The sequence below is a fragment of the Cibotium barometz genome, chromosome 16 (genome assembly GCF_041138505.1).
Source record: "Cibotium barometz isolate CiBa-2024 chromosome 16, ASM4113850v1, whole genome shotgun sequence".
NCBI lineage: Eukaryota > Viridiplantae > Streptophyta > Polypodiopsida > Cyatheales > Cibotiaceae > Cibotium > Cibotium barometz.
In genome coordinates, this window is record NC_141061.1 from 32,049,841 (window position 1) to 32,194,019 (window position 144,179).

The window sequence follows — 144,179 nt, forward strand, 5'->3', positions numbered from 1 at the left end:
TGCCAAACTTGGTGTTTGTGTTGCACTTAAGAGATGTATATCTTGATTTTGGTATGCATAAAAGCACCCAATCACCCACATTGAACTCCATGAATCTCCTATGGACATCAACATATTGCTTCATACTACCTTGAGAATTCTTAAAATTATCCTTGAATTGTTGTAGGAGAGTTTACATCCTCTCAACCTCTTCTTTTACATTTTGATTTACAATCTCCTCTTTGTTTATCACCATTGGCACATTCATCTTATATCCATAAGTAGCCTCAAAAGGTGGCATTCCAATGCTTACATGATTTGTGCTATTGTAAGCGAATTCCGCCAAAGGTAACCATTCATTCCATGAATAATGAGTATCATGGAAAAAGAGTCTCAAGTATGTCTCCACCCACTTGTTGACTCTCCATTTTCCCATCCATTTCCGAATGATAGGCGGGTACTAGGAGTCAATTTGGTACCCATAAGCACAAATAGTGTTCTCTAAAATAAGCCCATGAACTTGGCATCTCTATCACTTACAGTTTGTTAAGGCATTCCATGCAACTTGAATATAAACTCCGCAAATTGTCTTGCAACATACCGTTTAAGTGACCTTAGGAATGAAGTATGCCATTTTTGTCAATCAATCCACCACTACAAACAAGCTATCCTAACCCTTCTTAGTGCAAGGAAGTCCCATAATAAAATCCATAGATATATGTGTCCACTTTCCCTCGGGAATAGGTAAGGGTTGAAGACATCCTCCTGGCTTACATGTTGGATATTTATTTAATTGACAAAGCAAACACTTTGTAACATATGCATGCACATAGAGCTCTCCACATCCCTTTCCCAAAAAAACTTTTGTAGAGACCCAATGGCCCGCCAACAACAGGGCTGCATACATTTCCTCCGTCACCTTAGCCTTGTATAATGAACTAAATAGAAGATAGATTTTGTCTTTGTAGTACAAGAGACCATTCTTGAGCTCATAATGAGGCAATTCTTCATGGGTGCTTATAAATTCTGCACCATTTGCGACATCTCCTCATCCAAGAGATATTCCTCTAAATGTCCATGACTCAATCTTTATGTACCTCCGAGGTTGCATTCAAGGAACGAGCCCACATTCATGAAAGACCATAATCCACTACATTATCTTTCCCTTTTGTGTAAGTGATCTCAAAATCATAATTTTGCAAAGTGACCACCCATATTCTTTTCTTTGGAGATAGATTTGGTTGTGATAAAAAATATTTAATTACCCTATGATTACTTCTCACATAGAAATGGCTCCCATAGAGATAATGGTGCCACTTCTTGATTACATGCAAGACGAAAATCATTTCTTGATCTCATAGACATGCAACTCCATCTCCTTGTCATCCAATTTATGGATCTCAAATGTAATAACCCTGTGATCTCGATACAAAACGGCACCAGCCTCTTCCACATGCATCTGCCCTTATGGTGAGTAGATTTGAAAAGTTGGGGCACACTAAAATAGAGGCTGATGTAAGCATTCTCTTTAGCTCTTCAAAGCTCTTATTTATAATTACATCCCAAAATAATGGTTTCTTCTTGAGCTTGTTCGTCAAAGGTATGGCTATGTGCACATACCTCTTAATGAACCTCCTATAAAATGAAACAAGTCACAAGAAACCTCTCTCTTGAGTTATATTAGTTGGAATAGGCCACTTTTGCATGCGCTCCACCTTCTTGGTATCCACTCTTATACAATCTTTACCAATAATATGACCAAGGTAATCCACTTCTACTAGCCTTGAATATACATTTTCTTTCATTGTTGGCATACAATCATTTGGCACACAAAGCATCAAAAACCATGTGCACATTCTCCAAGTGCTCTTCTTTACCCTTACTATACACCAAAATTTCATCACAGAAGACCAATACAAATTTGTAGAGAAAGGGTTGAAGTACTTTGTTCAACAAGGCTTGAAAAGTGGCAGGTGCATTGCATAGCATAAATGGCATAACCATAGATTGATAAAGACCCATGTCAACCCTAAATACCATCTTATACTCATCACCAATCTTCATCGCTGACTTGAGGTCCCAAATGGTAACCGGACCTCAAGTCAATCTTTGTGAAGAAATGGGCACCCTTAAAAAGATCATCTATGCGAGGTATGGGATACCTATTCTTGATATAAATCTTATTCACATCATGGTAATCCACACACATCCAAAAGGTACCATCCTTCTTCTTCACAAGAAGCACTGGAGATGCAAAAAGAGATTGACTTAGCTCCACCCATACCATATCCATCAATTCTTGCACTTGTTTCATCACCTCATCTCTCTCCACTTTGGACAATCTATATGGCAGCTTAGCATTAGGCTCAAGCTCTATCCCATGATCAATTTCTCTTTTTGGTGGTAAACATTTGGGAATGTTGAATACTTATACTCATCCAACAACTTTTGCATTCCCTTGTGCATTCCCTCTTACCCGAATCATTACTTTCATCCTTGCAAAGCTATAATACATATACATAACCCAACTTCTTGATCTTTCTCTTTAGTTGAGTCACGTTGATCAAAGTAATCTTTGATGCATTCACTCCAACCAATGTAATACTCTGTTCACCATGCATGACCTGCATAAAACCTTGCTTTTCAAATTCATAGTGAAGGATCCAAGATTTGAGAGCCAATCGTATCCAAGAACCATGTCGATGGGCCCTATATCAAGAACAAGCAAAAAAACTTTGCATGTGTATTCTTTTGAAAGCTCCAAACATAAATCCTAACACATCATTGTGCAATTCATTGTAGCCCCATTTGCCACTTGAACTTCACCAAAAGTTGTCAAAGGTATAGGCTGTAATTTAAGACTGCATAATGACTTTGCATTCACAAAGCTATGTGTACTTCCACTATATCGACCAAGACATGAGCCACTCTACCATTGACATTGACCTTGAGTCTCAAGGTTTTTACACCCTTACATCCCACATAAGAGTCATGAGATAAAGTGCACAAAGTTGGCTTCACATTTGCTCTATCAACAGTACACATAGGCATTCCATCATCATACTCTTGCAAATTCTCTTACAAAGTACCACCAGGATCAAAAGGAAACTTCCCATCTAGTTCATGGTCATCTCATCACTTTCCATGAATTCATTGCCAATCACCAAAGGACTCATTGCCTTCTTTATGTTCATCATCAATGACTTCGGATAAGACCATATCAATAGTGACATTTCTAGACTTGCATGTCTTATAATGTTCCTTATGCCACTTCTCGCTACATTTATAGCAAAGGACCTTGTTTCTCAACTCATTGATTCGGACTTCCTTCATAAACTTAGGTTTGTTAACACCTCCATTGGTTGGCTTTCCACCCCCACTCAAAGCTTTAGAAGGATTTGATCCAAACCTGAAATTTTGTTTTGAACCACCACCATAGACGATAGGATACCTAGGAATGGTGGGAGTCGATGAAGCACTTTCCAAAAGTTAAGGCATTCGAATCAACCTTACCTCCACTCTTTTCCGGCCATCTATATGCATATTTATCTTCATAAATATTGGCATACATAATTTCTTCTTGGAGAGCAGAAGGCCTACTCTTAAATCCACCCCAATGTTTGGTTTAAGACCCTTGTTGTACTTGATCATCTTGAATTTCTTGCTAAATCCATCCACATGGAGAATGAGTTTTAGCAACTTTTGTGTGTAGTCCTTAACCTTTCCGCCGAAACCTTGCTCCAAGTCATCCCACTCACCACAATCAACTTGTCATTTCTCAACTTTTGTGTGTAGTCCTTAACCTTTCTGAAACCTTGCTCCAAGTCATCCCACTCACCACAATCAACTTGTCATTTCTCAACTTGGAAGTTTCTAGCCTTAAAAGCACCCCATGTGGTAATTTTATAACCACTATCGTGTGAATATCGCCACCGTGTGTGATATCCCTCCATGTGGAGAGGCACAAAGTACACCTTAGCGCGCGATCACTTCTTGGGTTCATTTAAAAATATATATCCAATTTGTCAACCCATTCATCATAATCTTCATTGCTTGGTCATTCCCCTTTAAACTTTGAGAAAATCACTTTGTCTTTAATGCCCTTGAAGTCATCTTCATTTTCTTTGGCATTACCCATGTGTATTCTCATGAGTGGATCATCATAATTCCATGAACCATCTACATGTGTAAAGTCAAAAGCTACACGCTTTCCTTTGGCATCACCTTGTGATGTTGAGGGAACGTTTGTAGGAAAACTCCCAAAAGAAAATGAACTTGGTGGCAAGTTTTCCTTGTTTCCTGCTTGCACATGCACATTACCATTTGAATGCCTGTGTTGACTCATGAAGTCTTCGAGTTGTTGAGAGGGACTCAAGACTTTTCCACGATTAACCAGATTTGTAACTCTTTGCATAAGAACTTTGTCCAATGGAGCTTATTGCTTGTGAAATGATCCCCCTTTGAAGGCTTCTAGCAAAGATAAATGGTTCTGATTCATGCTCTCAACCAAAATAGCTTGGTACTTGTTCGTTCTTTCCACCATGCTTCCCTAACAAACTACTTTGTTAAGATTGCACAAACTAGCTTGACTTTTATTGATGACGGTTTCAAGCATTGAACACATCATTTCCACCATAGTTTGCATCTCATTATTCACAGGTGCCACTTGTTTGACAGAACCAGCATGTACTTTGCATTTAAATCAGTATGCAAAAGTTTGCATTCCACTAGAGTTTGCATCTCATTAATCACTGGTGCCACTTGTATGACCGGACTAGCATGTACTTTTGCATGCAAATGGGAATTTTTGGATGGCCTCGCATGAGTATGCATCAGTCCTTCATCAACATTAGTAAACTCTTCCGGCGTAGGTACATTTCCATCATTTTCCACATCTTCCATTTCCTCAAGCATTGCCTCTTTTCCTTTGCGGGGTCTTCCCTTTGTCATTTTTGCAATCAGTAATGGAATTGAGTGATCTCAGGCTTTTTAGAAAGGTATCGAGGTGTACAAGCCACACATAAAGTCACCTTTGATTAGGTCAAAGCTATACTATATTCTATTTTGACTTTTTCGCCAAAAGGTCAACCAAATAAACTTTTGATGTTTGATTGGTACCAAGACAAAATCCAAATGTGATGCTCTTTAGCTTGTCGCGTCCCAATTTCTACAAGTGCTATATCACTCTATTTTGGGTTCTGTGCCGCATGCCCAGTTTTTGGAACTCTATTTAAATGGACTCCGATTTATACATTCTTTACACTGACGCTTAGGCCTTGATGAGTAGCTTAAGGATCTTCAAAAAAAGGTTTTAAAAAAATCAACCCCTATTGTTGAATGGTTGACTTTTGGGAAAGCCAGCCACTAAGGTTTGACCAAGTTCCCGACCTCCAATTTGAATGCTTGATGGCTTGATAGGTACCTCTAAGGGTGAGGAACAAGATTCTAAACTTAGTTTCAAATCAAGAAAATCAAGGTTTTTGACTGAATTAGGGTTTACTCAAAAAACAGTCAACGAAGAATGAGGGTTTTTGATGAATTAGGATTTACTAAAAAACAATCAAAGGAGAATTTGGTCAAATATCTACCATGGCCTTTGCATCTGAATGACCAATCTCATGCCCAATGCCTTTTGCAATTTGATCTCAATTTGTAGAAATTTTGCCCCATGAACTTGAGCCATTTTCAATACAATCTCAATCCCAAAAAAAATCTAGCTCAACATTGCATCCCTTGTGCAATCCATTACATCATTCACTGCACCACATGAACTTGAGGCATTTGCAATACAATCTCAATCCCAAAAAATATCTAGCTCAACATTGCATCCCTTGTGCAATCCATTGCATCATTCACTACACCACAATCAATAGGCAACCAAATGTAACCAAAAGTGTCTCTACATTGCCATTTGCATGACCTTTGTCTTGCCCAATTCTCCCTTGCCAATCAACCAACACAATGTATCCAACTTAAACTTCCATTAGTGTTAGGTCTTCATAAGTATCAATGTGAATCCAATGCATTCCATATGCAATCAAACCCATTCTCATTGCTACCAATTCATTCCCAAGCCCTTCATTCCATATGCAATCAAACCCATTCTCATTGCTACCAATTCATTCCCAAGCCCTTCATTGATAATCTTGTCATTTCCATGGCTTCAACAAAGAGTTTCCAAGCTAAATGACCGTGCCAAGGTTTCCACTTCTCATGGAAGATGTTGCCATATATATAGGCAGTGATGTGTGTGAACACACTTAGGACCGCCGGGGCACTTTTTCCCTCTTTAGGAGGTTTTTTCCCTCGGCTTGTATATAAGCCCATCATTCTAGAGCTAACTTATCTTTTGTACATTGACACAATCTAATACTTTGTGTTGTGTGCATTCTTGCTCCTTCTTCTCCAAGCTTTGTGTGCTTTCCTGCAACCCTAATTCCAACAATTGGTATCAGAGCAGGCATCGGCTCCCAGGGCTACGCCGCCAGCACCCTCCGACTCACGTTCTCCGATTGAGGTGAGCTTTCACGAGCGCTTGCAGGTCCCAATACTCTACAATCGCATCTGAGGTCGTTTCGGGCTCCGTTTTTGCATTTCAAGTTCTGCACAGGTGTTTTCGTCATTTTTTGCAGAAATTTCGACAGTGCACTGCGTAAAGAGCTAGAATTGAAGATTATGCAAGAAGATGATGACATGAATGTTTTTCTTGCTGAGATTAAAGATCTCAAAGAACAGTTGATTTCTGCAGGTGAGATTATTCCTGATCATTCTCTTGTGCAGACTGTTCTTGATGCTTTACCTGAGACATATCAGACTTTTGCTTCCACGTGGAGACTTCTTAATGAGGACAGACCTGATGCTGTCAAGTATGATACTTTAGTCAACAAACTCTTGCAAGAAGCGCAGTCCACGAAAAACAGGGCCAGGCAGCGTGCAGTTGATCAAGCATTTATTGCTGCCCAGTAGAGCAGAGAAGAAGTGGTAAGGCAGCGTGCAGTTGATCAAGCATTTATTGCTGCCCAGCAGAGCAGAGAAGAAGTGGTAAGGCAGCCCCTTCCACTGTTTCTTCTTCTATTAGTAGGTCTGCAACTTCTTCTCCTTCCACCACAGGTAGCAACAATAAGTCTAAGAAGGCTCTTGATAAAGGCAAGAAAAAGACCAGGTGCAACTATTGTAAGGCAAATGATCATGTCATTAAGAATTGCCCTAAGCTAAAGGCTAAAGAGGCAAAGAAGAAAGAGTCAAATGCAGCCACAATAGCGGATGCTTCTACAAATGCAGATTCTGCAAATGTTGTGCAGGATACAGAATGGGCGTTTAGCGTGTATTGCCAGTATGACCCATCTGTACATGATGCATGTTTGGCAGTTTCTGTTGACTCTAATGTATGGTATTTTGACAGTGGTGCTACAAAGCACATTACCTCGCATCGTGATATGTTCACTTGTCTTGAGGCTGTCTCTAATGGGAATACTGTCACATGTGCCAATAATGCTTCTTACACAGTGAAGGGCGTTGGTAAAATTATGCTTACTGCTGCAAATGGCAGCGCTTTCACACTTTCAGATGCTTTGTATGTGCCAGGGATAAAGAAGAATCTAATGTCTGTCTCTGCGCTTGCTAGACTTGGATTTGTAGTCAAATTTGTGGATGACAGATGTACTATTCATGATTTGACTTCTAGTGATACAATTATTGCATCTAGCACCTTGTTTCGTGGGCTGTATAGGCTCAATTCTTATGACAAGTGTGTGGAAGATTCAGTAAATACAGTTTCTGATGAAAAGGCAGTTTCAGATGCAAAACTATGGCATGCTCGTTTTGGTCATCTGAACTTTGCTAGTTTGCTGCGTTTGTAAAAATTTGATATGGTTGCTTCATTGCGTCCTCTTGAGGCACCATTGAAACATGTTTGTGAAGGCTGTATTTTGGGCAAAATGCAGCGTTCTGCGTTTCCAAAGGATGGTTCTGTGCGGGCCACTCGCAAATTGCAGCTTGTACATAGTGATGTATGTGGGCCTATGCAAACTCCGTCATTTGGTAAACACTTGTACTTCATGACTTTCATTGATGATTACTCAAGGCATGCATGGGTATATCCACTGAAGGCAAAGTCCGAAGTGTTTTTGTGCTTCAAACAGTTTATGCTTATGGTTGAAAATGTATCCAATTGTACTGTGGGCACCCTCCGTTCTGATCGAGGGGAGGAGTACATGTCTAAAGAGTTTGATGCATTTCTGGCTAGTCATGGGATAAAACACCAATGTACAGTGCCGTATACCCCTCAGCAAAATGGTGTTGCTGAGAGGAAGAACAGGTCACTTATGGAGATGGCACGATGTATGGTCAAGAGCCAAGCTTTACCACATGCGTTTTGGCTTGAGGCTGTCATGTGTGCTGCATATGTACTCAACAGGTGTCCCACTAAGGCCTTGCAGTCTATTACTCCATACAAAGCTTGGCATGGCAGGAAGCCTTCTATTGGTCACTTGCGTGTCTTTGGTTGCTTGGCCTATGCTTTAGTGCCTGTGCAACAACGCAAAAAATTGGATGATAAGGCTGTCAAATGCATTTTTGTTGGTTATAGTGCTGAGAGCAAGGGTTACAGATTGTATCATCCGCAGTCAAAGCGTATCTTGATTAGTCGAGATGTTGTTTTTGTGGAAGAGGCTGTGCAGCCTTTGTTATCATGTACCAAAGAGACAGGTGTGAGCTCACGGGATGTATTTGATACGTTATTGCCTCTATTTACAGGTGTGTGGGAATTCAAATGTAAGTCCTAATGAGGTAAATATTCAGCCTATGCAGATTTCAAACGACATCATAGATCAACCTATTTCTGATGCAGATTTACAGGGTATAATTCATGAGGATAGGGCTGAAAATGAGTAGGCTAGAGGTATGCCTAAATGGCTGGTGCAAACCTTGCGTGACTGTAAAATTGATGCACCTATGTCTAGTCGTACTCGTTCAGGTTTTCAGCATGCCTCTTATGCATCAGATTGTTATGCTTTGGCTGTGTCTAGTATATGTGAAGAGGAAGAACCTCTGTCATTTGATGAGGCACAAAATTCAGAAAATTGGTTGGCTGCAATGCAAAGTGAATATGATGCTATAATGAAGAATGGTACATGGTCTTTGTGTGATTTGCCTATTGGTAAAAAGACCATTGGATGTAAGTGGGTTTTTAAATTGAAACAAAAGCTAGATGGCAGTGTTGATCGCTATAAGGCTAGACTTGTTGCAAAGGGTTATGCTCAAGAAAAGGGCATTGATTTTGATGAGACCTTTGCTCCCACTTGTCGTATGACTACCATTCATAGCATTTGTGCATTGGCAGCTCATAATGGTTGGAATGTACATCAGTTGGACATAAAGACTGCGTTCTTGAGTGGAGATTTGCATGAGGAGGTGTATGTATCGCAGGCTCGTGGTTTTGTTCAAAGAGGGCAGGAAAACAAAGTGTGCAGGTTGAAAAAGGCTTTATATGGTTTAAAGCAAGCTCCACGAGCTTGGTATGAAAAAATACATGCATATTTGACTGCACATGGTTTTCAGAATAGTCCAACAGAAAGCACTTTGTATGTTAAACATGTGGATGATGTACATCTAATCATTGCTCTCTATGTCGATGACATGCTGCTCACAGGACTAAATGAGAGTCATATTCCTGATTTTAAGGCTGATTTGAATGCCTCTTTTGAGATGTCAGATTTGGGGCATTTGCATCATTATTTGGGGATACAATTTAAGCAGTGTGATGGAGGTATTGCTTTGTGTGTCAGACAAAGTATATTGAGACATTGTTGCGGAGATTTGGCCTTGAAGACTGCAAGCCTATTGCTACTCCAATGGAGACAGGTTTCAAGTTGAGTCTTCATGATGCTGGAGATCACTTTGATGTCACACTCTATCAAACAGCTGTTGGTTGTCTCATTTATGTATGCATTACGAGGCCGGACATTCAGTTTGCAGTCTCACAGGTGAGCAGGTTTATGCATAGCCCAGGGTCTCAGCATTGGAAGGCAGTTAAACGTATCTTTCGCTACTTGAGTGGCACCATACATCTTGGGTTGTTTGATCCCAAGGGGGGGATCATTGCCGCCAGATTTACATGCTTTTTCGGACTCAGATTGGGCTGGTTGCTATGACACAAGAGTGTCCACAAGTGGTTTTTGTTTCATGCTCGGTAGCTCATGCATATCTTGGTTGAGCAAGAAGCAACCTACTGTGGCCACTTCTAGTTGTGAAGCTGAGTACAAGGCAGCTTTCACAGCTACGGTTGAGTGTGTGTGGCTCAGACGGCTTATTGGCTGACTTGGGTGTTGGACAGGAGTCTGCCACCTCTATCTTCACGGACAGTCAGAGCGCATTAGCAATTGCGAGAAACCCAGTTTTTCATGCTCGCACAAAGCACATTGAGGTGCATTATCACTATGTCAGGGAGAGACTCTCAGCAGGAGAGATCAGCTTGACCTATATGCCAACATAGGACAACCTCGCCGATCTTTTCACAAAGGCGCTTCCTCGTGATGAGAAGTTCGAAGCTTTCCGCAAAGCTTTGGGCTTGCTCCCCTTTGTGGATTGATCTACTTCGGGCATGGCACTCCCCTATACATGAGTGCCAGGTCTCGTTCACACCATCACTCCCAGGGGGGATTTGTTGCCATATATATAGGCAGTGATGTGTGTGAACACACTTAGGACCGCCGGGGCACTTTTTCCCTCTTTAGGAGGTTTTTTTCCCCGACTTGTATATATGCCCATCATTCTAGGGCTAACTTATCTTTTGTACATTGACACAATCTAATACTTTGTGTTGTGTGCATTCTTGCTCCTTCTTCTCCAAGCTTTGTGTGCTTTCCTGCAACCCTAATTCCAATAGAAGATGCATGGAATGAGAGAAAATAGGATCAAAATGAAAAGACTGATTATATTCGTGATACATGGTAACTAAGCTTGACCAAGTTTAGTGCATTGATAAGATCTAAAGTATGCATGAATGATGAAAACTTGCAAGAAACCTTAGATTTTCATTAATGCAATCAAGAAAGCACATATGGCAACCATTCCAATGAAGATTTTTACAAAAAGGTTGAGATAAGACATGATCAAGGCTTCAATTCCCTAATTTAAAGGAAATGCCTCATGCATTTTTGGTAAGAAATGATATAAGGCAAGCATGAAATGTATCATTAACAAGTAATATTATATGAAGAGGTTTTTTAATGCAACCTTGGAAGAATTTTTTAATGACTAGCATGGGATTAATTGGTATTAATCATAAAATTCAACCTATCTTGGTCCAAGAGCAAGAAATTCATTAAATTTTGAAGAAGAGAGTCCATCATTTGTTGTATGAGGCATCAACAAAGAAGAAGTAACAGACACCTTTAGGCTTGATGTATGAGGCATTGAGGACAAAAAAGAGGTAATGGAGACCTTTAGGCTTGATGTATGAGAGGCATTAAGCATAAAAGTGGAATAATGAAGACCTTCAAGTTTGTTCCACGATGGCGACAACCGTCTCAGCAGCGCAAGTAGATTTTGTAATGAACACCATTTTCTTGCTTGCTTCATGAAGAGCATGTCACCTGCTTTTTCTACCTCTTACTTCATCATCATATGGCCGCAATGCTCGATAAAGAAACTCCAAACGCCATCCAAAAACCCCAATAAGTTCATAGAGAGTAGGTAGTAGGTTTCAATGCTTCCTTCATCAAAAAAAAAATGGGGCTTATTTTCACATCCACTTGGCCAAAACAAATCCACACCCATTTTATTCCCCATGTCTAAGGTGCCCACATGATGAGAATTTTCCAATTTTACTCAATTTTGGCTCAAATTTTAACCTAACTTGTTTGATGCTTAGTTTGTTTCCAAGATCCTCATGGCCATGAATGCCAACTAATTTAGGGTTTCTACAGGCCCTAGCAACTCAACTTGAAATGTTTCCATGCTTGAATAAAGATTTTTCAAGAAACTATGAGTAAATTTCAATAAAATCGAGAAACTTCGCATGACATGAAGAAAATACTCAATTTTTCTAAAATCAAAGCAAGGTTCTGATACCAATGAAAGGAAGGGAGGGAGAGGAGACTCATTACAGGGAGTCTATAGACATGTAGACATCATTTACATGGAGTTTAAGACTTGGGAGTAGGTGTCCATGGATCTTGCAAAGCAAGGCATGATTAGTATTGATCAAGAAGTGATTATGAGTTATTTTCAATTAGGGCTTATAGTTGTCTTATATACCTATGCCCCATGTTCACACTCATTTATGCCTTGGCCTCCACATTGGACCATGCCCATGGCCTCTTCATTGGCCATTGCCTTTTACAAACCCTTTATCCATGATCCCATTAGGCCAATTAATGGTTTAGTCTTAGCACTTTCTCAACTGTTGGAGGGGTGAAAAGGACCCACTAAAATAATTGCAAAGTATTAATCACCAAGCATAGAATAGGAATTGCACATGACACAAGATTGGGTCTAATTTGCTTCCCCCAAAAGAATGAGCCCACGATTTCCTCTTGGTTTATTTAAATATATTGCTTGAAATAACTTGTGGGGCTCAAAATAGTATCCTCTTACAAATATATCGACTTATTCAAAAATAGCTTGCTTTATTGGATGTGTCTACTTAAAAATAGTCGTGAACCTAAAATCATATAAATGTGTACATCTCTTGTAAAATCAAATATGCACAAGGGAGCTTTCACATGTCCCAATACATATATATACATTGACAATCAATATGGACAATTCCCAAAATAAAATAATGGCTCGCATTGTCATAAAATCAAATAATATTCACTAACACCGAAAACCAAGTGTCTCAAAATCTTCATGGGCCACCAGCAGCTCACCTCCATTATCCAATCCAAGGATCTGCACTTACATCAACTATGCCAATAAATTAATAAATTAATTGATTACAAGTATAAATAATTGATTAAAAATATAAATAACCATACCAAAATCATTGTATCAAGACGATGCAACTAATATTCCCATGCATGTACCAAATCACCCACGTACGCATAAAGTAAATTACGATTGCTCAAATTTAGAAAGGCATCCTAAACCCATCTAGAGGAATTCATAAATAATGAAAAATGTGGAAATATAAAATTCCATGAATCAAATCCTCAAATTAATTATTCTCCTTTTGGATTACTTTAGGTCTCCTTTAAGCTCCTTTAAGCCTTATTCATGGATTACTTTAGGTCTCCTTTAAGCTCCTTTAAGCCTTATTCATGTTATACTTTGCAATATTTTGTTTATTTTGTTGTTGCAACTTTACTTCAGTATAGAACACTGTGTTGAACTATCATTTTATCATACTTGCCATCTCATATTATTTAAGTAGGGATAAAGCAACTAAAGTTAAAGGAGGAATTGGAACAAGACTAAGGATGACATTAGAGAAGGAGAAAATTCACGAGTGGAAAGAGCGAGGGTTCATATCAAAATTGGAATAAAAGTAAGGATGACATTAGAATCGGAGGAAATTTAGGAGTGGAAAGAGTGAGGTTTCATATCAAAATTGGAACAAGAGTAAGGATGACATTAGAGTAGAAGGAAATTGGAACAAGATTAAGGATGGCATTAGAGCAGGATAAAATTTAGGAGTGGAAAGAGCAAGGTTTTATATCAAAATTGTGGATGGTGGATTAGTAAAGCACATATAAAAGTGAATCAATGTTGCAACAGTTTCACTACTCACACTAAGTGGAGTGCTTTTTGGTCACAAGGAACCATAATCTAAAGTGTGTTTCAGTTGTCTAGGGAGGTTGCATACGTGCCTTAATTATGAATAAGTAACATCTTGTACATGTTAAAGATTTGTGTATTTTGTACTAATAGGTTAAGAATTAAGTGCATCATGATAAACACATGAAAGGTTAGCCATCAACATCTAAAGTACAAAGAGCATAACAAAGAATTGCATGGGATTTCTTTATCAAACAAAGTGGCATCATGTTGTGATAACAATATACCGCCATGTCATTTTGATAAAACTATCAAGAGCTGGATTTCTTTTAGCATTTACAAGAGGATAAACATGGAGATTTAGTGGTTTGTAATTTATCCATTTATATTATTATCCTAACGCCTATAAATATCAATTTTAAATTCTATAGTTACATATATGCTTTGATAATCATAGTGTGAATTATTTCCAAAACTTTTAAGGAGATGCTACACATATATTTTTAAGGAGATGCTACACATAGTGTGAATTATTTCCAAAACTTTAAGGAGATGCTACACATATATTTTTAAGGAGATGCTACACATATATTTTTAACTCTTGTGCAATTAATTTGAAGGTCTAGATGAGTGAATGTGATAGAAGTCATGGCAAACACTATGCATATCCATGCTTACCACTACATGTCAACACTTATATAAATGAGCGAATGTGATAGCAATTGTGGGGGCAAACACTACTTATATCCATCCTTACCACATATTAGTGCAAAGCACTGTGTATATCCATCCTTACCACTGTGTAAACACTTATATAAACGAGCGAATGTGATAGAGATTGTGGAAAACACTACTATATTCATCCTTACCACTTATTGTTGCAAAAAGCTATATATAAGCAAGCAAAAAATGATATAAAAAAAAACATCTATGTGATTGATATCGATTAGTTAACAAATAATGTAGTACATAACTTTGAAAGAATGTCATAAGATTAGGGCCACAAGTTAGCACGCCATTTTCTTTGTATTTAAGTGAAATTTCATGTTAAAAAAGTAGACAATTCATTACAAATCACAACATATGGCCCCTTAATCATTGTCTTCTCTAGCAATAATTCATCATAAAAATCCTTGTCAAATGTGTTCTTCACATGGACACGAAAAACCCCTAAAAAAGAAGTAAATAAATAAATAATGACTTTTCAACAATCTCTCCAAATGTCTTTTTCTTTAATTATTAGTGAAAAGGCTCGAAAGAATAAGGAAGTTGTGACGAGATATTTGAGCATAGAAGAAGACAATCAAAAGGATGATCTCAAAGTTTTTGATGTGAACAAATTTGTTTTCAAAAAGCTTTGCATCATATTTACGAGCCTAGTCCTTGCATAACCACTTGAAATTATCAAGAGATAATTTCAAGTTCAACCCCTCCTAAAAGGCCAATTCTTTGTTGGTGGCTTTTAAGCACACGTTGTAGTCTAAACCCAAGTGCTTTATGCATGTCTAATAAGAGATGAAGAAGATGCCTTCACTTGTGTAATTAATGATAAAACCATTAATCATGGCTCCAAATTCAAGTGCTTGATGCATCAAAGTGTGGAACAAGATGTCGCCACACTTTAAGCAAGCTTTTGTTGAATGTTCCAAATTTATTATCCCTTTTGCTAATATTTGCCTTCACTTGACAAGGGCATGTAATCTAGTGCAAATTTCACATAATTTACCCCCTCATGCTTATGTATGAAAAGGAAATGCAATCTAAAATTATATAACTCCTTTAGCCCTCTTACGCATGGCAAGGTGGTCCAAGTCTTCTTGTTCACATCCCCTCTTGTGTTTTCTAAAGGATCATAAGGGGAAGGTTGTGTGCAATGGATAAGGAGGGGGTGGGGGTAGGAGATACTCCTCTCCTTGCACAAGCGTATCCTCACATCTAAAAGGAAAAAAGTGATGGGTGGTAGGGTAAGCAAATATCTTTAGAAGCATGGCGTGATATACCATAGACTTCGTAATGTGATGTTGATTGTGGCAAATGAACTTGAAGATGCAAGATATCATTTTCAAGAGTTATCTATGAATTACCAAACTCATCTTGACACTTTTGGACATCATGGGGATGTTTTTTTCCCCCTTTTCCAATGGTAGGTCCTTCAAAACTTACATAATTGCCGCCTCGAGGGCAAGATGATACATCACGGGGATGACAGATGGGTTTGAATGTGTTCTTATTGCTCTTAGGGCCAAGATCAAGGGGACTATGAGGAATCAAGGTTCACATGCTATTAAGCACTATTCTGAGTGACTGATGGGCATTTTTTTTGTCAATCACAGAGAGGAAGCAAGTTGGGGAGTAGAGAAGGTGCTCACATGGTCGGCAATATGCTTATGTGTGTGTATGGGTACGAGTTGTATCGTGTTCGCCTTTCTTGATGTCCTCCTCCACATGTGATGTCCTCCCCCACGTGTGTATAGAGAGAGACACACAACGGGGCATGTAGTGTAATCCCATGCCCGGGCTTGAGCTATTATGCTTGTTTTTAAAATTTGGATCCCCTCATGGGCTTTTTCACTGATTGGCACCATTGTGTGTGAGGGCGAGGGAGAGAGATTCTTACTACCAGAGCAAAGACGCGGCAACCCTCTTCTACGACCCGCATCCCTTTTTCTATCACCACCAAGATCCAACAATAAAGGTGCACTCTCTCTCTTTCTCTCTCATCGCCCAAATTAGTGGAACCCAAAATAATTTCATCCTCGTTTTTATCTTCAATCTTGTCCCTTTGCTTTTCCTGCATTCGCCGCAAACACATTTTTTGCTTGTTGGGTTTGATTTGTGGGATCTCTCAAGACAAGACCCACTTCTGCTCTAACCGCTCACAGGCTTCCGTTTGCCTGCTGCGAACTCCATTTCTGTCAAACAATTCTGTTGATCTATCTTAAAAGATGGCGTTTTTCTTGCCCCAAATCCATCCTAGTGGTGCAACAAAACGCAATTATTGTTCCACAGCCACTGTACAGACACATGGGTCTGTACGGCTTACAGGGAACCCACAGCTGCAGTCATACACGGCATGATGCAGAGCTTGGATGCCATGTAGTTAATTCAGTATTTGCTGAAGCCAGTTGATGCGCCGCTGGATTTGTTACCCCTGTTTGTACTTCCCTCACATGTACATCACCTTTCATAAGGGTCATACATGTACATCATCTTTCATATGGTCATACATGTACATCATCTTTCACATGGCCATGTTCTTTCTAAATCGGGACAGCGGCAGTTGCTTGTTGCAATCACAGGGTGAATAAGGCAGTTGCTTGTTGCAAACACAGGGTGAATAAGGCAGTTGCTTGTTGCAAACACAGGGTGAATAAAGCAGCAAAGATTCATTGTTTTTTCAAGCCAACACAGGTTTTTGTGTAAAGGAGTTGGGCCTTTTCTCGTGTAAGCCATGAAAGTTGGCACCGAGGGGTGGTGCGACAACGGGCTGATTTGTTGGCTTTGGCATAAGGACTCCAGGTGCTTTTGCAAGGTTTTATGACCAGGTGCCGGCACATTTGAGGACATTCGTTTGGCTAAGAGCCCAGGGACCAACTCAAAAAAGTCATAATTTACTTTGATGATCATCAGAAAACGCTTGTTTCTAGATGTTTGGAAGTGATGCTGTTTTAGTGTATTAGGCAGCTACATAAGGCATATCACAGTGTGTGCAGCTGGAGATTAGTATTGAAGCATGGCCTCCTCCTCAACAGTCCATGCACCACAGAGATCCAAAGTAGAACAAATAGTTGTGGAATTTTTTGCAAAAATTTTGCACATTATTTTAGAATCAAGAATACCTGCTCTTCGTGGAGAAGGTGATTGTTTAAGGTCTTCTACTTCCTCATCGTCCTCTGGACCAAAAACCAGAGATCGATGGTTCAACCTTGCTCTTGGTGACTGTACAGCCGCTTTGGAGAACTTCGAGCCATGGCGCAGGAGCTTCTCTGACCCCATGGTTGTAGATATAGTACTTGATCAGCTTAAATCTGCTGAAAGGAACCCATCCTTGCCAGGAGTTGCACCATTAAATCATCAACATTGGGCAAAGGGAGGCTCATCATCGAAGGGAACTGCTGAAATTACTTCGTATAATGCAGGTGAGGGAATTGTCCTAGAGAGGTGGACGGTGCAGTTTGAGCAACGCAAGAAAGGCAGTTCGTTCAGTTGTAGTCCGACGGGTTCCAAGGGCGCATCTGGTGCAAATGCAGGAGCTGGACTGGATGTGAAAAGGGTAGGCAGCATAGGAGCAGGTGAAGCACAAGAAGTGACAATAGATAGCAAGGAAGCATGGTCAGGATCGGGGTCAGGATCGAGGTCGCAGAAGACCAGGATTGAAATAGGTGAAGGTGCAGCAAGGGGAGGAGGAAGTATATTCCCCACACATGTAACAGAAGTGCCTGCAGTGTACAAAAGGACGGTGGTAATGCTTCGCTCTCTGTATAGCAAATGCAGGCTTTTGCCGGCATACCGTCTGTTTAGGTTATCAAACTCACCATTGAACTGCTGCAACTTCTCTCTCAGCTATAGAGTGTTATCATCAGCTGCTCTTTTCTCTGAGCATGAGAAAAGGGATATGTCAGTGTACAGTTTCACTCCAGTAGAGACTGCATATGGGAGAATGTGCTTGTCTGTGGCATATCGTCGTACCACGGCTGTGATTGCTTTGGAAGTTGTTACTTCTATACTTCCTCGCATTATACCAGATTATGTAGGCAGCCCAACTACTGATCCCTTGAAAAGATTCACAGGAGAGCCTCACTCTTTGCCCTCAAGTGGTATGACCATCAACCGAGGTATACACATGGTCTCTGTCCCCTCATCACTACAGAATTCACCTCCGGGCCTAGGTCTTGGGAGACGGCATAGTTGGAGTGGAAGAATAAACCAAATGCAACCAGCACTTCAGCCACCATCTTCACCCTGTTACCGCATAAGTAGGTCACCCTCCCCTTCTAATCCGTTTCACCCCTCGCCCCCTTACATGCCTTCACCTTATTCTCCCTTTTCTCAGAAACGCCCATCATCAGATTTATCTCTTTCACCTCTTAGTTCTCCCGTCTCTTCTGCAGATCGTCTTTTGGGCGTCCACCCAACAATCTTTACCAAACACGGATCACAGCCAATCAGTATCGACAACCGTTGCTCTCCACCTTTCTCACCTTCTCCTTCACCTTCACCCCCTACATTGTATCCAGGAAGTGATCCAGTAAGTATACCAAAGCCTTCTCATTCACGGGGGTCAAAATTTATCACAGGGGATGTTCATCAACGCAGCCGAAATTTGCTTCCTCCTCTTTCACCAAGTGCCAGGAAAACTGGAGCTTTTCTCAGAAGCTCCTCAGACAGTCCCAGATATTCAGCACAGTTGCTATCTCATGTACATCAATCAAGTTCATTCGAGTCACCTCTGCAGTTGAACGTGCTGCATGATGATCATGCTCAACAGGTTTTTAAACGTTCCCTTTTTGCTTCTCATTGCCACATTCATGAGAGAGAGAGAGAGAGAGAGAGAGAGAGAGAGAGTTGTATTAGTGTCTTCAAATGACCCAATGGGTCTGTGAGACTAAAAGTCGTACGGTAAATCCATAAATATTGAGTCCTGAAAAGGACTAGCTACTCATTGATCTCATCATCATAGTGATCATGTGGATACATGTGAGTACAACATGAGAGTTCAAAATACAATGTGGGGCTCTTATGAGTGAGTACAAGATACAACTTAATCTCAGACTGATGTGGGATAGTAGTGGGGGTGGAAAGGGGGGACATTCTCTATCCGTCCAGAGTAGGTGAGTCCATGCGGGTCACCATGTCCACTGGTTGTGGAGAGGCATCCTTGTGTTGCTGAAGAATCTCCGGGATTTGAAGCTGCTGCATAAAAGACTGCTGTGGGCCAGAAGACTGGGCGTCAAGTGTGCTGTAGCTGGTGGGCTCTGTCCAGGGTGACTGGGCAGTTGTGACTGCCTGTGTATCGGCTCGGTATGCCATCTGGTTCTCCTGGGGGGTCTGTTGGGCTCCAATGCCTCTCGGGGTCATCATTTGGTGCTGCCCCCCTACGTACCTGGAAGGAGCTCGTGATGGACAGCTGTGAAGTGTCTTTGTCCAGCCTTACTGGTTTTGTGTGTGTGCGCACGTGCGTGTGCACTGGTGTGTACACGGGCATGTGGTGAATGCACGTGCGTGTGCTGTGTGCTGTGTGTGTGTGTGTGAGAGAGAGAGAGAGAGAGAGAGAGAGAGAGAGAGAGAACTCAAATAAAACTGCTATTATCATATGGCCATTGAAATTGAATTCCACCAAAAAAGGGGGAACATGAAAAGGTAGTGAGATGCAAAAGGAGGGAAAGTAAAAAGTTGAACATAAAAAATGAAAAAAAAATGAAATTCGGTTTTCAATCTTCCATGTGCTGACCACAAGGTACATCTGACATGAAAGAATAGTTTATGACATGAAATTTGACATTTCTCTATTTTTTAAAGATATGGACTCTATTATTTTATTGTCTTAAGAGATTTGGGCAAAGATATGACAAAAAGATCCATGTTACATGGATCTAGAATCCCAGCTCTCATTGGTCAGGCCAATATTTTTTTATTCACTCTTAAGGGGAAAAATGGAGAGTCCATAGTCCGGAGCTGGGCTCTGTTCTTTGAAGGAGAGTGTCTCTGTATCTTCTGAGCTCCATTAGGTAAAGTCCGAGGCAACGCTGATGAGGAAAGTCAATGACCTAGACTAGACAGTGGGCCGAAAATTTCCCATGGACCTTATATAGTACACTGGGCATCACCAAATGTAATGCTCCTTTGTCTCAACCTATTTAGAGCAAAGTCTACAAATCTTGTCCTCCCTGTCAATGCCTTTTGCTTGTCACGTACGTTCCGCACTTGGGTGCCGTGGATATGATTTTACAAGAAAAGTGCAAGACCCTATGGTCGGTGAAACCGATCCCGTCAAGTGGGAAAGACTCCGTTGGACACCCACACGCTTAATAGCACAACTTTAAAACCAGAAATTTGAAATGGACAATTTAATACAACTTGAAATTGAAATGAAATGAAATGGAAAGATGGCTACCAGCACTGGGGCCGGAACGGGCCGACCCCCCCTCAATATATGATATATTTATTGGGAGTATTTATTAAATACAATGCTCTAAAAGAAATTGAATGTTTATGAAACGTTGCTCTTGCGCTCGCTGAAGCTCCCGTCGCCCCTGCCAGTGGTTCTGCATCGCGCTTGTCGCCCCCTCCTTTCTGCTCGCCCTCCCGCTTGCCCATCGTTCCTTCCCCCCCTCCGCCTCCATTGCCCGCCGCGGGGTTTTCTTTAGCCCCCCTCGCCTGCTTCCGCTGTTGCGCCCCCCCCCCCCCTTGTTTTTTTTTCAGCTCCGCCTCGCTTCCTCTCCTCGCGCATTCCCCTTGTCTTCGTGCCCCCACTCTGCTGCGCCTCATCCTCCCCCATCCGCTCGCTTCCTCCATTTCCCAGTTGCGCGCAACTCCCGCCGTCCCCTTTGTTGGGGTTTTTTTTTTCGCTTTTTATCATTCGCCTTCTCCTTCTTGCTTCCGCCCCCCCTCCTTCTTTTTTCTTTTTTATCATTCGCCTTCTCCTTCTTGCTTCCGCCCCTCCCTTGGGGTTTTGTTTCGTTTTTTCGCTCCGTATCCCGCCTCTCTGTGTGCAGTTCGTTTCCAGCAGGTTTCCGCCTTCGCCTCGCCTTCGCCGCAGCTTCAGACTCTGATGGAGGCTCCTCCCGCCCCGCCTCAGAGGGACTCATCCGCAGCCCCCTCGCCCGCCCCCGAGGTCACCCCCATCAGGCTTTCTCTTTCGCCGGAAGAGGAAGCGAGCCTCACCGCAGAGGTGGAACGCCTCCAGGCTCATTCCACCATCTGCCGTATAGTCGGCACTCGCCCCAGCAGAGGGGAGATCAGGGATCTTCTTCAGGCCCGCCTTCTTGCAGATGTGGGCAAGATCCTGGATGTACAGCTTCTGGGCCGGGGACATTATCAGATCGAGTTCGAGGCCGCCTAGAGCGTTGCCAAGGTCCTTGCCATGAGTCCCCTTGACATCAGGGGTGCTCGGGCTTTCTTCAGACCTTGGCAGCATGGATTTGACCCAGCAGCGGCGGAGCAGGGAGAGCGCCTCTTCCATGTTACAGTTTGTTTCCCTGGTCTCCGCCGGGAGTATCTTCCGCTCCTCTCCAGGCTCGGAGCATTGGTGGGCTCGGTACTAGAGACGGGCCCCTCAGCTGCTTCAGTGGTGGCCAGAGCAGCGGGGCTACCTTCGGTCAGAGTGTTGGTGTCTGACATCTCCTCCCTTCCTAAGGTCATTCAGCTACCTAGGATAGGGGGGGGGTGGATAGATCAGAGAGTGGAGTTCTCGGGGCTCCCGAACCAGTGCTTCATTTGCAGGCAGGTCGGTCATCTGGCCAAGGCCTGCCCTCGCAGGAGACCTCGACCCGCACCACAGCAGCAGGCTACTGATGGCCCGCCCACAGATTCGGCTCGGCAGGCTGCCTCCGGGACACCTGCTCAGGCCCCAGAGACCTCGGAGTGGCAGCCTGGACAGGGGCGCCGCCGAGGGAGACAGCCACAGCAGCACGCCCAGAGACCGCTGCAGCAGCAGCCACAGTCTCAGCCTCACTGGGTTCCCGTGAGGAACAGCTTCGCTCCCCTTCAGGAGGAGACCCCTGCAGCGACTGAGGACCAGGAGATGCCAGCTCCCCCTTCTTCACCCCCCCCTCCCCCGTCCCCTTCCTCCGCCTCGCTTCCACCATCGCCTCCTCCCGCCTCCGCTCCGGCTTCGGCAGCGGCTCCCTCTCCACCTCCCTCGCCTCCCCCTCCTCCCCCTCCGCCCGCTCACCTTCCCGGGAGGCCCTGGCAGTTCCCTGGCGCTCACCTGCAGTCCGGAGAGCGCTGAGCACTGACCTCGCTCGAGCATCACAGAGGAGACCTATGCCGATTAGGGCCTCACGGATTTCATCTATCCGCAGTCGGCTGAGTCGTCTTGGCATTAGACAGCGCTCGGAGGCTTTTGATTATACTTTCACACGGCTTTTTGGAGCAGAGGGCCCCCATGAGCCAGCACCCATTCGCGTTCATGTAGTGATACCTCCGGCCCGCGGGGAGGAGGCACTAGACTCAGCGGTGGCCTTCTCGTTCCCTCTTTGTGGACCTTGTGACCGGGAGTGGACTCTAGAGCTCGCTCTCAGCACTTTGAAGACTCAGGCAGTTGAGTTTTCGCACCACATGAGCGATCTGGAGGTGACAGATGTGATAGGCCGACTTTGGGAGTTGGCTCATTTTTTCTTGGATCCCGGGAGTGTGGATACCTCAGGGATTCGTCATTTGGTCGTGCGCATAGTGGCAGACTTGGCACGCGACCCTGGATATGTTAGTATACACGAGGTTGCTCTGTCAGAGCAGGAGGCAGTTGCCATGGGCCACAGCCACTGGCGCCTGATCCGGGATTCTTGCAGTACACCGGGTGGGCAGATTCGCAGCCGTTCAGATGGGGACTACTCTCCATCCAAGCCGCTTGCGAAGGCCCGCCGTACGGCTGAGACAGCATCCACCTCAGCAGGGCATCCATGAGGATCATCTCATGGAATGCACAGGGCCTTGGCGGAGCACACTTTATACGCTATCGAGGCTGCTTGAGGCAGGAGCTTCAGAGATGCCTGGTTGGTGGCAGCATTGATATTTTGATGATGCAGGAGCACCACTTGGGTGAGAGCAGGATCCGGAGATATGGTTCGGTGATGCCTGGTAGATGGGACACTTTTTGGTCTGCAGGGTTTGGTCCTTTGGGTGGACAGGGAGGAGTATGCATGGTTATTGCAGATGTATGGCGGCAGGCCATTGTGGATCGAGGGATCATTGTGCCTGGTAGAGCACAGTATGTCATTCTGAGGATGCATGATGAGCTATTGGGTGTGCTCAACATCTATGCGCCCAATCATGCTAGTGCCAGAGCAGAGTTCTGGACTCAGGTTACAGATGCATTGCCAGAGGCCGCACATTGGTGTGTTGGGGGAGACTTCAACATGCTTGAGGACCCGGCAGATAGGGTGGGAGGCAGTCATGTTACAGTGCACGGCACGGAGCTTGCAGCTTGGGACCGGTTTTGCATGTCACTGAGGATCACTGATGCATGGCAGCATGGGGCTTTCTCCCGGTCTCAGGACAGTCTTAGTTTCTCTTGGTCGGATCGCCGACAGGGAGGGACTAATCTATCACGGATTGATCGCTTTTATGTGGGCGACTGGTTAGGGGAGCGAGGGGGCTCCGTCGGCATTCTCGCTGGCACCTCATTTTCAGATCATGCACCACTTATATTGGCATTGGAGGAGGGGACCCGGGAGCCTAGCTTGCAGTTGAGGATCCCAGAGAGGGTACTTACAGATCCCAGTCTCGCTGAGGACATTGAGAGGATCTGGCATGATAGTCAGTGCTCTGACCAGGATGTAGCGGGCCAGTGTGCCCAGGGACTCATTGATCTTAGCTCTTTTCTACACGCTGCAGCTTTGACACGACTGGGAGAGATTCGCGAGCGGGAGCAACGGTTGAGACGCAGCCTTGCTTCGCTACAGCGCCTTCAGGTGGTGATAGAGTGACTGGAGAGTTTTTTGAGATCACTAGACCCCGTCATGCGCGAGCAGGAGTCCGCCAGCTGGGTAGACCGGATGGATCGGTAGCTACTGAGCTCGGGGAGATCAGAGCCATTGCTACTGCATTTTATAGTGACCTGCTTTCAGCGGAGCCAGCCACTGAGGATCGAGATGTTTGCAGACAGACTGTGTGGGCCCATGTGCAGAGGAGGGTCACAGACCATATGCGTACAGTTTTAGGTGCGCCTCTGTCAGAGATTGAGCTTGCCGAGGCCTTGAGGGTCCTGCCGCGACATAGTTGCCCAGGGGAGGACGGATTGACGCCGGCCTTTTTTATGCGCTATTGGGACCTTTTGGGGCCAGGCCTCCGCAAGGGCTTTCAGCATGTTTTGGACACTGGGGTGATGCCGCAGAGCTTTTCAGAGGGCTTGATCTATCTTATCCCCAAGGGGGAGGGAGTATCAGATGACATTCGGCATTGGAGGCCTATTACGATCCTCAACACTGTCTACAAGGTCTTGGCAAAGGCCTTGAGTTTGAGGATCCAGCCCTTCTTGGGGGAGTTGATTCATGCTACTCAGACAGGATTTGTCAAGGAGCGCAGTATCCTTGACAACATCTTTACTTTCTGGGAGGCGACGGCCCGAGCTAGATTTCTTGGCGAGGACTTGGTCGTGATGCTTCTCGATTTTGAGAAGGCATACGATAGAGTTGATTGGGGGTTCTTAGAGGGCACTATGCTTCGCCTGGGCTTTGAGCCAGGTTGGATCAGAGGGGTGGCAGCTCTGTATTCCACAGCTCGCAGCCAGGTGCTGATTGCAGGAGGACGGGGGCCGAGTTTTGAGCTGACCAGATCAGTCCGTCAGGGGTGTCCTCTCGCCCCTTTCCTTTTTCTCTTCTTTGCGGAGGCTATGAGTATGTATTTGACGGCAGAAGAGGTTGGTTTGAGAGGACTGCAGCTCCCAGTCCGGGGGGAGGACCTGCTTGATGCTGAGTTTGCAGACGACACGGGCTTATTTTTGCATGGCCATGAGGCCAATCTTATTCGGGCTGAGCAGTCGCTCCAGGTTTTTAGTGCAGCTTCGGGAGCACTGATCAATTGGCGCAAGACAGTGGCCTTTTGGATCAGTAGTGCTCCCACTCCGGCATGGAGCCCGGACCCCGGTTTTAGATGGATTCCTCCAGGCACAGCAGTGCGGTATTTGGGATGCCAGATTGGCCTTGATTTGTCACCTGAGCAGCAGATTGCTCCGCTTCTTCTGAGCATTCGGAAGAAGCTATTGTATTGGAGTACAGCTCGACTATCCTTGGCTGGGAGGGTGGTGGTGGCAAATCAGGTGCTATTAGCGACCATGTGGTACATTACGTCTTGCTGGATTTTCTCGAGCTCTTGCATCAGCCAGGTACAGAGGCTGATCAGGAACTTTCTGTGGTCCGGGAGGGACGGTCAGCCAGCTCGGGCAAAGGTTGCATGGGCAGTTATTACACTTCCGCTGGCTCAGGGCGGTTTGGGCATTATAGATCCAGTCGATCAGAGTAGAGCCTTATTGGGGAAGCTTATTGTTCGGGGGTTGCTTCCAGGCGCTGAGCCTTGGAAAGAGCTTCTCTTGCAGCGACTACAGGCTCGGGCGCCCCCAGCAGGGGGTACTTGGGCACCAGAGATTCGCTGGATCTTCATAGAGATGAGGAGGACAGGCCTCAGTAGAGGATGGGAGGACAGATTTGCTTTGAGCATCCTGAGAGCTTGGGAGCTGCTGAGACCGGGGCTCTCTCAGCGGCCTCCTTCTTGTGTTGAGGAGCGGGCCCGACAGCCGCTCATCTGGAGCCCAGCGGTTCGCACGGAGCAGGGTCATATGCTGGGTTCTCGGCCTCGTCTAGCCTGGGGACCTTTAGCGGCAGGCCCAGCTCGATGTTTTGGAGACTGGCAGGCTTTCTGCAGTCTACCAGAGGAGATCCAGGTGGAGAGGCTGAGTCACTTCAGAGGGGGTTTGATTATGAGGGATGATATACAGGAGGCACTCACAGAGGAGTGGTTCACGCCTCTCGAGCCAGTGGCCCCACGGTGGATGGGAGCCTTTACACAGTTGGAGATCCTGATTGCTGTCAGAGCTAGCACTGAGGATGGCAGATGCTTCTACTATGAGATTCAGGATGAGGGCAGACTCCAGAGAGTGGAGGTGGAGTCGCCTTTGGTTGCAGAGTGCACCTTTCAGAGGATTCGGGTAGTGGCCGCCGCTTCTCGGAAGTGGCATATTGACCCCGACCCTGCTGATGTGCTCCCGGATTGGCGCATATGGGCATATGCAGCGCGCCCCTTGGCCCGGCTACAGTGGGACCCCGGGGAGTACGAGTGGCATGATCCTTATGCATCCCTTGAGGCCACAGAGATCACCTTTTTCCAGTATACTGTTCGGCTGGGGCAGCATATTTTGACGGCGAGGAGGACGGTTTCTCCAGCGGCAGCAGCGGGGCATTGGCAGCTACAGGGACTCTCACAGGAGTTCCTTGAGGATTTCTGGGCTCGGCTCTGGGCTAGTCGGCAGGCCCGCAGGATCTCGGCTTTTCAGTGGCTGGTCGCCCACAAGGGCTCAGCAGTTGACACTTGGCTTGTTTACAGCGGTCTTCCGGTGGCCTGCGTCCGATGCGGCCACCCTATGGAGACACAGAGACATTGCCTTTGGGACTGCCCTCAGGCACAACAGATTTGGCTGCGGATGCTGCGTATTCTGGCCCCCCTCTCTCCAGAGGGTATGTTTACGTGGGGTGCCGCTGCTTGGTCGACTTCGTCAGGGCCTGCTATGGGCTATGAGATGGAGCAGGGCAGTCAGGCCATCAGATTTATTAGGGGCCAGCCTCGCCTGGTTCCAGCACCGGATTTCTCGTTCGCCAGCTGGACACAGGAGAGGGATTTACGATGGGAGCTCCTCAGCAGCCTCACCATCTGGTTCACCTGGAGGGCCCTGTGCTTTACGGCCTTTGAGGGGAGATTGGAGCCACCAGCAGAGACTGTACGGGGGATTTGGCAGGAGTTGATTCACACCCTGCGAGGACAGTACGACCGCATCCCGGATGAGGCGATCCTACGGCGCCAGGCCTTTCACACCACTTGGCGCTGTGGCCCTTTCTACACCTTACACACGGGATCCCCCCGCTGGCACTACAGGCCACCTGTTTGGCTTTCCCCCCCCCCCTATTGTATGATTTAGCCGCTCAGTTCTTTGTACAGATGCTTGTATTCTGCAGCACCTAGGGAGAGTCTCCCAGGCTGCCATGATGTATTCGCTGCTCTATCTCTCTTAGGAGCAGGAGAGATCTTTTGTAGCCCTACGGGCGTTTTTATATAACTAATGAAAGGATCTTTTCTCGGAAAAAAAAATAAATACAATGCTCCATGGGTTCCAAGACCCAGATGATGTCCATGTACATATGAAAACAGTACCAAACAAGTAGGCTCGAAGTCGAATTTCGATGTAGAAGCTCGAAGCAGAACGACCACTAGTGTGGTCCAATCTCTACGGTCCTGTGCTTTCACTGGACTCCGCGGAGAGCGCCTCACTGGTGTTCCGAGACCACGCACAAACAGGCGCTCTCGTACTAACGCCTGGCTCTCCCGATCTCAGCACCTTTGGACCGAGGTTCGCCAATATAGCTTGGACAACCCGGCACCGAACGGGTGTGGCCGTAGAGGGAGTCGGGAATCCCTTATCAGATTTAAACACCAAAATACTTTACTTAAATCTGAAATTCACTTACTTGTGGATGGCTGATAGAAAACCAATACTCGTGGTGTTTGTGTAGAAGATGAAGCCACCCAGGGGATGTGAAGTCTTCTTGTAGTCGCCGGTGGAGAAGATGAGCAACCTCTTTCAAAGTAGAAAACAGAGAGGTAGCCTTGGAAGATATAACACCTTGATGAAGACACAATCACCTCCAAGACAAGTACCACTGCAAGAGACCACAGCCGCCTGCTGTGAAAGGAGGAGCACCCACTTGCAAGGGAGAGCTTACCCGATTGCAGTGTGGAAAGAAGGTGGTGTGGAGGAGCAGCCGGTTATGAAGAGAGTGTACACACACAGCTGCCTGCAAGAGAAAAAGGGCAGCCAACTAAGAAGATAGTGGGCAGCCTTGCAGGTAAAACAGGCGCAGCCTGTAGTGGGTGGGCAGCCTGCATTTAACACCAGCGCAGAGGAGAGGACAACGCAGCTTGCTGGTATTCAGTCCCCTGTGGGAGCAGCCGCATCAGTTCAGAGTCGCCTGGAAGGGAGTACGCCTGGCTGCTGTACACAGGCGCAGCCCATCTGTAGGAGGGTAGAAGCAGCCGCCTGTAGGAAGTAGAAACAGCCGCCGGTAGGAGGTGAAAGCAACCACCTGCAATCAGCGCTAGCCGCCTGTAGAAGAGGAGGCGCAGCCAGCAGCAGAGGGAACAGAAGCAGTCGCCTTCATGAAAACATGCGCTAGAGAGGTAAAGTCGCCGGTTATCTCACGTAAGAAGGTTGATTGCCGGGTGATGTCCACGCTTGAAGGAGGGAGCTTTTTCTTTATAAAATTAAAGTGTAGTTTACTCTACGCTTGCATGTGGGTGGGGAGTACGGGTAGGTGACCATGCCCACCCCCACACTCACTTAAGTGGGGCTCCCCACCTTGGTCCCTAAGTGGGTGCCCAAAGGGGGGTGCCCACATTTAAGTGAATGGGAACACTTAACCTTATAAAACTAAAGGTTAGAAATAAAATAATAAAAACAACATGTGCAACATACTTACCACCTGTTCACATGCACCAAAACTCGTCAGAATACAAAGCAGACTTCACGACTCACTGGCAGGCGTCCCCGCTCAATAAGTAACACGTCAAGCAGGCAAACACAAAAATACATGTCATGCGAAAACAGTTTCAAACATGCAAATCATGTGTGCATGTGCAAATAGTAACATGGACATATCTCCCGTTCATGGAACAAGTAAAAAATATCTGTCGGCACAAAACTGGCACGACATAAAAACATAAAAACATAAAAACCTGGTCTTCCTATGGAGTGACAGTCCCATAGGTAAGACACAGTTCCAGGCACGAGTTTCCCTATGGTGTGACAGTCCCATAGGCAAAACACGGCACGAATACTGGCTCTTTCATGGCGTGACAATCCCATGGGTCGAACACAGTCCAGTTCATACACGGGTGGCACCAGTCTGGCTCCCGTCCATACGACACCATCCTGCTAACACACGGGTGGCACCAGTCTGGCTCCCGTCCATGTCAGCAAAAATACTGGCCTCTTCACATGAGACACCGGCAAGTGAACGACACGCAAAAACTGGAGATGGACCAAATGGTCGGCCAATTGGTGACATCCCCCCGGGCTTCTAAAGAGTTGACCTCAATTGAAAAGCCTCAAGATATGCTTGCAACAACTGCGGGTAATCAACAAAATAATCCTCATTTACCCACTTGGCATCAAAAGACAAATAATTCTTAAACTTCACAAGGTATCTCCTGGAAAGCTTTTCTGCAGGTAGCTTTCTCTCCTTGTGAAAAACAATCTGTTCTGGTTGGAGGATCTCCTGAAGCTCTTCAATCTCTGGTGGATCTTCTGTGACAGGCTCTTCAGGATTTGGCTCTACATATTTCCGAAATAGACTCACATGAAAAGCATTGTGAATCTTCCAGTGATAGGTAAAGCAAGCCTGTAGGACACTTCATTGATCTTCTGAATCACCTTGAAGGGTCCATAATAGCGAGGAGAAAGCTTAGGATATGATCCTTCTCGTCCTGGTCTCTTCCGAAGCCTAGCCTTCTCAAATTTCAGCAATACCCAATCACCTTCTTTGACTTCCATGTCCCTTCTATGCTTGTCAGCAGCCATTTTATGCTTATCCCGAGATCTTGCAATGGCTGTCCGCACCTGACCAGAGGCAACATCCAAGTCACGAACATATTCATCAGCTGCAAAAATCTCATCCTTGGTACGAAGGATGGGTAGCAATACCACTCTGCCATAGATAATCTCAAATGGAGCCTTTCCCGTGGAAGCATGGATTGTATTGTTGTAGGCAAACTCAACAAGTGGAAGATACTTCTCCCATGCAGTCTTTTGATCTGCCACATAACATTTCAATAAATCCAACACGGCTGAATTTGCAGCTTCACTTTGGCCATCCGTTTGGGGATGATAAGCTGATGAAAACTCAAGTTTAGTACCCATATTATCAAACAAAGCCCTCCAAAATAGGCTTGTAGTCCTGGGATCTCTATCCCCAACAATGGATTTAGGCATACCATGATGCTTGAAAATATTAGCAAGAAAAAGCTTTACCATATGATCAGCTTTAATGGTTTTCTTAACGGGCAAGAAATGAGCTTGCTTGCTAAACTTGTCCACAATAGTCCAAATAGCATCATTCCCATGCTGGGATCTAGGCAAATCCATAATAAAATCCATCGTGATACTTTCCCAAGGTTGCGAGGGAATAGGCAATGGCTGAAGCAAACCAAGAGGCTTTTGCCTGTCAAATTTCACCTTTTGGCAAGTAATACATGCACGCACATAAGCCTCAATGTCTTTACGCATGCTCGGCCAAAAGAAATACCTCTGAATCATGCGTGTAGTAGGCATAATACCTCTATGACCAGCATAAGGTGGAGCGTGACATTCGTCCATAACCTTTGGACGCAAATCCTTTACCACACATAGGCAATTATCCTTCATGAGATAACCCTCGTTGATAACATAAGAGGCATGTGAATGACCAGCCATCAAATCAGTCCATATATGGCAAAAATCAGCATCCAAATGATACAAATCTCTCATAGCAGATAGGTCTCCATGAGAGGCCACTGAGACTGCAGCAACATAAGGCCTCCTAGATAGTGCATCGGCCACCACATTTTTCTTTCCTGGAGTATGCACAATCTGAAAATGAAACATGGAAAGAAAGTTTGCCATTCTCATCTGCTTCTCTGAAAGCTTTGTTTGAGATAGAAAGTATCTCAAGCTTTGATGATCGTCCCAAGAAGGTAATGTTTCCATATCTTTAAGGCATGAATTACAGCCAAGAGCTCTTTCTCATAGATATCCATATGAAGCTCAGCATCATGCAAACGACGGCTTTCGTATGTACTATGCAACTGCATGTCCTTCTTGATTTAGGACAGCTCCTATGCAATCACCACAAGCATCACATTCAACCACGAATGACTTGTGCAAGTCAGGAACAATCAATTTTTGGACCACATATGATCGCATGCTTGAGCTGCAAGAAAGCATCCTGTTCCTTTGAAGTCCATTTGAAAGCAGTTTTCTTCTTCGTGAGATCATGTAGAGGAGTGGCAATCATGGCGAAATGCCTTATGAAACGCCTGTAATACGAACATAATCCCAGAAAACTACGTACTTGATGTACGTTTTGCAATTCGGGCCAATTCTGAATAGTCTCTATCTTTGTAGGATCCATTGTAACTCCATCCTTGGATACAATATGTCCCAGATAATGAATTTCTGAAAGGAAGAACTCACTTTTCTTGGCATTGACAAAAAGTTTATGCTTCCGCAACTCTTCGAACACTGTGACCAAATGAGTTTTGTGTTCCTGCTCATTCTTGGAGAAAACCAAGATATCATCAAAGAAGACTCCTGTAAACTTGCGATGGGATCGGAATATCCTATCCATCATACGATTAAAAGTAGCAGGAGCATTGGTGAGACCAAAAGGCATTACCAAGAATTCATATAATCCGAAGGCTGTCCTGAATGCAGTCTTGTGGACGTCTTGTGGCACCACGCGTATCTGGTGATAACCACTCTTCAAATCAAGTCTGCTAAAGCAAGCTGAACCATCAAGCTTATCCAAGATATCATCAATACGTGGATTTGGGAATCTGTTCTTGATGGTAAGCTTGTTCAAAGCTCTATAGTCCACACACATACGGAATGATCCGTCCTTCTTTTGAACAAGAAGCACAGGAGAGCAGTAAGGTGAGGAACTGGGCTGAACCAAACCTTTCTCTAAAAGCTCGTTTACCTGCTTCATGATTTCTTCTTGTTGTGCAGCACTCACTCGGTATGCGGGTTTGTTAGGTGGAGAACTACCTGGCACAAGATCTATGCGGTGATCTTCGGGCCTTTGGGGAGGTAATTCACCTGGCAACGAGTCAGCAAAACAGTCGTTGAATGCATTAAGAAAATTCAGCCTATCATTAGACATGGCATCCACATTTTGATGATTTGGCACAAGACTATCACGCACAAAAACCAAGTACGCTGAAAGACTCTTTTTCATTGCTTTATTAATTTGGATGTGTGATACAAGTGGGATGGAATCCCCTTCTTTGCCAGCATCAATAAAATGCATGCGGCCTTTATGCATAAAAGAAATCATATTGGACTTGTAGTCTTTGCGGGGCTCAAGCCTATGATGCCACGGCTTGCCCAACAATACATCACATCCATTCAGTGGAGCAACTAGGAAATGCTCATTATCAAGGTAGCCCTGGATATGGATGCGCAACTTCCCTATCAAAGGGGTAACCTGCACCTCTTCACCAATAAATGCAGCTTCGGCTTCAATCTGAGGTCCCATGTTTTCAACCTCAATACCCAATGCAGCTGCCATTTGCATAGAGATGAAATTGTCAGTTGCACAGTCATCAAACATGAAGAGTGCGGGCTGATCCTTGATTTGCCCCCAAGCCTTGCAAACCATTCGCTCTTTTGCATCATGACCTGTATTTCCTTGCACATCAGGAACTGCATGTACATTAGCTTTGGTGTGCTTGTCATCGTGCTTTGGTTTGCGATCTGGGCATTGTCGAAACATGTGGTCTTTGCTACCACAAGAAAAGCATTTTCCATCCTTGGCATATTGCTCTCTTTGCTCCGGGGTTAAGCCGAATTTGTTCTTCCTTGGGCCCTGTTCTTTAGATGTGTTATTTTCAGCTTTACCACCCTTGTAGGACTCCCGGAAGTTCTTTTTAGGTGGCTGTCTACCCTTTTGCTGATTTGGGACAGCCTTGTCCTTCCCTTTGGAACCTCCTTGATCCTGCTTAATCTTGAGCACCAATTGCTCCGTAGCAAGAGCAGAAGCTGTGAGTTGTTGCAACGTATGTTTCGGGTGCAATTCAATGCCCGATCGATATGCTAATTGCAGTCCAGAACGAAACTTCCTCTTTCTTTCATCCTCAGTAATTAGCATAAAGGGAGTCACTTCCAGCAACACTTTCCAGAATTTGTTAACATACTGTTGCACGCTTTCATTGTCTCTTTGCTCCAACCTGTCCCACTTTTGAGTGAGAGTTTGCTCTGCATTGGGTGGCAAGAACTGAGCATAAAATCTATCCTTGAATTCCTTCCAAGTAGAAATGGGATCCTTGGTGATCTTTTCAGTGATCCACCAATGAGCAGCAGTCCCTTTCAAAAACATGCTAGCATGGCGCACCTTTGACTTTTCTGTCTCATCGCTAAAAGCAATGTTGAACTGTGCCACAAATGCTAACACCTTAGAGGCATCATGTTCACCATGAAAAGCATCAAATTTAACGGATTTGTCACCTGCTTTGAATTCCTTGAGCTTCCTGGCATGAGGCTCATGGTCTTCTCTTTTTCTTTTCCCCTTATCCAATGGGGTAGCCCTATCTGCATGGGCTCCATGGGCCGTCATAGAAGTTTCATGGGGCACGGTGGCATGTGCTCCACGAACTCGAAACTCAGATGCATGTGACTTACCTGCATATGGCATTGTCTCTCCATGAGACAACTCAGAAGGCAAAATTTTTCTAGAAGTAGACCTGTCACCATGAGATACATGTCTTGCATGCATGTGACTTTCATGCCCTCCATGAGCACTGGCATACATATATCTATCAGGCTTTGTGCCTTGTGGAGAGGATGCATGTCGAGAGGTGACTGTCACCTCTTCCTTTTGCATAAAAGATTTCAGCCTTTGAGATGCGGGATCTCCATGCTTCAAACGAGGTGGATTTCTGAATTTCAGCTCTCCGTCATCCCCCTCTTTGATATCACCTTTGCGGAGGAGGTAGGCAAGTGCCAACTCCCTTGGTTTCTTGCCCACTTCACAAGCCATTGATTCAAAAGTTACATCTACCATAGCATCAACCTTCCTGGCTTCAATAGCACTTTGCAGATGGGGATCTTCATGCAAAAACTTTAACTCTTGCTCTTGAGCCTGCAAAAGTTTTCTCATATGTTCCATTTCAGCCCTCATAGCATCAGGCTCTTGTTCAAGCATAACTGTCTTTCCTGGAGACAGTTGACCCTTTGATTCACTATCAATAACCCTTTCAAGAGGCTTGTGTCTACCTCGCAGGGCATCAGACCCACGAGAGGCACTAGATGGACCCCTCGAATTTGGCACTTCCAAAGGGTTGCCTTGGCTGTCCATTGTGTTTTAAGTTTGCTAAAAGCGGGATGTCCAGTACACAGGTTCGTTTCCCCACTAGGAAGAGGGAAACAACCGTGCTCTGATACCAATGAAACCGATCCCGTCAAGTGGGAAAGACTCCGTTGGACACCCACACGCTTAATAGCACAACTTTAAAACCAGAAATTTGAAATGGACAATTTAATACAACTTGAAATTGAAATGAAATGAAATGGAAAGATGGACACTAGCACTGGGGCTGGAACGGGCCGACCCCCCCTCAATATATGATATATTTATTGGGAGTATTTAATAAATACAATGCTCCATGGGTTCCAAGACCCAGATGATGTCCATGTACATATGAAAACAGCACCAAACAAGTAGGCTCGAAGTTGAATTTCGATGTAGAAGCTCGAAGCAGAACGACCACTAGTGTGGTCCAATCTCTACGGTCCTGTGCTTTCACTGGACTCCGTGGAGAGCGCCTCACTGGTGTTCCGAGACCACGCACAAACAGGCGCTCTCGTACTAACGCCTGGCTCTCCCGATCTCAGCACCTTTGGACCGAGGTTCGCCAATATAGCTTGGACAACCCGGCACCGAACGGGTGTGGCCGTAGAGGGAGTCGGGAATCCCTTATCAGATTTAAACACCAAAATACTTTACTTAAATCTGAAATTCACTTACTTGTGGATGGCTGATAGAAAACCAATACTCGTGGTGTTTGTGTAGAAGATGAAGCCACCCAGGGGATGTGAAGTCTTCTTGTAGTCGCCGGTGGAGAAGATGAGCAACCTCTTTCAAAGTAGAAAACAGAGAGGTAGCCTTGGAAGATATAACACCTTGATGAAGACACAATCACCTCCAAGACAAGTACCACTGCAAGAGACCACAGCCGCCTGCTGTGAAAGGAGGAGCACCCACTTGCAAGGGAGAGCTTACCCGATTGCAGTGTGGAAAGAAGGTGGTGTGGAGGAGCAGCCGGTTATGAAGAGAGTGTACACACACAGCTGCCTGCAAGAGAAAAAGGGCAGCCAACTAAGAAGATAGTGGGCAGCCTTGCAGGTAAAACAGGCGCAGCCTGTAGTGGGTGGGCAGCCTGCATTTAACACCAGCGCAGAGGAGAGGACAACGCAGCTTGCTGGTATTCAGTCCCCTGTGGGAGCAGCCGCAACAGTTCAGAGTCGCCTGGAAGGGAGTACGCCTGGCTGCTGTACACAGGCGCAGCCCATCTGTAGGAGGGTAGAAGCAGCCGCCTGTAGGAAGTAGAAACAGCCGCCGGTAGGGAGGTGAAAGCAACCACCTGCAATCAGCGCTAGCCGCCTGTAGAAGAGGAGGCGCAGCCAGCAGCAAAGGGAACAGAAGCAGTCGCCTTCATGAAAACATGCGCTAGAGAGAGGGAAAGTCGCCGGTTATCTCACGTAAGAAGGTTGATTGCCGGGTGATGTCCACGCTTGAAGGAGGGAGCTTTTTTTTTATAAAATTAAAGTGTAGTTTACTCTACGCTTGCATGTGTGTGGGGAGTACGGGTAGGTGACCATGCCCACCCCCACACTCACTTAAGTGGGGCTCCCCACCTTGGCCCCTAAGTGGGTGCCCAAAGGGGGGTGCCCACATTTAAGTGAATGTGAACACTTAACCTTATAAAACTAAAGGTTAGAAATAAAATAATAAAAACAACATGTGCAACATACTTACCACCTGTTCACATGCACCAAAACTCGTCAGAATACAGAGCAGACTTCACGACTCACTGGCAGGTGTCCCCGCTCAGTAAGTAACACGTCAAGCAGGCAAACACAAAAATACATGTCATGCGAAAACAGTTTCAAACATGCAAATCATGTGTGCATGTGCAAATAGTAACATGGACATATCTCCCGTTCATGGAACAAGTAAAAAATATCTGTCGGCACAAAACTGGCACGACATAAAAACATAAAAACATAAAAACCTGGTCTTCCTATGGAGTGACAGTCCCATAGGTAAGACACAGTTCCAGGCACGAGTTTCCCTATGGTGTGACAGTCCCATAGGCAAAACACGGCACGAATACTGGCTCTTCCATGGCGTGACAATCCCATGGGTCGAACACAGTCCAGGTCATACACGGGTGGCACCAGTCTGGCTCCCGTCCATACGACACCATCCTGCTAACACACGGGTGGCACTAGTCTGGCTCCCGTCCATGTCAGCAAAAATACTGGCCTCTTCACATGAGACACCGGCCTGGCCTCAAGTGAACGACACGCAAAAACTGGAGATGGACCAAATGGTCGGCCAATTGGTGATAGTCGGACAGTTCACAATTCTTTCCCAAGGCCTATATAAGGCAAGTGCTAGACTCATTGTTGATTCATTCAATCCTTTATGGGTTGGATCTTTTGAGTCAAGATCACCTTTTATGGGGCAGCCTAGGGCTTGCCAAGATTGTACCCTTTTTGTACATCATGAATATACTGAAAACTCAGCTCTCTCTCTCTTCTCTCCATCTTCTGGTTGTGTTTTGCATCAGGTTGTTCCTAAAAGGTGTTTAGGGCTGAAAGAAGACACTGAGCTTCCGCGCATGTGACATTGGTATCAGAGCCTTGTTCTTCAAGTGTGAAGATTTAGCCAGAAAACCACATTTTCTTTTTCGCTTGTGTGGTTGGTTTCTAGACGTCGGAGGATGTTCCAGACTATGATGCGAGCATCCACTTCTTTGTTGAGTCATCCTCCCGAGAAGATGAATTTCAGTAAGTATAATGGTAAACTCGATCCCACAACTGTTTATTCTTGGATGCATCAATTCAAATCTTATTTTGCTACTGTTAAGAAGAATGATACTGACAGAGTGTGTCATGGCCCTGTGAAAATGGAACAGCACAAGTGTGGGCATGGTGGTTGCTGAGTTAGAATATTGAATGATTCACATGGGGGGTGCCCGGACAGAGTTAAAGATGTGTGGACATCCCTAGGTGTGTAGGGGGGAACTAGAACATTAAACTTTTAATGTTTATTAAAGTTGCCCCTAGGCCTTAGTGGCTCCTAGGGACTTTTAAAGTTTGGGGCCCTAGGATTATTATGGGGAGGAGGCCACTCCACTTTTGGAGTGTGTGCTTCTCTCTCCTCCCCCTCTCTCTAGCTTTTGGGAAAAAGAGTCGTGGAGCACTCTTGTTGGTTCTCATGCGTGGAAAAGCTGAGGAGAAGCTCTGGTCGACTGCTGAGAGGTGCTGTTGCTGAAATCTGTGTGCTGGAGCAGGCCGTACAGCAGCCGTACAGTGCTGTACGACAGCAGGTACTGCTGTGGACAGAGACGGCGTAGATAGCCAGAGAGGGTACAGAGGCTGTGGGCTCTGACAGGGGCTGTACAGCAGGTACAGACACCTGTACGACTGCTGCCAGGTGGCCGTACAGTCAGGTACAGGTGGTGTCTGCTGTACAACAGCAAGTACAGGTGCTGGGCGTCATCTTTTGAAGGCAGCGCAGGCGACCAACAACAAATTAGCAGGCGGCTACTTCTGGTTTTCTGCAGGAACAGCCCGTACAGTCAAGTACAAACAAGTACAGTGCTGTTTTTCAGATCTGTACAGTCAAGTACAGCATATAGTGAACACAAGGAGGAGGGTACAGACAAGTACATACTCAGGTGTGAAGCAGGGTTGTGGAAACAAGTGCCTGCAAGTACAGATTGGTACCGTTGCTTCCTCCAGTGCTGATTCACGAGCTGATTTTGGTAAGCTCTGCATCTGTTCATCTATCTCTCTTTCTACTGCTTGATGTCTGTTGCAGATTGGAGTTATCTGGCCCCTTGTGAGAGGAGGGGTATGGCAGATTGACAAGGGTTGAGACAGAGTTTGGACAGTACATGTATGTATGAGCTGAGATGTTGAATCATGTACTTGAGTTATGCCAGATGTATGCTCATGGCTGCCCTGCTTAGTGGTCTTGGCTGATCAGAGGGAGGCACAGTGTGTTATTTTGAGACACAGATCTGTGTGCATAGATCCTCTGTGCTAAGACGGATTGTGGGCCGTCAGATTGGACATACAGGTGTAATCTCTTGGCTGATTTTTGTTGTACTCAGCCATTCATATTTTTGGAATTGAATAAAGAAATACCGCAAGGGGCGCCAAGCTTTGGGGCCAACAGGTGTCGCCTTGTTTTCAGATTTGGGCACTCTAGTCCCAATCTTTTCTGTTTTCATATCTAGACTACAAGTGGACGGGTGACTGCTAGTCTACCGCACTCTGGTTTCTATTAGAGGCCGGTTTCAAGGTTCCGTCGCCGGGACCAATCATCAACTTTCTGAAGGGGGTGAGCTCGTGGTTGCTTTGAAGAAAGCCATCGCTGAAAATTCAGCAAACATGTCTGATACAGAGGATGAGTACTTCTATCATGAAGAGGAAGAGCAAGAGACCTCTCCTGAGAGAGATGTATCTGAGGATACTCATGCAGGAGAACAGGCTGCAGATATTGAGCAATATGAGGATGTAACACAGCCAGAAGATGTGCTTGGTAAAGAGGATGATGATGCTCGGTTCAAAGATCGTTTGGCTGGTGTTATGGATGTATTTATGCAGCTCACACAGAGTGAGAGATTTGCTAAATTTATGAGATTCCGCACAGAGCCCGAGAAAAAGAAGAAGAAGGTTCGATCTAAGAATCTTCCACAAGGTCATAGTGGTGCCATCCCACAGGATCCATCTTTTGGCTAGTTTCCGAACATGCAGCATGCTTATGGTGCAAACTCTCAGAGTTCCTTCTATGGACAGCCACCTATTCCTCAGCAGAATATGCATCCAGGTTATTTTGGTGGTGGCTCGGTGTTCCAATCTATGACTGGGGGTTACCCTCAGGGAGGCATGGGTATGCACGGGCCTTTTGGAGCTAATTTTCAGTCTGGTATGCAGGGGATATGTATGGTGGTATGCAGTCCGGTATGGCTGGAAATATGTTTGGAGGCATGCAACCTGGGATGCAAGGCAATATGTTTGGTGGTATGCAGCCAGGTATGCATAATGGAATGTTTGGAAACATGGCTGGGATGTATGGTATGCCTGGTGTGGGAATGGGAAATGTTGACCCAATGATGGGTATGAATGTTGGGGGCAGCAATCTTGCGAAACCACTTCCATATGATAATCTAACGCCTATGGGAAAGGCGAAGGATTACAAGGAAGGGGGACCTACAGTGAAGTTTGATACATTCAGTGGGGCCAAAGATAAATTGAAAGCACTTACCTTTTTACAGCAGTTTGATGCTGCTTTTTCTGGTGGGAATTACACAGAGTCCTCTAAGGTGAGGAAAGCTGCCACTTTTCTCAAGGGCAATGCTTTGCAGTGGTGGTCTACTCTTCTTTTGCAGGGCATAGCACCCACTACATGGGTCCAATTTAAATAGGTTTTCTCTTCCGTATGGCTCACATCTACATTTGAGGTGGATGTTATGACCGCATGGCACAAGTTGGATGCTTCAAAGTGTGATAATTTGGAGGATTATAACAAGAAGTTTTGGGAAGCTTTACTTACAGTGACTTCTTATCGTGCAGTGCCATTGTCTGAGTAGGTAGAGAAGTATTGTTGTGGGCTACCCAAAGAGGTACGAGATTATTGTATAAAGACAAGAGTAACGAATATGTCATAGATGATTGAAAATGCTATGACAGCTAATGCGTTACTCACTGGTGGTTCATTTGGGTTTAAAGGCAGTAAGAAATTGAGCAAGAAAGCTGAAAAATTTGGGCATGCTTCTCGTGATGCTAAAGGGTCTTCAGAGACAAAGTATAAGAAGTTGCCAATGCCCAAGAGGACTTCTGAGGAAAGACAGGCTTTGAGAGATGCTCATAAGTGTTTTTACTGTACTGAAGAGGGGCATATGTCATTCAATTGTCCCAAAAGAAAGTCCCAAAAGGACTCTGACAATAAAGGAGAGCCCAAGCCAAAGAAACAAAAGCCTTCTGCAGGCTTAGTTCCTGATCTTGTGGGGGAACAGCCAGGTGGTGAAGCTACAGAGTTGTGCAGGGCATGGGGCAAAGTGAGAGATCAGAATGCCTTGATCTTCTTTGATACAGGTGCTAGAGCCAACTTCATTTCACCAGATTTGGCTGGCCGATTGGGGATTCGGGCAGAGGAGATGGGGCCATTACATGAGGCTAATATGGCTTGTCCAGGATATGCAGAACCTGTTACTCCTATCATTGGGAAGCTTCGGCTTCATTTGCAGGGTTATGTGGACAGCGAAGAGTTCTTTGTCATGCCACTTGATGGCTGTGATGTTTTGTTGGGGATGCCATGGTGCCACAGAGTACATGCGGTGGTGGATACTTACAATAGGAAAATCACTCTGACTCATAGAGGGAAAGAACATGTATTGGATGTAAAACTCAAAGGAGAATCTGTTCCTATTGTATCCGCTTCGGCGATTTCATCAGTAATGAAAAAGCATCTTTCTGCGTACTTGATTTATGTAAAGGATGCATAGGATGATGAGTCTAAGTCTAATTTGTCTATGTTAGATAAGGACAGGACTGATTTCTTATGTGGGTTTCAAGACTGTTTTTCCGAGTCATTGCCAGGAGAACTTCCTCCTGAGAGGCCAGAAGATCATGCCATTGATCTGATTCCTGGTAGTACTCCACCGAATAGACCGCCGTACCGTGTTAGTGCAGCCCAACAGGAAGAGATTATGAGTCAGGTGCAGGAGCTTTTGAATAAAGGGTTGATACAGCCTAGCTCATCACCCTTTTGCTCACCTGTGCTCTTAGTGCAGAAGAAGGATGGTTCTTGGCGCATGTGTATTGACTACAGGGCGCTGAACAAGAATACCATCAAGAATCGATTCCCCATACCGAGGATTGATGACATTTTGGACCGCTTACAGGGCTCCACAGTTTTTAGTCGTATTGACTTGAAAAGCGGGTATCATCAGATACGCATTAGACCCGAGGATGTGCATAAGACAGCATTCCGAACCACGTTTGGGTTGTATGAGTTCTTGGTTATGCCCTTTGGTTTGACAAATGCGCCTGCCACATTTAACAGAATGATGGACAGGATTTTCAGGCCTCGTAGAGAGTTTGTGGGCACATTCTTTGATGATATGATTGTGCATTCACAAACTGAGGAAGAGCATAGAAGGCATTTGGCCATTGTGTTTGCAGAACTCAGAAACCATAGGTTGGTGGTTAATGGCAAGAAGAGTGAGTTCTTTTTGCAAGAGATACATTTCTTGGGGCATATTGTGTCTGCGCATGGAGTCCGTATGGATCCAGCAAAGGTGGAAGCAATACTTAATTGGCCAGCTTTGAGGACCGTGCATGATGTACGTAGTTTTCTAGGATTGTGTTCCTATTACAGGCGGTACATACGGCACTTTGCTGAAATTGCTTCGCCTCTTCATGCTTTGACGAAGAAGGCAACTCCGTTTAGATGGGCTGATCGGGAAATTACAGCATTCAAAAAGCTCAAAGAAAAGCTTACTTCGGACCCAGTATTGGTGTTACCGGACCTCCGAAAGGCTTTTGTTGTCCAGTGTGATGCATGTGGAAGTAGCATTGGTGCAGTTCTCATGCAAGAGGGACATGTAATAGCCTATGAGAGTAGAGTATTGCAAGATGCTGAGAAGCATTTACAGGTTTATGAGAAAGAGATGTTGGCTGTAATTCACGCGCTTTCTACATGGAAACACTACTTGCTTGGGGCTGATTTTACTGTACAGACAGATCATCAAACCTTGCGTTATTTCCTCATGCAAACTAAGCTTTCAGAGAAGCATATGCGTTGGGCAAACTTTTTGTCAATGTTTCACTTCCAGATTGTGCATGTGGAAGGCAAAAAGAATGTAGTGGCAGATGCTTTGTCACGCAAGCCACAGGTCTCTGCAGTTTCACTTGCTTATCATCATGAGCTTGATGAAATGAAAGAGCAGTATGTCCATGATGAGGACTTTGAAAGGTTGTATGATCAGATGTTTGAGGGTCAGCGGCATGAGCACTATACTCTCAGAGATGGGTTTTTTTTGATGCATGGCAGACTGTGTGTTACCAGGCCATTGCGACTCAAGGTTATGATTGAAAGTCATGCTCCACCGTATGCAGGTCATAGAGGTATTGACGCCACGGTCAAAGCAGTGGAGACTTTCTTTTATTGGCCAACCTTGAGAAGAGATGTTGATGCCTTTGTGAGGCAATGCATCGTATGTCAGAAGGTAAAGTTTGACCGTCAGAAGACACCAGGGTTATTACAGCCTTTACCTATTCCAGATAGACCTTGGGAGAGCATTGCCATGGATTTTGTATTTGATCTACAAACGGGAAATGATGGCATTTGGACTATCATATGCAGGTCCGGCTCATTTCATTTCCGTGCGTAAGACGATCAAAGTGGATCATATGGTGAAGTTGTTCATGGCGAACATCTTCAAGTATCATGGATTGCCTACGTCTATCATTAGTGACCGTGATCCACGGATGACAAGTTTGTTCTGGAGAGAGTTGTTTGACAACATGGGTACAACTCTCAAGTTTTCATCGTCATTTCATCCACATACAGATGGTCAGTCAGAAGAGGCTAACTCTACAGTGTTGGATCTTCTCAAGTGTTATGTGTCAGAGCACAAGCAACAATGGGAAAAAGTATCTTCCTTTGGTGGAGTTTGCATATAACAACACTGTACATACCTCGACAGGCAAGGCGCCTTTTGAGATTGTAGAAGGGGGGAAGAAGATACCACCCATTTTGCATACAAAGGATAAGATATTTGAGGCTGATCAGTATGTGGAGAGTTTGGATGAAGCTTATCGGAGGGTTAAGTTGGCACTCCAGAAAACTCAGCAGAAGCAAAAGAAAGCCGTAGACCGTCACAGATGTGATTTACAGTTTGCATTGGGTGATTGGGTTCTTTTGCGCTTTGAAAAGGCTAGACTCAAGAAGATGAAGGGTAAAGATTTTCACGTGAGTCTCCTTAGACCTTTCCGTGGGGATGTGCCTGAGGATATATCGGATGAGGCTCAGCCGGAAGTTGAGGAACTTGATGAGGTTCTGATTCCAGAGCAGATACTGGCACATAAAGAAAGGAAGGTACGAGGTAAAGTTTCCCGTCGCTATCTTGTGAAGTTCAAGAACTATTCACCGATGGATGCGAAGTGGATGGAGGAAGGTGACTTAACAGATTCACCTCAGGTTTTGCAGCTTTATCTCGATGCCTTTGAGTTAGAGCCGACTCTTGTTGTGGCTCATTCAGGTTCAGCAGAGCATGGGTCTGGAGCATTACCTGATGCTCAAGAGGGGGGTAGCACCTCCACTCCCTTGATACAGACAGGCTCAGATGACATCTAGAGGTCGCTTGGTGCAGTTTTTTATCTCACCCGAAGGTACTGAGGCTGACAGTACATCTGTTTATGGGACTTCTATGATATATGTGTACTAGTCACATGAGATTTTGTGGATCTGTATGGTTCACAGTGGTATACAACTTGGACTATTACTACGCCATTGTTTTGCAGTGAATGATGTTGATACATGTGCATGGCTTAGAGAGATGCCAGGTGAATTACCTCCCCAAAGGCCCGAAGATCATCGCATAGATCTTGTGCCAGGTAGTTCTTCACCCAACAAACCCGCATACCGAGTGAGTGCTGCACAACAAGAAGAAATCATGAAGCAGGTAAACGAGCTTTTAGAGAAAGGTTTGGTTCAGCCCAGTTCCTCACCTTACTGCTCTCCTGTGCTTCTTGTTCAAAAGAAGGACGGATCATTCCGTATGTGTGTGGACTACAGAGCTTTAAACAAGCTTACCATCAAGAACAGATTCCCAATTCCGCGTATTGATGATATCTTGGATAAGCTTGATGGTTCGGCTTGCTTCAGCCGACTTGACTTGAAGAGTGGTTATCACCAAATACGAGTGGTTCCACAAGATGTCCATAAGACTGCATTCAGGACAGCCTTTGGATTATATGAATTTTTGGTAATGCCTTTTGGTCTTACCAATGCTCCTGCTACGTTTAATCGTATGATGGATAGGATATTCCGACCCCATTGTAAATTTATAGGAGTATTCTTTGATGATATCTTGGTTTTCTCCAAGAATGAGCAGGAACACAGAACTCATTTGGTCACAGTGTTCGAAGAGTTGCGGAAGCATAAACTTTTCATTAATGCCAAGAAAAGTGAGTTCTTCCTTTCAGAGATTCATTATCTGGGTCATATTGTATCCAAAGAAGGAGTAACAATGGATCCTGCAAAGATATGAGACCATTCGGAATTGGCCCGAATTGCAAAACGTACATCAAGTACGTAGTTTTCTGGGATTATGTTCGTATTATAGGCGATTCATAAGGCATTTTGCTATGATTGCCACTCCTCTACATGATCTCACAAAGAAGAAAACTGCTTTCAAATGGACTTCAAAGGAACAGGATGCTTTCTTGCAGCTCAAGCATGCTATCATATGTGGACCCGTATTGATTGTTCCTAACTTGCACAAGTCATTCGTAGTTGAATGTGATGCTTGTGGTGATTGCATAGGAGTTGTCCTAAATCAAGAAGGGCATGCAGTTGCATACGAGAGCCGTCGTTTGCATGATGCTGAGCTTCATATGGATATCTATGAGAAAGAGCTCTTGGCTGTAATTCACGCCTTAAAGATATGGAAACATTATCTTCTTGGGGCTGAATTTGTAGTCAAGACAGATCATCAAAGCTTGAGATATTTTCTATCTCAAACAAAGCTTTCAGAGAAGCAGATGAGAATGGCAAACTTTCTTTCCATGTTTCATTTTGAGATTGTGCATACTCCAAGAAAGAAAAATGTGGTGGCCGATGCACTATCCAGGAGGCCTTATGTAGCTGCAGTCTCAGTGGCCTCTCATGGAGACTTATCAGCTATGCGAGATTTGTATCATTTGGATGCTGATTTTTGCCATATATGGACTGATTTGATGGCTGGTCATTCACATGCCTCGTATGTTATCAACGAGGGTTATCTTATGAAGGATAATTGCCTATGTGTGGTGAAGGATTTGCGTCCAAAGGTTATGGACGAATGTCACGCTCCACCTTATGTTGGTCATAGAGGTATTAACTCGCATGATTCAGAGATATTTCTTTTGGCCAAGCATGCGTAAAGACATTGAGGCTTATGTACGTGCATGTATCACTTGCCAAAAGGTGAAATTTGATAGGCAAAAATCTCCAGGTTTGCTTCAGCCATTGCCTATTCCCTCGCAACCTTGGGAAAGTATTACTATGGATTTTATTATGGACTTGCCTAGATCCCAGCATGGCAATGATGCTATTTGGACCATTGTGGACAGGTTTAGCAAGCAAGCTCATTTCTTGCCCGTTAAGAAAACCATTAAAGCTGATCATATGGTAAAGCTTTTTCTTGCTAATATTTTCAAGCATCATGGTATGCCTAAATCCATTGTTGGGGATAGAGATCTCAGGACTACAAGTCTCTTTTAGAGGGCTTTATTTGATAATATGGGTACTAAACTTGAGTTTTCATCAGCTTATCATCCCCAAACGGATGGCCAAAGTGAAGCTGCAAATTCAGCCGTATTGGATTTGTTGAAATATTATGTGGCAGATCAAAAGACTGCATGGGAGAAGTATCTTCCACTTGTTGAGTTTGCCTACAACAATACGATCCATGCCTCCACGGGAAAGGCTCCGTTTGAGATTATCTATGGCAGAGTGGTATTGCCACCCATCCTTCGTACGAAGGATGAGATTTTTGCAGCTGATGAATATGTTCGTGATTTGGATGTTGCCTTTGGTCAGGTGCGGACAGCCATTGCAAGGTCACAAGATAAGCATAAAATGGCTGCTGACAAGCATAGAAGGGACATGGAAGTCAAAGAAGGTGATTGGGTTTTGCTGAAATTTAGGCTAGGCTTCGGAAGAGGCCAAGACGAGAAGGATCATATCCTAAGCTTTCTCCTCGCTATTATGGACCCTTCAAGGTGATTCAGAAGATCAATGAAGTGTCCTACAGGCTTGCTTTACCTATCACTGGAAGATTCACAATGCTTTTCATGTGAGTCTATTTCGGAAATATGTGGGGCCAGATCCTGATCAGCCTGTCTCATCACAGAAGATCCGCCAGAGATTGATGAGCTTGAGGAGATCCTCCAGCTAGAACAGATTGTTTTTCACAAGGAGAGAAAGCTACTTGCAGGAAAGCTTTCCAGGAGATATCTTGTGAAGTTTAAAAATTATTTGCCTATTGATGCAAAATGGGTAAATGAGGACTATTTTGTTGATTACCCACAGTTGTTGCAGGCATATCTTGAGGCTTTTCAGTTGAGGACAACTCTTTAGAAGCCCGGGGGGAAAGATGTCACCAATTGGCCGACCATTTGGTCCATCTCCAGTTTTTGTGTCTCGTTCACTTGAGGCCAGGCCAGTGTCTCATGTGAAGAGGCCAGTATTTTGCTGACATGCACAGGAGCCAGATTGGTGCCACCCGTGTGTTAGCAGGATGGTGTCGTATGGACGGGAGCCAGACTGGTGCCACCCGTGTATGACCTGGATTGTGTTCGACCCATGGGATTGTCACGCCATGGAAGAGCCAGTATTCGTGCCGTGTCTTGCCTATGGGACTGTCACTCCATAGGGAGGCTCGTGCTTGGAACTGTGTCTTACCTATGGGACTGTCACTCCATAGGAAGACCAGGTTTTTATGTTCTACGTCGTGCACATTTTTGTGCTGACAGATATTTTGTACTTGTTCCATGAACGGGAGATATGTCCATGATACTATTTGATTATGCACACATGTTTTGCATGTTTGAAACTGTTTTCGCATGACTTGTATTTTTGTGTTACTTACTGAGCGGGGACGCCTGCCAGTGAGTCGTGAAGTTTGCTCTGTCTTCTGACGAGTTTTGGTGCATGTGAACAGGTGGTAAGTATATTGCACATGTTGGTTTAATATTTCATATTTTAACCCTTTGTTTTATAAGGTTATTTGTTCACACTCACTTAAAAGCGGGCACCCCCTTTGGGCACCCACCTAGGGGCCAAGGTGGGGTGCCCCACTTAAGTGTGTGTGTGGGGGTGGGTCACCTACCCACACCCCTTTGGAACTGGCCACCCACATGCAAGCGTGGGGAGCTGGCCAACACTAAGGTTCTAACTCCACTCAAATTTTTATAAAAAAAATAATAAGCCACCACCTCCATCGAACAGAACCAGCGATCGTTTCTTCAAGCTGCGCGTGTTCACCAGCAGGCTGTGTTGAATCACCAGCAGGCTGCCTTCCCTTTGCCAAGCGACCTAGAAGGCGGCTGTGTGTTTGTGCGCCTCCAGACAGGCAGCCAAACAGGCTGCGCTGCCTATCACAACAAGCGCCTGTGCGTTATCTTCAGAGGCGGCATTTACCATCTCTTGCAGGCTGAGCGCTGCCTCCTGCAGGCGCCAGTGTCTTCTCCTCCTTCTCTACAGCCAGGCGCTTCTTCCTACCCAACAGGCGACTGTTTCCCATCCTCTCAGGCGGCGGTGCCAGCCTGCTGACCACTCTTGCCGGCGGCCGTGTGCCACCCTCCAGGAGGCGGTTACCTGCTCAGCATAGCGGTTGCGCGCTCCATCACCAACAAGGCTGTTCCTCTTCTCCATACAGGTGGCTGTACCGACTTCAAGGTAGTTGCACTTGCTCGGTGGCCAGGTGGTTGTACCTATAGACGGCATTTTCCCTCTTCAAGTGGCTACATCTGGTGTCCCACTCAAGCAGCTACAGATACCCCGGGTATTGGACTTCCATCTGCCATCTCAAGTAAGTGAATTTCAGATTTTAGTAAAGCACTTCGTGATAAATCTGATAAGGGACTCTCTCCACGGCAACACCCGTTCGGTGCCGGGTAGTCCAAGCTATTGGAGAACCTCGGTCCAAAGGTGCTGAGATTGGGAGAGCCAGGCGTTAGTACGAGAGCGCCTGTTTGTGCGTGGTCTTGGAACACCAGTTGGGCGCTCTCCGCGGAGTCCAGTGAAAGCACAGGACCGTAGAGATTGAACCACGGTAGTGGTCGTTCTGCCTCAAATATCTACTTCGAACCTATTTGTTTGGTACTGTATTCATCTTGTACATGGACATCATCTGGTTCTTGGAACCCATGGAGCATTGTATTTGTTAAATACTCCCAATAAATATATCATATATTGAGGGGGGGGGTCGGCCCGTTCCGGCCCCAGTGGTGTCCATTTATCTCATTTTATTTCATTTCAATTTCAAGTTGTATTAAGTTGTCCGTTTCAAATTGTGGTTTTAAAGTTGTGCTATTACGCTTGTGGGTGTCCAACGGAGTCTTTCCCGGATCGGTTTCATTGTGCCTATGTCTCACGCTTTCTGTTGCGCACTTTTGACATGGTATCAGAGCACCGGGTTGAGGCTCTTCTACAGAAGGTGTTCTGGCTTTTTTAGAGAAGGATTTTTGCGTTTTTGATACTGCTGGTTCCAGAGGAGTAGGGAGCGTTGTGGCCTTGTTTGAGGCGGCCAGAGGAGGTACCCGGAACTGTGATGGTTGCGTTTTCTGCAGCTTGGGGGCGGCCAGAGGAGGTACTGACATGCTGGCTGCGTTTTTCTCTGGAGAAGGCGCTGTCGGCAGCCCCTAAAGCTAAGTGATGGGACCTTGTGAAGAGGTGGAGGGCAGCCCCCTAGTACTGCATTTTCTGCAGATATGGGGCAGCGAGTAAGGAAGATACACGTGCTGCGTTTTCTGCAGATATGGGCAGCAGGTAGGGGACATACACGTGCTGCGTTTTCTGCAGATCTGGGGCAGCCAGAGGTGCTGAAGGTGCTGTGTTTTCCTCTTCCCTCTCTTCTTCTTGGTGCACGTGCTGCCGGCTGTTTACAGCAGCGTTTTTTGCATTATCTCATGTGTTCTTTTCAGGAATGGTGCCTTCCCACATGGCTTTGAGCCCTTGCTCGGCCAAATCTTTGCTTTGTCAGAGTTTTCAGACTCATGGGTGCACAGTTCGATTCACATCCTCGAGGTGTGTGTGGAAGACAGTTAGTCCTTTCTCGACAGCTGAGGGGGTCTATGAGTTTGTGCCAGTTCAGCATAGTTTTCTGGTGTACAGGTGTTTCCTTTAGGTTCTCAGGGTGTTCACTTTGAGAGGGGGATGTGGTTACTTGGCAAGGTAAGCCACTCCTATTCCCCAGGCAGATGGCCTTCTGAATTACAGGGTACAGGCACAGGAGTCTTCATCCCTAGGATGAGCATTGATTTGGGAGCTTGGTGTACAAGTTGATATTGGCATTCATGCAGAGGCAGGCTAGGTCACTTGGTGACGAGAGCTGTTGTCGAGCTTCACAGGTACTTGCTCAGTTGCAGGATGGGAACAGGATGCATGGCAGGTGTACAGTTTCATTGGGTACAGGTAGGTACCAGTGGAGGAGTAGTTTGGAGCAGATGATTGACATCAGATTGTGCTTTGGGATGATGAGTTGTGGATGGTTGGTTCCACATGGACACGTGATTGGTTGGGTGGGAGCTTGCCAGCTGGGGGTGACAGGTTTTGGCAGGAGAGCTTTCTTGAGCTCAGTGCCATAGTTAACACCAAAGAGGTCAGGGGGTGTTGCCATGTGATGAGTGGCTCATAGGGGTATGTGAGGAGTAGTCCCATCACGCGACGGCGAGTTATGGATACAGGTTTTAAAGGTCAGGTGCCGGCAGGGTTGTCAGGTACAGTGCTGGAGGTATGTTTCTTCCACTTGGAGTGTTAGCAGGACAGAGAGGCATTCATGGACCGAGGGATACATGGAGATATGGAGATTGGTGCTCAACAAGCTTAGAGTTGGAGGCTTGAGTACGAGGACTGATGTAGACATTGTGAGCCTCTAGGGTGTCTAGAAGGGGTGCCAACAGGGAGACAGTTTGGCGGTGTTCTCTAAGGAGCAGATTTTTTCTTTGAGGTAGAGAGTTAGACGACATCCTTTCTTGGGCTGAAGAGGGAGCACATTGTGTGGACTGGTGTGATACAGATTGGGTTGGAGATATGGACATCTGGTGGTTCATTTTTGGATTTTGCTGGACTTCTGGATCGGGAGAAGTTTCTTGGAGTACGTGGCAGAGGCGGGAGCAGATCAACTTCTCGACTTGCTTTGGAGGTTTCCTTTTCCAGCTCCTTGGACCGGTTTCTCTCCAAGGATCTAAGAGGGGGTGTTAGCATTATTCATCTCCTGGTAGTGTGCCCAAGTTGTGTATCAGGGGTGCCCAGATTTATCCCGGGTAGCACCATATTGTTTCCTCATGTTCAAGCCCTTGGTTGTAGGGTTTGCCACCCATTTCTCACATATTTATTTTGTTCAGTCGTGGGTCTTTTTCTAGAGCCAGTCGGCCAGCTCCAGTAGGAGCTATAGAAGGCCAGGCTCTTTCTCACTTGTAGACACCTTGACAGGGGCTTCCAGGCCTGGGTCCTCCCTCCTTCCTCAGGGGAGTTGCTCATCATGCCCTCACTTACGGGGACCACCCCTTGCACAGGGCTGATTGTATCATTGCTGCTTCATCATTATGCAGATTCGTTTTCGCTCTCTCTGTGCCTATGTCTCATGCTTTCCACTGCGCACTTTTGACAGCCAGATATAGAAGAATGTCTCTAAGAATCCTCAAACCACCGGAACCTCTGAGCAGGATTCGAGGCATAAACGAAAGTTTACGTCTAAGAAGGCTCCACAAGACCAAACCCAGTCTTTGGATGAACCCAGTCCAAAGAAAGATCAGAAGCGTTAGCATATCCTCCAGAACATTAGGGAGGGCACGTGTTTCTCTTGCGGTCAGAAGGGCCACATGAAGGCGAGTTGCCCGAAGGTAAAAACCAAGGCACCTCATTTGACCCAAGTCATTGGTAACCCTCAAGTTCTTCCGTAGATATTATGGTTTTAGGTTAGTGTCCTTGCATGGAATGTGTTTTCTGCATGGCAGTCTTCAGTCGTAAACGACTTCATATGTATGTATGAGTGGGTGTTATGGAAGAGTGCACTTCTTTTTTTGACCTTGGTAGCACTCACAACTTGGTTAATACCAAATTTGTGTAGAAGCTAGGAGTTGAAGATGCAACCGAGTGATCATGTGTATCGTGTGAATAGGACAGTAGATCAGATTGATATCTCCTGCCTGGAGTCTCTCCCGAACAAAATGATAGTGAATCTCAATGTGTTTCGTGCGAGCATGAAACACAGGATTCCTGGCCACAGCAATGGCACTCTGACTATCAGTATAGATAGGTGTAGGCTCCTCCATTGAAATATCCATATCAGTCATGAGACGACGCAGCCAAACACACTCAACAGTAGTAGTGTAGGCTGCTCTGTACTCTGCCTCACAAGATGAAGTGGCCACTGTGGTCTGTTTCTTGCTTAGCCAAGAAATGCATGAAGAGCCAAGAAAGAAACAATTTCCACTAGTGAATGTCTGGTATCAAAATCACCAGCCCAATCTGAATCACTGTAAGCGTATAACTGCATGTCACCCCCCTGAGGATAAAGCAATCCAAGAGACAAGGTACCCTGCAAATACCGGAATACACGCTTCACAGCTTGCCAATGTGACAACCGTGGGCTGTGCATGAATCTGCTCAACTGAGAAACTGCATACTGAATATCTGGCCGTGTAGTACACAAGTAAATAAGGCACCCAACAGCCTGAGCATATGTAGTGGCATCAAAGGAAATACTGTCATCTTGTAGTGGCAGTTTCATCCCAGGCTCCATAGGAGTACTAATAGGCTTGCAATCCTGAAATTTAAACTTCTCCAGAAGTTTAGCAACATACCGAGATTGCAACAACCCAATGCCTCTGTTATCCTGCACAAACTGTATGCCCAAATAGTAGTGTACAAGCCCCAAGTCAGACATGTCAAATGTCTGTTGCAGTATCTCTTTAAAAGCTGCAATTTTGTCATCATTTGATCCCATGAGCAAGAGATCATCTACATAAAGACTGATGACCAGCAGATCTGTCTCTTCTTTCTTTACATACAGAGTGGCTTCTGATGGACTGTTCACAAATCCCTGAGTGAGTAGGAAAGCATCTATTTTTGCATACCAAGCTCGTGGAGCTTGTTTCAAACCATACAAGGCCTTTTTCAGCCTGCATACTTTCCCCTCATGACCATGTTCTGCAAAACCCATGGGCTGATATACATAAACTTCCTCCTCGAGGTCCTGATGTAGGAATGCAGTCTTTATGTCCAACTGGTGAACAACCCAACCACGATGTGCAGTCTTTATGTCCAACTGGTGAACAACCCAACCACGATGTGCAGCCAATGCAATGACACACCTAAGTGTCGACATACGGGATGTAGGAGCAAATGTCTCCTCATAATCAATGCCCTTCTTCTGTGCATAGCCCTTTGCAACTAGACGGGCTTTGTACCTGTCAATGGATCCATATGCATGTCTTTTCAACTTATAGACCCATTTAGTACCAATTGCTTTCTTGCCTTTGGGCAGATCAACCAAATCCCATGTTTGATTCCTTTTAATAGAATCAAGCTCATCCTGCATGGCTTTGTTCCAATGCACATTATCTCGTGCATCCACAAATGAATCAGGCTCATCATCATCCTGTAAACTGGCTGCCATAACCAGATTCAAATCCATGATGTGTGCATGCTCATTGGTCCGTGTCTCCCTACGAGTACGACGAGCAAGAGGACCCTCTAAATGGCTGTCCTGTAATGTCCTCAAATATACCATCTAGGTATGTGTCTAACCTGTGGTGCCTGCTGGCCCATATTTGGTTCAGCTTCTGGCTCAATTTGCTGCTGAATTTCTGCACCACCTTCATCATTTGCTGGCTGTCCTGTACCCTCATGAGTTGGATCACCAACTGTGGAATGAAACTCCATAGGTAGTAGACCTTCAAACACATCATTTTCAGCCTGATTTGCATCATAACCAGCCATGGATATTTCTGATTTTTCATCAAAAATCACATCCCGACTAGTGAATATCTTCCTGGATAGTGGGTCATATAACCGGTAGCCCTTGCTCTCACGGCTATACCCAACAAAAATGCATTTTGTGGCTTTATCATCCAACTTCCTCCTCAACTCTTTGGGTATGTGTGCATATGCAAGACACCCAAAGATACGAAAATGTGATACAGAAGGCTTGCGGCCATGCCAAGCCTCAAAAGGAGTAATGGAAACCAATGCCTTTGTGGGACATCGATTCAAAATATGACAAGCACACATGACAGCTTCCACCCAAAAGATATGTGGTAGCCTCTTTGCCTTTAGCATACATCTGGCCATCTCCATGAGTGACCGATTCTTCCTTTCTGCAACCCCATTCTGCTGTGGAGTATAAGGAGTAGTATACTGATGTTTTATACCTCTACTCCCAAGAAAGGAATTCAGCATGTGTGACATATATTCCCCCCCTCGGTCAGAACGGAGAGTCTTAACCTTGCATCCTGACTCTGTCTCAGCAAGTGCTACAAAGGCCAAAAATGCATCATATACCTGTGATTTCTGTGTCAAAGGATAGACCCAGCATATACGAGAGAAGTCATCAATAAATGTTGCAAAATAGAAGCAACCACCTAATGCCTTCGTCTGCATGGGACCACAAAGATCACTGTGTATAAGCTGCAACTTTGCAGTTGCTCTTAGAGCCTGATCACGTGGGAAGGAAAACCTATGCATTTTTCCCAAAATACATCCTTCACAAATGTGATCTGGAGGCTTCTCCATGAGAGGTAGATCTGTAAACATGTTATGTCGCTGCATAAGCATAAGACTACCAAAATTTACATGCCCCATGCGAGCATGCCATAACTCCGCATCAACCATAGCTGGAGTAAGAGTGAATGCATTATAAGCAGACTGATCCACTGGCTGAAATGCATCCAACTGATAAAGTCCATGACATAATGTACCAGTAAGCATCAAGGTCAAAGCATTAGCTTTGTCTCTGACCATGCATTTATCATCATCAAAGTGGACTTGCATACCACAATGTGCTAAAGAAGAAATGGACAACAAATTCTTCTTTATCCTTGGTACATATAAGGCATCTGTCAGGTGGAGAATGGAGCCATCAATGGGGCTGTGAGCTGAATCTCCCCAATGCCACGAACTGGATATGAAGCATTGTTGGCACACTGAACAGTTTTGCCAACAGGGGCAAGGCCAACTGTCACGTGCACACCAGTCAGGTGTACAGTGACATGGCATCATCATATTAGCATCTCAGATATCATTAGGCATTTAATCAGCATTTTACAGGCATTTTTAGGCATTTATGAGGCAGCCGACTGGGATTTGATGGGAATATGTACTGGCCGACTGCAGCCCATCTGGCCGACCAGCCCCTCTCACCCATATAAATACAGGCGCCTCTCCATTCAGCATAGCAAGCTCACCCATTCAGCCAGACAAGGCTCATCAGAGTGAAGCGCATCATCCTTTGGATCATCTGGCGTTTCAGCATATCAGCCTCAGCACCATAATCAGCAAACGCAGCCTCCTCTGGAGCATCATGCGTTTCAGCATATCATCATCAGCAGCATTCAGTTAACGCATCATCAGTTCAGCCATCATCTTCAGCAAAACGCAGCAGCATACAGTCCAGAATCAGCCATTCAGGTCTGCGTTTTCATCATTCATCAGTATTCAGCCTCTGTTCCCAAAGCTCCCTTCAGCGTTTCCCTCCAGGAGACAAGGGAAAGAGTGGACAGCAGTTCAGCCCGCATTTACAGCATATAGGCAGCATATTCAGCATTACAGATCCATTTGGATCATCATTGTAACATCTTTCATTCATCTAATATAGCTGCATTGCATTGACACATATCTGTTTGTCTCTTAAACATCATTAAGTGCAGTTAAGTGTAGACTAAGGTTGTGATTACTATGGTCTCATCCCTCACATGTCACATTGGTATCAGAGCGTTACAGGGTAACCAGCCTTAGAGCATGTTCATTCCAGCAGTCATTCAGTCAGTCATCCTTTTTATCGCTTCCGCACAGTTAAACCCAGTTCTGAAAATTTTGCAAGCCACCCTTAGGGATTTTCCCTTAGGTCTGCATCAGTAACCCATCCATCTGCATTCTTGCACAGCATATAGGGTTGCACATGGCTTGCATAGTCATCATCATAGCAGTCAGTCCTGCATACATGTTACCCATGAACTCTCAGGGAAGAATGACATCCATCATCAAAGGAGCACATAAGTTTTGGCTTCAACTGGCAGCAGGGGGTTTCTCTTCCACAGAAGACGGAAGTTTGCTCCAACATCGCCTCAGGAGGTTCAGAGCTTCAGGTACGACGGAGATGGTAGGTGAAAGGTTTCCAAGGACAGGTCAGGGGTGACTTAGGTATTTGCCATTCAGTTCCCGCAGTACATAGCATCTTGGCTCAAGGATTTCACTCCTGCAGACGGCCTCAGTCCCAGCAGAAGACAGAAGGGGGCAGTGGTTCGGAGGAGAAGGATCGCAGAAGAGTCGAAGGTTGCCAGGTATCCACCCAGCAACAATTTAGCAGCGGGGAATGTCACGTGCACACCAGTCAGGTGTACAGTGACATGGCATCATCATATTAGCATCTCAGATATCATTAGGCATTTAATCAGCATTTTACAGGCATTTTTAGGCATTTATGAGGCAGCCGACTGGGATTTGATGGGAATATGTACTGGCCGACTGCAGCCCATCTGGCCGACCAGCCCCTCTCACCCATATAAATACAGGCGCCTCTCCATTCAGCATAGCAAGCTCACCCATTCAGCCAGACAAGGCTCATCAGAGTGAAGCGCATCATCCTTTGGATCATCTGGCGTTTCAGCATATCAGCCTCAGCACCATAATCAGCAAACGCAGCCTCCTCTGGAGCATCATGCGTTTCAGCATATCATCATCAGCAGCATTCAGTTAACGCATCATCAGTTCAGCCATCATCTTCAGCAAAACGCAGCAGCATACAGTCCAGAATCAGCCATTCAGGTCTGCGTTTTCATCATTCATCAGTATTCAGCCTCTGTTCCCAAAGCTCCCTTCAGCGTTTCCCTCCAGGAGACAAGGGAAAGAGTGGACAGCAGTTCAGCCCGCATTTACAGCATATAGGCAGCATATTCAGCATTACAGATCCATTTGGATCATCATTGTAACATCTTTCATTCATCTAATATAGCTGCATTGCATTGACACATATCTGTTTGTCTCTTAAACATCATTAAGTGCAGTTAAGTGTAGACTAAGGTTGTGATTACTATGGTCTCATCCCTCACATGTCACATTGGTATCAGAGCGTTACAGGGTAACCAGCCTTAGAGCATGTTCATTCCAGCAGTCATTCAGTCAGTCATCCTTTTTATCGCTTCCGCACAGTTAAACCCAGTTCTGAAAATTTTGCAAGCCACCCTTAGGGATTTTCCCTTAGGTCTGCATCAGTAACCCATCCATCTGCATTCTTGCACAGCATATAGGGTTGCACATGGCTTGCATAGTCATCATCATAGCAGTCAGTCCTGCATACATGTTACCCATGAACTCTCAGGGAAGAATGACATCCATCATCAAAGGAGCACATAAGTTTTGGCTTCAACTGGCAGCAGGGGGTTTCTCTTCCACAGAAGACGGAAGTTTGCTCCAACATCGCCTCAGGAGGTTCAGAGCTTCAGGTACGACGGAGATGGTAGGTGAAAGGTTTCCAAGGACAGGTCAGGGGTGACTTAGGTATTTGCCATTCAGTTCCCGCAGTACATAGCATCTTGGCTCAAGGATTTCACTCCTGCAGACGGCCTCAGTCCCAGCAGAAGACAGAAGGGGGCAGTGGTTCGGAGGAGAAGGATCGCAGAAGAGTCGAAGGTTGCCAGGTATCCACCCAGCAACAGTTTAGCAGCGGGGAATGTCACGTGCACACCAGTCAGGTGTACAGTGACATGGCATCATCATATTAGCATCTCAGATATCATTAGGCATTTAATCAGCATTTTACAGGCATTTTTAGGCATTTATGAGGCAGCCGACTGGGATTTGATGGGAATATGTACTGGCCGACTGCAGCCCATCTGGCCGACCAGCCCCTCTCACCCATATAAATACAGGCGCCTCTCCATTCAGCATAGCAAGCTCACCCATTCAGCCAGACAAGGCTCATCAGAGTGAAGCGCATCATCCTTTGGATCATCTGGCGTTTCAGCATATCAGCCTCAGCACCATAATCAGCAAACGCAGCCTCCTCTGGAGCATCATGCGTTTCAGCATATCATCATCAGCAGCATTCAGTTAACGCATCATCAGTTCAGCCATCATCTTCAGCAAAACGCAGCAGCATACAGTCCAGAATCAGCCATTCAGGTCTGCGTTTTCATCATTCATCAGTATTCAGCCTCTGTTCCCAAAGCTCCCTTCAGCGTTTCCCTCCAGGAGACAAGGGAAAGAGTGGACAGCAGTTCAGCCCGCATTTACAGCATATAGGCAGCATATTCAGCATTACAGATCCATTTGGATCATCATTGTAACATCTTTCATTCATCTAATATAGCTGCATTGCATTGACACATATCTGTTTGTCTCTTAAACATCATTAAGTGCAGTTAAGTGTAGACTAAGGTTGTGATTACTATGGTCTCATCCCTCACATGTCACACCAACATGACAAAACAAATCCCTGCGAGATGTGATATGCTTTGAGGCACCACTATCAAAATACCAAGTACATGCATGCTCTGTCATACTGAGTGCCTGTGAAGACCAAGAGGCATCATAGCTGCATGTATAAAAACAGTAATCCCTGTCCTCAACAAAAGAAGCAGTCTCTGGAGGAGCTTTAGAAGCATCATTAACAGACATCCTAGCTTCCTTTGCCTTCTCTTTGGCAATCCTCTTCCTACATTCAGTGATGTAGTGACCTGATTCTTACAGTAATGACATTTGCCCTTCTTCTTGGGCTGTCCATCACCTTTCTTGGTATCCTGAGATGAACCACCATCACCTGAATTCTGATTTGAACTCTTTGGCTGAGTTTTTCCTTTCCCCTTTTGACCTGTAGTAAAGGCTTGTTGAGCACTTGTGTTCATATTCATATTCTTCCTCATTTGCTCTTCTTGTAGCAAGAGAGCAACAAGTTCCTGATACTTAAGGGGTTCAACAGCATTCCTCATGCTGAGGTTCAAAGAGGTATGAAAAGCCAAGTAAGATCTTGGCAAAGAGTGCAAGATGGTGGACACAAGCTGTGTCTCAGGAATAATCTCATCCACATTGATGAGTTGCTCTCTCAAATCCTGCAGCTTGTTTAAGTGGCTAGACATTTCATCTCCTTCATTCATTTTCTGATTTTCCAGCTCTCTTTTCAAAAATGAGATCGGAGCCTCATTACGAGCAGCATACATCTGCTCCAAAGTCACCCATGCATTCTGTGAAGAGCCAGCTGAACGAATATGAGGTATAATAGACCTCTGTACTGACAATGCAATGAGTGACAAAGCTTGTGCATCCCTGGCATCCCATGTCTTCTGAGCATTTGTTCTTTGAACAGGCAATGGCTGCCCTGGAGCCTGTACATGTTGTCCTCGTCCACGAGCACCCCCTTGGGGAGGAGTCTCTGGAGCCAATGGACCTGGACGTGGTTCATCACCACTAACAAAATCCCAAAGACCTTTTGCCACAAGCACATTTTTCAGCATAAAACTCCACAAGGAGTAGTTCGTGCCGTCCAATTTGTCTTCCTTAGACAAATACGTGAATACATCACTCTGCTGTTGATTTGCCATTATGCCTATGCACAATGTTGTACCTGTGTATCAAAAAACCAATAGCAAGAACCCTGAAAACAACTGTACTCCACTGAATACAGTTCACCCAAATATGCCTGCACTCTCAATCCTCTGAATGTGTAGATCAATGCACCAATGACTGAGTAGAGCAGCAAAAATGGCTTACACAGTGCCAAAATTCCCCAAAAATGCCCAAATTTACTGCACCCAAAACTGTGCAAAAAGCCTGTAGACTTCTTTGCAAGAAAGTCTGCCTGTAGTGCCTGTAGATTTTCACAGAGAAAATAGAAATGCCCAAAAATCAAAATTTGTAATGCTTACCACAGTTGAGATTTCAACAGGTACAAGTTGACTGCAGTGTGAATGACTTGACTGTTGTACTGTGCAGGTACAGTTTACTGTACGGAGTAGATTGCAGGTACAGTTGAAGTACGGCGGATGTACTCAGACGGAGCACTGTACTGAACAGTGCGAACAGGTACACTGCAGGTAGGTACAGTACGGGTACAGAAACAGTCGAGTGTAGGCAGGTACTGGTCAGGTACGGAACACTGTGCGCAGGTGTGTACATAGGACTGTACGGAGCAGGGCGACCACAGTACCGTACTGAAAGAGTCGACCAGTGCTGTGTCGACTGTATTCAGGTACAGTCGGCGCTGACTTGTACAGTACGATGCCAGGTGACGGGCGCTGACAGGTGCAGTCGGCGCTGACAGGTACAGTCGGCGCAGATGTACGGAACAGCAGGTACTGTCGGCGAACAGGTACCTGGTACGGAAAGCTGCAGTACACCTGCTGACGGCGGCGAACTGGTGCGGAAGCTGCAGGCGAAGCTGTTGCTGGCGAGGCTGTACGGTCAGTGCAGTACGGACAGAACCTGAAGGCGGCTGTGTACGGGCTGGGCAAAGGCAGGCCTACTTGGCTCTGATACCAAATGAAGGCCTATGCACTGTTAGGGTTTTTTTTTTTTTCCGAGAAAAGATCCTTTCATTAGTTATATAAAAACGCCCGAAGGGCTACAAAAGATCTCTCCTGCTCCTAAGAGAGAGAAGAGCAGTGAATACATCATGGCAGCCCGGGAGACTCTCCCTAGGTGCTGCAAAATACAAGCATCAATATAAAAAACTGAGCGGCTAGATCATACAATAGGGGGGGGGAAGAGCCAAACAGGTGGCCTGTAGTGCCAATGGGGGCATCCCGTGTGTAAGGTGTAGAACGAGCCACATCGCCAAGTGGTGTGAAAGGCCTGGCGCCGTAAGATCGCCTCATCCGAGTCTCCCCGGATGCGGTCGTACTGTCCTCGCAGGGTGTGGATCAACTCCTGCCAAATCCCCCGAACAGTCTCTGCTGGTGGCTCTAATCTCCCCTCAAAGGCCGTAAAGCACCGGGCCCTCCAGGTGAACCAGATGGTGAGGCTGCTGAGGAGCTCCCATCGTAAATCCCTCTCCTGTGTCCAGCTGGCGGACGAGAAATCCGGTGCCGGAACCAGGCGAGGCTGGCCCCTAATAAATCTGATGGCCTGATTGCCCTGCTCCATCTCATAGCCCATAGCAGGCCCTGACGAAGTCGACCAAGCAGCGGCACCCCACGTAAACATACCCTCTGGAGAGAGGGGGGCCAGAATACGCAGTATCCGCAGCCAAATCTGCTGTGCCTGAGGGCAGTCCCAAAGGCAATGTCTCTGTGTCTCCATAGGGTGGCCGCATCGGACGCAGGCCGCCGGAAGACCGCTGTAAACAAGCCAAGTGCCAACTGCTGAGCCCCTGTGGGCGACCAGCCACTGAAAAGCCGAGATCCTGCGGGCCTGCCGACTAGCCCAGAGCCGAGCCCAGAAATCCTCCAGGAACTCCTGTGAGAGTCCCTGTAGACGCCAATGCCCCGCTGCCGCTGGAGAAACCGTCCTCCTCGCCGTCAAAATATGCCGTCCCAGCCGAACAGTATACTGGAAAAAGGTGATCTCTGTGGCCTCAAGGGATGCATAAGGATCATGCCACTCGTACTCCCCGGGGTCCCACTGTAGCCAGGCCAAGGGGCGCGCTGCATATGCCCATATGCGCCAATCCGGGAGCACATCAGCAAGGTCGGGGTCAATATGCCACTTCCGAGAAGCGGCAGCCACTACCCGAATCCTCTGGAAGGTGCACTCTGCAACCAAAGGCGACTCCACCTCCACTCTCTGTAGTCTGCCCTCATCCTGAATCTCATAGTAGAGGCATCTGCCATCCTCAGTGCTAGCTCTGACAGCAATCAGGATCTCCAACTGCGTAAAGGCTCCCATCCACCGTGGGGCCACTGGCTCGAGAGGTGTGAACCACTCCTCTGTAAGTGCCTCCTGAATATCATCCCTCATAATCAACCCCCCTCTGAAGTGACTCAGCCTCTCCACCTGGATCTCCTCTGCTAGACTGCAGAAAGCCTGCCAGTCTCCAAAACTACGAGCTGGGCCTGCCGCTAAAGGTCCCCAGGCTAGACGAGGCCGAGAACCCAGCATATGACCCTGCTCCGTACGAACCGCTGGGCTCCAGATGAGCGGCTGCCTGGCCCGCTCCTCAACACAAGAAGGAGGCCGCTGAGAGAGCCCCGGTCTCAGCAGCTCCCAAGCTCTCAGGATACTCAAAGCAAATCTGTCCTCCCATCCTCTACTGAGGCCTGTCCTCCTCATCTCTATGAAGATCCAGCGAATCTCTGGTGCCCAAGTACCCCCTGCAGGGGGCGCCCGAGCCTGCAGTCGCTGCAAGAGGAGCTCTTTCCAAGGCTCAGCGCCTGGAAGCAACCCCCGAACAATAAGCTTCCCCAATAAGGCTCTACTTTGATCGACTGGATCTATAATACCCAAACCGCCCTGAGCCAGCGGAAGTGTCATAACTGCCCATGCAACCTTTGCCCGAGCTGGCTGACCGTCCCGCCCAGACCACAGAAAGTTCCTGATCAGCCTCTGTACCTGGCTGATGCAAGAGCTCGAGAAAATCCAGCAAGACGTAATGTACCACATGGTCGCTAACAGCACCTGATTTGCCACCACCACCCTCCCAGCCAAGGATAGTCGAGCTGTACTCCAATACAATAGCTTCTTCCGAATGCTCAGAAGAAGCGGGGCAATCTGCTGCTCAGGTGACAAATCGAGGCCAATCTGGCATCCCAAATACCGCACTGCTGTGCCTGGAGGAATCCATCTAAAACCGGGGTCCGGGCTCCATGCCGGAGTGGGAGCACTACTGATCCAAAAGGCCACTGTCTTGCGCCAATTGATCAATGCTCCCGAAGCTGCACTAAAAACCTGGAGCGACTGCTCAGCCCGCATAAGATTGGCCTCTTGGCCATGCAAAAATAAGCCCGTGTCGTCTGCAAACTCAGCATCAAGCAGGTCCTCCCCCCGGACTGGGAGCTGAAGTCCTCTCAAACCAACCTCCTCTGCCGTCAAATACATACTCATAGCCTCCGCAAAGAAGAGAAAAAGGAAAGGGGCGAGAGGACACCCCTGACGGACTGATCTGGTCAGCTCAAAACTCGGCCCCCGTCCTCCTGCAATCAGCACCTGGCTGCGAGCTGTGGAATACAAAGCTGCCACCCCTCCGATCCATCCTGGCTCAAAGCCCAGGCGAAGCATAGTGCCCTCTAAGAATCTTCAATCAACTCTATCGTATGCCTTCTCAAAATCGAGAAGCATCACGACCAAGTCCTCGCCAAGAAATCTAGCTCGGGCCGTCGCCTCCCAGAAAGTAAAGATGTTGTCAAGGATACTGCGCTCCTTGACAAATCCTGTCTGAGTAGCATGAATCAACTCCCCCAGAAAGGGCTGGATCCTCAAACTCAAGGCCTTTGCTAAGACCTTGTAGACAGTATTGAGGATCGTAATAGGCCTCCAATGCCGAATGTCATCTGATACTCCCTCCCCCTTGGGGATAAGATAGATCAAGCCCTCTGAAAAGCTCTGCGGCATCACCCCAGTGTCCAAAACATGCTGAAAGCCCCTGCGGAGGCCTGGCCCCAAAAGGTCCCAATAGCGCATAAAAAAGGCCGGCGTCAGTCCGTCCTCCTCTGGGCAACTATGTCGCGGCAGGACCCTCAAGGCCTCGGCAAGCTCAATCTCTGACAGAGGCGCACCTAGAACTGTACGCATATGGTCTGTGACCCTCCTCTGCACATGGGCCCACACAGTCTGTCTGCAAACATCTCGATCCTGAGTGGCTGGCTCCGCTGAAAGCAGGTCACTATAAAAAGCAGTGGCAATGGCTCTGATCTCCCCGAGCTCAGTAGCTACCGATCCATCCGGTCTACCAAGCTGGCGGACTCCTGCTCGCGCATGACGGGGTCCAGTGATCTCAAAAAACTCCCCAGTCACTCTATCACCAAGCTGCGTCCATTGAGAGGCCTGACGACGATAGTAAAACTCATGTCTCTGCTCCTCTACCTCTCTAACCTCCTGGCGTGCCTGGCTCAACTGGGACGCCACCCACTCACATGCAGGCTGCTGCTCCTGAAGGCGCTGTAGCGAAGCAAGGCTGCGTCTCAGCCGTTGCTCCCGCTCGCGAATCTCTCCCAGACGTGTCAAAGCTGCAGCGTGCAGAAAAGAGCTAAGATCAATGAGTCCCTGGGCACACTGGCCCGCTGCATCCTGGTCAGAGCACTGACTATCATGCCAGATCCTCTCAATATCCTCAGCGAGACTGGGATCTGCAAGTACCCTCTCTGGGATCCTCAACTGCAAGCTGGGCTCTCGTGTCCCCTCCTCCAATGTCAATATAACTGGCGCATGATCTGAAAATGAGGTGCCAGCGAGAATGCCGACGGAGCCCCCTCGCTCCCCTAACCAATCGCCCACATAAAAGCCATCAATCCGTGATAGATTAGTCCCTCCCTGCCGGCGATCCGACGGAGAGAAACTAAGACTGTCCTGAGACCGGGAGAAAGCCCCATGCTGCCATGCATCAGTGATCCTCAGTGACATGCAAAACCGGTCCCAAGCTGCAAGATCCGTGCCGTGCACTGTAACATGACTGCCTCCCACCCTATCTGCCGGGTCCTCAAGCATGTTGAAGTCTCCCCCAACACACCAATGTGCGGCCTCTGGCAATGCATCTGTAACCTGAGTCCAGAACGCTGCTCTGGCACTAGCATGATTGGGCGCATAGATGTTGAGCACACCCAATAGCTCACCATGCATCCTCAGAATGACATACTGTGCTCTACCAGGCACAATGATCCCTCGATCCACAATGGCCTGCCGCCATACATCTGCAATAACCATGCATACTCCTCCCTGTCCACCCAAAGGACCAAACCCTGCAGACCAAAAAGTGTCCCATCTACCAGGCATCACCGAACCGTATCTCCGGATCCTGCTCTCACCCAAGTGGTGCTCCTGCATCATCAAAATGTCAATGCTGCCACCAACCAGGCATCTCTGAAGCTCCTGCCTCAAGCAACCTCGATAGCGTATAAAGTGTGCTCCGCCAAGGCCCTGTACATTCCATGAGATGATCCTCATGGATGCCCTGCTGAGGTGGATGCTGTCTCAGCCGTGCGGCGGGCCTTCGCAAGCGGCTTGGATGGAGAGTAGTCCCCATCCGAACGGCTGCGAATCTGCCCACCCGGTGTACTGCAAGAATCCCGGATCAGGCGCCAGTGGCTGTGGCCCATGGCGACTGCCTCCTGCTCTGATAGAGAAACCTCGTGTATACTCACATATCCAGGGTCGCGTGCCAAGTCTGCCACTATGCGCACGACCAGATGCCGAATCCCTGAGGTATCCACACTCCCGGGATCCAAGAAAAAATGAGCCCAACTCCCAAAGTCGGCCTATCACATTTGTCACCTCTAGATCGCTCATGTGGTGAGAAAACTCAACTGCCTGAGTCTTCAAAGTGCTGAGAGCGAGCTCTAGAGTCCACTCCCGATCACAAGGTCCACATAGAGGGAACGAGAAGGCCACCGCTGAGTCTAGTGCCTCCTCCCCCCGGGCCGGAGGTATCACTACATGGACTCGAATGGGTGCTGGCTCATGGGGGCCCTCTGCTCCAAAAAAGCCGTGTAAAGGTATAATCAAAGGCCTCCGAGCGCTGTCTAATGCCAAGGCGACTCAGCCGACTGCGGATAGATGAAATCCGTGAGCCTAATCGGCATAGGTCTCCTCTGTGATGCTCGAGCGAGGTCAGTGCTCAGCGCTCTCCGGACTGCAGGTGAGCGCCAGGGAACTGCCAGGGTCTCCCGGGAAGGTGAGGCGGGCGGAGGGGGAGAAGGGGGAGGTGAAGGAGGTGGAGAGGGAGCCGCAGCCGAAACCGGAGCGGGGGCGGGAGGAGGCAAAGGTGGAAACGAGGCGGTGGGAGGGGACTGGGGTGGGGGGGGTGAAGGAGGGGGAGCTGGCATCTCCTGGTCCTCGGTCGCTGCAGGGGTCTCCTCCTGAAGGGGAGCAAAGCTGTTCCTCACGGGAACCCAGTGAGGCTGAGACTGTGGCTGCTGCTGCAGCGGTCTCTGGGCGTGCTGCTGTGGCTGTCTCCCTCGGCGGCGCCCCTGTCCAGGCTGCCACTCCGAGGTCTCTGTGGCCTGAGCAGGCATCCCTGAGGCAGCCTGCCGAGCCGAATCTGTGGGCGGGCCATCAGTAGCGTGCTGCTGTGGTGAGGGTCGAGGTCTCCTGCGAGGGCAGGCCTTGGCCAGATGACCGACCTGCCTGCAAATGAAGCACTGGTTCGGGAGCCCCGAGAACTCCACTCTCTGATCTATCCACCCCCCCCCTATCCTAGGTAGCTGAATGACCTTAGGAAGGGAGGAGATGTCAGACACCAACACTCTGACCGAAGGTAGCCCAGCTGCTCTGGCCACTACTGAAGCTGCTGAGGGGCCCGTCTCTAGTACCGAGCCCACCAATGCTCCGAGCCTGGAGAGGAGCGGAAGATACTCCCGGCGGAGCCCAGGGAAACAAACTGTAATATGGAAGAGGCGCTCTCCCTGCTCCGCCGCTGCTGGGTCAAATCCATGCTGCCAAGGTCTGAAGAAAGCCCGAGCACCCCTGATGTCCAGAGGACTCATGGCAAGGACCTTGGCAACGCTCTGGGCGGCCTCGAACTCGATCTGATAATGGCCCCGGCCCAGGAGCTGTACATCCAGGATCTTGCCCACATCTGCAAGAAGGCGAGCCTGAAGAAGATCCCTGATCTCCCCTCTGCTGGGGCGAGTGCCGACTATACGGCAGATGGTGGAATGAGCCTGGAGGCATTCCACCTCTGCGGTGAGGCTCGCTTCCTCTTCCGGCGAAAGAGAAAGCCTGATGGGGGTGTCCTCGGGGGCGGGCGAGGGGGCTGCGGATGAGTCCCTCTGAGGCGAGGCGGGAGGAGTCTCCATCAGAGTCTGAAGCTCAGGCGTAGGTGAGGCGAAAGCGGAAATCCTGCAAGAAGCGGGCTGCACACAGAGAGGCGGAAGACCGGAGGAAAAAAGGGGAAAGCAAAACCCCCTGGGGGGCGGAAAACAGCACGAGAGGGAGGGGGGGTTAAAAAAAAAAGTTAAAAAAAAAATAAAAAAAAGAAGGGGGGGGGGGGGGGGGGGGGGCGGCAGCTGCGCAATGAGGCGGGGAGGAGATGGCTGCGCGAATGAGGCGGGGAGGATAGCGAATGAGGCAAGGAGGAGATAGGCGAATGAGGCGGGGAGGAGAACGAATGAGGCGAGGAGAAAGCTGCGCGAAAGAGGCGAATGCTGGCGGAGGGGGGTCAGGGCGAAGCAGAGAAGAGATGGGCGCGAAGCAGGGGATGGGGCGAGAAGACGAGGAGGCGAGGAGGGAAGGGGCGAGGAGGGAGCGCAGCAGCGAGGGATGGGGCGCAGCAGCGAAGCAGGCGAAGGGGGGAGGAGAGACGGGCGGCGGGCAGAGCAACAAGGGGAGGGGCGCAGGAACTACAGCAGGCGGGGGGGGGGGGCAAGAGCAGGCGTAAAGGCGGGGGGGGGGGGGGGGGGGGGGCTGGTGTGCAGGTCGCGCAGGCAGGGATGGGGCGTAGCTTCATGCACTGTTAGGGTTAGGGTTTGGAGATGCTACAAACACAGGCGTGGAGAGCAACAGAGAGAGAACACGACTACTTGTATTCAGATGATAGAAATGTGAAGTACAATAGCCACATAATAAGTGACCTAAAGAGATGTGTTCACATGTCCGGCCATAAAATGTGCCGGGTGGACCAAAACACTTATAAACTGCTTATAAGTGAAACTAAGCTAAACTGGGGGAAAAAACCTCCACTAATTGAAGTAAAAAGTGCCCCAGTAATCTACTGATGATCACTAGCACTCCTCTGGGTGCATACACAGCATAAAACCCAACAACCCATGTGTGGACAACCCCATGTGGGGGGGAGGGGACAAAAGATTTTAAAAGCCTTTAAAAACTTGATAATACCTTTTATGATAGTAAATGTGGCCCATATGCTATTATTGGGGCCACGTGTTTGCTTTTTCAAAAAAGAGGGGCTGGCGGGCAGAAAGGAGGTGCCTCTCTATTGGTACACAGGCGCTTGGGTTTTTTATTGGTCACGGTGGTGGGGACAGGGTAAACATCTCAGGTACCACAGTCCACATTATGCTATATGCAGATGATATTATTCTGGTCTCTGAGTCGTGGATGGGACTACAACACCATCTCCATGCACTCGATGACTTCTGCACACAGAGGGGGCTTACAGTGAACCTTGGGAAAACCAAGGCCATGATTTTCCATACCTCAGGGCCGGTTCGACGACAGGCCATCTTCACACTAGCAAGAGGACAGGTAGAGGTGGTAGACTCATATGTGTACGTGGGGATTACATTTACATAGGAGATCTTGGTATTCACAGATGATACAGTGGCTCACTCAGCATGGTCTTGACATAGATCACGTGCCACCTTTCCAGTATGATATACATGCACCACACGTCCAGCTCTCTCACAGTGAGAGGAACAGAGTCCTTCGGCAGGATTTATGTTTTCTCTACTTCTGAAGATCCAGCCACGTACAGTGATGCTATATGTTCTCCACAAAAGGATCAATGGCAGTCAGCCTCTACCGCCGAAGATGCTATACTACAGAGATCAGTTTATGCGTATCTCAGCGGATGGATTCATACAGAGACCTGGATACATGGATGTGTACATGCCTCACAGTGCTCGAGTGGTGATTGGCCAGCTCAGAGTGTCATCACACCAGCTTGAGGGTGAGGTAGGTAGGGCAGCACGGATCCCCAGAGCAGAGAGGATATGCAGACTATGCCAGGAGGAGGTTGAGAGTGAGGAACATTATGTATGCAGATGCAGAGCATATAGTGTCATTAGAGAGAGATACACCACCATCTTCAGTTGACATCCCACTCCGCTAGATCATGGAGTCCGCAGACCAACGCAGATTTGGCCAGTTCTTGCTAGAGACACAGCGCCACAGAGAGACACTGCTATGGACTCATACCATAGGGAGAGGTGGGCGACAGCTCCAGCTCCAGCTCAGTGATTTCTTCTAGAGATCTATCCCAGTGCCTACCCTGACACAGGAGGGGGTTACACTTCAGCGCGCTTCAGACCTCCGAGCCAGACGGAGACCGAGAGCACCAGGCTACCAAACTCCTAGACTACATCAGAGGGAGTCACAGAGATACGGGCTTGACATCAGCACCATATCCAGGAGCGGCTAGCTCACTTACACTCACACCCACAGATCATGCTCCGAGGTATTTTTGCCTCGCCATCGCCTATGTATCACATATTACACCCCCATTATGGAACTGGTTGGAGCTAGATAGATCTGCATTGCATTCTTGTATACCCTGCGCATATAGGTTGCATACTGAGCCTCTAGCAGTAGTGCTCCATCCATCACACCCCCCCACTAGCTCAGTACTTTCATAGTTTATTTCATGTTCGTTTTGTCCTTTTTTTTTTCTGGACATCCAGAAGACATTGACAGTTGTACATTGATTTGTCTCATAGGTCGAGTTCGGCCTCTAGTAGACGTTAATACAGCTTTCTTTCTTTCTTTCTTTCTTTCTCACTTGGAGAAGGGCAAGCAGATGGCATGGCAGCTAGGCGCCTTTTGATTGGTGAAAAGCAGAGCGCTGGACTGCAGAAAACAGAGCGCCTCTTGATGGTTGGACAGCACTTACACGCGGGCTGGCTGGACTGCAGAAAGCAGAGGGCTGGATGCGCTTCTCTACTGGCTGAACAGCACGAGTCGGGCTGAAGCAGAGAAGTGTGTGTGTGTTCTTCCTGGTCGGGCTGAGGCAGCCAGGAGGATGTACTTTCTCTTTCCCTCTCTTGGTGCTTTTTGGAGGAGGCGTGTTTTTGCAGGCGGCCAGGGGGCTGGTTTCTTTGGACATACAGGCGGCCAGGGGCTGGTTTCTCATGAACACAGACATCATGTCGATGGTGTTCAACTGATGGAACTTTCAGCTTCTTTTTGCTTTGGTTTGGGACTGTTTTGGAAAGGGTTTATGGACTGTTTCGTGGCAGTGCATGTGGCTACGAACATGAGCAATTCTGGGACTACTGTTTATGGGCTGTTTTTGGTTGGCTGCAAATTCAGCTATGTGCTTGGGTTTCCGGCTGCAAGTACAGGTCACTTGAATGTGTTTCTTGGCATGGTAGTGATGCAACCTCGCATGGCTGCATGCTCATGGACCAGATTGTTTTCTTCTTGTTGGAAAGGAACAAAGGGACCTACAGTTATGGGCATCTCTATGTTTCCAGATGTTTCATGAGGGAACATGTAACTAGATGTATGCCGATGTTGGCACTGTTGCTGAATGGTGTTGTGAATGGTTCTGTATGAAAACAGAACAAAGGTTTCAAAGGGAAACATGCCTAAGGATTTCATGTGGAAATAGGTTGTAAGTTTCTTGAGGAAACATTTTTATGGTTCTCTAGGAGATAGGCCACATGTAGGCAGAAGGCCACCATGCTGCTCACCACTGAAGGAGAACGAGAGGGATGGCACACCACGCAAACTCGCAAGGGCGCGACCAGTGTCTCGAACGGGCCAGCATCCAGCTGGAGGCACCTGAAAAAACCGTAATCCACTGGGAGCCCCATCACTCGCGGGGGCCCCCCAGGGGAGGCTGGAGAGAACTCTGTGGCGGGCGAAGCTAGGATCGCCATCTCCACCGGCCCGGAGTGGCGGTGGAACAGCTGCTGGACTGAACTCTGGCCTACCCAGCTGCGCTGCCCCGGGGCAGTGGGTGGTCTGGCGGAGTATCCTGGAGAGGCCGAGGGAGGGATGGTGGCTCGCGGAGAGGAGGGGGGAGAGCGAGGAGAGGATGGAGAGGCATCTGCCAGAGGATAGGTGTCAGGGGGGGCCGCCGGGGGAGGCGGGAGGGGGGGGGCTGGGGGGGGGAGGGGGGGGGGGTGGAAGGAGTGCTCTCCGAGTGAGGGGAGGAGGAGCTGGGGGCCGCAGAGTACGGCCCGGGATCCTCAGGAATCTGCTCCATGGAGGGGGCGGGGCCCCCCGCGGGGGGAGGCGGGAGTGGGGTCTCCACGTGGGGGGCTCCACCGGCGGCCTCAACGGGCACTGAGTCTGAATCCTCGTCCATCGGGGTGGGACGTGCTAGCCGCCTATCCCTGACTGGAGCATAAGTGCGGGTAGGTGCCTGGACGCCAGCCGGAGTCGCGTGTCCGCCAGCCTGTGCTGCCTGCTCTGGCGTCTGCGACGGTCCCTGCGGGCCGGGCGTTTCCGCCGGCGAACCTCCTGCCATCCGCCAGCCTCCTGGGTCTGCGCGGCATCCTCCGCCGGGGCCTGCTCGTCAGATGATGGCGCCTGCTGAGACGAGCCAGGGATGTCCGGTCTCTGAGGTGGATGGCCACCCCTCGGGTCTCCTGCAGGGGGTCCAGAGGCGGCAGAGCGTGAAGGATGAGCCCCCTTGCGGGGACAGGCGCGTGCGAGATGGCCCATCTCGCGACAGGTGTAGCACTGGTCGGGGAGGCCCGAATACTCCACGCGCTGTATCAGATGTCCTCTAGAAAGACAAGGGAGGAGGATCGTCTTCGGGAGGGACTCCGGTGACGGAACCACAACACGAATGGCCGGGAGTCCTGCTGCCCGAGCTATCACTGAAGCCGCTGTCTGAGGCGTCTCCACCACCTGCCCGAACGCCTTGCCAATGGATGACAAGAGGGGCAAGTACTCCCTACGGAGTCCAGGAAAGCAGATAGTGATGGGAAAACCTGTCGCGCCTGCTAGCGGGTCAGAAGCGGGGTCGAAACCATGAGTCCATCGCGCCAGGAACGCCCGGGATGAGCGGAGGGCAATGGGGCTCTGAGCCAGCACCATCTGAGCTGCCTGGGGGGACTCGAAATCCACTTGGTAGTAGCCACGTCCCAAAAAATCGACGCTGACGATCTTGGCAGGCACGCCAACGAGGCTGCCTTGCAGAAGGTCGCGAAGCTCTCTCCGCATCGGACAGCTACCCACTATCTTGCAGACCAAGGAGGAGGCCTCAAGAGCGGATACTGTGGAAACAAACAACTGATGATCTGCAGCTGTGAACTCCAGACGGAGACCGGAATCGGCAGGGGTAGTCGGAGCGGCTTCCATGGAGTCCTCCAGAGGGAAAAGGCCAGAAACCGGGGTCACCAACGGGAGGGACACAGCCCTATGAGGAAACGGAGAGGCGGAAGGTTAGAGGATAGCGGGGGCGGAGCGGGGGGGGGGGGGGGGGGGCTGAGGCGGGGGAGCTAGCGGTGGGGGGAGGGGCGAGACGGAAGGGGAGGAGAGGGAGAAGGCGGGGGAGAGAAGCGAGGCGGAGGAGAAGGTGGGGGGGTAGAGATGGCGGGGGAAGAGATGGCGGGGGAAGGAAGCGAGGAAGGAGGCGGGGGGGGGGGGGGGGGGAGATGGCGAGGAAGGATGCGAGGAAGGAGGCGGGGGAGAGGACAGAGGAGAAGGCGGGGGACAGGCGGGGGGGAGAGGGGGGGGCGCGACGGCGAGAAGCAGCGGGAGGGGGAGGAGGCGGAGCTCGTAGGCGGCGCAGATCCGTGGAGTTGCCGACAGAGAGGCATTCTTGGACCGAGGGATACATGGAGATCCGGAAACCTTCTATCGGGAGATTGGTGCTCAACAAGCTCAGAGTTGGAGGCTTGATACCAGGGCTGATGTAGACATTGTGGCCCTCTAGGGTGTCTAGAGGGGGTGCCAACAGGGAGACAGTTTGGTGTTCTCTAAGGAGCAGATTTTTTTCTTGGAGGTAGAGAGTCAGACGACATCCTTTCTTGGGCTGAAGAGGGAGCACATTGTGTGGACTGGTGTGATACAGATTGGGTTGGAGATATGGACATCTGGTGGTTCATTTTTGGATTTTGCTGGACTTCTGGATCGGGAGAAGTTTCTTGGAGTACGTGGCAGAGGCGGAGCAGATCGACTTCTCGACGTGCTTTGGAGGTTTCCTTTTCCAGCTCCTTGGACCGGTTTCTCTCCCAGGATCTAAGAGGGGTTGTTAGCATTATTCATCTCCTGGTAGTGTGCCCAAGTTGTGTATCAGGGGTGCCCAGATTTATCCCGGGCAGCACCATATTTTTCCCTCTGTTCAAGGCCCTTGGTTGTAGGGTTGGTCACCCATTTTTCACATGTTTATTTTTTTCCAGTCGTGGGTCTTTTTCTAGAGCCAGTCGGCCAGCTCCTGTAAGGGCTATATAAGGCCAGGCTCTTACTCATTTGTAGATACCTTGATAGGGGCTTCCAAGCCCGGGTCCTCCCTCAGGGGAGTTGCTCATCATGCCCTCACTTACGGGACCACCCGTTGCATAGGGCTGTTTGTATCATTGCTTCTTCATCATTATGCAGATTCGTTTTCTCTCTCTCTGTGCCTTTGTCTCACGTGCACTTTTGACAGAGGGATCATTCCACTTGTTAGGGTGGAAGGTAGTCATTACCATATTCGGAATCGGTTGTTGTTCCATGATGATTGAGTCTGTGTGTCGGGTTGTGTTGAGATTAGGAGAGAAATTTCTTATGTCACGACACTCCTATAGCAGGTCATCCGGAGATTCGACGGACTTTGTGTTTTTTTGATCATCCTCAGTTTGATGGGGAGATGGAGAGGGAAGAATCAGGTTTTGGAGGTTATGCTTTGTGCATACGGCTCCAGGCGACCATTTTACTTGGAGAGGTACATCCCTATGGTTATGGTACTGCTGAGCATATGGTGCAATAGCTAGAATATGTTTGGTAGGAGTTGGGTCAAAACCCAGATTCCCTTAGACTTAAATAGCTTGAAGGAGACACAGTTGTGATGCCTGATAGTTAGGAGTCTTTGAGAGGGAGGTATGATATGCCCTAGGTACGAGGGTTTACCAGATTCTGGAAAGGACGGGTATTATGTTACATCTAGCAGATAACTACGTCACACTCTTACCTTCCGTAGATGCATTTGGCCCTCATTCTTGACCTACATTTTGTCCCATCCCGTACTAAAAAGTTATAACCCCAAGATCATTAGATTGTTATTTCATGCTTCATCTTCAATGGGCTTTTTAGTTGAAACATGTACAATTATAAAGAGTACTGCACCTAACGTACTTATCCTAGGTTGATATTTTAAGGTCTGTACTAGCTGGTCTGTAAAGGAGGTGGATCGAGTCTCTTTTTGGTGTGATCTTTGAAAATCAGGAACTATGCAGGTTTGGAGGAACGATGGGAGTGGACCTTTTTCAGCTGAAAACCTTTGCTCTGAGCAATCACAAGGAACCTTATCAAGATCATCAAGCAAAACTGCCCTTGGAGATGATGGGGAAGACGAGGATTTTTCATGTCCATTTGCTGTGGACGACATGGATGCTGAAGAAAAACGAAGCAGGTAATCTCTTTAGCATATCTATAGCTCCACAATGTGAGAAAGAGACAAAGGGGGTCTCTAAGTGCATGCATTTAGTACTAGTAGTGGCAAGCATGTAGTTTGGTTTGACCTTGGAAGGGATTTGTTTGTTTTGGGCAGCAAAACAGACAATTTTGGATTCAAAGGGGAGGTTTCAGAGTCCTCAAATTTGGGGACTCAACAGCAAAGGTCGCAAGATGCTGCAGTGGGTGCCTTGATCCGAATGCTCAAGTCTGCTCCACCTCTGAGGCATTTGTTTTATCCAGCCATGGAGATACCTGACTTATCACTGGCCTTTGGGGGTAACGAAAGGGAGTTCATCAGTAGATGTTTGGTTCCGGAAAGCATGACAGGAAGATTGCAAGCTGCATTGTTAGAGCCCCTCTCGAGTATGCAAACAATAAAGACGGCAGCAGATGCTTTAGAGGAGCTCCAGCTTTACAAGAGTATGAGGGATCTCATGCACACGCACAGAGGAGAAGAAGAGGTGGGGCACACCTTGAGTGGAAGCAGCATGTTGCCTGGATGATTGTACAGGTGCTTAATATCTTAAGTTGTTCTTGATGAGAAAAAAATTCCATGTGTTTTTTCTACAGGAGGTTTGGAACTTTTTATGCAACATAGCATTTGTACAGTCTTAGTTATCATCCTAACAGTGGGGTTGGGTCAGTGGCAACTTAGCATAGGTAAAGCTACAGGTTGACAAAATATATCACTTTCCATTGATGTAACAAGGGAGTGAAGAAAAAGCTCCTGTTTTGTTACCATAAAATCAAATTGCTTTATCTGGATATTTCATAAAATTGGAACTTAAACTTCTCTGTAAAGAGGCACCCAAACATTACCACGCTAAAGGTGTGTTACTGATTGATAGGCTTCTGTTAGTATGTTTTTTGAATGGTGACATTCTTTTCTCGTTCTCAGTTTTGAGATGTCAAATGGATGAAGTGGCAAATCGCTGTCCGCCTGCCATCCCCAGCAGGAATGCGAGGTGGCAGGACACACAATGGTGTGATTAGTTTCAATCTCCCTTGATGAGGATATATGTACAGAGTCTGCTAGCTAACTCAAGTAGACGAGCATTGTAGAGTATAATACATCTTTGGTGAACCAAAGTGAGATGTGGTTGCAATGTGGATGTTGCTATGTGTTGACAAACATGGTTGATTTACTCTTTCTAGGAAGCTTTGTTGATGTTGATGTTGATGTTGATGTGAAGCTGCTCGTGGTTATGGAAGGTTCTTACTTTTAGGCAAAGGGTTCTTGTGGCTTTTATTGGTTGTTTTCCCTCCATGAGAGCAACAAGGTTTGTGTCTACGCCTTGTTTTTGGGAGCGCAGGTGCTTGCATCTGCTGTTGAGCTAACTTGTGAATGGTTATGACCATGGGAGGGCCACCTTAATGATTGGACTTATTGTGGGGCATAAAGAGATGTCATAGCCGTAGTATTTTAGCAATGGAGTCTCTGATTGTTATGTAGCAATGCTGATGCTTTAGCTGCAAACCCTTGATTTCCTTCATTGGTTGCTTAGATAAGCAAATGAATCCTTGCAAGCCACTTTTTTGATTCCATCATTGCTGTACTTGTTCAGTTTTGGGTTGCAAGATCATGGGGGAAGCTAAAGCGTTGCTCTCGTGTAAGACAAATTCTTGTGGGGTTCTTGTAGTTCCATTTAGGACGAGATATTGAGGCTTTTCGTAGATGGGTACTTTACTTTTAGGAATAGTAGAAAGATCTAGCTTTTTCTTGCCCTTATCATAGGCCTTGTAAGTAGGTTTTTGTGTCTACTTGCATCTTCTAAGACTGCAACACCATCCAAGTTGAAGAAAATTCATGTGAGGTTTGTGGCTATAGTAGCGGGCTTGGTCTTGAGATCTTTGGTGAAGTCAAAGCCTTGCCCTTGTGAGAGAAGTTCTTGTGGTTCTACCTCTTTTTGGGGGACCCGTTTTTGTGGTTCTATCTGCATGCTTGAGGTCGGGGCTAGTTGTAGTAGACATGTAGAAGTACCTAAGCTTTCTTAGTCAAATTTTGTTTGGGTGTGCCCCTTTTGTAAGTAGGTTGTGTATTTTACCATTTTTTTTGGCAAAGATTCTTGTGGTTCTACTAAGGTCTAGGGCTAGTTGTAGACATGTATAAGTACCTAAACTTTCTCAATCAATTTTTCTTTGGGTGTGTCTCTCTTGTAAGTTGGTTCTTGTGTATCTTAACGTTTTTTGGCAAAGATTCTTGTGGTTCTACTTATTGGCAAGGGCAAAGGTAGGTTCTTGTCACACGTGCTACCATTTTTTTGGGATAGATTCTTCTTTAGGTATTCATGTTCCTCTTTCCCTTTTACTTGTTGGTAACTAGTTCTTCCGTTAGTTGATATACGTTCTTGCATTAGTTGATATACGTTCTTGCATTCCACTTGCACCTTCTTGGGTTGCCAGACGGATTGAACTATTGGAAAAGCTTTGTTGTTGCTTGAAGGCAATGGTGATGATATGTGTGCATTATGTTTGGGAGCCCACATGATTGAGTTGCCATCGTAGAAGCCTTGAACTTCTAATAGGCAATTAGGCAACCGATACTTTTGAGCATTGGCAATTCTTGTTGACGAGGTGTTTGTCTTGTTTTGGCTTCTTGTTGGCTCCTTGGTGGAATGTCATTTTCGGAGCCACAATTGGGCATTTGCCATCATGGCGGCTTCTAGTAGACGCTTGGAAATCCAAAATCATTGACTTTTATGAGCATGAGGCCACCTTATCGTTGACGTTTGTGGCCTTTGTTTGTTCTCCATGAGGGTTTGTTTGGAGAGAGTGCATGCAACATTCCTTGGTATCTAAATGAGGGTGTTGCCCTTGTAGTACCCTTGGCCTAGTGCACTTTTGTCAAACATAAACCATTGTTGAGTGGTAGGTTGCCTGCACGTTTTCCTCCCGGACTGAGGAGTGTCAGCAGGCTTAGGATGAATGGAAGAGGGCATTAGCTAGTGTGCATATCTTAAGACCACCAAATTGGAATCTCATATTCCGTGTGCATATATCGATGCATCAAACTTCATAATTGGGTGTGTTTTGGCATAGCCAGGGAAGCATCAATTGGATTACCCAATCTGCTTTGCGAGTTGATAGCTTAATGAAGTTGAGTTGAATTATACCACAACAGAGAGGTTTCAAAGTACTAGCCATAGTGTATGAAGTTGAGTTGAAAATTATACCACAACCGAGAGGCTTCAAAGTACTAGCCATGGTGTATGAAGTGAAAAAGTAGAGAAATTATTTGTTGGCTAATAAGTTCATTTTCTTTGTGGACCATCAAGTATCTTGTCACAGTAAACCTTGCATGACTGGGAAAATTACGCCGCTGGTTGTTGCTATTGATGGAGTTCGACTTTATTGTCAATGTAAGGAAAGGTTCACAACATGTATTGGTAGACCACATGTCGTGAATGCCTAATGGAGAACCTGCCACCCCACTGGTGTTGATGAACTACTAGATGCTACTCTATTCAAATTATAACTGGTATACTTGAGTGGAGTGAAGAAATATCAGAGTATATTACCTATGGATTTCCACAGGACAAACTATTGAACAAGGATAGAATGTGGCAACTTATTAAGGTGGCAACACCTTATCAGTTATTAGCTCAATTAAATAAGCTAGGCAAAAATCAGTGCTGCCAACTGCCAATGTGACTCGACAGCCCCACAAGAACCTAAACAAAAGCCACAAGAACCTTCCCAACTTAATTTCAGAAAGGATGCCTGTAAACTGGGATAAAACGGGTGAATTAACCAATTCCCTACCCCAAGGGCAAAGCTATCATAACAAACACACAAGGACACATGTCTAAATAAGACAAGTTCACACAACAAGAACCTGCTATACAGATTCTATGGATTGGCTAATTTAATGGATGGATCAAGAGTTGTTGTGTTTCATAGAAGAACTGCAAAGGTTACACAAAACTCACCCCTTTTACGTCAAGAGCTTCATCCATATATGCATGGGCCTATCCCATACAACATCAAGTCATTACATCACGATGATCCTACCAAACATGCAGTGAAGGAATAACTTGCTCACAATCTAATAGTACTAACGAACCTTTGGAAAGCCTCAGATTCTCCACCATGGTTGAACAATACTGGGAGTATTCAACATTGGGCGCTTAAGTCACATGCTACATTGTTCCCTGTGAACACTGCATCTCAGGAGAGATAATGCCAACCTCTTCCATTGTTGAATTAACCAAATTAGCAAGCTTTTTACCAGAGGTTAGGACAACCTCAATACTTGTCTCATACGCCCTCAAGTTGCAGACCAGTTCCCAAGTGCTTTCCTGTAAGGAATGCATTGTAGTTTAAGCTTTGCAAAACTGCCAAGGACAAGTCTGCACCAGCAGCTTCATACAAGGAAATGTGATTTTTCCCACACTTGCTCTCATACTAGAATGCTTTGCCTCAACCAAATTTGTTGTTGGCACAAATAAACCGTCCTCATTTTGTATAAGAAACCACAACCCCCAATGGAAGGCCCTAACGGTTTATTTGTTGTTGGCACAAATAAACCGTCCTCATTTTGTATAAGAAACCACAACCCCCAATGGAAGGCCCTAACATCCCACCATGCTAGCCAAGTTTCCAAGTAAGGAATCTCTCCCTTCACGGCATGATTATTTATCCAAAAAATTTGCAACTCTTTCTTGCACTATTTGGCGGCTACATATGTGGGAGCTTCTTCCATTTTTTGCACAAAATCTTGTGTTCCTCCTAAGAGGATGCACAGATACATTTCTTTGTAGGATTGAGCCTGCTCTCTTCCTAGTGGAAAACACAAGATCTCTCCTTTTTTTTAGCACCACTATTGTACACATACGAGACACAACTAACCAATTAGCACTAGCCTCCTTAGCCATGAATCCTCCAAAGCCACACTTCTTCACTATAGCATTCAACATTTTCCAAAACTCAATCTAGGCATACCTATCCTCCACCTTGAACTCAGATGTGGCTATTGTCAACAACTCACAAATAAAAGGGTCATACACATGGGTAGACCAGCCTTGAACTCGATGTACATGGTCAAAGTGAATCCACATCTCTTGTAGATTGCCACTAGGGCACATTCTATTGACAAGGTCCAAGCCACTCCCTGGTCCAATAGTGGACATTTTAAATACATGCGGTTGGTGTGTGGTGTCTAGTTATTAGGAAATAGAATGTTGTGAATAAATGGATATCTACATCTATTTTTTAGATCTAACATTGCATCTAATCCCTTTGCACAAACCGAACTTGCCCTTTTTGCATCCTCTTCACACTTTTGAATCCTCCTCTTATCAAGAAGTGGAGTCACTACATCCACGAGCTCTTTAAGGTCTCTGTCTCAAAACTCTGCATTATTTACAATGTCTTGGGCCACAACAACCCCTAATTGTTTTGGAGTGATGAAAGGATTGAATTGTGCATATAGCAATCTTCTCCTCCACACTTTTTATTTTTTGCCTAGATAAACCCTCTTCGTAAGGGTGTTCATGAAAACCTAAATGGATAGCACATCTTGTGGTAGAGAAATGGTCACTAGGTATGCAGTAGTAGATAATATCTGGACAAGTCCCTATACACTTTGAAATTTGACCGCAATATTTATTAGCGAGGCTTCCATGTTTGGGACCAACAATTCCTATTGAGCACATTCTTTTAAGTTTTCCTTTCCATTGTATCAAGTTAGGGCTCATCGTTCTTGCTAATAAGGCAATCAAGATTCAAGCATCGCAGAGATGACCACCACACCTGCTAAGCCCAATGGCACCAACAAAACAATCAGATGTGCAAGTAATTTATTCTATCCAAACATTCCCATCATCCATTTGATCCATACCAATCATTATAGAACCTGCTCCACATGGAGGAAGCTCAAAGGCAATATATCCATCATATGCAATGGGCAACTCTTCCACTTGCAACACTTCTTTTGCACTACACAACACAACATGCAAGCTACTATAAAACGGTAGGTTCCCTATAAAAACCAAGACACTTTGAATAGTAATATTTTGTGCATGTCCTATAGAAACACAATCATCATCATGAACAATTGGAGCTCTCCTTGTGTCGTGATCAATAAACACTTTATAGAATGAGCATCTGCATCAAGAATGAAACCATCTTCTCCATTTGCAAGTGTGGCCATTTCTATCATCATCTTCCAACTACCCAAAAGATAATGGCTAAAGTGTGACAAAGCATCCCACCAACTCAAAGTGTAGAAGAATATCGACAAGATTTAGATGATAATATCTTGCCTCATTCATAGCAACAAGCTTTTGTCCAGGCACACAACTGTAAATAGTTATATGCCTAGCCATTCAAAATCCTTCAGTTTGCAAGAACCACAAGAAATCACTTGTTGCAAAAAGATACTATTAAAAACTCGACCGTTCATTTTTTTATTTTAAACCACCATAATAAACTTTATTAATTATTTAGAGTAAAGATGATGATTCCACTTTACTTCAGTTCATGGGCTTTAAAGTGTAATAATTGATATTTCATTTATGCTCATCCATTAATGATTGTACCGAATATTTGTTTTTTTTTTGTTATGATTGTCAGGAGAAATAAATCCTTGCAAAAATTAGCTTTACTTTAGTACGTGGGCTTTTAAGGTAGGCATAGAAGAGAAACCACCATCGGGACTCAAATGAGATAGGAGAAGATCTTGCCAAGGAAGAGGATCTTGCCAAGGAAGTAACAAAACTACGAAATTCCACTAAGGTGTCAGGTCAACAAATTGGGTCAATACTTTGAGAGTGACAATATGAATGCATGAAATATAAGGACTGACAAGTCTTAGATGGAGGTGGTGTAGGTGACTTACCCTCGGCTTTTAGTTGATCTCCCTTCTGCTTTCTTTGCTTATGGGAGAAGAGGCTTTTGACAAAACGAGGTGAATGCCAAAGAAAGCAGCAAAGAGTCAAAGTAAGCAAAAGGACTAGTGTGATTGAGGAAAGCAATAATAGGAGAAAGCAGAGTGTGGGAGTGTCCAAAAGGGTTAGTGTGATTGGGGAAAGAAATAATAGAAGAAAGCAGAGTGAGAAAATGTCAAAGAAAGCAACAAAGAGTCGAAGCAACCAAAAGGGATAGTGTGATTGAGGAAAGCAATAATATAAGAAAGCAGAGTGAGGGAGTGTCCACAAGGTAGCATCTCTTAAAAAAGTGGTACCTTTATTTTTAGCCTTCTAGGTACATACTTGGATAAAGGGGCCATCACCTAGAAAAAGTTACTGGTGGTGGTGGATGACCATAACCTTTATGTTTTCACTTTCGCTACCCTACACCACACCTTCCACTGGGCCAACGGGGACGGTGGACCAGTGTGATCTCGCCTTGACGTTGGCGGTCCGGCTGTGTGATCATATGAGAGATTTGCACAACAATCTTAATATTGCACACTCGAGCACCCTTTGCACTAATACACCTTTTTTTTTTTTCCTTGAGCACATTCTTATAACCCTCTTTTACTCATGGTTGAAAATCTATGAAGTCTTGAATGATGCTTCCTCCTTCAACCCCAAACCGCGTGTTATTCCTCACTGAGATCCCAAATCGCGTGCCATAAAGAATTGCGTGAAAATCCTCTCGGCTGCAAATATGCCAAACCACGTCTCTAATGTTGAGAGTGGCCTTTAATCACTATATGTTCCCATGACTTCTGTCAGTTGATGCTTCTCTGTATACGAGAAATATCTTGGGTGGACAGAGGGATTCTTGACTCAATCAATGGCTAGATAATCCACTCAACAGTAAGCAACACTAACCTAAAACTAACTTATAAAGCCACCTACTACACTTCTAACTATAATGCCCTCGCAATCATCATCAAGGAAGACTTCAATCATCAGTGGGCTGGGACTCCTCCTAATTTTCCCACCTTAGGGAATAGATTTGCCCAAACGGGCTTAGTTCATCACCTCCTTTAACACCCAGAACAAGGAAAGCACTAGGGCCCAACAATAGTGAGCCCTAAACCTACACCCCATAAATAGTATAGTAGGACCACAAGGAACCACCTCCAAGGCATATTATACCCTACAAAAATCGATACTGAGATGGAGTGGACATGAGGCCAAACCTTGAGCTCTTGCTCAAGTCATCACACTCTACACACATTTGAAGTGGCCCCAACAAGGTACAACAAATGTGTAGTCAGCACACTGGCCAAGCTGGTGGACTCCAAGGTCACCAACTGGGAGGGCTACTTCCATAAAGAAAAATACTCTTTTTTACAACTTCCCCATTCATCCCACCCCCTAGCAATGAGCTCCATTTCACTGAAGTCTAGATGATCCAAACCACGAACCGCTTTATCGAAACTTACGATTAGGTTTTGAATCCTACCATCATCTATTATGGCTTATTCTCAACCTCACAAGAGCTCTACCATTCTAGTAATCTATGGAATAAACAACAACCATCGTGGGGAACGTGCCTCACTTCCGGCTCAGGATCTCCTTGACCTGCAAGCACCATGAGTGGTTGCTACCTCCAAGCTCCCGAATTCTCCTCCTTGTTGTCACCACTAAGAACTTACTTCACCACCTTGCAAAAGGACACACTCCCTCTTGGTCACTCTCACAACAAACAAGAGGCACATGCACCAAGATTCATGCACTCAACTCTCAACTCTCACAAGATGAGCAAGTAGACAAGCGGCACGAAGGGGGATTATGTTTTTTTCATTATGAGACAGTCACTTATATACAATTGGCTCACACTTGGGCACCCAAACTTAACCCTAATCTATTAAGCTTGGTCATTTTCCAACATTTCTATAATATATACAATGTTTATAGTGTCGTTTACATAACACTTATTCTACTACTCCCATGTGTAGTAGGGAGTGCCTTTGTTAAGCCCAAAATGGGGTTAACATCTCCCCTTACTTGATGCATGTTTTTGTCCTTGAAACATTGTCAAAGCCTAAAAGCTGTGTCACTAAGCTTGAATCCATAATGGTTTCTTCGTTGAAGCTTGCATAAAGTATGTGAAAAACTAAGCTTGAATCTATATTGGTTTCTTCGTGAGATTTAAGCCTGCGTACAGTACGTTGAAAATAAGGATAAGGCATCCAAAATGATGTATTAGTCATGTCTTCAAAGGTGATATGCATGTAGCCTAGTAAACACCTTAGATGATGATAATAATATAGAATCACCTGCTCCTTTGGACCCCTGTTCATGTCAAAGCATAGCACTTCTTTGTCATAGTTCTTTGCTGCTTCCCTTTTTTGATCTAGTAAAACTATAATGAGCCTCAAGAAGCAAAGGCAACTACCACAATTGGATCGGGAATCCTCTTTCATGATCTGATCCATAATTAAAGCCCCTTCCTTTGACTCTCTTTGTAGTCAAACTGTGTTGGCCCAAACGCTGGAAAATTGAAGCAAGCATGGGAATCCCTATTCTATTCTATTACAAATGCTACTGGGATGAAACTCCTTTTTATTGACATGTACATGGACTAATAACCACATATTCGGACTAATAACCACATGAATATGCTCCCATATTATGGTGATCTCAAGAACTCCACTAAATGAAGCAAGCATGGGAACTCCTCTCCTCTTCTACTACAAATGCTCCTAGGATGAACCTCCTTTTGATTGGCATGTATAGGGGTCCACCCGTCGTTGTGTTGGTAATGACCACATGCATATGCTCCCATATTCTAGTATTCTTAAGAACTCATTTTTCCACACTTTAGTTGAATGCCAAAGTCTTTAACCTTGGGCTTAGCTTTGAGGACAAAATATATGTCACGTAAGGGTGGATGTTAACCCCATTTTTTGCTTAACAAAGGTACTCCCTACTACACACGAGAGTAGCGCAATAAGTGTTATGTAAGAAAAGTTGGTAAATAACCAAGCTTAATAGATTAGGATTAAGTTTGGGTGCCTAAGTGTGAATAAGGGCCAATTGTATATAAGTGAGTTTCTTTGCTTTTGATTGTCAAAATAAAAAGTAATGAAAATAAAACAAAAACACAAAAAGCAAGAACTCACAAAAAGAAAAATATGTAATCACTCATAGAGGCTCCCATCCAAGGATGAACACACTCCGAGCAACCAAAACCAATTAGGAAACATCTCCAAGCGAGTGCAGAAAACCCAGTAACCGGATTTTCCAATGATAATATTAAAACATACATTTTTCGTGTTAAAATAAAGAAGCCAGTGAAGCACAACTTTCTCATCAAGCTAGCATAAAAAGAATGCCATCTTTTTGCCTTCTTCAAATATATCTCAGGCGCATAAGACAAAGATGTGAAGCACGATCACCATAAAACAAAGGCTCATTTATCCTCAATACACTCTTTGTATAAGTAGTCTATGATAGTTTCAAATGACCAAAAATGTTCCAACCCAAAACTTTCTTCTGTCCACCAACACCACAAAACAACAAATCCTTTTCTACAAGGGATTATGATGTACCATCCAACATCATGACATATTGTCAAGGCACAGTGTGAGACCTACATCCTGATAGGGTCTCGAATAGTTCCACCTTAGATAGAACAGCTTGATGCATGAAAGAATGAGTATGTGTATCCAAGTTGAGCACTTGCAAGAACACAAGTACATATGTTTACAAGGCACATAAGTAAGGTGTTTGCTCTCCTGCTTTTGAAAGTCCTTGTAAGTGCAATGAGGGAGCTCCAAAATCATGACCGAATAGTTCATACCCTTGGCATGCAATCCCTCTGTGCTAACATAAAATATGTGTGATTAATTACATAAGATGATTGCTTCCTTAACCACTTTAGTTGAGAGATTTTTTCCCTTTTCAAAATTTTCATCGAACTCTTTAGTTAACTTCTCCCTTCATTAAACTACCTTGCCGTCTCTATATTTAGGATGCACACTGCTAACTAAACTTTGAGTGGTGTGGTGATCTCTCTAGTTATTGGAGGTTAAGCTTCCTCTTTCCAAAACAAAACCACTTTCACGAAGATCTTCAATCTCAACATTAGTGAGACTTGTCCCGGTGGCAATTGGTTACACATTGGGAGCGGGAGACCTGGTGGCCCCAGGACCTGGGATGTATCCACTACCCATGTATTGGTGGTTGTAGAACCATATAAAACTCTCTGTTGTACCACCGATGACCCCAAAAACTAGGTGCATGAACACCCTCATCTGTCAACTTCCCCACAGGTTTGATCAATTTCCCACACCTCACCTTGCTCTCTGGCAATAATCCAAAACACGTGACCATGCTATGCAGTTCCGTTCTCTCTGAATAGCCCACAAGGTCTTGTTGGCATCTTCCTCCACAACATCCATACTAAATTGCCTTTCTGGTACACGTGGACCCACTTGCCAATTCATTGTAATGGAATGTACTCTAGCCTATGACTATCATTCTCAAGAACAATACCAGAAGTATTCAACACTGGGTGCTTACGTCACTCACTACATTGTTCCCCATGAACACTGCATCTCAGGAGAGTTTATGCCAACCTCTTCCATTTTTGAATTAGCCAAATTAGCAAGCTTTTTACCAGAGGTTACGACAACCTCCCCACTACAAAATTTGTCTCATATGCCCTCAAGTTGCAGACCAATTCCCAAGTGCTTTTGTGTAAGGAATGCATTGTAGTTTAATCTTTGAAAAAGTGCCAACAAGGACAAGTCTACACTAGCAGCTTCATACAAAGAAATGTGATTTTTAAATCCCACACGAGATCTCTCCTTGCCATGCATGACCTTCTAAGCACCACCATTATACACAGACCACACAGCTAACCAATTAGCACTAGCCTCGTTAGCCATGAATCCTCAAAATTTTGGAGTTCCAAAGCCACAGATCTTCACCACAGCATTCAACATTTTCCAAAACTCAATCTGGGCATACCTATCCTCCACCTTGAACTCACATGTGGCTATTGTCAACAACAACTCACAAATGAAAGAGTCATACACATGGGCATTTGTAAACTAATGTAACTTTATAGCAAATTGAATAGGATGACAAATAACCTAATTTCTGATCTGACAAAAGACTCTAACTTCCACATTCTCTCTAAGACAAACAAAGATGAACAACATTGTACAGAGTACTATAAAGAGAAAAACACCTTCCATTAATGAGACTGATAAACATTACTGTCAAAGCTTCAAAAACATAAACATAAATTGGAAAATTGACAAACTTTCTGACTTCTTCATTGACCCAAAAACCACAGTTATGTTTGCATCCGTCTACATCCTCCTTGCCCAAAAAAACATAACTGCCGATTTCTATCCAACGCCAAAAGACATTCCAACTTCCCCTAAGATCCCAAAAGTCACTTTTAATTTCCCTAAGGTTACATATCATATGACAAAATAATAATCCTCCTAAGTTCATCCTTTAAACACCTGCTCTGCTTCTGCTCTGCTGGCACAGCCCGGTGGCTTGAGCCAGAGGTTGACTTCGGACTCACAATCCCTTGATCCGCCAAACCTTCTGCCTAATCTACTGGTTTGCCAACACTTTTGGCCACTGCACCCAATCTGACTTCCGCTTCCTTGCCTTTTGCTGCATCTAGCTCTGTATCATCTTGAACCTTTAAAACAACAGTTTTCACCAAAGACTCACATTGCTTGCCTTTTGCAGTATCATCTTGTTTATCAGGTGTCTCATCTCGTAATATTGCCATCTGGTCCATTGCTGCACTCCCTTTTGCCTCTAATTGCTTCTTCAACTCCGCAACAGTACTCCTCAGCTATCGATTCTCTTTCCTCAGCGCTTCCTCACCTGCTGCTTTCGAACCAAGACTTGAACTTGTCTATTGGCACTGACAGATGCTCCTGAAAAATGGTAGTCGCCTGCCTCCATAACTCTTGAGTGTAATTAAACACCTCTTTCTTCAACAGATCCGCATCTGCTTCCGCAACCAGGACTCCAGTAACTGCCTGCCTATCTAAGGCTGCCTTTTCCATCTCCACCAAGGGCGTCAATTGATTTAGCAAAAAGTTATTGTCTGTGAGATCAATTGAGTGATCCTCTCCTCCATTTCGTGAAATTGAGACTCTGTGGCTACTTTTAGACCATCCGCCCACACTTCGAAATCTTGTGCAGCACTTAGAAGCTCTACATATTAGGCCTACATCACAGCTCCTACACGCTCCACTTCCTCTCCTGCAAGCTTTTCTTCTCCTCTATCGCTTCTTCCAACTTCTCCTGTAGCTTCTGCACTTCTCTCTCCAACACATCAACTTGCTTAGTATCTAATTTTTGAGCTTCCAGTGTTGAGAGCATAGCCTCCTGGTAATTGATGAACCGATTCAAATCAGATAGGCCTTGAATTGTATCTTGCACTGAAAAAATCCATGGCAAACTCGAACTCGCACCTATGACAAATGGTGTTATCGACATTGACTCAGATACTATCCCTCAGGATTGGGTGACTCCTATGCCAAACCCAACCCCCCCAGTGTGGTTAAGTGTGTTTACTAGACAAGATATTACGTGGTCACTTCTTGGGAGGCCTTGAGAGAACTTCACTTCTACACTTCAAAAGGGCAAGCTCATATGTGAATGGGATGATGTGATTGGATGAGAATGAGTACACATATGAATGGAATGTGGAATAAGTAATGTTGATCTATGTGCCACTCCCGTGTCCAACCCTCACTCTTTGCAAGGTGCAGCCCCTGAAGTCCTCCATGGGGATCTTGGATCTCTCTAGCTTGCCATGGGATCTAATACAAAAAGTGAGCATAGCACTATCCTTATATTTGCTCCAGGGAGGACCGCCATGATAATATCTTGTCCATGCATGGAGCATGGAGCATGGAAAAATAAACAGAACCCTAAACTATTCAAAGTGCAATCATGTGCAATGTTCGTAACACCTTGGCACTTGTAAAGCAGCCAAGCTGTAATGAGGAGTTGTATTTGAAGCATATAGCATTGTCCATGATGTTGAATTCAAAGGAGAACATGTAAATGTCAAAAGTCTCGAGACTCCTTAAAGTTCCGCATCGCTCCTTGTACAAGGCTAAATTGCGGGTGTCATCGAATGTTGACGGTGGAATGTTTTCACTGCATGTCAAAAACATGCCCGTCGTATCACAATCTCACAGATGAAATGAAAGTGCTGGTTTACACATTTTGGAGGGATGAGACACGTGTATCCCCTAACAAAAAAGATGTTTGTCGAAAGAGGATGGGGAGAAAAAATTACATAAAGCACCCTGTACACCTCCTTGATGAACCTCAGGTAATTGATCTAACCAAAGCACCATTATTCGAGTACACTAAAAAGCATGTGAAACTTTACAGTTAGCATACTGGTTTGTTATTTACACTGTGGTTGTTTATGGTTGCTATACTGTATATGCTAGTTCAAATCTTCAATATGTTGATCACCTTACAGAGTGTGTTATTTATCATATTAGTAATGCTAATTAGTATACAAGCCATACTTGGAGGCACACTATAAATGCTAGTTAGCAGTCTGTGTATGCTAGTTAGCATACTCTATGTGCTAATTAGCACACTCTACATGCTAGAACATGCTATACTGTATATGCTAGTTCAAATCTTCAATATGTTGATCACCTTACAGAGTGCGTTATTTATCATATTAGTAATGCTAATTAGTATACAAGCCATACCTGGAGGCACCCTGTAAATGCTTGTTAGCAGACTGTGTATGCTAGTTAGCATACTCTATGTGCTAATTAGCACACTCTACATGCTAGTTAGTATACAAGCCATACCTGGAGGCACACTGTAAATGCTAGTTAGCAGACTGTGTATGCTAGTTAGCATACTCTATGTGCTGATTAGCACACTCTACATGCTAGTTAGCAAATGCTAGTAAGCATGCTGTGAGTGCTAGTTTGCATATGGTATAGGTACTGATTAGCATACTGTAAGTGCTAGTTAGCATACTCTAAGTGCTAGTTAGCATACTCAAGGTGCTAGTTAGCATATTTTAAGTGCTAGTTAGCATACTCAAGGTGCTAGTTAGCATAATGTAGGTGCATCTTAGCATACTGTAAGTGCTAGTTAGCATAATGTAGGTGCATCTTAGCATACTGTAAGTATAGTTAGCATATGATTAGTGATAGTTAGCACTTTGTATGTGCTTATTAGCATACTGTGAGTGCTAATTAGCATACTTTAAGTGCTGGGTTAGCATACTGTAAGTGCTACTTAGCATACTGAATGTGCTAGTTAGCATAATGAATGTGCTAGTTAGCATAATGAATGTGCTTGTTAGCATACTGTTTGTGCTAGTTTAGCATTGTTTGTGCTAGTTAGCACACTGAATGTACCAATTAGCTAACTGAATGTGCTACTTAGCATACTGAATGTACCAATTAGCCTATTGAATGTGTTAGTTAGCATACTGTCAGTGCTAGTTAGCATTCTGCAAGTGCTAGTTAGCATACTGTGAGTGCTAGTTAACATACTGCACATGCATGGAAGCATATTGTAGTTAGCATACTGTAAGTGCTGGTTACATACAGTATGCTTCCGTGCATGGCCTATACACTAATTAGCATAACTAGCATAATAACCGCCTTATCTTCTCAACAATCTCAATCAAAACAACATAACCATCACAACCAAAACACCATATCCCAAAAATCAACCATCCACTCACAACAACAAGTACAAACCCAAGCACTCTGTATTCTTCATATTTGCAAAATGACAATGAGTCTGAATAGCCCTGAGACTCTGGGCTCAAACAAGAAAGAAAAACATAAAAACATATGAATCCTATGCAGATAACTCCCTATAGCTCTCTAAATCTTCATATTTACCTCCATATCTTCAAACCTTTTGTTGAATTTTGCAACCATCCTCTGTAGATTTATTTCTCTCTTTTACTCACTCTCTCAGTATTTTTTCTTCAAACTCAAATAACAGTTGAGCATGTCTTGGGTAGCACCAATAGAGATTCAAACTGAGATCATGGGCTTGCCTCCTACAACCTTCAACTGGTCCTTTGACTCTCTCACTCTCTCTGCTCTGGTGGTCCATCCCATAGCTACTCACACTGCTTTAACATAATTTTGACTCTAAGCTCTTCTTCCTCGCTAATCTTCCTTTCCTATGGGTCTCTCGCCCTACTCTCTGATGTCCTTCTCCCAAAAAACCCCTTTTTTGAACCTAAAAAATACTTTTTCTTCTTTTCTTCCTAAAAGAAACTGCCACCCGATACCTTCAAATTCCCCTATTCTCTTTTCTTTTTTGTCACCTTCGTTCTTTTGGATCTCCTCGTATCTTCACAAATAACTTCCCTTTTAGCAAATGTATGGCTTACCCACATGCCCCGGCTGTTAAGATTAATTTCAAACTATGTCGACCATCTTGGCCAACAAAAGCTTATTTTAAACCAACGTATGTGAATTGCAACTTCCTATCTATCATGACTACATAGGGAATAAAAAACCTGTCACATATTTGCCCCAACCCCATTGTGAAACACCTTTGAATGTTTCACTCTGTCTTCTTTGCTCTACATGAATCTAACGTGGTATAGCTTCAATCGCAAGCCATTGACCCTGCTTGGATACATCCTGTGATCAAGATCCTTCAACTGGTAGATTCCATTAGAAAAAGCTTCATGCACAACATAAGGACCTTCCCACTTCACTCTAAGCTTGGTCTGGAAAGTGGTATTAAGAGCACTATTATATATTGACACAAGCATACCTTCTTCCAAATCCTTATTTCCCAACTTCTCATTAAATGCTTTAATTCTCTTTTAACTAGCCTTTTCATACCACTTGATGGCTTCATCCCTATCCAAAACAAGAGAGTGTAGGCTAGTCCATCTCTTCTTCTTGTGTTCCTCCTGTGGTAAATCATGTTGCAAGATAAAATCAAGCGAAGGTAGCATGATATTAATAGGAAACACACACTCATCACACCATAGACCAAATGATAGGGAGTGAATTCTGTAGCATTATTTTCGAACACCCTGTATACCCATAAAGCCCTATCTAAATACATATCCCAATCCCTTGGAAGTTCTTCCACGATCTTGAATAACAACTTCTACAATACACCATTAAAACTCTCCACAAGCCCATTGCATTGGGGATAATAAGGTAAATTTGTGCTTTATGCTCAGCATTTTAGCAATATCTTTCATTACATTAGCTCTAAACTCTCTTCCTTGATCAGTAACCAGCTCTAAAGGGATTCCAAAATGACAACAAATCATCTCATAAATGAACTTACACACCTGTTTTGCTGTAGCACTGCTTGTTGCCTTGGCTTCTAGTCACCTAGTCAGATAGTCCACCGCAGTGATAATATATAGTGCTTCTTCTTTTTGGTCTCTAGAAGAGATCCTATAACATCCATACCCCACTTTTCAAAAGCTCTATAACTCAATATATGATGCATAGGCTCTAGAATCAGCACCCCCTTTTTTGGAAAGCCTAGCACTCAACAACTCCTGCACTAATGATTAATATCCCAATTCATGTTTAGCCACATATAACTCAATATATGATGCATAGGCTCTAGAATCAGCACCCCCTTTTTTGGAAAGCCTAGCACTCAACAACTCCTGCACCAATGATTAATATCCCAATTCATGTTTAGCCACATAAGTTTGGCTGTCAAGACCTTCCTCTTTGTGATTTTAACTCCATAATGGCCTCCACATCCCTTTAAGCAATTCTAAATCTCATCATGACATAAAACTCTTTGCATAAAACACCATCAGTCCCTTTTGTGATAAAAATGATAACGAATCAAAATGTACCTCATGGCTCTCTTGACAATGGCTTTCCTTTTTGAAGCATCCAAGTTCTTTCTTGTAAAACCTATATGAAGAGGATGCTCTTCCTCATTATGAAGAGACTCTCTACCTTGATACAAAGGCTCCTGGACCTTTATAGCATGCACATCTTTGGTAAAGACTTGCTTTGCCAATTCATGGGCTGTCTTGTTGTCATCCCTGGATACATGCCATATTTGGAAAGCTCGAAAACTATTAAGAAGCTTTCTTACCTTTAAAAACTAGCCCTTCATGTAATATTTGTTAACCTTCCAAGTGCCTTCTACTTGCCTTATGTGAAGAGCATGGCATCACCTTTTATGATCACCCTTTTGACCTCTTTTCTTTTGCACTCTTCAAGACCCAAACATAGGCTGAAATATTCAACCTCATTGTTGCTCTCTTTACCTCTATTTCTTGAGAGCCATACCATAGCGCTTTCCCTTATTCATCAACAAAAACAAATCTTGCTCCTCCTTTGCTGACACTTCTTTTAAAAGCTCCATAAAAAAACAATATACCATCGATGTGCTGCAACTCCTCATGCAGGTTAGGACTAGGTGTAATTTACTTCTCAACATCCTTGATAGACTTGGGCCTTACCTGAACTTCCCTGTAGGTCATCATATCAGCCATGTGAGTTCTCACACTATCCTCTTTGATGAAACTCATATCAAACTCTTGAAGAGCCATAATCCACTTTTGCACCTTTGGGTTATCACCTGGGTATCTCATGACATGAGGCAACAAACTACAAGAGGTAAGTACCACAAAAGATCTATAAATCAAATAATATTCTAGCCTTTTAGTAGCACAAACATGAGTCCAACTTCATGCCATGACCTCTCTATCTCACCCATTGTCCTGCTAATGTAGTAGACAAGCCTCATGTATGACTGCTTTATGCCTTTTTGCATAAGCACTGCCCCTACTACATGCTTTCCAACACTAAGGCTCAAATAGATACCTGACTCCAATATGGGGGCATAGGAAGAGTGGACAGCATATCCTTGATGTTGTCAAAGGCATTCTCCTCCACTTGACTCCACAAAAAAGGATCCTAATACATGCTTTCCAACACTAAGGCTCAAATAGAATACCTGACTCCAATATGGGGGCATAGGAAGAGTGGACATCATATCCTTGATGTTTTCAAAGGCATTCTCCTCCACTTGACTCCACATAAAAGGATCCTATTGAGTAGCTTTCTATATAATGGGTAAATATGCTCTGCCAAGCATAAAAAAAGAGTACTTGAGCTTTTGGAAAAAAATTATAATAAGTTCCCTGGTTGTTTTTAGGCTATCCATCCACAACAAACTTCCCACTTTTTCAAGATTTTGAGCTATGCCATTCTCACTCACTTCATGACCCAAGAGTACTACACTAGCCCTTGCTAGTTTGTACTTAGCCAGTTTGAGTTGGGCTCCATAACAAACTTCCCACTTTTTCAAGATTTTGAGCTATGCCATTCTCACTCACTTCGTGACCCAAGAGTACTACACTAGCCCTTGCTAGTTTGCACTTAGCCAGTTTGAGTTGGGCTCCATCTTCATCAAGCCTTTTAAACACTATGTCCAACCTCTCCACACGTATCCATCTATCACTATGAACACAAAAATCATCCATAAAAATTCTAACAAAGGATCCAAGATATGGGCCAAGAACCCTATCCACCCAACTTTGAAAACTGGCATATGCATTAAGAATCCCAAAGGGCATAACCCTGTAACAAAAAACCACGCAATGGCCATCCTCATTGCCTCTACATAAGTATCTGGATCCTTAAGCTCCCCTTTTTCTTGAATGCTCCCATGCAACAATCCTATAAATTTGTCTTTCTTTAGTAAGTCTGGCGACACCTGATTATCTTCTAATACCCTCATAATTCTTCTACAAACCGCTTCAAATCTACTCACAAAAGCTATAATTTCTTCTTCCTCCTCCCCTTGATATAACCTACTTAGTTCTCTCCAAAGATCTTCTGTGTTGTCAACTTTTCCATATCTCCTTCTCAAGGCCCCTCCTCAACGGGTCCCGATTTCCTCTTTCCTCCTCTATAGCCACATCTTCATACCACTCTCTTTGGCTGCTCCTTCCAAAAGCAATCCCATCATTCTTAATTTGTAAAGCATCTTTATCCATGTTGTTGCTACGTGCTACCAATTCAATTCCCCTTAGAAGTTGGTCTACATCTTCACCCCTCTCTCCTTTGAATAAGTCATACCCTCCTCCCACCACCATAGGTCTTAAGCCGATCTTTAAGTGGTCTCCAACCTATTAATCAAAGACCTATAAAAGAACTCTCTGATCCTCAGTGGGGGCACCAAAACATGGGAAGAGAAAAAAGACTCCAACCTCTATAGCATCCAAATCACTCAAAACACCCAACTCAAGACACCCGGCAGAAGCTATCCTCTGACCCTCTACTGAAAAATGTTGTGGTCATTGGTCATCATGTTGAGGCTTATATTCACACAAAAAAGCTTTTTTTGCAGAAGTGAGCCCTACATACGGTCCCAAGGGAGCATGTAGCAGCAAAGCACAGAAGGTGATAATTATGCTCACAAGGGAGCTTGACCATTGTAAGGAATCCGTCAATATCTTGTCCATCACCATTAACTAACGAAAATGATCTCCTTGCCACATCCATCCTAATAAGCAATATACACCTGATATCAAATATAAATCTCTCTCTCTCTCTCTCTCTCTCTCTCTCTCTCTCTCTCTCTCTCTCTCGCTCTCATCCATCAATAATATTAAATCTTATTACATTATATTTACCAACTTCCTTAATGGAATAAACTTCAATATTTTCCTAAAAATGAAGCACTTTTCCTCGAAGCTCCTACATCTACTACCCACATTGTAAAAGCCATCTAATAATCCCAATGCCTCTTTGATTAAGAGGAGCTTGAGATTGTCATCTAGCCTATAAGGGTCTAAGACTATATAAATATATCGAGGATTAATATCATCCCACCCATCAAAGCCAAGAACTTCCCATTTTGGGCTACAGTGGTATCCAAAAAAGCCCAATTGTGGCATCTCCTCAAAGAAGATCATATCCAACAATTTGTTATCGTCATAGGTTAACTTCAAGATATTTAATGACATGTCTCTGCATGAAACATAATCAAATTATATATTAATAACAATCATGATCTTTTTTATATTTAGAGATAGTAAGAAAGAATGAAAAATACTAATACAATCTAGCACCAATGGTCACTAAATAAAAACACAACCATATTTATTTTTGAAGGAGCTTATGCTTTGGGATACATTTAATAACCTCATCAAATACTTGTCGTACTTGATCTCTATCACCATGGACATTATAGTCTATTTCATAATAACGATCAATCAAGCCTAGGCTTTCTTGAATAATCATGGACATTATAGTCTATTTCATAATAACGATCAATCAAGCCTAGGCTTTCTTGAATAATCATGAGCGCAATATTTTCATCTAATTTTTCTGAATCTAATCGTATAGTAATTTGAAAAACATCATTCCAATTAGCAACATAAACCAGACCAACTTGGACTATGAAAATAACGACGCTCAAACTCTGCAACCGAATTCACCCTTTCCTCAAAGGAAAGAGTACTCCTCATGTGCTAAAAAAATGCAAGTCACCTCTTCCATATGTCAATCATATATACAATTATATAAGTAAGGAGAAGCATGAATACTATATACATCAATGGGTGCCAAATATAATAATGCGATTGCATTGTGTGTGTACATGGATGTTTGGAACTGTACATTTGGGTGCTTACCCTTTGTGTGTGTACATGTGTGTTTAATTAAAGATACATAAGTACACACCCTTTTTCTTGCTGTGTGAGAGTGTGCGTAAGTACATAAGAAGTTTCTCTTACTAATCCACTCTCCCTAGGTGTAAGTGCAACTTGGATTCTTATACAAAACATATGGCACAATGTACTCTACAAAGTTAATGCACAAAAATCCTCTCAATGAACAAAAAAATTAAGACACACAAAAATAACCCTACCTTTCTTTTACGCGCACACACACACACACACGCACACACACATACACTTTTTGTATTCTCAAAACGAAAATATTTCTCTCGCCCTCATATACACACACTTTCCCCAAAATCACACACACTCTCTCTCTCTCACTCACTCTCTCTCACACACACATACAAACACATACACATGCTGTTTCAAATTAATAAAACATTCAAAATTTTTTTTAAAGTACACATAAAAAAATAACTCTCAACTTACATACAAACTTAAGACATGCAAATAATTCTCTCACTCTCTCTCTCTCTCTCACACACACACACACTTGCTTTTCAAATTAATAAACATCTTTAACAGCTTCCAAGATTTTTAAAAATCCAACATGCACATACACACGCACACCCACACACACGCTATCCAAATAAAAAATTTGGCACCAAAAACTTTCAACATATATTAAAAAGCCTCTCAACCAACACATGAACTTAAGACGCACATAATTCTCTCTCTCTCTCTCTCTCTCTCTCTCTCTCTCTCTCTCACACACACACACACACACACTCTCACACACACACACACACACACACACACACACACACCCGCATGCACACACACACACGAAAACTTTCAACATTTTTAAAAACATCTCAAGTGCATCTACACTCCTTTAGTCCTTAGGGTCAATATAAAAACATTAATTGTTGCTTGCATGGAAAATATAAAGCATAGTACAACCTGTAAAAATGTCTCTAACCTTTAATTCTCTCTCTCTCAAACACACACACACATAGTACAACCTTTTAAAATGTCTCTAAGCATGTAGCTTGCAATAGCCACATTCTGATGTGTACATTAGATCGCGTTGTAGATGATCTCTCAACCAAAACACATTCATACGCGTGCACACACACACTCACACTCACAAAGTGAATGTGTGTGTGTGTGTTTGTTTGTGTGTGTGTATCAATAAAACATAAAAAAAAAACTCAACATTTTTAAGAATCCAACACGCACACGCACACACACGCGCTACCCAAATTGAAAAAAAAACACGAAAACTTTCAACATTTAAAAAAAACACGAAAACTTTCAACATTTAAAAAAAATCTCAAGTGCATCTACACTCCTTAAGTCCTTAGGGTCAATATAAAAATATTAATCGTTGCTTGCATGGAAAATATAAAGCATAGTACAACATGTTAAAATGTCTCTAACCTTTAATTCTCTCTCTCTCTCTCTCTCTCAAACACACACACACATAGTACAACCTTTTAAAATGTCTCTAAGCATGTAGCTTTGTTAGGTCGCTGTAACACCGCTACGGGCGCTACCATAGGAGGGGACGGCCTCTGGCTCACCACCCAGCCATAGAGGAAGAATGAGGATTGCCCCTCATCCCCCAAGCTATATAGTATGTGGCCTGCCGTCCACACTAGCCTGGCCGCCCATGACTCCGCATGGGCGTCCTCTCCCACTGAACCCCGGATGGCCACGTCCTTGGCCATCCGGTCTGCCGCCGTCGGTCATTCACAGGCGTTACAGCCTATGTGACATTACCCCCCCTTAAGAAGAGTTTTCGTCCTCGAAAACAAACTAGGGAAACCTCTTGGAAATTGCACTACGGCGTTCCCAAGTAGCTACCTCCTCATCCCTATCTGTCCATTTAACAAGTACCTCTTGGTACACTTTATGTCAGGTTTGTCTGTCACGATACTCTAGAATCTTTTCAGGTTTATGTGGTATCTTTGGTGGCTCTATCAAGTCCACCAAAATCTCTGGAGAAACTATGTTCTCTAACCCGTGAACTGATTTCTTCAGTTTACTGACATGGAAGACAGGATGGACTTGAGAACTCTCCCGTAACTCAAGTTTATATGCTACGTCCCCAATCTTCTTAAGGATTTTAAAAGGACCACAATATCTCGGAGAAAGTTTATCACACTTTCCCGTTTTCATGGTTTCTGACTACGTAGGAACCTTGAGGAATACAAAGTCACCTTCTGCAAAGGTCACCTTTCTACGTCCTTTATCGGCATAAGTTTTAGCATGATCCTGAGCGCTACGAATGCTCTCACGTGCGGCTCTGAGCATATCATTCATATCTTCAAGGAAATCCTTGACAGATTGAATCTTCTCCTTTTCTAGGCCTACAGCCATCAGAGATCTCGACTGGAATCCATACATTAACATGAATGGTGTAAATCCAGTCTCGTCGCTGAGTGTTTGGAGCTGTTATAGGCAAACTCCAATAAGGGCAAGTACTCTTCTCAATTAGATTGCTTCTTACTAACATAAGAACGCAACATATCCTCTAGAATTTGGTTAACTCTTTCAGTTTGGCCATCAGACTTCGGATGATCCGCCGTACTCATACTTAGAGTAGTATCTAACTTTTTGAAGACTTCCCTCCAAAAATGACTGTTGAATTTTCTATCTCTATCTGATACTATATCTGCGGGCAGGCCATATAGCTTGTAGAGATGTTCAATAAAGAGTTTTGTCAACTCTGGCGTTTTAATAGTTTTCTTCGTGGCGATAAACTTTGCCATTTTAGTTAACCTGTCCACTACCACCCACACTGAGTCATTCCCTCGACTTGTCTTGGGTAAACCGGTAATGAAATCCATGGAAATGCTTTACCATTTCCCTTGAGGAATCTCCAGCGGATGGAGTAGTCCTCCAACCTTAAGACGTTCATGTTTATTGACCTGGCACTTACTGCATTTCAGCACATAAGTCTGGACGTCCTTAAACAAACTAGGCCAATAAAACTGTCTTTTTACTAGTGCATAGGTCTTCTGAATCCCGGGATGACCCGCACTTGGACTATCATGACTTTCTTTAAGAATTTGGGCCCGAAAGTCACCAATAGTTGGTACACATACTCTACCCTTGTAGAGTAAGTATCCATCGTCAATGGAGTAATTAGCATATTTCTCCCCCCGACGAAGTTTATCACTCCCCTTTGAAGCCGTGGCAGTCAAAGGTGATGAAGGACCTACGTCAGAGCTCTCCAGCTCCAAACTATACCCAAAAGACACGGCTAGTCTCTCCGGACTAACTATCGCTTCCCTTCTCGTTGCACCTTTGGCCAGTCTCTCCGGACTAGCAATCCATGCCAATGAGGGAGGTGGTCGCGTCTGTGCATTAGGACTTGTTTGGGGTCTTCTTGGGCCCTTTAATTTGCCCCAACAAAGCCTAATGATAGTCATTAAGGAGTGGTGCAATGGGAGAAGGCCATGTGGAGAAAAATGTTGGGTTTCCCTGCCCCTAATATGTAGGGGTCAAACTTGAATCATACCATTTTTTTTAAAGAAATTGGGCTGAAAAATGTAAAATCTTTCAATAAAATCAAATTTCCCACCTTTTTTTAATAAAGACAGCTCAAACTGGCATAAATGACCCCACCTCAAAAAGTGGGCTAGGGCCAAAAATGCCCCCCCATCATTATCCCTCATTTAAAGCTACTTTTCCCTCTCCCCACTCCCTCTTCCTCTCTCTAAAACTAGCAATTCGGTTTTGAGTCTCTCTCTAACTAAAAGAGTCTTTTTTTGGCCTCCTCCCTCCCCATTCTGCCTTCCCCTTCCCTCCTAAAGTTAGATCTATCTTTCTGTGCCTTCTTGGCTATGGAAAGCTTGGAAAACAGTCCACTTTTTCCCCCATCAAGTCCATCCTCTCTTGCTTGCACACATTCTTCACTCTCCTCTTGCTAGCTTATACACATTCTTGACTCCTCTTGCCAGCTTATATGCTCTGCTAGCATTAGGTTGCAGAGATCTTCTTGGCTATGGAAAGCTTGGAAAATAGTCCACTTTTTTTCCCATCAAGTCCATCCTCTCTTGCTTGCACACATTCTTCACTCTCCTCTTGCTAGCTTATACACATTCTTGACTCCTCTTGCCAGCTTATATGCTCTGCTAGCATTAGGTTGCAGAGATCTTCTCACACACCTACAACTTCATAGCATTTAGCTTAATCGGTTAGCCAAGCACAATGAGTTGCCGACCTCGTTCAAGGGTGGAGTCCTTTAGCAGCAGTAACGAACAAGACGACACTGGCTTGTGGGTTACAAGCACCTTTGCAAAAGGAATGTGGGTGACGATGCGTCCAAGCACAAGGGGAGCCCACAAAGTCTCTCGCAGATACATAGGGTTAAAGTCACACCATTGGAAGGGTCGCATAGTGGATCTCAAGCAGGGGGCTGACGGAAGCAAGCAGGTGATGATCCAACACATCTACAAGGCATCGCAACTCCGTATTGACAATGCCAATCACAAACGCTTTCCTGCAAATTGTAAGTTTTATTTGTGCTTCTTGTTTTATGTGCTGCACTGAGACATGCTAATATCATTTCATGTTACGGAAGCTTGATTTTTTCAAGTGTGTTCTTGTAATGTTCTGTGCAGATATCTTTCTGTGCAGATATCTTTCTGTCGACATTTGTGGAATGGGAGCCTTTAGAGGCCCTTTCTGGAACCTTTGAGGCGTACCACTTTGAGGCGCACCACTTTGAAATCGGCAAGCTACTATATACTGGTTGTTCGGCATCAGAGCTTTTAGAGCGCTTAGTTTTCTTCTTTCATGCAGAGTATATTGTACCCACGTCAAGAGATGGTTCTGGGACTCTACGGAGGCTCCCTACACCAAGTCTCACGGACCATGATTGGCCAAAGCCTGCTTTGGTTGCACTAACCAGACGTCAGATTGAGATTGATGTGTGCAATGCAATGAAGTGCACCTATGGGTCACATCGTGCGACTCTCACGTTCTTCATGCCTTTACATTTGTTTGTGTTTTTGTTCAAGGAGGCTGATGTTCACCTGACTCCTACAATGTGGATTGCAAAGGGAGGCACAGTAATGAGTGCCTTTCTGCCACCTTCATGGGATTTGAAGGTTATTCAACATTAGGGTGACAAGATAAAGTGCATGGTGGTGTCGGAGAAGATGGTCGTTCGGTACCAGCTTGGAAAGCAACAACTCTCTATTATCTTTCCTTATAGACGTTGGAAGCTGAGTGGAGGCGAATGGCAAGCACTCGATTCGGACATCAACGATGCAGAACAGCTTGATGTACATGTTAGCACGCAAGCTGATGTGTGGGATATCGTAGTAAATGCTGATTGGAATATGGCGAACCTAAGGGAGTACTTAGGCCTTAGGTTTGCACTGAAGGTGACTTTTCATTTGTGATTGATAACACACCTCTACGTAAGAGGAAAGAGGCATCTTACTTTTGTAAAAGCATTCCCTTCCCTAGATGTATCCATATCAAGCAAGCTATGTAACAGATTTTGAGAGATTAATTCAAAACAATTTTGGCTACTCGCAATTTGCATTTAATTTTGTGCACTTTTAAGTTATGTCGCGTGTTTTTATTTTTTTGGAGGTTTTAAGTTAATTTTTAAACATAAAAAAAGTTTTAAAGACCTCTTTATAAGTCACTTTTGGCCACTTTGAGTTCATCTCCTCACTCTCGGCATCTTTGCGGTCCCCTCGCCTTCTTCGCTACTCAAGCATGGCCACCCCCGCCCAAGCTCTCCTATCTCAATTGCACAAGCTTGACCTCGGTCACTTGATCGAGAAGCTTGCACCCATCTTTCAGACATCTATTGACATGGAAGGCACCACACCGAACTCCATAATGACGTGTTTGCGGCGTTCACTAGCTACATGGACACATACATGGCTGAATATTGTGTCAACTTTGAAGACGAGGAGGGGACTTGGGTGGGTGGATCTTATCAAGCATACCTCCAAAGCGGACAAAAATTTTAGGTTCAGGCTTGCAAGATTCCTCAAAGGCCTTAGTAGCACATATCTAAGGGAGGAGGAAGAAGATAACCTGGTAGGTCTTGGAATGGGCAACATCGGCACAAGTTTTTTGAGGTGGGACATGACTCTTGCCCTCCTGATCTTGGAGGGAACAGAGAAAAGAAAGGGAAAGAGGAAGGCCACTCCTCCAAAGAAAGCCACACCTTATCTCTTGATCAAGGAAGCTGACCCAAAGGAGGAGATTGTCACCCCAGCGCAAGAAGCATCTCTTGCACTTGTGACTCTGGCGGAAGAGCCGCAAGCTGAGGCTGTGAAACGGGACATCGAAGGGGACGATGTCATGGATGAAGTTCCAGAGCTTGAAGTGCGAACTCTACACCCCATCATAGTAGAAGGTGTAGAGTTCTTATTTTTGGATGACATCGCCCATGTCCTTGGGCTGCACAAGGATGAAACTCTCTCAGTCATTGCTATGTACGTGGGCATGCGAGACACACAATAGCTGTCCAAAGATGATGACATCCGCATTGACTTCATTTCCGCAGATGTCACAAAGGTGCTTGCGTTCCCGGAAAATCATGCCTCAATAGAGTCCCTTGTGGCAGAGACTCTTGTACAAATATCCCAGTGCAAGTGCCAGAAACTAGCTTTGCCCCTCACAAGCCCCTTGCCATTTCGGATTCCGTCAGCCTCGGGAGCATCAATATTAGTGATGCAGACCTTGCGGATCATGATGATGCCACTGAGGTAGTACACCCAATTTCTTCCCTTCTTAATTTGTAATTTTTTGAAGTCAACTCATTCTTCTATCTACTTTGTAGACCGCAAGAGAAATGGACTGGTTCGCAAGCCGAAAGGGTGGAGCACGAAAGGAGGTGGAGGGGAAAGATGCTGCGCTATGGCACTACATCTCGAGCTTCAATGCCGAGATGCTTCGCGTGATTCACAATGACTTTTCAAATGATGCGCAAGCTGAATTTTTGAAGTGCAGAGCCCTAAGCGGCGCCATCCTGTCTGAAGCCCCTATAGCCCAAAATGCCCATAAATGTATTCTTGTAAATAGGGAAGCAGCTATCTATAGCTTTGGTGATAAAAGTGCAAGGTCTTTCCTAGGATTTTGTGGCCTTAGCCTTGGACAAGGCATCACTGATGCCAAAGAGATAGCCGAACGCATTGGTGACAAACCATCAGTAAAGACTCTCACCCACGAGGCTTTCACCAAGCTCATCAAGCGAGTTGGCTAGATCCAATGTACTCATTTGCCTTTTGTGAAAATCAAACAAGTAATAACATCAAGATGTTTTTCGAGCTGATTTTAAGTTTTATCTTCTTGATGTGTTTATTTGTTGTTGTCGTGTCTTGTCATGATGTTTCAATCAATTTTTGTGAACGCTCGTCTGTCTGCCACCACCCGTCCGACTTTGGCTCGACTCGACGGGCCGATTTCTCTTGCGTATGGCCCCAAAAGGGTAGATCAGATGTGCGGGGTGCGCCGGGGCTGACGGCGGGGGGGGGGGGGGCGGTGGTCGCGTCGTGGAACCTGTGTGCCACGGAGCGACTTTTGCCTGTTTGACCTGGTCCGACGGGGGGGGGGGGGGGGGGGGCGGTGGTCGCGCCGTGGAACCTGTGTGCCACGGAGTGACTTTTGCCTGTTTGACCACCAGGTCAAACAGGCAAAAGTTGCTCCGTGGCACACAAGTTCCACGGTGCGACCACCGGCCCCCGCCCGTCGGCCCCGGCGCACCCCGCACATCTGATCTACCCTTTTGGGGCCATACGCAGGAGAAATCGGTCCATCGAGTCGAGCCAAAGTTGGACGGGTGGTGGCAGACGAGCGTTCACACATGAGGTCAAATGTACGTAGCGACAACAATTACATGTAAAAGACTACAATTACCTTGAGACAAGACGATAATCACTTGCAATAGAAAATGACTTTTTTGAAAATAGACATGGTTTTTCATTAATCAAATTGAGATTACAAAACACGGATTTGTTGCATTACAAAGGCTTCCCCTATCTAGTGAAAGAGAGTGTCCTCTCCACGGATACGCCTAGCTAGACGAAGATCAGATGGCTTCAAAGTGACATGTTTTGCATGCACCATGCACAAAACCGCGTCTTGGAAGAGCGAAACCAAAATATCCTCGGCACCTTGTTGCAGAGCACCTAGTGCCGCCGCTTGCACACGATTGACATCCCGGCGCTGGTCGTGGATAATCTCTTTGACGAGACGCCCACCAAAAGGTGCCTTCTTCGGAATAATTGGTGTGCAGGTATTCTGATATTTGCGAATTTCTCTAAGGACAACTGTCCCTGGTCTCCACCTTTGCTTCTTCTGCGTTGTTGGGGGCGGTGGTACTTGCGCGTGGCGAGTCCAAGCTGGCGTGTCATTTTTGAACTTTTGTCGCTGCTCTTGGAAGTTATCGGAAGGGGGTTCTGTGCGTTTAGGAATGGTTTTTCCCTTCTTAGCCTTTGCAGGCGTTGGAGTTCTCTTTGCCTTTGCAGATGGAGTCTTCTGAGCTGCTCTCTGCTCTGCCTCCTTCCTTACTCGCTCCTCTTCATCTTTCCTTTCTTTTTCCTCACGAAGCCTTCGTGTGTTTGCTGCCCTGGCTTCTCGTTCAAGCTTCTGTCTCTTATTTTCTACTTCCTCAGCTGAGAGTTTTCTCTTTCCTTTACCAAGTGCACGAGCCAAGACTCTGTCTAGCATTGCATTCAGAATCCTATTACTCGGCAGGTGCTCCCTTTCTACTGTGTCTTCATTTCTCCTCTTTGTATATTCTGCTCGAAAACTTTGTATAGCCGCTTCCAAAATTGTGTCATCTTCGTATCTGGCCATTCGCAGGTCAGCAACAAATCCGCGAGCTTTTTTGTTAAGCCAATCCTCCTCCACAGCAAAGAATGCTAATCTTCTCTCGTTGCTTGCGGTGGCCTGAGCTTCTTCTACAACCTTCTTATCTGCCTCCGCCTTCCTAACTGCCTCGTCTTCTTCCGCCTTCTTGACAGCCTCATCCTCCTGTGCTTTCTTTGCTGCCTCGTCCTCCTCCTGTGTTTAGACGGTCTCTTCGGCTTCTTTTCTTGCTCTCTCAGCTGCCTCCATGTCCTCTGCTTCTTTCTGTAATCTCTCCGCTTCTTGGCGTTCTTGGGCTTCTTGGGCCTCTCGCTCAAGCCTCACACGCTCAGCTTCCAGATCCATTTGGGCTTGTGGGTAAATGTTTGGGATTTCAATTCTATGTGCCACCGGTAAGGGCAAGGTCTTTGAAAATGTCATCCTGCGTATTGGAGGGAGGATCATTTGGGGGCTCCATGTGTGTGAGATATTAGTGCACGAGCGAGAGAGAGAGAGAGAGAGAGAGAGAGAGAGAGAGAGAGAGAGAGAGAGAGAGAGAGAGCAAGAGAGAGTCAAGGGAAGAGGAAGAGAGAGAGCTCACAAGTCAAGACTTTTAAAAATGACTATAAAACTCACTGATATTTATAGGGGGCCAAAATTACAAAAAAGTCAATTTACAATGAATGCGCCAAAAAGTGGCGAACAAGAATTATTGGGTGGGTAACCACACGCGGCCATTTCTTAGTCGACCACTGTGCCATTGCCTCGCTCTTTCACGTGCCATTGACGCATTGCACCCTTCTCTTTCGCCTTGCACCTACCACCTTCATGATTTTGCGCCTCAAAGACAAATTTCCGGCTCGCTTTTGGGCCTTTCTCCCAGTAAGTGCACGGTAAAACCAATTCAACATTTCCTGAAACGCATTGCTGCGAACCTTGCCACCGCCATGACCCGTGTTCTTAAAATAGGCCGCCTTGGCTTGGTAATGTGATCGTTCCATGCCTTGGTTGCTCCAGAGTGCAAGAGACCCATATTCATCTAGAAAGAAGGAACTGTGCGCATAGAGAATATGCATGTAGTGTGTTATATGAGTTTCCCCCCAAGCATCGATCATTTCTTCTATGAATCTGTCAATCGAAGTCTTGAATGTAGCTATCTCTGCTTCATCAAGATACGGGCGCTCAAGAAGCCTCATCATCTCATCACAAGCTTCCCACACATGTGCACGCTTCAATCCTAGTGTCGCCTCATTGCCTCGATAGGTTGTTACATCACAAATCTGCTTCCATAATTCAAAATATGTATGGCTTTGAGCCTCACCATAGTTTGAGAGCAGGTGTCTTGCTTTTGCACCACCCATACATATCTTATTAGGGTTATCTTGGGTACTTGATGGGTTTTTGCGATCCTTAGAGAGGGTGACAGCACCTTCGTGAAGCCCCATGGATGATAAAACAACTTCAAGCTCTTGGATGCCCTGTTCTCACCGTGACTCTGGCTCCATGTTCCAAGCATAATTGATGTGGAGCATCAACAATTTGTCCAGAATTCTAAGTCTTGCGTGCAAGGTACACACATGTACTCGCGACAGTGGAATTGAAAGAATAAGGTTCCAAGTAGCATCCTCCTCTGCGCGAGATGGTGCCTTGCTTTGATTGCAGCTCATAATTCCATTGAGCCAGACGTGCATACCCTTCCCTTTTTGTAATTGATTTGAGCCCTTTGCACTTGCCTGCTTACGACCTTTCACCTTGGTTGCTTGTTTGGCCTTCCCCACTGCGACACTTGGCATCCTTGAATGACAACAAAAGATGCATGGAAACAAAGTGTTAGCACCGCTTTTAGTTCCCAACATGCATTTGAGGGTCTTGAGATCACCACCAAGGTGCCACTCTATTTCAAAGTGACCAGTGCCAGGCACATGCAAGACTTCACCATTTGATTGCCTGTGTATCACTCCTTGAATACCTGTACGGGTGAAGTACCACCTCAGACTGTCATGGTCCTCGTGCGGAAGGGTCCATGCCGCCTGCCACCATATGTTCTTCTCAGACTGCACTCCAAAGTAATCTTGCTTGCGTCGCTTTGTGTGCAAGTTATTCTCCGCATCACCTGTTTCATCTTTGCCGTCTAAGCTCTTTCGCTTCAATGCCCTGCTCATGAGTGTCAGACTTGTACGTTCCACCCTTTGGCCCTTTACAACCTGACATTCATCCAATTTGAGGACAAATATAGCCTTTCCATCTGTCTCCTCTAATGTCATATCATAAAACTGAATCATAGCTCGTTGAAGCGCCTCCACCTCGACGTAAACATTGTTAAACTTGTTGTAATAAGAAAAATCTTTTGAATTTGACATTGGCATGCTACCATCCACCCATCTGTTAGCCGCCTAGCAAGTCGGCAATATTGTTGTTTGCTGACTTCCTTGCCATAACTATACTGTATGGTGTTGGAAGTATAGATCGTGTCATTCCTTTGCCTCGTAGACGTGTTGTGATGCAAGTATACAAAGCCCTGTATCCCTTATCACTGATACCTGCTGTGTCGCACACAGTGAGCATGTCAACGGGACTGACAATCTGCTCGAATTCCTTGAGAAAATACTTTTGAATCCTGTCACGCAACACACCATTTACTGGATTGGTTATCATATTGATTACTTTCTGCTCTGGAATAATGTGCTCAAGGATAGACTCCTCAGTATTGGAACAACCTAATATTGCTTTAGCACATCCCCTGGACATCACATAGTTCAGAGTCAATGACATAACTATATGAAAAAGGAATGTAATGCTAGTTTTGAAGCTGTGATTACCTTGTTTGACGCACACGTCGCTTGCGAGCCCCCCCACTTTGGAAAGAAGACTCAGAGGCTTGCGCTTTCGCTGCCTTGCATTATATCCCACGGGGAGGTGAGTGAAATGATCGACACGTTGGCGAAGGTTCCGAGTTGAGCTTCGAAGACGGAGATAGTTCTCTATAGCTCGATCCCTGCTTTCCACACCTTCATCAAGCTTCATCTTCTGCTCTGCATCCTCCTTCTCTAGATCCTTGACTCGAGCCAGCATATGTTCCTTTGTGGCCATGAAAGTTGACGCACATTCTTCCTTTTCTACCTTGCATAATTTTAGAAGCTTCCTGAGGTGATTTTGATTTGAGAGTTTCTGCAAGTACAAAGAATAGAGCCTCTGACAGTACCCTAAGAAACCATTATAACCATCACCCAAGAAGCGTACGACCTGCGTGATATTACGAAAAGGGGGAGGTGCACTAGTCTGTGGATCAAGGGGATAAATGCTTCCATCAGTCCAAAGATCAATGGCTTTTGCACGAGTCGTAGCACCTCAGCAGGAATACATCCCTTCGTTCGATTACTTCGCATTGTGGCATACTCCTCGTCTAAGTCCACGTGCAAGCGAAACTTTGATTGCTTGTTGGTGATGTCCCGTAGAGCCATTGTACCTAGCAAATGGAGATGGAGATGTAGATGGATACAGAGATGGAAATGTGGATGGTGAGGGAGATGATGGAGATGGAGGATGGAGGTGGAGGATGGAAATGTGGATGGTGATGGAGGAGATGAAGATGGAGATGGTGATGGAGATGAAGGTGGAGGAGATGCAGATGGATACAGAGATGGAAATGGAGGCCTTGAGGAGATAGATATGGAGAGCTTGCTAGTGATGGAGATGGAGAGCTTCAGCTTGCAAGGATGTGTAGATCTGTACCTTCACAGGAGGGGATGATGAGCTCTTCCATGAGAGCTGGTGGAGAGGATGATAGATATGGAGAGCTTGCTAGTGATGGAGATGGAGAGCTTCAGCTTGCAAGGATGTGTAGATCTGTACCTTCACAAGAGGGGATGGTGAGCTCTTCCATGAGAGCTGGTGGAGAGGATGATGGAGTAGGAGGTCTAGATCTACAGGCCATGGCTCCTAGAGAGAGAAAAAGAAGCCCTTACCCAAGTAAAACACCCTAAACGCGTTTTAGAGAGAGAGTGTAGAGAGAGAGTGGGATCTGCAGCACCTCCAAAAAGGGAGGGAACAAAGTGACCAAAAATTTCAAACATTCTTTGCGAAAGGTACTTCACTACAAGACAAAAAGGCAGTTAGGTCCATATTCCTTCCCAAGGACAGAAGATCTAATGATTAGATCACCTTTTGGCCTATTTTCTTTTTTGTAGAAAAGGAAAAATGCATTTTCAGGCCTAGGCCACTAGCTTGGTCAAAGCTTGATTAGCATTTTAAGCATTTCACTAAGTGTCCAAATAAAAGGGCCCAAGAAGACCCCAAACAAGTCCTAATGAAGAAGTGCGTATGCGTACAGCACGCTAGACCTCTGTAAAAGATGGATCGTGCTCACATAAACCACGTAGTGACTCCAAGAAATCATTCTTGAAGACTGTGAAACTAAGTTCGTTAACTTGTGGCATGCGACTAAGTGCATCTGCCACCACGTTATATTTACCTTTCTGGTAATGTATCTGAAGGTCTAACTCCTGTAGAATCTCCGCCCACCGAGCTTTTCTACCCTTCAGTTCATTTTGACTTGAAAGCCATTTCAGACTTTCATGGTCCGTCCGGACCTCAAAAGTAGCACCATATAAATAGTGTCTCCACTTTTTCAGTGCACGAACTATCGCTAGTAACTCTTGCTCGTAAGCCGAGTAGTTACGCTATGCACGATCTAACTTTTGACTCTCAAATGCAATTGGGCGTCCCCTTTGCATAAGTACGGCCCCAATGGCCTCATTACTAGCATCTGTTTCCAAAACAAATGGCTCATTTGGATCGACAATAGTCAAAATAGGTGCAGCTGCTCTACGGTCACCTTGAGCTTATCAAAGCTCTTCTGTTGGGCTTCTTCGCATAGTCCTTCACATACTGTTGGTAGAACCCCGACATGCCAAGAAAAATCTGCATATATTTAAAAACTTCTATAGGCAAATTCCATCATTGGAATATATTTTTCCCAATTTGATGGTTTTCCAGAAATATATGCACAAAGCATATACTCTACAATATGATTCATACGCTCTGTTTGCTTATCAGACTGCGGATGATCAAAGGAATTCATACTCAAAGTAATTTTCTCGTTGTTGTAAACCATTCTGAATAAAGTAGGAAAACATGGCATTATAACAGTAGGAACCAGGTATCCATCAGCGGCCCGATGTACCTACATTTGCTCAGGGAATTATCGGTGTCCTGAGTTACCCATATCAACATAGAGAGTCATCAACGTCTCGATGAGTCACATATGTCCATTCGTAAACCATCAGGTTGACTGTATAAATCACCTAAAGTACAAAACTAGAGAAAGAAATGCCAACAAAGGAAAAATCTAAATTTTCTTAATCCGAACACAACAAAATAAACTCATTGAACTCTAAAGAAAGATATTTCAACAAATGAAAATACCGACGAGATTACACTCATCAAAACATGTAGGCTATAGATAAAAGAAGTTTATCTAGAGAATGCCCACACAATAACTTTAAATGAATTTAGAAAATGAGATTGTCTTTGAATGTTGAGGCCAACATGCTAAGTGATGTAAGCAAAGCAACAATCTTGAGCCCAAATTATTTCATAAGATAATATATGTGAGGGATCGCTAGCATCCCATACCACCATGATACCACCCATACATACCTTAACAATTTGAAACTCCCTAGTATGCCATCTAGGAAATATGAATAAAATCGTGTATAAAAGGAATAAAATGGCCTTATCCCAAACTTTCACATACTAAAACTTGTCTCTATATTCCTGAGACCACATCAAGGAATAACTCTTTCCGAGTACATCATTAGAAAAGAATTTTGAAGTATTGGCACCTTTCTAATGATAACTACCCAATAAACACAATAAAGTTAGGGTAGAAAAATAACTCACCTAGATACATAAACAACTAGGTATCCGAGTTGGAATATGTACATGAGTACAAGAAATATACTCCAAAATTACTTGTAAAAAATGAAGGCAAATGCTACCTTCAAAGCACATGATATTATCCAAAAGATCAAAAGAACCTTATAAAACCATGGATAAAAGCATAGAAGCTCCTCAAATCCATAAAAACCATAGTTGATCATAAAAATCAATGCATACCATCTAATGGACATTAATCATGCCAAAAGAAGCATTAAAATTGGTGTGGCCAACTCATCAATCTGGAGTATATGAACATGTTGTTGTTCAAGCAAAACTCAAAGTAAGCAAGTGAAACACATGTGTGTAGTAGCACTCAATAAAAATCCCATAGACACAAGTGATCTAGACAGAACCTGATGAGTCCATATAAAACTTGGAAAACATCTAATAAAATCCACCAAAACAAACTGATCAACTGACCCATGATAGAATTTATCTTAGGCTTAAGAAATTAAGCATAGACCACATTTAAAAAAGTGTAAAATAAATCATCATGGAACATGTCCAAAAAGAATGGCTAAACAATGGTAAAAAATCATGCAAACATTGTTTAGAATTAATCCAAACAGAAATATCTACTAATACGAAGTTTAATCATATTAATAATATGCAAATAACCCACATCTATCTAATGTCAACAGCACGAGAAAACGTACTTCACATTAAATAACCCTCGAAAATATTAAATTCTTGAGAAAAAGAATTATTATGATTTTTTCATAATTTTTCCTAATTTTATAGGGCCTCAAAATACGATAATTTTGAATTCCACCAAACCTATCTTATGGCATTCAAAACCTATATTTTTCCAGAAAATTTTTAGCAATTAGATTTGCCAAAATACCATTGATATTTTAAAAATACCAATTTTTAGGATTTCTAATTTTTTTTTCTAGAAAATTCCTAATTTCTTTTTAGAATCCCATCGTTCATGAATTTCCAATTCCGCCTGACAATTCTCAAATCCAATGAAAATTTACAATTTTAATGGATTTTCTAATTTTCTAGGTCAAAAAATATATTTTTAAAAGAATTTGAATGGTCACGGCACACCACATGTCAAACACCAACCCCACATTTTCTAGAAATTTAAAATAACCTTTGTCTAAAAAATTTTGGAATCCCAATGGTTTTCCCGGAATACGGAAAGCCAACAGTTTCGGGAAGGTCCTGCCTAGCATGACGCTCTTAACCACGTGTGAGGCTTGGGCACCCATGTTTTCAACTGCTGTTGATAGTGGCCTACTTATTGTTGTAGACATATTTTTAATGTTATATAGCTAGATATGCAATAGAGATAAATATAATAGTCTATGTTGCATATTCACTCAAAAAATGAATACGCATTCATTAGTGCCTGGAAAACAAGCATTAATTAATGGAAACCAAGCTCCAACCTTAGCTCCACCTTACTTTACACATGGTGTTTCTAAACCTCCGACTCACCAAGGCTACTCACTGTGGATGGATGCAGCCCTGCTGCACCCTTTTGCAAAGCCTCCTCGCCATCGCATCCCCCTACATGTCTACACGTCCACCCCTCATTGTTGCAACGAAGAGGAACGAGAGAGAGAGAGAGAGAGAGAGAGAGAGGCACCCTAACTTGAGTTCCCTAACACGTTTGCACATAAACCCCTTGTAGCAGATGTGTGCGTGTGTGTGTGTGTGTGAGAGAGAGAGAGAGAGAGAGAGAGAGAGAGAGAGAGAGAGAGAGAGAGAGAGAGAGAGGCTGATGGCAGGCATGCCACTTGCCTCCCACCTTCTAGCTTGAGAGATTCGATTTGGATTTGTTGGTAAATAAAACAAGGAATTTTTTTTTGAGATCAATAATAATTATTTATATTACCTGTAATAACTGTTCAAAAGCGGGCATACAATCAAGACCAGATTACCAATTACTACTCTTTCTCCACCTCATTCAAAATTTTACATAAACAAGGAATTCTAAATAGTAAAAAAATGGAACTTAAAGAATCTTAGAATTATTTAAAGATTTTACGATAAAAAAGAAACCCTTGAAAGAAACCCTCGAAACCAAACCCTCGAAAGAAACCCTCGAAAGAAACCCTCAAAATTTTACATAAACAAGGAATTCTAAATAGTAAAAAAATGGAACTTAAAGAATCTTAGAATTATTTAAAGATTTTACGATCAAAAAGAAACCCTCGAAACCAAAACCTCGATCCAAAAGAAACCCTCGAAAGCAAAACCTTAATCAACGGACATGATAGGCATGATGCGGGGAAGCCTTGACTTTGTAAGGCGCACATGGGCCCATCGTGGGAGGCAGGCGAAACTCGTGGAAATGGTCACACGAGACTCGGTCAGCGCTTGCACGACAAAAACGCTTTATAAAGCAACCAACCATGATGGGTTCGTTAAGGCCAAGCTCCACCTCTGTCAATTCCATATTCCTGTGCTCTCTCCGAATCTCCGATCCATCTCTCTCTCTCTCTCTCTCTCTCTCTCTCTCTCTCTGACTGTTTCTGTGCAGCCTTCTTGTTTTTAATGCTTCTCTCAATCCTCCCCTGCTAAATTCTAATCCAATTTATCTCGCCCAACCCTAACCCCCCTTCCCCTCATCCTACCGCACTCCCTTGCTTCGTTCCCCATGGCCATGGCAGTGGCAATGGCCTCCTTGCCCTTCCCCATCCCCGCTTCCCTCGAAGCAACTCTCTTTTCTGTGCTTCTGGTTATCCTTGCCTCGCTTGCCATTCTCCATTTCATGAAACCGAAGCTTCGTCTACCCCCGGGGCCGCTTGCTGTGCCGATCTTCGGCAACTGGCTTCAAGTCGGCGACGATCTGAACCATATGAACCTCTCAGAGATGGCCCGGAAGTATGGAGAGATCTTCATGCTCAGAATGGGGCAACGCAATCTGGTGGTGATTTCGTCTCCGGAGCTGGCCAAGGAGGTGCTTCACACGCAGGGAGTGGAGTTCGGCTCGCGGACCCGCAATGTTGTCTTTGACATTTTCACAGGCAAAGGCCAGGACATGGTGTTCACAGTCTATGGCGACCACTGGAGGAAGATGAGGCGCATCATGACCGTGCCCTTCTTCACCAACAAGGTGGTCCAGCAATCCAGGGTCCATTGGGAGGAAGAGATCAACTACACCATCGCCGACCTCAAGGCCAACCCCGAGGCCTCCACCACCGGCGTTGTTATCAGAAGGCGGCTTCAGATGCTCATGTACAATAACATGTACCGGATGATGTTCAACCGCAGGTTCGAGAAGGAAGACGATCCCCTCTTCGTTGAGCTCAAGAGGCTGAATGGTGAGAGGAGTAGGCTTGCACAGAGCTTCGATTACAACTATGGTGACTTCATCCCCATCCTCCGCCCCTTCCTCAAAGGCTACCTCCAGCTCTGCAAGAAGGTCAAAGATGAACGTCTACGCCTCTTCAAGGATTACTTTCTCGACGAGCGAAAGTAAGTACTGTGTTTTCTTAGAGATTCATACATACACACATACATACTTACATACATGCATACATATCCGTGTTTTCCTTGAAATTCATACATACATATATATACATATATACATATATACATACATGCATACCTACATACATACATGATTCCATGATGGTAGTACAGTATTTCCAAGAGCTCTGTTCTGTGATCTCAGCATAGTGAAGCTTCATCCTAAGATCCTGTCTTGTGATGCTAGCAGTGTCTTGTGGTGCCAGCATAGGGTCATGATTTGACCTCACTCACGTAACTAGTCAAAAGTCTACTACATGACCATGATGTTGCTTTCTCGTGATCCTAATTGGTTTTAGGATGTTGCCCAGCATTTTATATAAACCCAGTTATAGTTGCCTTTTGGTTTCTCAAGACTGTTACTGCCTCCCAACTGATCTGGTCTCTTATACTTTCTCTTTTTTTATTTCAAGTAGGAAGTTGACTAGCGTGAAGCCTCCATCGAATGATGAGAAGTGTGCCATTGACCACATCCTTGATGCGCAGAAGAATGGTGAAATAAATGAAGACAATGTTCTGTACATTGTTGAAAACATCAATGTGGCAGGTACCTTTGCAAAGCTTTACAGATTGTCGATCGATACCAGTAAGGTGTTATGTATATTCTTCTGACAAGGTTATGTGTGTTTATGCAGCCATTGAGACTACTTTATGGTCGGTAGAGTGGGGGCTTGCAGAGCTCGTGAACAACCCCAATATTCAGAAGAAGGTCCGCGATGAGTTGAACACAGTGCTAGGCCATGGTGTCCCCATAACAGAGCCAGATATTCCAAAGCTGCCATACCTGCATGCAGTGGTAAAGGAGACAATGCGCTTGCACATGGCCATTCCTTTACTGGTGCCACATATGAACTTGAATCAGGCCAAGCTAGGGGGCTATGACATACCAGCAGAGAGCAAGATCTTGGTGAATGCATGGTATCTGGCCAACAATCCAGAATGGTGGGACAAGCCAGAGGAGTTCCATCCGGAAAGGTTTCTTGGGCCCGAGAAAATTGATGCTAGTGGCAATGACTTCAGGTTCTTGCCATTTGGAGTCGGGAGGAGAAGCTGCCCGGGCATCATCTTGGCCATCCCTATTCTGTCGCTTGTGCTGGGCCGCCTTGTGCAATCATTTGAGCTTCTCCCTCCACCTGGCCAAAGGAAGGTGGATATTACTGGAAAGGGAGGGCAATTCAGCTTGCACATTGCTACCCACTCCACTGTCGTATGCAAAGCTCTCTAGAGTAGTGTTATTTATTGCATATTGCTGCCAGGTATCTAGACAAAACTCGGTTTTGTGCTGGTTTTATCTTCTTTTTAGTTCTTCATAAATTTGCCAGCTGCTGGAGTCGTCACTTTTTACGTATATACGAACCATCGGGTCTGCTGTGCTTCCTGTAGATGGGTTTTATCTTCTTTTTAGTGCTCTCAAATAAGTTGTTCATAAATTTGTCATGCTGCTCGTCATTTATGGACCATTTGTATGCATTAGATATGGAAGCTTCTATGTGGATCAATCTATTTAGATAGATATGCAAGCTTCTATGTGGATCAATCTATTTAGAAACCATCCCTTACATGTTGGTTATACCTTTGAACTCCTCCTAAACATTACCACTATTGTTTCATGTGGAGTAAAATTTTTGATATTTAAATGAAAAGATCTTGAAGATGAGTGTGTTAGAAAATTCAAAAACCTTTAGGAAGCAAGCAACTTTCAGTATATAGTGTTTGGCAGGTACAACAATATTCTTTTCAACCATTGAGAGTCTTTGTGCAAGGTTGTGCACATTACCCTCTTCACATCAAAAAGAGTCTTGGCAAAGCCAATTGGTGGATGAAAGCATTGACTTTTGTTGTCACGATTGTGCTAACTCTTAATCTCTCGTTAATTACTCTTTAATCTCTTATTACCTGAAAAGACACTTGTGAAGGGTCACACCCTTACACATGGGTCACTATCAAAGGAAATGTCTATTCATTAAAAGACACAAGACACATCCCTAAGTCCAAAGGACATAACCGTTGATTCAAGAGCCACATCCCTTCCTAGGGATGTGTCTCTTCACTTATACCCTTTCGGCCTCTATTTAAGAAAGGCCCCTGTCTCAATGCAAACAACTCAGTCTTTCTTGCAGCATTTGTCTTATGTTTATTAATTAAGTCTTAATCATGTTAAAAGCTTCACAGTGATATCAGAGCAAAATTTTTTCTCAGGACCGGATGGTTGTGAGCCTCTCACCCTTCCCGCTACACTCTTAACCTCTTCCGGAGTTGCATGGAAGCAGAAGAAAGATGGTACATACACATCGATGAGTATGAGGTAACCTAAACCTTCTTTCTCAATTCGCATATAGAAGACAGATGCACAGATGTGTGTGTGGCGTACCCGGTGAGTGTGCAGAGATTTCTTGTTGGTAGCCCGTCGTGTGCCTCTTTATCGGGTTGTGCCCTTTCGTGCATGGGTTCGCATCCCTTCACGCGAACGGTCATCAAATCAGCCCGGCAAGTATCCCTTCACCTTGGCAGCACTCCTTCCCCAAGAGACATGTAGATGGGTTGTGCCTTTTCCCTAGCGCTGGTTGTTGGAAAACATTTGCGCTGGCTGCCTCTAGCGATGTTGAGTAACTCTTGGCTGGGTTATTACGTAGCTAGATTGCCAACGTAAATTATATAAAAAAAACTAAGCCCAAGCCACTTAAACAAAGTGGCTGGCCAGTCCAAATTTGGCCTCGCCCCCCCAAATTTATTAAGTGTGGCACCCTTGGTGAGATAACTTAAATAAAATTATTAAAAAAATTGCCAACGGCGGCGTGTGGCTTCATCTGCGAATTCTGCCAGCCACTTCCCAAGTTCGCTCTCTCTCCTCCAACGTTGGCCCATCTGCAAGCACCATCTTGCGCGCGCAATGGCAGACGAAGTTTTCGATGTGCCCGTTCCGTACCTCTCGTATGTAGACGAGGTTCCCAAAGACGAATTGCCGACGAATCCTCTCCCTTCATCACAGGAGATTATTGTCATCCCCCCGGATTCATCCCTGTCTGAGAGCCAAAGGTGATCGTTATTCTCGATTCTCCGACCCCAGAGCCCGAACCTGTTCCAGAGGCAGTACCTGTCCCAAAACCTGCTCTGGTGCCCGAACTAGTTCCCGCACCAGTTCCAGTTCCTGCACCAGTTCCAATTCTTGCACCACAGGCATCACATTTGCCCCAAGATTATCTGAGTGCCGGGTAGATGCGGTGAACAATGTTATGATCAAGAGATGGCCTCCATATTGATGGCTGTAAACAAATCCTTGGAACAGCAAAATGCACAGCAACAAGCTGCATTCCAGCAGTTTCAAGCCATGTTCCATCAACAACCAAAAGCTCGTATCGATGAGCTTCAACATGTTTCTCAACAAAAATTCTCTTACCCTAAGCATGGTTCTTTAGTGACAACTAGACACAAAGTATCTTCGTGCGAGCAACACAAGCCTTAGCATGGATATTCTTGGAAATGTTACGGTTCTAAGTAGCCAACTTCTTATTGGAATCATTAGCCAACAGAAGCAGCAACATGAAGCTTCCAAAGAATCACATCTTGGAAAGAAATCAACCATATCAAGATGGGCTTACTTAGTGGCACGTGTGTCTGACCCTAGTCGAGTACTTGGTCGTGAATGCCGTGACGTTGGACAAGTTTCCCCTCGCGAGCAATGCCCTACATTCAAGTCCTTGCAAGCTCTTGGTGGCAGTGTTGAAGACTTACTCATTCTCATGTTGTGTAAGAGGATCCTTGAGAGGTCTAAGAGGCGCAAACAACCTCAACCTCCCCCTTCCACATTGGAAGCCTTAATACCTGCTGAGAAAGCTGAAGATTCAGAAGATTCTGGTACATGTGTGACAAATACAATGTCCACAACTCCTTTTCTTGCCGTGACCCAGGGAGAAGCGATAGCCTCGTCACCGCCCGTGCAAAACGGAGTCTTTGTCTCTGACCAGATACCTTTCTCCGTGGTGAATGATGATTCTTCTTCAAAAATGAAGACTCCAGTCCTTACCTTCAGTGGTGCAAAGGATAAATCAGACGCAGACTCTTGCAGCATGACTTCAGTCGCTGCAAATGAATCTTGGGACATAACTTGTCCCGAGAACAACTTTCTAAGCAAAGAAAACCATATGGAAGATATTTCTTTTCTCAACCTACGACAACACTTGAAGACTTTTGTGTTCCAGAAAAATCAGTGGAATCCCTTTCGGACATCCAATATGTGGTTGTCGCCTCTCAGCAGAAAAGCCTAGCGACATAATCAGATAATTTACCAATAGTTTCACTTGAAGCAGATAAAGATTCAATCTTTTCTTGGACAAAGCTTGAAGTCACAAATGACTTTGACAAAAGCACTAATCGAGTTGCAGATGTGATATTCATACTATCGACAAAGATGAGACAAATTTCAGATGATGCCAATATTCAGTTTGGCATATGCAAGATTGTCACGGTCAATAATAGTGCCATGACATGGGACTTAACAGTTAGAGCTTTGGATGCAGAAGCACTATAGAAATACATTTCCCTTCTCTCGGAGATTCTACAACTACTCCTGGGTTTTATTTTAAATGGGAGGGAATGCCACGATTGTGACTAACTCTCTTAATCTCTCCTTAATTACTCCTTAATCTCTTATTAACTGAAAGGACACCTGTGAAGGGTCACACCCTTACACATGGGTCACTATCAAAGGACATGTCTATTCATTAAAAGACACACCCCTAAGTCCAAAGGACATAACCGTTGATTCAAGAGCCACATCCCTTCCCAGGGATGTGTCTCTTCACTTGTACCCTTTCGGCCTCTATTTAAGAAAGGCCCTTGTCTCAATGCAAACAACTCAGTCTTTCCTGCAGCATTTGTCTTATGTTTATTAATTAAGTCTTAATCATATTAATAAAGCTATAAAAGCTTTACATATGTAGTTTACATCCACCATCTTTTGCACGTTGTTTTGTTTTCTTTGCATTTTGCAAAATACAACACAATGCCCAAGTACATTACAAAGCTTGAAATTAGGCGAAGATGTAACTCACTAAACACGGGCACAAATTTTGTAGAAATTACACTATAACCACAGCTTTCTTTCAAAATCCACGTTGCCCCCAAATTTGTAGGGAGAGTTTGCGGTGTTCAATAATAATTTGAGTATCATGCTCCTGCTATTTTTTGATCTGCATGATAAATGATTGTAAATACAAGTGCAAGTGTAAGTGCTCCTAGTGTCTTACTATACTATGGAAGAATGAATCGATAATCAATGATCACTTACCGGAAATGATAATATCCGAAACCATGATTGACCCCCCATTTGAATTCACCCACATACTTACATGTTTTACCCCGTAACTTACAAGATGCTCCCAAACCTCATCAATACCCTGCAAAAGGAATTTCCATCCACACAAATAGAGAGTTGTGGACTTGAACCCCATCACCACAGTTATTGTGGCTACACCCTGCTCTCTTTGAGAGGAGGGGAGGGGATGAACCACAGTTATTGTGGCTACACCCTGCTCTCTTCGAGGGGAGGGGATGAACTAGATTTATCTTACCCCCTCCCCTCCTCCCATCTACAAAAAAGAATGAGAATCAGTAAGCTTATGGGATTTAAAACCAAATAAACATCCTAATAAAATAATCCGTCTAATGTTTGGGAGATATTTTATAAAGCCTACAAAATATGATGTCTTAGAGATAAACAAAATACCAACATTGTGTCCAAAGTCATAACATCCAAGCACTATTTCATCTCCTACTCACTATTGTCACTCTCATCACCCGAGTCATGATCATCCTCTCTCTCTCTCTCATTGAACATAACTCAGCAAGATCGTCTCTCCTTTGTGCACTGCCAACCTGCGATGAATCAGGCGGTGCTGTTTTTGATGATTGTGCCCTCTGCACAACCGTTGAGGTCTTGGTCTGCAACAAAGCTGTAACCTCAGCAAGACCCACTTACAACCCGTTTTGAATGATTGGATCCAAAGACAATGCATCATTGTTTTCTTTCTCCACCTCCGCTTGTGCCTCTCGAACCTAACCCTCATCAAATGAATCTCCATGCACAACGCAAATGTTATGAAGGACCAAACAAGTGCTAACCATCTTCGGTACACTCTGCAATAACATGTTACATCTCTTCAATAAAATACGAAAGCGAGCTTTTTAGCATTCCAAAAGCCCGCTCCATAGGCATCCGTGAACTAGATTAAATGTAGTTCCAAAAGTATCGCTCAGGGAATAATCCATCTTTGCTTCCTTTAAATGGAGGAAGCATCCAAAACCTTGCAGGGTAAGCACAATCACCAAGTAAACAATAATTGCCTAAGCTGTTTGATTCACACCTCTGTCCTAGATCACTTCTTTGGAATACATTCCAATCATGCATAGAACCTGCCCAACCAATGTTATAATCCCGAACCAAGCAGTTAGAAGCAACGGTCATCTACAAAATTATAGAATGAAACCCCTTCCGATTAAAGTAGTCCTCATGGTGCACATGAAGGGTAATAATTAGAACACGGCTACCATCCACTGCACCAATGATAAACGGAATGCCATGTATTGCCTGAAATCCTTCAGCCATGATACACATCCTATTTGAAGGCGGCCATTTAATGTACAGGTCATGAAGACCTGATGTGGAGATTGCATCACAGAACTCCATAATGATCTTCTGGCATGAAGACGTGGAAACCCCATACAAATCTGCTATTACTTGTAAGTTTGATCCAGTAGCTAGACGGTGCAAAGCCACACATACACGCTTCTCCACACTAATTGCCTTTCGATAGTTAGTGTTAGATCGTTGCAAGCGAGGAGCAACCGTGCAGTCAAGAAGTGAAATGTTTCCTTGCTTACGAAGCCTACTCTTGAACATTCTAACTGACATTAGGGAAACTTTGGACTCACTTTTGGGCCTTTTAAGCTCTTTGAGATTCTAGGGAATATTCCATAAGGACCAGTGAGGGTGAGGCTTCCATTACGGAACTTTTGAGGTTACTTTTGAGGTTACTTTTTGGTGGGGAGGCCATAACTTAAGAATAAAAACTCAAAATTTATCGGAGGTTGGTGCGTTAGAATCCTCTCATCAAGATCTTTCCAATGATATGTTACATGATATAGTTTTGAGGTACTATGTATAGAGTTATCCACGATCCCTCTTTTCATAATAGAATGATGACTTGGCATTTCTTAGAGGGCCCAAAATGAGCACATTTTCACTAATGGTAGCTTCCAAGAAAACCAAGCCCCATAAAAGTTTGGGGTCTAGGATAAGCCCAACATGACCGCCGCTCATGTCTCCTTCTAGCAATCCGAGCTTGCCGTGCCTGCTGTGCAGGCAAAACTCGAGCCATGCACTGACTCAGTATGGATACATGTTGCATGCATAAATCGTCCTCATCATAATATGAATCCATCATCTCAATCATTGTAATCAAAGATATGATGATTGCAATGAGACAAACTACGAGAATTAACTCGTCTTCCATCCCCTACAATACATGGAAGAATTGCTAAATTCCTATGATTACATAACATTAGTGTATTTACATGTTAAAACTTGAAATAAGCTAAAAAATTGAAGTGTTTCATTACATGATGATTGATTTCAATTAGAGTAAACATGTTAAAACACCATAATTTAGTGATAACAAAGTGAAATCACTCCGTTTTAAAACTTTTCATTACATCCAAAAGGCTAGTCACAGTTGAAGTAAGCTGGCCAAGCATTTGCAACTTTTGGGCTTCTGCTACCTTGCAATCCGCAGTCCTTGTGTTGATGTGCCATGGCTTTGGCCATGTTGGCCATGTCGACAAGGGAATCCTCAATCTTCCAATCTTTTCGTGGTCGTAGATTGGGGACATTGCTCTTTGGTGCTTCTGTTTTGATAGAAAATTGTGTACCGTCTCCTTCGTCTACTTCCCCAATTGGGCCATCGGTGTTCCCACCCACAACGAAGCATGGGTGTAGCTAACCACGTTTGCCCGATTGTGCATGTACTCATCAATGATATCGAACCATTGACATGTTACCTTCTTATGATCATTTTCAGAGATGGAATTATGGGCCTTGTCCTTCTTGTAGTTTGCATATACACAACCCCATCTCTTTCTGCAACTTTCAAAGTCTTTGTCACACGTTGGGAATAGCCTTGTAAGTTGAGTGGCAAGTTTATAGACCACAGACCAACCCCTTGCTTTTTTGGAGTTTACTCATCGTGCATTGAGTCTCGGATGTGAATGAGTTGAACAACCCATGCATCCTTCCAAACCTCCCTCTTCCGTGTTTGTTCATCTATGTTGGTTTTTGGTGTTGAGGCTTTTCTACCTCTCTTGGTCATGGGGGCTTTGTTGAAAACTTCAACCTTCTGTACCTCTACATCATCTGATTGTTGGACTCTATGTTTTACTGGAAGCTTTTTGACCTTTTTTGGAGCAGAAACCCCATCCACATCACTTCTCCCTTCCGGAGGCAAAGATAGGATCTCCGTCTCTGCTTGTGAGGGTTGCAGACTTTGATGCACAGACTGGTAGCCGATTGGGTTGGGCCGTTGGTATGGCGTAAACGCAAACGGTGAACCACCGAAAGTGGACAAATGAAAAGTCCTTGGAACAAGTGGGGGACATGCAAATGCTGAGGATGAGGATGAGGATGTAGGCAGTGTTAACCTAGGAGTTGGAGTGATGGCACATGCATGTTAGGAAAGTAGGATGCCTGAGAATATTGGGAGTATAAGGGCGTTTACTCACTGTCTTGTGAGTTCTGGGAATTCATTGGGGGATTACTAGAACGTCAAAATAAAGGGAGCTATTAGATGCTAATCAAAGCACTTAATGATGATTAACAATAATCAAAGAAGATGCGTACATATTAAAACACCTGGTATCTACTGCATGTAGCATGATAGAGATAGGGATCCATGTCGTGATTAACAATAATCAAAGCAATTAATATGATGATTAACAATAATCAAGATACCTTTGCATACAGAATACATAAGATGCGTACACATTAAATCACTTGGTATATCTACTACATGCAGCATGATAGAGGTAGGGCTGCATGTCGTGATTAACAATAATCAAAGTAGTTAATGATAGAGGTAGGGCTACATGCCGTGATTAACAATAATCAAGACACCTTTGCATACGAAATACAGAAGATGCATACAGATTAAAACACCTGGTAACCTGGTATCTACTGCATGCAACATGATAGAAGTAGGGCTGCATGCCGTGATTATTTAACAATAATCAAAGCAGTTAATGATTAACAATAATCAGGACACCTTTGCATACGGAATACAGAAGATGCGAACAGATTAAATCACCTTGTATCTACTGCATGCAACATGATAGAGGTAGGGCTCCATGCCGTGAGGAGAGAGAAGTGCAAGACAAAAAGAAAAACTTTAAAAAATGAAGGTTACATGGAGAGAATCGAGGAAGAATGCCTCCTAGTGCCGAGGGAAGAGGAAGGTGCTGGAAATCGGTCTACAAATGCCAAGCAACATTTCCATCTTTTCTCTGCGTTCTGGGCAGGAAGGAATGGCAGCCTGGTCCACCAACCACGTTCCATTGGCTGGAGATTAGTGCGCCCAAGATTGGGCAACCAAGGTCGGCTGCCCATGCAGAGGCGAAACAGGGGCAAGAGGTGGAGGCTAGCGTGGCAATCAGATGAGCATGCAAACAGGTGGTGTGTAAAGGGAAGCAACATAGCGCCCACTCCGATTGGCCTAGCGCAACCATGTAGGTAGGGTGAGGGTCGGTGTGTAAAGACCCTAATAAAACCTTAAAAAAAAACCCCCAAAAACTAGTGCCAAACATTCAACACGAAAACAATGGCAGAAGGAAACACTTGCTCTACCTGCGCTTGTACTATTGAAGCGTGGCTGCTCTCTGGGAGTCTCTTGTCTGCTGAAGAAGCAACTACTCAGCTCCCTCTTCAATCAACCTACTTATATAGCCTCCCTCTTCAATCAACCTACTTATATAGCCTCCTCAAAAATCTATAAGTGCTTGCACACACGAAGCTTCCACTGTTCATCATGTCCACAGGTTTCTCACATGCATCCGCTATTATTCTTGAACCGTGGTGTCATGCATATTGCATATTGAACCACATTTTCTAAAATAATGGAAACCCGCAATCGAGTACAACTATTGCATGCAACTGTTCCAATAGTAGTTGCAACCACCTTCAAATTATGGGAGGAAATTATGAATGTTGACTGTTGGAGATGCAATCCACACTTCTAGAGAGAACCAGCTCATATGGTGTGACTGGGTTTGAATCTTGGCAAGTTGAGGTTTCTACAAATTGGATTACCGGAGGTCACCTAACTCCTTAAGGTTTTGGGGTCTGGATGGCTAGACCAATTTGTGGAACACCTCAGTTAAGCACGCTTGCGTAGGAACACAATTGGGATGGGTGACCTTCCGGGAAGTGGGAGGATCCATGTTTCCAACATTGACAGGGATGGAGAAGAGCACATTGATTCAGAAGATGATCAGACAACACACAATCAGTTATCACATACTTGCCACTTGTCTAAGCTTCTTCGGCATTTCATTGTCGACCTCTACATGACTTCGAGATAGACTTGCCATGTCTGCATTGGTACATCAAACCACGTTCGACCATTGATTGGTGGAATCATTTTGTGTACCATGCGTCCATGGATGATGAGCGCTGGCAGAGATGTTTCGCCTTCCTCTCGATCTCTTCACTAGCCTAGTTGAGTGTTCGAGATGATTTACAAGGGGACATTCCAGTTTCTCTAGGCATGTTCCAAAATGTTCGAGATGATTTACAAAACAAGGGGACATTCCAGTGTCTCTAGGCATGTTCCAAAATGTTCGAGATGATTTACAACAAGGGGACATTCTAGTGTCTCTAGGCATGTTCCAAAAAGCTGACAACGCGGTGAGATGGCCTTCACATGATCGAGAGTTGTTGGAAGTGAAGAATGGATTTCGTTCACTTTGTGGCCTTTCAAATTGTTGTGGTGCAATTGACTACACACACATACACATGGATTTGCCAAAAAACAAATAGAATGAAGATTGGCACTACATAAATGGTAATTACTCCATTATAATGCAAGGCATTTTCGACTCTAATATGAAATTTCTGGAAGTCAATATAGGGAGGCATGGTTGAAGTAATGACGATAAGGGTAGAAACATCGGCTTCCACAGGAAATGTCAAGGTGGGGAGTACTTGTCTGGTGCCCCATTGAGCTACCTTGGGCTCTCCATTCATGAATATATTGTTGGTGATGGGGGCTACCCATTGCTTCCATGGTTGGTGATACCTTTTCAAAGGCAGCAACAATAGACTAGTAATGTGCATAAGGAGTACAACTTCTTGTAGTCCAGAGGCAAATGATTCTACAGCTGGCCCATTCAATGCTAGAGAAGAAAAATTGGATGTGGGGAAAATCAACCTGAGGGGGAGGGTAGTGTACTCCACCCTCCCTCATGGAGTACATGGACATGCAGGGGGTTGATGGCAGGCAGGTTACCAGAACAGAAGAGCAGAGGGATGTTGATTGGAATTAAGCCATTGATCGAGAAGGTGTGCCAGCTGATGGCGCGATTGAGAAGAAGGACGAACAGATCCGTTTTTAGGCATCACCATCTCCAGATCCGTTTTTAGGCGCCACCAACTCTTGAAATACTGGGCGACATTAATGGACACCCTAACGGCTCTCCCATGTGAATTAAATTTAAATGTATGGGTATAAGTCCAAAGCACTTCAATTCTTTAGACCATTTAAATTAAATGTATGAATAGATTACATAAGAACTTTATTTGCGCCTTATGTAATCTGCTATTTTTTTTTACTACTTACATGTACACTTGGGAATTAATTCTACGATTTCACCTTGGAATAATTTAGCATGTAAAAGGTTGTCCCTATTTTTTTTTCATATTATACTAGGATTATTCTCAAGTTATTTATGAGTGGTGTTCAAATTACTTATATTCACATTTGAATAATTGTATGTGTTACTTCTTATGTGTTAAAAAAAGGTACTTACATTTTAGTAACTATTGCTTCAAAGGGCGGTTCTCCAATGTATTTTCCCAAATTAAATTTAAATGTATGGGTATACGTCCAAAGCACTTCAATTTTTTAGACTGTTTATATTAAATGTATGAATAGCTTACATAAGCACTTCATTAATTTAATGGCTCCTTATGCAATATGCTGTTTTTTTAATTTGCATGTACAGTTGGGAATTAATTCTACGCTTTCACCTTGGAATAATTTAGCATGTAAAAGGTTGTCCCTATTTTTTTCATATTATACTAGGATTATTCTCAAGTTATTAATGTATCAACTACTAGTGGTGTTCAAAGAAGTTATTCACATTTGAATAATTGTATGTGTTACTTCTTATGTGTTGAAAAAAAGTTAGTTACATTTCAGTAACTATTGCTTCGAAGTACGATAAAACATTAAGAAATTTTTACATTTGAATAATTTTAACATATGCGATCAAGTTTAGAGGAAGCACATGCAGATCCAAATTGAAAGGGAGTCATGCAAAATAAGTATGACTCTATCATGAGGAACCCACACTTGGGATCTTGTGGATTGTTCAAAGATATACAAGGTCATCAGAACCAAGTGGGTTTGGAGGTACAAATCTTGGAGAAGTACAAGGCATGTTTAGGGAAGAAGTCAAGGAGTTGACTTTTAGGAGACAATCTATCCCATAGTAATATTTGACTTTCACGAGACAATCTACCCCATAGTTATAATGAACACCATTCGCATGGTACTAGCTTTGGCTACTCATGAGAAGTGGATAGTAATGCAGATGGATGTGAAGTCCGCCTTTCTGAATGAACATCTAAGGGAGGAGGTGTTTTGTGAGAAACCCCCACTATTTTTGATGACTTCAAAAGGCATCATACAGGTTGAAATAGGCCCCTCAAGCTTGGTACAAGTGGATAACACATATTTTATGAGTATTCGTCTTTCTAACAATCCATAAGCAAATAAAAATTTGTAAATTTTATCTAAGTAGGCATGTACATGATTAATCCTTTATGTTGATGACCATTTTGATTGATGGGGAACCATGAGGAGGATCCATTAGACTAAGGATATGCTGATTTCAAAGTTTGAATGAAAGACCTTGGGCTTATGCATTTTTGTTGGGGAGTGAGGTGTGTTGATAGGAGCCAATTTACATCTTCATCTCTCATATGAAGTATGCAAGAGAAACACTAAGGTATTTGGTATGGCCTACAATTTGGCACCCCTATAGAGGTGTGCAATGTTGTATGTAGATGACACTTCACCACTTGTGGATACGAAGGATTATAGGAAGTTAGTGGGGAATTTGATCTTCTTGTGTACATGGCCAAACATCAGCTTTGAAATTGTATATAGAGTGTGTTAAAATACATCTGAGGTACTCTTGGGTTACAATTGGGTGCGACATGACACCAACACCTAGGCATGACCTTGATTGGTGGATATTGTGACTCAAATTGGGCATGATAGCAAGAAGTCACTTTTTATTTATTATTTTTCACTTAGGTCTGGAGTTATAAGTTAAAAAAATCTACAATGATACTTTCTTGAAGAGGTTGAGAACAAGGCATCATGATATGCTTCATGTGAAGCACTGTAGTTGAGGAGAATTTTAGGGGACATGGGTACCATTTAGAAGCCAATGACTCAGTTATTGTTTGATAATCAAAGTTGCAAACTACTCTACCCACTCACTAGGGAGCCATATAAGAAGTAAGAGGAGGATTGAGAAGATGACATTGCAAACCTATTTGCAAGAAAGAGGATCGGGGCCGACAGTGTGGAGGGATGTGTTGCATGGGATATTGGGTGATTGTCAGCGTCATCTTCAATTGTCAATTTCATCTTTGCTTTTTATTGAGAGTTATCCTATTGCTGATGCACTAGGTTGTACCTAAGCTATTGCTTCCCTTCATGTTCTTCTCTTCTACAAAAAAAAAAATGGTTTCGTTTCCACTCTTCGTCTCCACTTCACACCCTTTTCTTTGTTTTTTTCAATTCATGTTCATCTTACTTGTACTTTGCCGTGGGCTTGTCTTCCTTCTTTCCATTTTGACTCTTTCTATTCCTCTTATTTTTTGACCATGGTCATTGTCTTTCCATTTGCCCGGCCTTCCGTTTTCCCCTTCTTATTCTTCTTCTTCGCTTTTTTCCCTTGTCTCCCTTCTCTTGGCTTACCCTTCTCTCTCTCTCTCTCTCTCTCTCACACACACACATATACACACACACACACACACACACACACACACACACACACACACACACCTTTTGCCTTCTCTCTATGCACCTCCTCGCTGGTGGTTCGCTTACCTACCTCCACCATATCTGGTTAGAGATGCTCGGACCTGCCCATGAGCACTGCATTACAGTGGCGGGATACGCCATATAGTCGCTGGAGTGCCCATTGGATTTGCTATAGCGCTGCTTAATCATTGCCTTGGCTCAAGCCAGCTAGATTTGCTACAGTCCTGTGGATAGTAGCTGTGCCTTGCGCCTTAGATGTGCCTAGTGTAGGTTCACTTCACAAGTGGGGCAGATTGGCTAGTGCAAGGGCCCTTATAAAGGCCATGATACCCGAGTTCAAGTCCCACCATTGGTCGTATATGCCCTCGTGTTGCATTCTACCGACGTTAATACCTCTCTCTCTCTCTCTCACATTCACACACACACACACACACACACACACACATGTTGAAAAAGCAATAGAGGGAGAGGAGACACACACACAGGAGCAAACCCTAATGTATATTGCAAACCCTAACCATAGAGGGAAGCCATCTCCCTTCTCACACAATGCATAAAGCCCTAATCCATAATACACACAACACACTATGAGTTGTGTCCACACACATCTAACCCTAGCTAATGTCCACACACTATGACCAGTTGGACGCGGTCATTTATGTCTCACACATGTTCCTACCTAACATGCCAGCACATAGCATAGCTGGCTCACACTGACATCGAGCTTGAATCTCAACAGCCCCTCTCAAGCTCATGATGTACTGCCATAGATGGAGATGTAGATGAGCTTGGGATATCAAAGGTCTCAACACTCCCCCTCAAGCTTATCCCACGTACTCCCAACATAGTACGGAAGTACTCAAACTTCTCTCTGCTAAGTGGCTTTGTAAAGATGTTTGCCATACACCTGCTCATCAGTCTTCACATAGTGTAGATCAACTGTACCATCCAGCACCTTCTCTCTGACAAAATGATAATGGACCTCTATGTGTTTCGTCCGCGCATGAAACACTGGATTCTTTGCCAACTGTATGCTGCTCATGTTGTCACAATGAATGACAACTTTGCCATCAATAGGCTCACCCAAATCTGCCAAGAGATTCTTTAACCATACTGCCTCACAAGTAGCAATGGCTGCACCCCTGTATTCAGCCTTTGTACTAGATAAAGCAACTGTAGGTTGCTTCTTGCTACTCCAACTCACCACAGCACTTCCAAGTGTAAAAGCATAACCACTAGTAGACCTCCTGTCATATGAGCTACCTGCCCAATCAGCATCTGTGTAGCCATGTATATCCAAGCGTTTACCACTCTCATAAGGTAGACCATAATGTGCAGTGGTCTTCGCATATCTCATAATGCGTCTCACTGCATCCAAATGAGGTTTTCTGGGGCTCTGCATAAATTGGCTTACTAGCCCCACAGCATAACTCAAATCCGGGCGTGTGATAGTCATATAAATGAGACTACCAACCATCTTTCTGTACATAGATGGATCATCCAACTCCTCACCAAAATCAGCCCGCAACTTCACATTCTGCTCCAAAGGTGTACTCATAGGCTTACACCCTGTCATGCCATATTTTGCCAACATATCCAATGCATATTGGCGTTGCACTAGCCATGTACTTGTATGGTCTTTGATCACTTCAATTCCAAGAAAGTATCTCAACTCACCAAGGTCTTTCATGTCAAATTGCCCACTCAATGCTTTCTTGACATGCATCACATCTGTACCATGATCACCTGTGATAATCAAGTCATCCACATAGATGACAAGTAAAACAATCCCATGATCTGTTTTCTTCACATAGAGTGAAGAATTTGCTGTAGAAACCTGAAATCCAAGAGAGATAAGATATCTGCTCATCTTATCACTCCAAGCACGAGGTGCTTGCTTCAAACCATATAATGCCTTTTTCAATCTACATACATGAGTGGGATATCTTGGGTGTACATACCCTTCTGGCTGTGCCATATACACTTCCTCTTGTAGATCACCATTTAGAAATGCATTTTTGACATCCATTTGATGCATTTCACAACCATTAGCTCTGCAGCCATAGCAATGACTGCTCTCACTGTTCCCAGCTTTGCCACTGGACTGAATGTTTCATCATAGTCCAAACCTAGGGTTTGTGCATAACCCTTAGCTACCAATCTTGCTTTATGTCTCTCAATGGAACCATCAGACTTGCATTTCACTTTGTAAACCCATTTACAACCAATAACATTTTTGTCCTGTGGTAGTGTAACCAAGTCCCATGTGTCATTATGAACCAATGCGTCCATCTCAACATCCATTGCTTTCTCCCATACATGCTTTCCAATAGCTTCTATATAGCATGTAGGTTCCACATGCTTCACCATAGATGTCATATATGCATAATGCATAGAAAAATCATGGTATGTCAACCTGTCACAATGGGATATCTGACCCTTTGGGATCTCCGCAATGCATGCGGATCACTCTGAACACCTGTCACTCTAGCATGTGGTGGCACATATCTATCCTGCCTAGCACCAGGTGTGCGTAAAACAGGTATGCCAAGCTCCTTATCCAAACTCTCTGAACTGGACGACTCATAACCTGTAATTCCAATTTCTTCAACCTTCTTCTTTCCTTTATCCACAGCACTACTCCCAGTGCTCACACTCTCATGCCTCAAACGTCCTGACCATGGACGTACAGTACTACTCTCAGCCTCCCACTCTTGTTGCAAACAAGAGTAGATCCCTCAAACCATCAAGCCAAAGGAAAGCTCCCAGAATTCATGTAAGTTAGAAATCTTATATTTTAATTTACTCTTTTAATGGTTTTCTAATTTTTGTTTTGTTGAAATGATAATCTGATGCTATGCCTTGCTGGTGATTTTCATTAGATATAAATTCTATGCATATAGAAAGATACATATTGGTTAATTTTTTTTATTACAAAAGTGTTACTTTCATCAATATTGATTTTTATGCATAAATAGATGCATAAAAGAATATTTTTTTATTATAAAAGTGTTACTTTCATCAATATTGATTTTTATGCATAAATAGATGCATAAAAAAATATTTCTTTATTATAAAAAGGTTACTTTCATCAATATTGATTTTTATGCATAAATAGATGCAAAAAGAATATTTTTTAAATTATAAAAGCGTTACTTTCATCAAAATGGATTTTTATGCATAAATAGATACATAAAAGAATATTTTTTTTATAAAAGTGTTACTTTCATCAATATTGATTTTTATGCATAAAGGAATTTTTATTATTATAAAAGTGTTACTTTCATCAAAATAGATTTTTATGCATAAATAGATGCATACAGAATTTTCATATCAAAATAAGAGTTCTCTTTAATCCTTGTTTAAATCCCATGAATATGGGTAAATGAATTAAGTAAATACTCTGTGAAAGAAAATTTTACCGTTTCATATTCTCTAAGATGATAATGAGAAAATTTAGAAAAACTATCGAAGTCAAAAATTTAGATAAATGATTAATTTATTCCTCATAGGAATTTGTGACTAGTTTTGAATTCAATTAAGCAAAATACTCAATGAATGAAATTCAATAAAGTAGTAATTGAAATATTTCCCTTCCAGACTCAAACCCTGAATCAGACTATGACCAAGAGGTAACTCCTTCGTCAGTTTCAAGAAAAGACTATGTGACTAGTTCAGTATTCTTCACTCAAATCACCCACCGAATCTGAAACTAAGTTGAAACCTTTAATTTTGATATGAGGATCAAGATTATAGAATTCGAGGAATTTTGCTTGGGAATCCAAACCTATGATCTAGATGTCTTGGGATACAGATTTAAGAAATACCCATTGTATCCAAAAGAAATTCAAAACTGAAAACTTGCATAGAAATCGTGTTTTCTTAAAGGATTGTCTTACGGCAGAATGCTGGAGGGAGCATTTGGTATATGTGTTTTTCTAAGGGAAGTTCAGTTTGCAACAGCTGGCGGGGAGTGTTCAAAGGATGGCTCACGCGGCAAAAACCTACCTAGTCTTGACCAGCCTGGGTATGGTGTAAAATGGTGTGCTTCCGGTACGACGGGCGAGGGCCGATGAAGCGGTCCCTGAGTGAAGTGCCAGGACACCTAAGGAGGATCCTGGAGGGTTCTGACCAGGCGATGCATCGGCTTGCGGTGCTTAAGGACACCCATGCGTATGTCGTGGAAGATATATATATGTATGATGACGGGAAAATTATTGTAATCTGTTAACTGGATCTCGTTGCTGACCTGCTGGTCTCAACGGAGAGTCCAAAGTGATACAGTTTTGTGAGAAACAAGGATGGAATGGAAATTTTTGAGTTGAGACATCTGTACCCAGTAATTGTTTGTTAATGGATTGTTTTATAAATTAAAGTTTAAAGAGGAATGTGTGAGTATTTGTATTCTAAAGCAAAAGTTAAGAAAGGCTTTCAATTATGGGTGGGTGAGTACTTGTCTGGTTCTACTATTCCAGTGGTTGGACGCGGTGGCTAACCCATGGGCCGGATGGGGTTAGGCTGGAATCAGTAGAGTTTTAATAATAAAATTGATTAATAGGATTACGCTGAGAACTCGAATAGTTAAATAATAACCTGAAGACTTCTCAAATGAATAGATCAACGGCTGTGCCTAATTCAATTAGGAGAAAAGCGTTGATTCCTTCAAGTTAAGTTTATTATAGTTTCCCTTCTATCTGGTTTATTCAGATGAAGGTTAGATCAGTCTTGACTTCGTTAGAAAAATTCGTTAAAAAAATATAAATGGTGGAATCATCCCCGTTTTCCGGGCATGGGAAATTTTCTCGGTTTTGGTTTTCGGAATGACCACCAGCCTAGTCTTGTGCCTGGACATTCGAGGGCGAGGCCCCGAGTGGGAAACCCTGCCCCGCGCAAGAGGAAGCTGCTTCCGCTGCTGCTACCATCCAGGAATCCGGTGCGCAGAGGGGGCAGTGGGATCATTAGGGAAAAAGGGAGCTCATTTTGGGGCCTTTTACGGTTTGGAAAAATAAGCTCTCAACCAATGAACAGAGCGCCAACGTAACGTTGGAAATTCACAAAAATAAAAGAAAATAGATAAAAGAAACAATATTTTATGTAGGTACAAGCGTGCTACATTAATGTGGAGATTGGTTTTTTATTCTCACAAGATCTTTGGACATGAAGATAGAATCTAGTCTGACATTTTCTCTGACAAGGGCCTTCCCGCTTCCACCTCCCTTTGAACTTTGAATTGTTGTGCTGCCTTTCCTTCGAAAGGTCTACCATTCTACACCACTGCCTCATTGTGCAGCAACCTCTTCTTTTCCAAAACTGCTCCCTTGATCCTGTTTGGCTTAGAGTAAGATGTTTCTTGTCAACTATCTGTCTGCCCACTTTCTCTTTCTTGAAACTTCACTTTGTTATCTTGTTTACATTACTTTGCTGTGGTTACAGATTCACAAGGTATCCATGGTGAATAAAAACTATGGTCGTTCTTGTGGAAGACGCTCTGTGGATGATAATGCTATGAAGGCAGAATTATACCACACATCCTTACCCCGTCGACCTGCTTCTTCTATTTCTTCGGTAGAGAATTCAAGTACAGTCAAAACGGAAGGAACTTGGGAAAGGTTTACTGTTTCGAAAGGAGCATGGGTGCTCATGCAACCTAGTAAAAGAAAGAGACCCCAGACAAAAAACATTTTCTTGGCATCATGGAAGGGAAGAGTACGAGATTTTAAAATCACCAGAGGAAAGATATCGGTGAAAGAAGTTTTGATTCAGCATGTGTACATGCATAAAGAACTTGTCTTGCGAGACTATCCAAATGATCTTCCGCAACACAGGCCTAATTGTATATTTTTCTATTGTGGTTTTGTTCTTTATGAGGTGCATGGATTTTTAAGACAAAGCTTTATTTCTTTGCTTATTGATATTCTTGTGTTATTTTATTTCAGATTTATACCCTTCATCGTATGAGACATGGCAAAACATCGATTGTATTCTGGGATTTATAGATGTTTTGCATGGATCGATAGGAGAACAACAATACGAAGGTCGATGTGCAACAGAGCTAGCTCAATCCGGTATATTTTTTACTGATCATTTTTATCAGTTGCTGGACAATGCAAACACACATGGTGTGTTAAGAAAACAAGACCTTCTAGCATGGAATTCAGTGGATTGGCCTCTCCCACATTTTAGTGTTACAGAGGCATATAGAGCCAAGCTTTTCAAAGAAGTACAGAAAGCTATGAGGCCCAATATTGCCACAAGGATAATAAAAATTTCTTTATGCATGCCTCTCACAGTTTTTGTAGACTTGTTTAATACCTTTCCAGTGAAGGTTTCAAAAACAATGTTCACAGTTAAAGCAACAAGTCTGGCATGCATGCCACAATTTTTGGATAAAGGTTGGGATAAGAAGACATGTAGTTCAGTGTTTTGTGAGGTTGTCCAACCTTCTATGCAACTGAAGTACATGGTTGCATCACAAAATTTCATTTTTTCTTTTTATTATAAGCGCAGTCGAATGCTAGGTACAAAACTAGTCCCAATGGATCAAGATGAAGATTCTTTTGGTGCAGAAAATAAACTTCTTGATATTGATGTTGTTGAGAATGGTGATGTGCTAGTCAATATCACATTAAGACAATGTTGCTCCCTAGCTCAATTGCGCAATGACATTCTATTTGAGACAGAAGGTTCTATTTCAAAGGACTTTTTATTTATCTACAACAATAAGAAGGTATACCATGTGACATCCTAGTCTCATTAAGCACTGCTATTAGTTTACTTTACCCTATTGTTTCATATTGCTTTTTTGCAGGTGCTCAAAAGAAGAGAGAGATCAATAAAATGCAAAGACATTGAAAATTTGAAAATTGAGATAACACAGACTCCATAAACAAAGGTATTATATTCAGAAATGTAAAATTCTGTACAGAAGTGTTTAATTATATATGTAGAACATATTCTTGACAATAATTTTCTATTTATCTACAGGCTGATCTAGAGGCTGCTCTACATGGTCCAAGCTCACCGTATCATCTTTATTTGGAGAATCTACTTTCTGCTGCTCCATCCTGTCGTGTACAGTCTCTTGGTGCTGCTCCATTGTCTCCTCTACTGCCCCTGGAGCATCTGTTTGCTGCTGCTCCATCATTTCCTCAATAACATCAGCAGCAGAGCAGGTCCTTGTTCTTGTGGCTTCTCCTCATCAGCACTAGGTCCTTGTTCTTGTGGCACCACATCTGCATCATCTGTGTCATCAAGGTGTATGACACCTTCTCGGACTTTAGAGCTCTCACCCAACTCGACAGTAGCTGGTACAATAGGTTTGGGGAAGGCATACTTCAAAAACTTCCAAATTATATCAGCTCTGAAACTATACACATAGCTCGAGTTGAAGCTATCTTCTCTCATCTGCAATGAGATATGATGATTTAGAACACTTTGTACCAATATCAAATTTTTTGAAGCTAAATGAAAATTATTTTTTCTTACAAGCTCTGGCTGTCCTATCTCAAAATAGCTTGAAAGTATATATTTGGCACTAATCAGCACTCTCCAGCCACAGCTACTTGAATCATCTTGTTGTGGTGTCTGGATAGTTGGAAAGATATGTTAGAAACTGTTAATGTCTGAACAAAATAAAATTATTCAATAAGTTCAAAGGCATAGCATGAAATAGACATCAGTAGAGGGAACAACTTTCTACCTCTAAATCTATTGGCTCTATTGAATCCAAAAGATTGACATTAGGAGGACACTGATCCAATGCATCTAGAAGTCTTCTAATACAACTGCAATACATATAATTCAGTTAGTGTGCATTAAATCCAAATAATGAAGTTTAAAGTTAAAAATAGCACACAAACCACTTACAATTTAACCTCTCTGTGTGTGTTTCTAAGAGAGTTGAATAAAAAGCATTGCTTCTGCTGGATGTCAATAGAAGCAAAGCTCCAGTGGTCACTGCATAAGGAAAAAAGCATTAAGAAATCAAAGGCTACAAGAGTACTCAATCTTGAAGGAAAATCCCAAAAGAAGCAGCTACACACATACTTGTTATGGTATGGAAGTAGCAAAATATCAACATGATCAAAATCACAGTGTCTGAACCAATTGGAAATATCCATGGGAGTTTCCTTTGGATCTCTTAACTTGAAGGAAATTGCAGGATCAATAATATAAATTGTATGCTGTACAGCATGGTTCAGCCAGCTTCTCATCATGCTACATTGGACAAAACAATAATTAAGGTAAGGTATAAGGGAGGAGGTACAATAAGGATTGTTTTGCAAACAAATGTAAAATAAAAGACACTTACTAGAGCATTGCAAGAATGATAGTATCTGAGCAATACTCATTCTTATGAGCCAATGCTGCCAAGCATGCTTTTGTCAAGTCAAAATTATTCTCTGAAAAATCATCTTCAATATGGACAACTATGTTAGGGCCCAGCTCCTGCAACCTTCTCTGTATCTGTAGCTCCATCTGTACAGTCTCCACATCTATAGCAGATTTGGATTCTTCTATTTGCTGCTTCAGTGACTCCTCATAAGCAGCTTTCCCTCTGGTGCTCATTGAGTGGGTCACTTCAACAACCTTCACCTTGTCTGCCTTCAATTTCCTTGTAGGTGGAATTAATAATATGTCTCTCATTTTAATGTCCTGCCATTCCACAGGATGGACCAGCTTGTCATACCTCCACCTCACTTTGGACAATGTGTTGAAGTCCTTGGTCATCAGAGTTACCATGTGAGCATGGGCTGCTACAAGCATTGCATCTTCAAAATACTTCTCCAAGTAATCCTCTGCCATTTCCTGTAAGGAAAGAATGGCAGTCCTGTTCCACCTGAAACCAAGGTGCCAGCTATCACAAATTTCTCTCACTAGCCTCTGAAAAGGTGCCTTGGGGATTGCAAAGCCTATAGCTTTTTGTTGTTTCCTGATCTCCTTTAGCACACCTGCAGAATGTTTTAACCTCTTGGACTTTTGCTGCAGCATGCTCATTGGCTTCCCCTTCCTGCCATGTGCAACTCTTCCTTTTGGAGGCACACTAGATTCCTTGACATCAGTCCCAACTGCTGCTGCTGCAAGCCCTGGCCCCTTGCCAGACCTCCTTGCAGTTGCCTTGGTTCTTGCCATCACTCTGAAAAGGTCCATACAAAGCAATAGAAAAAGATTAGAACCATGGAGAACATGGAATGATAAAAGAAGGTGATGACAAATTGGATAAAGCAAAATTGAACAATTTGTAACAAAACACGATTATGATGATTTGAAATTTCTAACAGCTCATAATCGCGTTTTTCTGCAAATACTTGAAACAACATGCTATTGCATCCCTACAATGAATTCTCTGTCTTTTCAACTATAAACAATATGTATCGAGTTTATGCAAGAACTATGCAGCCTTGAATAGCCTAGAAAGTTACAAAATCACAATGAAATGGGTGGATGAAGAAGCATTTTCAAATTTGCAACAAAATGTGATTTGGGCTGTTTGAGATTTCTAAAGCCCTCTCCTCGCGTTTTGCTGCAAATTCTAGAGACAGCATACTTCAGCATGCCTTTAGTCATTTTAGTGTGTATGCAGCTTGGTGCAACATGGATTGAGCCTATGGACATCAAGAAGTGATCAAGCTCTCATTCAACAGGCCCAAATAAAAAGTCTTCCTGCTTCTACATGCAGTGGAGAAAATCTAAAAAATGTATATAATATTTATCATAATATCTAACCTACATCACATCAATCAGTTCCTTACCCTAATATACTATTAAACAAGAAGAGAAGGAAATAGATTGTCTTACTAACCTGGAAGCTATCTGCAAGTGTGTTGTGCTGATGATGAGTATCCTGTGCTGGGGATGAACCTCTGCTGCTGGTCTGGATGCTGATGGTGTAGAGTAGGGAGGTAGAGATGCAAGAGAACTGAGTTAGGAGAGTAGATTATTACAAAATACAAATAAAGGAGTTATTAAATACCACACGTGTGAAATATAGTCGTTTTTTAACACGTGTGGGTCCCACCCAGATCTTTTGGAATTTGAAATTTGTGGGTCACTTTTTGCCTTGGAAATTGTGCCAATCATGATTTCATAATTAGATCCATTAACACTTTTCCCTCCCCGTCTTCCATCCCTGCCAGCACCCTCCCATCATCCTTTTCTTTCCCACTTTGATCACTTTCTACCCAACACACTCCATCCACTCTGCAACCTGTCTGAAGACTACTACCATTACCAGATCTCCAGGTTACCAGTGCTACAGCTCAAGTTTGGAAGAGAGCAGGAGAATCTCCAGGGCTACTCCAACAGTATGGAAGAGGAAAAGAAAGGTCAGAGATCTATACCCTTTCCAATGTTTTCTGATATATATTTCTTCCATCTGTAGAATTCTTGAATCTCAGTGCCTAGAAATCTAGCAGATCACCCTAGGATTTGATTAGAGATGGATATGAATAGGATTTAGAATTTTGCAACAAAATGCGATTATAGTGCTTTACATTTTCCAATTGCTCCAAATCGCGTTTTCCTGCAAATTCTGATATTTGTTTTAGTTTTTATTTTTTCCTCCTTCTTTTGCTCTCTTTTGCCCTAGGGAATTCCTCCTGGTATCATTTACTGTCCTGAACATTGTGAGATATCCCTAGCATTTGATTGGAGATGGATGTCAATAGAAATTTAGAATTTGCAACAAAATGCGAGGAGAGCACTTGACATTTTTCAAATGGATCTGCATCGCGTTTTGTTGCAAATTCTTGTGTCCCTTTTGGTTTTTACCGTTTCCTCATTGTTCTGCTTTCTATGTCCATGGGGATGTCTTTCTTGATGATGAGAAAGGTTTTTGCTTTGGAACAGTTGATTCTCAGGCCCCTCCTTTCAAGAGGAAGCTGGACTTTTCTGCTGCTATACTCGGACCACAGCAATCACCAGGTGATTCATGTGTGTTTATGAAGAGATTTGTTTGGTGATATCCCTATACATTATCTGATTGCATATGTGAGCATATAGAATTCATGTTATATAAATTTTGGTTCAGGCAAAAGCAAGAGACTAGAGCAGAAAGGTGAGTCTTCCCTTTCAAAACAAAGGGAACCAGAAGAGGACAAATCTCCAGATTTGCTCCTATTTGACTTTCTTCACAAGTGCAAGGCTTAGAGGAACTTCCACATATACCACAGTATTTTCAACAGGGAGTTTACTATGAGCTCTCTTTTGGACCATCACAGAGATTTCCTTTCAGACCATTGGGATACCTTCAAACAACTAACAGAGGCAGGAAGGATTGTGGAAGGTGAAAAGGTTTTTGTGCATTTAAATCATATTGTCTCCATTGACAAGCTGAGGTACCATGTGAATAGAAGGTTTGACAGCCTGCCTGAGGAATATAAATTCAGCTGTAACTTGCACACCAGAAAGTGTAGAGTGCTTGAGGAAAACATGGCATTCCTTATGTACATTGTCTTTCAACAGCAATCTCTAGAAGAGCAAGGGCAGGAGACTGAAGAAGAAGATATATCTGTAGAGCGGAGGTAAAAGAGGATATTCCTATGGCAACAGATATGGCAGAGCAAGAAGAAGATATCAACCTCGAGGATGAGGGGCTGCAAGTGGCTGCTCTTGACCTTGTTCAACTGAGGACTGAAACTCTTAGGGCAGCACAGCCAGTTGAAGATTTTGATGTTCAGAGCAGCAACTATGCAGTGCCCATGCTTCCAGGTGTCTTGATTGGTGGTAAAGATTATGTTTTCCTCCATGATATAGAGTGTATGTTCAATTTGAGGGAGGACTATGCCATTTCCCTTATTGCCCAGGCTTCAAGGCTTGACAAGGAGGTTGGCATAGAGGATGACCATTCACTGCTAGCTTTGGAAACAACTTTTGATCCTGCAGAGGCCCTTACTATTTGTTTCAAAGAGGCTGAAAGTTTCCAAGAGCCAGATGAAGCTGCCTTCCAGCTCACCCAGGAAGCTATGAATCTCTCAGCACTTCATAAGGAAAAACTTAAAGAAGAGGCTGGACTGGAGGGGAGAGGAATAAATCTTTGGAAAGATGAACTTCTTGTTGCTGATGAAAATGAGAGGGTATGATATTATTACTTCAAATCAAATACTTTATCTTGTGTTTAAATGTTTTGTAGTTATGTATCATTGTCTCACTACAATCTTTTGATACATGGCAGCTACAAATTGAGGATGACACATTCCTCCAGAGATCAAGTGGAAGCAGGCCGGCTGGGTTTGGCAAAATGTCAAGCCTAGCTCATTATATTCATGATCTAGGCAGTGCTAAGATCTTGATTTACCATAGGCAGTTGAGCAACAATGGAGAAGCCATTGTTTACTTCTTTAAATGTTTGTCTAGGGTTTTAGGTGGACATGATCTTCCATGGCAAAAGGAAAAGATCATTTTAATAGAGAGGTTGTCCGCCCCATAGATATATTTGGGGATTATGTGAATAAGCAGGCCTCTTACTTTTTGTCTTACACTTCTTATGCATTAGCATGTGGTGTTAAGGAGCCCAAATGTCTAGAGGGCTATGGAAAACACAAGCTCATAAGGTTTCGAGAGCCATCCATGATTGCATCAGGCCACACAATCCAAGAAGAAGAACACGTGGAGATAGCTGAAGACAAGGATACCCCTCTCAGACAAGCAACAGAGGCAAGCATTGATAAACAGAAAGTCGACATCAAGCCAATAAGGAAGAAAAAGAGTCCAATCAAGTTCAAAAAGAGAGTTTCGACTCGCAAGCCTTGGGAGTAATAGGATTTAGTCATCAAATATAGCACAAACATTATGTTGAAGTTGAACTGATTTGTACAAAGTCTTTGATCCTCATCAGTTCCTTGTCCGTACGGACGATCAGCACCCTTTTGCATTTGTCCCATCACTGTACAACACTTCAGTACTCTTCCCACACTCAAAAGCTTCTAAAAGTGTTTGACACTCAGTACTTTATTGGTAAGGATCAACAGTATGTCTAGCATAATTAAGTAGTATTGATTGAATTTTTTGTGTGTTAATATATGGATGTATTGATGCTTGTTAATATAGATCACATGTTTCACAAAAGAAATACTTTTGATGGAGTCTCAAAACATATAGGCATAACACCAAGAGTCACTTGTTCCACAGAATAAAAATCTATTGATTGAGTTTGAAAACATGTGGACATAACACCAATAAGTTACAAACTGCTATTCATGTTTACTTGTCCATTTATGGTTTCTAAATATCTTCGAATCCCTCCACTGTCTATGTCTCTCTGCTGCCATTGAATTGTCCAAAGTTTGTCTTCGTCTTTGCTTTTGGGCTAGAATAAAAGCAAGCTTGACTTTGGAACTAGCAACTTTTCTTTTAGCATGTAGCCTTTGTAGAATGCCTCGGTAAAACCATTGGAAGACTTCCTTCAGAATATTTGCCTTTTGACTCCCTCCATAGTGTTGTGTGTGTCTGAAAAATGCATTACGTGCCATGTAGTGAAACTTCTCCATGCCTTGGGTAGACCAAATTGCTGGGCATCCATACTTTTTGACAAAATAGGGAAGGTGGTTGTAGATGATATGCTGTTTTCACAAAGACATAAGAATGCATAGTAAGTTATAAAAGAAAAGAGGATCACACTTAAGTAAAAGAAGAAGACATCACTTTACCATGTAGTGAGTTATATTGCAGGCTGTCCATGCGTCTTTCATTGACTTCCCAAAATGTTTAATTGCCTCTTCAAAGTTCTTGTAATCACTCTTTGTCCATGTTACATTGTCACAGAACATGAAGAGTTGATCAAGAGACCTCCACACCTCTGCCTTCACATTTCGTGCTTCCCCATCTGCCTCATGATCTTTCACGGCATTATGGACTTGCTTCCACAATCCATAACTAATCCTTGAAAGTGTTCTACCTTGCCTTACTTGCCTACTATTGTGTTTGGGTCGAGACAAGAATCTTCTTGCCTTAACACCACCAATAGAGAGCTTGATTGGTACCTCCTTGCCATTGGTAGACTTTTTAAAATCCTTTGTGATATGAACATCACCTCCATGCAGACCTATATCGGATAACACTTTTTCCAATGCATGAAGAGCATCCTTTCTATTTCTTTCGGGACGGAGTTTCCAAGCAAATCCAATATACAAAAATACCAATTTCTCAATAATTCGACATAGAGCATGCAATGTGCATATGTGAACATTACATAGTGGAATGTCAAGAATGGCCTTGAAGTCAGGGTCAACTTTATCTCTATTAGGTGCTCTCTTCCACCATTTGGAATCCATTACTTGCGCTGATTCTTTGCAGTAAAGACAAGGAGACTTTGAGTTACCTCCTTTACTAACGTTATACATGCACTTAAGTGTTTTAAGATCCCCCGCCATATGCCACTCTACTTGAAAATCACCTTTTCCTGCAACATGGAGATTCTCTCCTTGCACTTGTCTTTTAATTATTCTTGGTATTTTCGTGTGGTGAAACACCCAATCTAGTGTTTCATGGTCTTCTGTCTTTACCTGTGATTATATAAAACAAAAGTCTTACTATAAAAGATTTGAAAACATTGACTAAAATCAAGTACGAAATAAAAAATGATCATACCTGGAATGAGCCCAACCACCATATGTGTTTCTCCGACCGCACACTAAAATACTTTGAACTCGCTTCATTCAATGATGTATCAAGTGCTCCATTCATCAATGTGATAGTAATCCTTTCCATTTTCTTTTCCTTTACAACCTCACACTCATCCAGTTTGATAACAAATTTCAAAATGCCTTTGCACTCTTCAAATGTTATTCCATAAAACTCGACCATTCTTCTTTGAAGTTGTTGTAGATCTACAAATATATTGTTCCAAGGGTCATACACAGTGGTTCCTTTAGCACCATGAAATATTTCTTCAATATGGATATATGGTCCAATAAACTCATCTATACTTTCATTCAAATGACCTCTTATCTTCCACACTGTTGTTGCTGGATTTGGCAGTAAAACTCGTTTAATCCTTTGATCTCTCAAAGTTGAGGATATCGCATGGAAAATCGAACTATATTCCTTCCTGCTAACTCCACTAACATCAAGAGCCTCTTGGATTGTAGTACCATCAACTTGATTATTGGATATAAAGTCCTCTACAACATTGCGTTTGATTGTTTTGTATTTTTTTTCTTCAATCAAACCTTTTGCTACACCACAAGAAAGCAATCCTTTCATTTGTTTAACTGGAAGAAGGTTGGGATCCATATTTTCTTTTGCAGGCTCCAATAATTTCCTATAGTAACAATATAGTAACAACACAATATGCCTATATTATTCAACACTTCCAATCCTGTTTTGCATTAATGGACAAAATAGATATAGTCATTTGAGAGCATTTTTGAGTTTAAAAAATAAAAAATTGCAAACTAACCTTGCTTCCTGAATTCTTCGCTTACATCCACCAGTCCCAGCCTTCAAATTTGCAATGTTTTTAATCTTCCTGCTTCGTTGTCTGTCTCCAAGCATGGTTCTCTTCCTTCTTGATCTTGTTAACTCTTTTTTACTCTTTGAATGCTCCTCAATTTCATTCTGCAACTGCTGCTCGAATTTTGCACGAATAGCTATCTCTTGAATCCTGGCTCCCTTTTCTTGTAGGCAAATGCAGACTGTGCTGAAATATAACCAAGAAGTCCATTTTGTCCATCGCCCGCAAACCTCAGTAGTGTGGTTGGATTGACAAATGGAGGTGTAGAGTTTTTTACTAGACATTTTGGATATATACTTCCATCACACCATAAGTCAATATGTTGGAGCCCTTCTCTTCTCATATTTTCCCGTTGTTGAGCATTTA

The 144,179-nt window shown here is 44.2% G+C and overlaps 2 protein-coding genes across 3 annotated transcripts; both read left to right on the plus strand.

Annotated features, from left to right (window-relative positions):
- Window positions 1–16,124: 16,124 nt before the first annotated feature.
- LOC147630565 (autophagy-related protein 13a-like) lies at window positions 16,125–75,080 on the plus strand. Of its 2 annotated transcripts, none has more exons than XM_086810478.1 (3): window positions 16,125–19,186; window positions 74,022–74,208; window positions 74,347–75,080. In XM_086810478.1, exons 1-3 carry the CDS (start codon window positions 17,432–17,434, stop codon window positions 74,442–74,444), a joined length of 2,040 nt encoding a protein of 679 aa, XP_086666604.1. In that variant the 5' UTR covers window positions 16,125–17,431; the 3' UTR covers window positions 74,445–75,080. The 2 variants fall into 2 exon arrangements, with proteins under 2 accessions (XP_086666604.1, XP_086666603.1); XM_086810477.1 differs by having other exon boundaries at window positions 16,143–19,186; window positions 74,033–74,208.
- Window positions 75,081–112,945: 37,865 nt separating this feature from the next.
- LOC147630566 (trans-cinnamate 4-monooxygenase-like) lies at window positions 112,946–115,553 on the plus strand. Its single transcript, XM_086810479.1, has 3 exons — window positions 112,946–113,987; window positions 114,458–114,588; window positions 114,677–115,553. Exons 1-3 carry the CDS (start codon window positions 113,167–113,169, stop codon window positions 115,264–115,266), a joined length of 1,542 nt encoding a protein of 513 aa, XP_086666605.1. The 5' UTR covers window positions 112,946–113,166; the 3' UTR covers window positions 115,267–115,553.
- The last annotated feature ends 28,626 nt before the right edge of the window (window positions 115,554–144,179 follow it).

What these genes read in the sequence shown, in the direction of transcription:
- LOC147630565 (XM_086810477.1), top strand. Translation starts at nt 17,432, where the DNA reads ATGGCCTCCTCCTCAACAGTCCATGCACCACAGAGATCCAAAGTAGAA. An exon ending in ATGATGATCATGCTCAACAG is followed by an intron (nt 19,187 to 74,032) that starts GTTTTTAAACGT and finishes GGAACTATGCAG; the next exon opens with GTTTGGAGGAACGATGGGAG. An exon ending in GCTGAAGAAAAACGAAGCAG is followed by an intron (nt 74,209 to 74,346) that starts GTAATCTCTTTA and finishes TGTTTTGGGCAG; the next exon opens with CAAAACAGACAATTTTGGAT.
- LOC147630566 (XM_086810479.1), top strand. Translation starts at nt 113,167, where the DNA reads ATGGCCATGGCAGTGGCAATGGCCTCCTTGCCCTTCCCCATCCCCGCT. An exon ending in TACTTTCTCGACGAGCGAAA is followed by an intron (nt 113,988 to 114,457) that starts GTAAGTACTGTG and finishes TATTTCAAGTAG; the next exon opens with GAAGTTGACTAGCGTGAAGC. An exon ending in TGAAAACATCAATGTGGCAG is followed by an intron (nt 114,589 to 114,676) that starts GTACCTTTGCAA and finishes GTGTTTATGCAG; the next exon opens with CCATTGAGACTACTTTATGG.